We start from the raw sequence: 102,822 nt of genomic DNA on the forward strand, positions 1-102,822 counted from the left end.
CACTAAACAGCCCTAGATATCAATACAGTATCCAGTCAACATCAATTATAAATAATGAGTATATAGTAGTATACTAATAATAACAATAGCTGCCTTCTATGCATCGTATTCAAGATAGCAGTTTCTGGAAGTTGCAAATTGGCTCTTTATTCCCAACCTGTCCGCTTTCAGCAAGCCTGACTATACTATAATAAAAAATATGCTTGGTCTTTTCCCTATTCATAGCATAGAGTTCCCTAAATGCTGAGAATTTCCTGAGTGATAAGAGTGTCTTTTGTATGCTAGTGAGATGACCCAAGGCAGGGGGCCCCTAGATAGCTTCAGGATGTGGGCTGGTTGCCAGAAAAACCAGCCATAGGACTTTCAGATCTGACCCCCAACCTCTGGAGAGATTGAATGGGGCTAGAGATTAGACCAATGGCTAATGATTTAATCAATACTGACTACGTAATGAAACCTCCACAAAAATCCCCCAAATAACGGGGTCTTGAGAGCTTCTGAATTGGTGAACACATCAAAATTCTGTAAGCGTGGCAGCCTGGAGAGGGCCTGAATGCCCTACACATCCTCTGCACACCCCCTTCCCCAGTCCCCCATTACCTTCCTATATGCCTGTGGGGACAGAGTCCCAGAAAGTAGTTTCCAGGCTCTCGGCCTCACGTGGAAAGGTGCTGGCTCGGGTAGTGGATGGCCATCAGCTGTGGCTAGTTGGACATCAGCCGTAACCAGTTAGCCAATTAGCCACTGATATAACTGCCGTGGCTATGTTGGTTGGTTGGTTGGTTGGTTGGTTGGTTGGTTGATTGGCAGGCAGGCAGAGAAGCAGACGGCGGATTGCTGATCGTGTGGATCCTACTTCCTGTGTCTCACCCGGCTGCCAGCAAGACTGGGGTGCAGGAAGACCCCTTGTTGAGGTACTGGCAGATGTTTGCTCCCTGTGTCTCCAACCCAGCTGCCATTGAGAATATAGCGGTATGACTCCCCTATCTATGGATCCGTTGGTATTCCTTTTTGGCCTCACCATATCCTGCGTTCTTATGCGGGGAGCGGGACCAGAGTCCCTGCACGATAATGCCTCTCTTCCATTTGGCTGTTCCTGAGTTGTGTCATATATATAATCAACAGGCATACATAAGTAAATGTTTTCCTGAGTTCTGTGAGTCATACTAGCAAATTACCAAAACTGAGGAGGGTGTAGTGTGAACCTCTGATTTCAAGTCATTCAATCACAAGGGTGGCCCTCTGGGATGTGTGACTGGCACCTCAAATGGAAGACATCATGTGGGACTAGGCCCCTAACCTGTGGAGTTGGTGCTAACACCCACTATGTCAGAACTGAATTGAAATCTTGGTCACCCAGTTCGTGTCAGAGAATTGGCTGTTGGTGTTGGAAAATACACCACATATTCAGTGGTGTCTCACTGAAAACTCACACTTTGACTCTTTCTTTTACTGCTTTTTACAGATGAACTGCATCAATTTTCCCAAGGTATAGATAAATTCTAGGTCATAGTTTTGTCAATCTTTTCTAATTTACTATAAGAGTATGCATTCTTTCCTCACTTTAGTTGGTCTATAGGTTTGGACTCTTCTCTCAGGAATTTGTCACTAGAGGGATATAATGCTTTATTTGCCTTCCCTGGAAAACCTGGGAAGTGGCAGTGCAGTGTCAAACTCAAAAAGAGTCTGGCGGCTTTGGCTAGAAATAAATGACAGCGATTTATTCATGGGTCTTAGAGTTTGCAAAGTGGAAACAAGTCTAGGCTAAACCCAGAAGTGTTCCAAGGAACAAAGGAAAATCATTTGTTTTTATAGCGTAAGTGAATCAAAAGAGAAAGGAGACCTGTATTCTTAGTTATTTGGTTCCTTATGATGAGTCAACTAGTATTGATAAGTATGATGATGAATTTTAAGTGGTGGTTATGAGAGGCGTCAGTCTGGTAATGGAGAGATTTTCTTTGAGGAGGTCTTATGCTTGCCTGGAATCCAGGCACCAATGCATAGCACACTGATGATAATCTGTATAATGTCTGAGGCAGGACTGAAGAGTTACAGGAAGGTTTGAAAGTTCAAAAGTCAAAGATATATTTGTTTTTTTCCCTCAAGCTTCAAGTTCTGTTAACAATTTAGCAGTAAGGCTGTGAAGAGATCCCATCATTTTCCTCTAACTTCACTCTTTCCTCAGCAGCAACAACAGAGCATACCACTTCTAGTTCATTGTTTCTGTGTTTTGGCTTTTAACGTTGAGGAGGTTGGCTCTGGTTAAAAACCTCCATGTGATTTTTTTTAGCCCTGACCATATGCAATTACAGAGGCTTTTACCTAGCAGGTCTCACAGTTGGAAAGCTGCCCTCCATCTGTAACTGCAGAACCAGCTCAAAATGGTCCTGTCCTGTTTAACAGAATACTGAGTTGGTTTTCACAGACAACATACCAATACAAAGCTCTAATTTTCTAAATTTGTACTATCCAACAGGAAACTCAAAACAAGAAGGTAAACATGAGTTTTTAAAAAAATTATTAAAAATAGGGAAAAAATCTATTATACTTCTATACAATACATTTCCAGTACTCCTCAATTTCTTTGTGAAGATCCAACTTTCTATCTGGTATCATATTCATTCTGTCTAAAGAACTTCATTTAACATTTATTATAGGGTAGGTCAACTGCGAATAAATTCTCACCTTTTTTTGAGAAAATACATTTACAGTACTGTACTATATCTATAGATACCCTACGTTTACGCCATCTGGTTACAAGGGGAATCATCTGTCAGTACCTACATTACTGTTGTCTTGCATGACACAAAACACTGCAGATGTTATATCCATTGTTAACACTAGACATAAAAAGTAAAATGATAATGTGAAAAAGAAAATTCATATTTACAGGTATAAGCATTCAGGCACTGAGAACAAAGAAGCAGCAATATGCTTGCTTTATGGTAGCCTTGTGTAATCGATATGACCGTGTCATGGTAGTAAGGACATTTCCAAAAAAATTTTCCAATATACTTATTTTTAAAAATCCACATATGAAAATGAACCTATGCAGTTCAAACCTGTGTTGTTCAAGAGTCAACTGTATTTGCAACAGAGACAATCTGGCCCACAAAGCCTAAAATATTTACTATATGACCCTTTACAAAAAAAGCTCATCAATCCTCTGTTATAAAGGTATATTGAGGTATTTATAGGTGAAAGATACGATATTTGGGATTTCCTTTAAAATGATACGTCAAAACAAACAAGGTTGGTGGAAGATAGACGAAACAAGGCTGGAAATATTGGTAATAGGGTTTCTGGGCGGGAATTCAGCGCCCGTTCTCTTGAATTTTTTTTTGCTTTTCCGTTCCCAAATCCTGAGAAAAATTGGTCAGGAAATCGGGAAAATTGGCTCCTTGAACCAGGTGGTTGGTAGTATCAGCCATCACTTTGTGGGAACGATTCATCGTGGAGAACAGAAAACAGTTTATATCTCAGGATTCGGGAACGGGAAAGCAGAAAAAAAAAATCCTGAGAACAGGCAGGAATTCCTGCCCGGAAACCCTAGTTGATAATTCTTGAAACTAATTATGACTATATAGGGATTCATTAGTTATTCCCTCTACTTATGTGTACACTTTAAAAATTCTATAATCAAATGTTAAAAATAAATTATGTATACTTTGTGCACATGGACGTCCCAGGTTTGAACTGTTTTACTTCTGATTTATAAAACAAGTAGAGAGATGGAAAAAGTTGAAGGTAAATGTTATTTGTCAGGAACCTACTATGTGGCTGACACTATGCTCGGCTGCTTGACAAAGTTCATTTAAAAAATAATCTTTATAATAACTCCTTTAGGTGCATATTATGATTCATGGTTTATTAATGAAATACCAGGACCTTAGAAACATTACTTAACACACAGCTAGAAAAGAGCAGTGCAGGAATTTGACCCTTGCCTGGGTCCCACTGTTAGTCACTGGCATCATATATCCACAGTTAGGGGGACAAGCGGAGGCCACACATCTGTTTCAAGGTTAAGAAATGTTTCACTGTCATGTAGATTCTACAATAGAAGACTAACATGAGCTTTCAATTGAGAAGTTGTTTTTATCAGTGCCCCTTAGCATTAAAGATGATTTTGAGTTTTCCTGGTTGGTCTTAGAGTTGCTAAGTATGTCTGTTGTCAAGAATGTTGCTTTGTACCCAAACCCATTTATCTCTTTACAGTTCTCTCTCACCTATAAAATTCAAAGCTCGGCAGAGACCATGTTTCCATAACTACAACACTAAGCCGAGTTCTTAGAATGAGAAAAGATGCTCAATATATGTTTATTAAATGAATGACCAGGAACTTTTACATCACAACCTCATCAACCTCATCCCCATGCAAAATGTCTTCTTGTGCCGCACACTGAGGCACAGATTATAAACCTCTGGATTGTAAGTAACGACTCTTGCTGTATACTAAGTTCTCAACCTGTAAATCAGGAGATAATTTACTTTTTGATTTTCTGCTTTTCTAGGTGATGAAGAAGACACATGTTTCTTAATCTGTAGAGTGGTTTTTGGGGTAGAGACCTGGGTGAGGAGTAATATGTTTGAAGCAGTTGTTTTAGTTCTGCAGGTAGTGCCAGAAATATTACATGCTTGTTTTGCCTTTGTTGATTCTAGTCTACTCAACACCAGTTAGTTGACTTTTGCCATTTCCCCATAGATTTCAAGCAAATGAGTCATGCTGGGGTACCACAAGAAGGGGTAGGAGATGGCTGCTGGAAGGGGATATTTGTACTTTGAAGTACTACTGTCTTTACAGATAAACAGGATTTGACTTTATCCCAGATCTGAGACAGTTGCAAGCCCTGCCTGCCTCTTGTGTCTAGTAGAGGGCTAGACACAAAATCCCTTCATGTGCTACAGGAGATACTGAATGTCAAGGTTCTGAGCCCTGAGCAACAACACTAGCTTTGCCCTGCTTCAGTGTGGGGGAATTCAGTCAGCTTTTCAGCGAGCACAAGATGATGGCTGGTGCATTTCAGGAAAATGGGTGGAATAGGTGGACTCAGTAAACTTTTAACTTTTAGTCCTGACTTATATGCAGCATATTTTTCTGCAAAAATTTTGAGTTAAATATAATTTAATGGATAAGATACTTAAAATATAATTGTGACAGTTTAAAAAATTCTATCATGAATACAGAAGGAAAAAGAGCCAGTAAACAAAACAAAAACAAAATAAATGAAATGAGAACAAAATCTCCTCAATTTTGAGATAGTACATTCATTTCTCTTCTTCCCCAGGTTAAAGTTCCCTGAAGCAAATATTAAGATCAGGCTCCAGAGTAAAAGGTAATTTACTTTTCCAGAACGTTCCAGAATATTCTCCAAAAATGTTCCAGACAGGGCAGCCAAGGCTCCTTAGAATGCATCTGACCCTTCTTCTGTTCCACTGAGGTCTTACGGAAATGGAGGTGTTCAGGAACCTTGAGGCCACTGCCTAAGTACAGCTGTCCTTCATTTGCCTGAGTCCTCTGACCCCATTTAGGTTTTTAAAGATGGGTACTGTTGTTATCTGTCGTGTTCAGTTGCATGTATTCCAGGCTGCCTTTTTTGTAGCTGGCTACCCGTGTGGGTTTTCGGTTTCTTATCCCCGTGGCCTGTCTTTTCTGTAAAGAGCTGGCAATCATATCTGAAAATTCGGCTTGCAAACGCTGTTGATTCTCCCTGGAAAATGAGTGGAAAGGGAAAATGGAACTTCTCAGTAATTCATACAGAATATGCCTTAGCTCCAGACAATCAGTTCAGTTTACCAAATACTTATTGAAGACTTTCTCTGTGCTAAACACAGGAAGTCTGCAGAATACAAAATGAGCTTTGCCTTGGATGAGCTTAACACACTGTCATCCTGCTCTGTGTAGTAATTGTAGAAAAAGCAGAACATATGTCAAGCAGAAAATTATATTTCAGTTTCAAAGTGAAACACCATGCTGCCAGAATTTGAAAATGCTGTTAGGTTTACATACGTCACTGTAGGGAGGGTAAAGAAGCCAGGACAATGCGAGGCCCCTGCAGTACAACCCTGAAAACTTGTTGGCCCCACACATTCCTAGAAGTTTGGATCTTGTCTGGGGAGAACTCAAAATGGATGGTAGGTTTCAAGAATTTGCAATAGACCTGGGGCACTCCTCGTAAGAGGTCCAGTCCCCTGCCCCTCGCCCTGGGAAGAGGTGGGTTGTTTTGGCATCTCTACAGCCTTCCCACCTGTCAGAGTTCAGGCTCTAGGAGTATGCCAGACAGGGTTTCTCGACCATAGCAAACGCCCCAATTGACTGAAACAACCAATGCAACTCTATGACCATTTGAGTCACGTTTGGGGAACTGAAAGCTGCCAGTTAGCCCTGAAACCTTGTCTTCCTCATTTCAGGGAGAACACAAACTCTGTGGGAAGACCCAGACTGTAGTTCTGGGGCTGAGGGAGTTCCCATGTTCAACAGGTGGCACAGTAGAGAGCTGTAGGCAGGGGTGGAAATGCGTCTTTGCCTCCAGCATGCTGTACTCCTGTGGGAACCAGACATGCAGGAGGTGAGCTCTCTCACCTGTCCTCTGTTCTCCTGAGCATGCCTGGAATGCCCAGGTTCTAGTAGCCAGGGAAGGGAGGCTTCTAAACTCATGTGTGTAGTCCCTGGCTTCGTACTCAATACAGTATATCATTGCCACTGGTAAAGCACTTGCCAACAATTAAATTGGCTGTATGTAGCACACCTGACAAAGCCAAGACCTCTACACATCTGTACGTCCCCACCACACCCAGCAGCTTACACAGTGGGAGGAGTTGGCAGGTGGTACTCCTGGTCCTTCACCCCCGTCAGCCAGTAGGTGGTCTCAGTTCCTTTTCCCTAGAGAGACAAGAAAGGTATGTGTACTCGTGAAGGCCAATGAGACAGTTCAGTTCTAGCCCACTGCTCTGACAAGTTTCCGTTTCCAAGAGACATTCACCTCTGCATTTCTCAGCAGTGCCTATGTTTCAGTATAGCACATGCTCCTGATATGATCTGTATTATCTCTAGACAATATTTATTTCCAAGAGCCTTTTTTAAAAACAAGGCTCTCATTCACCAGACATGTTTCCTTCAAAGTAGTTTTCTTTTTTTCCAAAAGGCATTTCAAAATATCACTATAGAAAAATCACAAGAACTCTAAATTAAAAAGGAAGAAAATTCATCTACAGTTCTGCTATACCAACAAATCCAACTGGTTTTCATTGTCCATCTTTTCTTCCAGCCCTTTTTGCCACAAAGTTTGCCACAAAACTCTGCCACAGTTTCACTACCTTAAGTGTCTAAATTATAAACACATGTGTATCATAATAAACACTCATTAAGAGATATTTGCTGAGCCCATCTGGAGGCTATAAAATGAATGTAAACTTATTGGAAATCCTGTTTTTGCTGGAGCTGGTATTTGAAAAGGAGACAGATGATTATATATTTTAAAAAACCACTCATTTTTTAAAATTGTGGGATTCTTTTGGTTATGTTTGAACTGTAGTAACCCATAAACCACTTTTGTTTGAGGGGAAATACTCTGTGCAAAAAATGTATTTATGGAGGATTGAAAAAGCACGTGTGATGTAGGACCCTACTATAAAAAAGGAGGTTTTTTCAAATTGCAATCATAGTATAAAGGCCAGAAGCAGAAGTATAAAGGCTACTGGAGACAGATAATCTCATAGTCAATAGTTGGCTCAGACCAGTTGTGAGAAAATTATAATGACTTTTGAAAAGCAGCCTGAGAGCCATGTGGAGGCATTTGGTGGTTTTGGAGGGCGGCTGTTCTACGTGTGAGGAATAGCATGGACAGTCTAGAGCAGTGATTCTCAAACAATCATTTCGAATCCTTGTTAAAACTATAAATTCCAGATCTACGCTCGCAGAGTCTTAGTAGACCTGGTGGAGAGTCCAGGCGTCTGCATTTTAACAAGCACACAGATGATGCTGAGTCAGAAGCCTGGCGCCACAACTTGCGATTTTCTGGTCCAGAGCTTCAGAATGATAAAGCAAGCAGCAAGAGAGGTGGTCTTAAGAGAGTGGTAGCATCTTGCAGTAAGAGCAAGGATGTAAGGAGACGGGGACTTTGACTGAAGTTAGTCCTGGACCAGATGTAGCTCTCGGGTACAAAGAAGGAATTGGGGGTAAAACTTGGATACATGTGGAATAAATGGTGCCAGCATTTTATAACATAGTGGTCATAGTTCAAAATATCAAAAGGGCTCTTTGAAGTAAAGGAAAGTTCTGAGTTCACACTCTTCAGTGGTGGCTTCTCCTACAGGGGACAAAGGCTGATCATTGCGGATGGTGGGTAATAAATGTGGGGAGTACAGAAAAGGATTCTCCATCTCATGCTCCTCAGCATTACTTGACCACTGGGTGTCCAGTCTTAAAGGAGGTGACCCACATGTGTCGCGGAGTGCCTTTTCTGGGCACTGTCCCTGTGGATCCCTTACCTTTAAGTATGTTTCTCCTCTCACTTCATACAGGAACTGGCACTCAGTTCTTCTGAGAATGGCTATCGTGGAGCCGCTCACATGAATCCGCAAGGCTGGAGACGCAAATGTAGATCATTAGATATAAATTTTCATTAGATCAATGAAAATCCTGTTCATTTTGAAATCTATTATATGGTCACATTTGCTTCCCCTTGATTCAGGGCATTTATTTCAGGTGTTCTCGACAGCTTAGATATTTTAATGAAAGAACCCTTGAAAATAACAATCAGTGATCTAAGAAGAATTATCACACATGGGAAGAAAGAGGGTCTAGCATGGTCTTTCAGGGTCCTGAGTGATGGGCTTCCCAGGTTTTGCTCTACAGATTCTCATTTCAGCTCAGAGAGGTAGCCATTTAGGTCTGGTTTTGGATTTAGCTTGTAGTGCTGAGCTTCAGAGTTGGAATTTGCTTTTGGGTCCCTGTGTAAAAGTTCTAATAAGTAGCCTAAGTGTTGGCACCAGGGTGAAGATTCAGGAGAGAGTTATTGGGTCTTGATTTTTTTCAAATTTTACTCTTCTGGGACATTCTTATCCTTCTCACAAATAAGTGGTGAGGGTATATTCCCATTCTTAGGTCCATTGCTGTACATTAATTACCTTTTCCTGTTTTGGATGCCACAGACATTAACAATAGTAAGGATAATGGCAACCCCATATTGTATGCCTACCAAGTATCAGAGGATTGCTAAATGCTTAACATCCATCATCTCAAAGCCTTCCAGAAACCTTCCAGTAAGGTTGGTATCCCATCCTCAATTTATATCTTTAACTTTTGATGCCTAAAAATGAGCTAACTTTCCCCGCTAGCTTATACAGACAATGATTTACATGGTTTTGATTTTTAAGTCTGGTCGCAATCTTATTCTTTCCTTTACATCATGATTTTTCAGTATAAACTAGAATCAGATTGTCAGTAGACTGCCAAAATAACATTCTGTCACCTGTGTTTTTGTAAGCCCCACGCACATCTACCAATGCTTTCATTCTCTCCAGTATATATCTCTACTGGTATCACTACCAGCAATATTTACTGGGCATCTACTACAGGTAGCACACAATACCTCTACCTTGCCAGGCAAACGCAATACAGGTTTTTGCATATAACAAAGACATATTTTTCTTTCCTAGAACCAATTCCCAGGGAAACCAAATAAAATAGGAAAGTGAACCAGGATGTATTTGTATGTTCCATACCTCGTCCACTGAATATTTTTTAACTTAAATGCATCTATGCTAAATTTTGTGACTATTCCAGGTAAAGCATGCCTGCATGCATTGCAAATGAACAAAAACTAATAGAAGCAGTCTAAAACTGAGCCAAAAAGGAGCAATGGAATAATTATCAGTAAACAGCAACAACAAAAGCAAATGTAGCAAGGACTGCATTGACACAGGCTCATGTTCAGTCAATGTGAAGGGTACCCCGATCTCACAGGCACTTGTGCATTTTACCCTACAGCTCCCTTCTGCTGGAAGACAGAATCTTTGTCCTCTAAGACAACCATTTCCCTTCTTACGCAGGCCAGTGGATTCCATCCTGGAGGCTGTGTTGACGGTATCTCCAAACAGGCAATACCGAGGCATCTTGATCCCTACAACTCCAGCGGCACAGGGACCTGAAATGGACAGAAAGCAGGAATGAAGTTAAGGTGGGTCAGCCTCTTTCATAAAACTTCATTTTATGGAGCAGTGTCTGAGGGTGTAAAAAGCGAGCTTTGATTTTTCGCTTTAAGTGAATAATATATTCAGTGAGGGAAGCATCAATATTCGATGCATGCTTTCAGAAAGTATTTTGCTCTGGCACAGAAAATACACTTGCACAAACCAAGAAGGCACCAGAGATCCGGACTGCAAAGATGGGAAGTCCTTCATAGTATTTTTAAATAGAAGCTCTCAGGAAGGATGAAGATGACCCCACTGCTTGTTTACTGTGTTGAGCCACACAGCCCTGAGCTCTGAGCTGTTGGACGGCACAGTTCCCTTGAAGGCTCAATGGCCAAATCTGTTTTATTTAATTTTATTGTAGTCCGAGTGGCATTTCTGGGATTGGTGGGATGATGACGGAAGGCCCAGAAGCCAAGGACTTTGCATTATCTTCCCTGAGCATTTCATGCACCATTGAATGCAGAGGGATGGGGGAGCCTGTGACACAGGGACATTCTAACAGGAAGAACAAAAGCCAAAGTAAAACCGCACAGTAGCATATTAGGCAGGGAGGAAAGGTTGTTTAATCAAGTATTTGTGTGGAACGACTGAATGCAAGGAGTTAAAGATTTTAGAAGTTCAATTTAACTCGGGAACTGCAAAACTGGTTTTGGATAGAGGTAACTACTGATTTTCTAGTTGGTTGATTGGGTTTTGATCTATATGAGTGTCTTTATAGATTTATCCTACAAATATTCTGTGTTTATGAACACACAAAAAAATCAAAACACGGGATGTTCTCCTGAGTGCTGAACCCTTCCCTGTTAGGTTCAATGCAAAACAATACAAAATAAAAAAGAAACAAACGAAAAACAAAAGCAGGCGCAGTAGAGGCAGGTACTTGATCAGAAGATCTCTGATCTGTGCCTTATGTCTAATCACAAGTGACTCTTCACTTCAAAAATGGATGATAAACCTGGGAAGGGCCTAGAAGTGCTGATATTATGTCTCATTTTCAACTATTAATATTTAACAGCAACCTTTAAATTTCTTCAGGCTAAATCCTAAGATAATACCTAGATATTAGGTATGTGTGCCTAATATCTATTCTCATTCCAGCCCAGTATGGTAGCGCCTGGGCCGTGGTGGTTAGTTCAGGCACTGAGTAGGTTCACAGGGGACAGAGACTAGGCCAGGACCCCAGAGGTCCATTCTCTCTGACTTGGTTCAGTCAGACCTGCTGCTGTGCCTTCCTCCAGGCCTGGTCATTTGTGATGGATCAGAAAAGAGATTGTTGCTGGCTAGGGAGATACTCAGAAAGTTCCCTCATATGTATATGGAAACATCGGTGACATCTGTCTGTGGACACGATCGGGACAGTCCACAGCTATGCTCCTGGCCATCAGAGATGTGGCGGCAGTTTTTAACTTCTATTTACTGTCACTTAGAGAATGTCACTGGTCATTACTCAATAAATATTTCGTGCCAGGCTCTGTGCTAGGCACTGTGAATACACGATGACTTTTGCAAATGTAGTTGTCTGGTCCTTGCCACGAAGCCTGGAGTGATCTTTCGGCTTTTCTGTACTCTGGGTCTTCTGTGAGGCTCGGATGGCACAAAAAGGAGCAATGACCAGAAATTATAGGAAGATGTGATTTAATTTAACATAAGGAAAGTCTGTCTAACAATTAGAACTATTTAATAATGGAGTGAGTTGACTTTGGAAATAGTGAGTTTTCAGGGAATCCTGGGATTATTCTAAAAGTGGTTACGTTATTACTTATTTTAGAACTTAAAGATAGTTTATGCCCTGTAAAGGATTAATCTAGATGACTTATGAGTTCCTTTCCAACTATATTTATAACACATCTCAAATCTCTACATTCAAGGCTGGATTAACTGTCATGATCTTTGCAGTGACCCACGTACTTTCCCTGGGTCACATGGCGGGGTGAGGGGGAATATAAATGCCCATTTATTATGGGAATTATAACTTCACCCCTCTTCCCCCTCCGTAGATAATCTAATCTATTTAAGATACTATAATATTTTAGTGGAAAAAAATACAGAAATTGGGGATGGGGGAGAGGGAAGGAATGGGGAAAAGATAAATGAAACAGTAAATATAGTGATTTAAATAGGAAATCTGGAGCTTGTTATCTTATTACAAGTTTGGTGTTCATCAAAGTTGCTAAAAAGATGTTTCCTAGAACTTTCTAGAGACTGGGTCAAATTATGTTAGGATGTGTAATGAGACCTCATTTTTGGCAGAGAGATTCAAGAGTAGACCGCATGTGAAAACTGGTCACATCTGAAGACCCTTTATCCATTCTGATTTAGTTGCACAGAACCAAGAGTTCCCATTTGCCACAAGGCTGAACTCCATACCAGAGTGAACTCCAATACGAATCCATATTGGGAGGCCAGGAAGATGCTCCAGCTCGAAGGTCCCCATGAAGCTGAGGATATCCAAGGCCATCTTGGCAATGTCTATTGCATGCCGATTGCCATTTCTCTTAGGCAAACCACTAGCTACCATGTAGGCATCACCAATGGTTTCCACCTGTGGAGTAGTTTCTCATCAGTGAATCTGCCGCTTCAAAAGGCACAAGTAATTAAACACGTATCAAATACAAAAGTTTTTCAGAACTTGGTATGAGCCTAGCCCTGTACACTTTTCCTGGGACCAGTTCAAGACCAGTTCCATGCTAATTTCTTCAGGGTTTTTATATTAGGTTGGTGCAAAACTAATTGCAGTTTAAAAGGTTAAAAATAATCGTAAAAACCGCAATTACTTTTGCACCAATGTAATAGTCTAGTTAAATGGATGATAAAACAGTTATAAAAAATTTTAACCATGTGAAAGTACTTCATAATAATATAAATCATCCAGATGTTGTGACAATTCTGTGACTGTTTAAATAACGTGACTAGTTTTATATAATTTTAGGAATACCTTTAATTACCAGAAAAGTCATCTTTGGCACTTATCATTTTTCACATACTATTTGAAAAAAATAATTGTAGGTTCCTCCAACATATAATACACATTTTTATGGTATGGTGACACCAAACACTTTTCTTGTAATAAGTAGTATTTTTGTATTAACAGTATTCTATAAATATAATTCTTTGATAAAATGTCCTCCCTTTTAATTTTATTTTCATAATCATATGCATAGTTCACATTTATTGGTTAGGTAACTTCTTTTTGCCAACTATCTCTAAAATGCATAATCATTTTCTAGCCAATAAGAGCTGTTGTTACCATGGCTTTCTGACCTACATAGAGTGAGAACTGGGCTAAGACAAACCCTAAGAGGGAAGTCTCCTCAGTGAATAACAACCACTATGACAGTGTTATATGAGTCACCTCTAAACTTTCCTTAAGGATACAGTGTTTCAGCCATATTGTTTAACTCAATAACCTTAAAAATAATCCATTGAGTTAGGTATTATTATCATCCCATTTTACAGATAGGTTAATTGAAAACTTGAGGAAATTAAATATATTTTAAATATATCACATGGTTAACGGGCAAATTGGGATTTTAATGAAGGGCTCTGTTTCTAAAGTTACTTGTTCCATATGCTCTGCTGCTTTTCCAACATGACAATGTAGGAATTCAACTCTCCTTTACTCTTCTGACTCAGACATTATTAGTCAAGAACAGATGAGCACTCTAGTGAAGTAATAGATCCAGTTCTGAGCTTACAGAATGTTTGAGTGATGCTTGCTGTTTCAAGAACAAACAACAACAACAAGAAGATATTCCTACTTTACTTATTATAACTCTGGTGTCTTCTCTGATTCATTTGCAGTCAACCTAAACACAATCCATTGCTTGAAGGTGATTTGAGATTATGCCATTTTCTCTAAATTTAGTACCCCAAATTCACTCCTGCTGAACTTTATGTTGTTTCTTCCATACTGCTTCTTAAGATCACATGGTCATTTTGACTTAAGGCCCTGCTTATTGTTCCATTTACCTTCACTTTTAGCTCAGATTCCACCACCAATTCATTAAATCTTAAATTCGAGAGTACACAACCTGAGTAATAACAGGAAAAACAAATTCCGGCTGTGCTGACCTGGGGCTGTATGATCATTTCAGCCTATTAGGTGAAGTGGTTACCTTGTACACATCATGGTGATCAAGAATGTGGTCAAAACTCTTATAGATGTCATTGAGCATGTCCACCACTTCCATGGGGGTGCTGTATTTGCAGATAGTGGTGAAACCTACAATGTCACTGAAGTAGATTGTAACTTCCTCATATAGTTCAGGCTCCACAACGCCTTTCTCCTTCAGAGACTTTACCACTAGCCTAGATGGAAGGAAACAAAATGCCTTCAACTACAGTAAAGTTTTTCTTCTCTTACATAAATCTTTGAGACAGTAGCAATTGTTTACCAGGAATTCGAGAGTTTGGGATTTCCAGTCAACTGGGTGGCTAGGAAGCAAAGATAAGTTGCATATACTGTATATATGAACGTATTACATAGATACACATATATGTATTTGAACTCAGATGATTATAAGCAGGTTCAGCATTAACTTAGTAATTGACTATGGACCCTTTTACACAGACATGTAATCCTAATATATGTACACACTTGCCCACTTTTTACCTCTCTATTGACAGTCAGTTTCTTCTACATATAGCTCTATATCCAGAAGCTGAGGAGAGTGTGTCATTAATGTAAGAGCTTGAATGACGACACCAATCAGATCTTTTCTCATCAGAGTCAATTGTTTTACCTCCTGACATATTTACCACGGCATTGTTTATTATCACAATGAAGGCATATGCATTTAAAAATTAATTTTGATATAATCTGAACCATAATTTATTTGATATATTCTGAATCCAAATTGGGTCCTTGAAAAAGCAACATCAGTTACCATGTAAACACGTTAAAATTATGCTAAAACTGAAGAAGTCAAAAGAAGAACTTAGACTATGTGTGCTGACGAGATCTGAAGAACAGTATATCAGCCTCAGAATTAAGAGAGAAGAGCCACAGGAAAGAACTCCATATTCCTTTATGCGCCAATTTGCCTTTTCCATTGGAAAAAGGAGATGGGTGATGACGTGAGGCTGCGTGCTCCATTTTTCTGCCCTTGGGATCACTTTGTAAAGGACCTGAGTATGGAAATACTAGAAACAAAACCTGGAAGCTGGGAGGTGCCAGAGAGTTCATTGAGAATAAATCCTTTATTTTTACAGAAGAGGAAGCTGAAGCTTAAACGGAAGTATGACTGTCACAAGTTCCCACAGCCAGGAAGAACATAGCCAGTCCTAAAACTCAGCAACGCCCAATCCTTCGGTCAGTCATTTACTGCATTGTCCCCACAACCCAAGCCTTGGCTAGTCAGGAAGATAGGGACCATCTGGAGGTGTGCCGACTCTGGCAAAGGAAGAATGGTTGGTATTCTCCCCGAAAACAGCCAATCAACCACAAAAATTTCACAATACCCATTTAGAGAACCTCCACAGCATTGAGGGAAGAAATCTTTTTAACTGGTGCAGTGATGGAACTCGGGATCTTTGAAAATCCCCCCTGTGGTGTGGCTGTTTGGATTGGCAGGGGCACTTCTGGGGTGGTAGTTGTGACACACCCAGTATGAGGGTGCAGGTTATTTTGGAGACTACATAGATGTAATGATAAAATTGCGTATTTCACCATCCTTCCCCTTCATTTTACTGCTTATATCTGAAAAGTCATATGAACTTGAAAAATAGTGCATTACCCAGAGAGAGAAACTAATGAACTAATGAACAGGGTGAACTTTCATAACAGGTTGTTGCTGATACAGACAGAATTAGTGTACAGATTAGATGTCTCACAAGGGCTTCCCAAGAAGAAAAAACTTCTATTTGAATCTGTTGAGAAACCCCAAGTAGAAATGTTCAAATAAGTGTTTAAATAGTATCTGGTTCCTACATGCAGTCTTAAATGTAATAATTTTGCTGTAAATATATTTTTTTATTCTCCTAGTTATTGTCCATGTACATTTTAGTTTTCTTTTACAAATACAAAGAATTTTTACATAAATTATCAAAGAGAGTTGCACTGGAGTCACGGTGTATTGCAGCCATTATAGAGATTTGTGTTCTGTAACTTTTGGCAATCCAAGAACAATACCTGCCATCTAGTGGTCAAAGTGGCACACTGACCCAAAGGGAAAAAAATAATCTGGGGTGATGAAGCATCTGTTTGAAATCATTTGAGTGCATTCTTAGTTAAAACCACTGATGATGACATCCTGAGAAGGCAGCCAGATAATCAGGTTATTGTTTTGGTCACAACTCAGCATTAAAAGGCAGACAAGGAATTATGCATTATGTAACTAACATTTATGGAGTGTTGACAGAAATTGCCTAATAGGGTTCCAGCCTATTCCAAGAAAATACCATTCCCAGGCTATTCCTAAGCTCTCCTAGGGTACGTGGGTGCTACATTAGGCTCTCGTGAGACCTGGATGACTCAATAGATCATGTGTGTTAACTCTTACCTCTTCACTCAGACTTGTAGAAGAGAAACTATTTCTTTATTTAGAAAACAGCTCATACAATCTCAGAATCATCTTTACTAATGTAGAGCTGATATTCTAAATTAAGCATTGGTACAAATAAAATAATAACTAATACAAGTCATATATAAAAGTCATAGCTACTATGTATAATAATAGCAACCATGGACATGCCAGGCACTGTGCTAAGTACCTTAAATCCTGAACGTTATTTCAGGGGATTCTTGGAGCCAGCCTGGGAGGCAGATGGGAAACTGAGGCTTGGAGCATTTAAGTAACTTGCCCAAGACTGCACATCCGTAGTAGGTGTTAGAACCATGATTTGAAGTCAGGTCTGGCTGACTTTCATTTCCATGATTTCATCCAATGGTAGACTGCCTAGCTTATCCTTAATCTAATAGGATAGTTCATTATACTTTAATGGGAAGAGAACATTGCTTCTCTCTTGTGACAGTTGTGGGCACCTTGGCCTACGCCTATTTCCTAGCTCTTCACATTTTAGTTTATTGCTTATCTTAACATTTCTTAGTTATTACCTGAGTACCAACACTTGGCAAAACTTTAAACTGTTTGGGGATTTCCCCCTTACTTCCTTTCTCTTCTGTCATGACTGTTACATGGTTTCAAAATTGGAGGTCAGCCTATACATGCCTCTGAGATGAGACATCCGAAGCGTTGCCTCACCTCCTCCGCTAAAGACGCCTATACTTCTTGTAATTTGGCTTCTACTTTGAGGTAGAAAGAAGAAAGCAAAGAAACTAACACTTAGTGCCTGAAAGTGCCTTATAGCTCATAGATTCCGTAGGAAAACTTTAATTTCCATTTTGAGACTGAGGAGACACAGTGACCTGCCGAAGGTCCCAGACAATAAAAGAGGCACAGAGGTATTGTAACCCAGGTCGTTCTAATTCCACAGTCCAAGCTCCTTCTGTGGCACCACTTAGCCATTTAAAAATAGCCTCTGTCTTCTGGGTATTTAGAGTGCAAACCAGAATAAGGCTTAGCAAGGTATACGCATTTTTAAACTCAGTCTGTTAAAGAATATTGCAAAAAGTGAATATGTAACCTAAGTAGACACAAAGAAAAACAATGCTAGACAAACGCGAAAGCTTTACGCTCTTAGGGTATGAGGCATAGCTGTGGAATTGTGGGAAAGCACGTCAGCCGACCAACTTGCCTTACCTTGGGAGCAACATAAAGTTAAGTCTGTCAGCTCTGTCCCTCTCTGCCTTGTACAGCTGTGTCCTTTCCTCCACCAGATGTTCCAGGTTTCGAGAATACAGTTGTAGACGTCGAATCAAGGTATCCATATAACTTTCATTTTTTTGGTCATGAAAAAGTCTGTATGTAGAAATAGATAAAGAGTCCTTCCACATTGTTAAGAAAACACGAACATCCATTAAAACAATAGGCAAATACGATAAACAGGCAATTAATGAAAAAAATAAAAATGGCTGAAAACATAACAAAAAACAATTTAACCTCAGGGAAGATCAAAGAAATAGAAATAAGATCAATTTTAAAAAAAAAGTAAAACAAATGTTAGAACAATCGCAAGCAATGTAGGTAAGAAGGAAGAAAAATATACAGTACAACCTTCCTGGAGGGCAATCTGGTAAAATGTGTCATATACTTTAAGAATATACGTCCCAATCAGCCCATCAATTCTACTTCTAAGAATTATCCTAAGGAAACTATCATGAATATGCTGAAAGTTAACTACAACGAAAGTCACAGCATTCTTTACAATAGCAAACATTTGAAAATAATCTAAAACGCGTTACAAAAAAGTAGCAAAAAGATTATAATACAATGGAATAGTAATGTATCATTAAATATGAATTAGAATAGTTGAACATACAGAAAGATACTACCTTTATATCGCTCAGGGAAAAAAATCAGTTCATAAAACAGAAAAAATTATAATCTCATTTTTAGTTTTTGAAAACTGGTGGTCATCTACTCACAAACGTGTGATGTTTTTACTTTCTTGTTTGTTTATTCATTTTCCAAAATTTTAATAATAATTTGCAATAAAGGGGAAAATATTTTTTAAAAAAAGGCTCTAGAGGTGGTAAATGGAAGCGTAAGAGCAGGACCAAGAAAAGCAAAGTAGAGTCTTATATTATCTCCTAAGAATGGAGAGCCAGGGTCCTGAAGCCTAAAACATAACTCTGGATTATTGTATTAGACCAAGGAGACTTAGATGAGATGCCAGCTTTCTGTGACACTGGGGCATAGGACAAGGCTTGGTGCAGAGCTGGGTCAGAGGCACAATGACGTCCTGTAGAGTCGTGAGGATCCAAGATAATATTCATAAGCTATATGGCACAATTGAAGGGGCTGAACGAATCTTAGCATTTCATTACCACAACAACGGTTATAAATTACCACTTCTGTGCTCAAGAAGATGGATTACGTCATAATCCCCTGGAGTGGGGAGGGGATTTCTGTTAAAAATTCAGTACAATTCTGAGTCATATCACAGACTTATATGACTGGAAACTGCTAGATTTGGGATTAAGAAACAGAATTTTTAAACAAGTTCCCCAGGAGATTCTTACTTGAAACCACTAGTATAGAGTCTAGTTGGGAGAACGGGTGAGGGAGCAAGTGTAAGGGATGAAGATGGATTATCTTACTTCATGATGAATTGATTCAGTTAAAACTGTTTCCTCAACCATGGTTTGCATATTTTAATCACCTAAGGAGCTATTAAAACTCCTGATGCCAGCCTGTTCCCCAGATCAATTACATAAGACTTTCTAGGGTAGAATATCAGGGGCCCAGTTTATCTTCAAGAGTTTACATTTCATCTGCCACACTTACAATCTCATCTGCTCTTAGTAACAGGTTTGTGAAGGAATGAAAAATAGGCAAGAATTCAATTGCTTATTATTTCCTGTTCCTTTCCCCCAAATGACAGTTTAGATCTACCAAATCAATGACCACACTTTCATTAACTTCACTCTACCTCATCTCCAGCCCTGGGCTTTTAGCCTCTTTATGACTACATGAGAACTACAAAAAATTAGAGCTGGAAGGAATTGTAGAAATGATCTTATTCAGTCCTATTTCACTAATAAGAAAATTGACACCCAATTAGGATCAGAGTTTCGGCCAATGCCTCCACAGCAAACTATTATTAGATTCTAGTCTAGAAACTGGATCTCCTAACTCTTACTCCAATGTTATTTTTCTCACTCTGTACTGTATCTAACAGAAAACATGAGAAATCTAGAATTCTATCTTACTGGATAATTGTGTTACTTTTTTTTTTTTTAATCCTGAATTATAGTCTGATTCATGGCTCAAGTCTTAAGTACCTATGGCCAAAGTTGCTGATCTTGTTAAGATTTAAGAATTTTAAGAAACTTACTGATCTTAGGAATTATCCAGGGACTTTACAGATTCCCAGAACCCATACTAGACTTCTAAATCCTAATTACCTACAGAAGTGTCAGGGAACTATATTTTTAACAGACACATTTATGATTAGTTAGAATATAGTTTTCAGTTAGGCAAGTTTTGCCCTTGAGTATTTAACTTTTCAAGTGATTATTTCCCTGAGAAAATGGTCTGTTAGTCTCCATATGTGGGGACAGAGCCCCAAAAAGCAGTTTCCAGGCTCTCGGCCTCACATAGAAGGGTGCTGGCTCAGGTAGTAAATGGCCATCGACTGTGATCAAATGGCCAGCAGCTGTGGCTAGTTGGCCGTCAGCTGTAACCAGTGAGCCATTAGCCATGAATATAACTGCCGTGGCTAGGCTAGGAGAAGAGGCTAGCAGAGAAGAAAAGAAAAAAGGGGGAGCTAGCAAGAAGATGGTGGCTGAGTCTGCAAGCGGCGGGTTGAGAATTGTGTTGCTCCTGGTTCCTGTGTCTCCAGCCCAGCCGCCAGTGAGACTATAGTGGTGTGACTCCCCTACCTATGGCTCCGTGGGTGTTCCTTTTTGGCCTCACCATGTCCTGCGTTCTTGTGTGGGGGGCGGGACCGGAGACCCCGCCGGATACCCCGCGTGACACTTGGCGAAGTCGGCAGGATCCCCTGCACTACACCATATCATTTAATTTTTTTTTTTGGCGGGGGGACAGGTGTTGCAGTCTGGGGGTTTTTCATTAGAATAGGCACTCTCACTCTTAGGTGCCCCTGAATGTCAACTGTTATTAGAAAAATCTGAAATCAGAAAATAAAAATTTCAGCAATACCCAAATATCTTGGCCAGTGTAGTCTCAATTTTCTTGAAATCTGGTCTCTTTTCTGGATCTTCCTCCCAGCAGGATTTTACAAGTAGATACACCTGGAAGAAAGAAGGGTTAAATAAGCTAAAGGTGGTGGTGTCCTATCCATTATCTTCCATGATGGGAGTAATTAAGGCAGGGAATATTTTTAAAACATCTCAACTCTGACAATGAGGGTGAGATGCCCCAGTTGTCTGCAGTGTGTCTTGCCACATGCACTGCCTTGCCTAAGTCCTTACCTTGGGCCCTGAAATAATGAAAACGGTAATACTGATTTGGACAAGGCTGGATTGATGGGAGAGACAAAATGCTTCACAGGCATGTGCAGGGTGTATGTTGGGGAGGGCAAGAAACAGTTGGCTTCAGTGACTATGAGACAATGACATTAAACGCGAGGAAGGCTTTTCGAGGAAGGCTTTTTAGCAGCAATTCCTAACCGTGACTAATTGCCTGGGGACCCTTTACAAAATTTCTCTTGCCAGAGGCCCCACCCCAGGACCAATTCTGATTTAATTGGTTTGTGAAGGGGCCTTAGCAGGGCTCCCAGATTTAGCAAATAAAATTACAGGACTCCCAGTTAAACTTGAATTTCAGATAAACAATGAATAATTGCTTTAGCATAAGTATGCCCCAAACATTGCATGGGTAAAGGACAATAATATATAATAATTATTATATATCAGTATGTAATATTTATTATAATATATAATAATTATAATACAATTATAATTATAATTATATTATTATGATATGAAAGTACATAAAATAATATGATAATTACTATATATAATTAATACGAATATATAAGAGAAGTGCGGAAGGGGAGGTTCAGAAGAAGAGAGAGACACGAGGGAGCCCGTGGAAACATCATCTCGTTTGCTACCACTTGTTTGCAGCTTTTGTTGGATCAAAAAAGCATGGTGAAAACCATTTGTTTTATATAAAATTTGTTCTTCACTCTGGCCCAAAATAGGGTCACAAGTGGTACTAGATGCAATCCCTGCCCCCATTCTTTGACTTAACAAGTTAAGTCCCTGGGGAAGACTAGACGGGTGGTCTAGCTGCTGGTTGCCTGTATTCACCACTAAAGGACGCCTCTGGCTTGGTACACAATGTGCTGATGGCCTTAGGGAGGAACGGGCAGGAGCAACTGACAAACGGGCTGAGACAGCACCGCTGAGTGGAACACAAGGTGCTTTTGTGGCATTGCCAAGTCATCTCATTTCAGGCCTGTATTCTATTGGAACCAGCTACTAGTGAAGAAATCTTACTCCTGATTTCCAGTTCCAGAATCATCCAACTACATGAGTGAAAAAGTTTTAAGCAACATGTGGATATACTCAGACGAGAAAGGAGCGTTTGAGAAGGGATATGCTGAAGTGTGGGGAGGAATCTCAGGATCCAGAAAAGCCAGGGAGAAAAAAGGAATGAGGAGAAGAGAAGTGCAGGAGCAGTTCTACTTCAGAATCATGGGGCTACCATGTGCCTTTAATGTTGGAAAAAAAGAGAGACAGAAGAGGAGAGGTGAAAATGGCCCATTGGCTTTAAAGGACTTTGTGAGGGATTACCAAAAAAAAAAAATTTAGCCAATGCTTAATGGAAAGAAAGCCTCCATTTCCTTCAGAGGAAGGATAAAAGGAGTGAAGGTACACTACCCTATGGTTTCTACATGTCAGCATATTTATTGTTTTAATCAGCAGGTAGTATTTTTAAGGCTAATAAGTGTATCACATCTTGCTCTTTTTGCTCCTAAAAATTGAAAATGTGATGTGTATTTAAGGAGCCAGATCTTTCTTAAGTTGGGAGAGGTGGAAAAGGACAGGTGGAAAAGGACAGGGGAGGGTGGCAGCTGATAATGGCTCCCAAAGATATGTCCGTGTCCTAACCCCTGAACCTGTGGATGTTATCTTACTTGGAAAAAGGGTCTTTGCAGATATAGTTAAGGATCTTGAGATGGAGAAATTATTCTGGATTATCTTGTGGGCCTGAATGCAATTATATATATCCTTATATAAGAGGGAAGTAGAGAGAGATTAGACAGATAGAAGAGGAGCAGAGAATGTGACCACGGAGGCAAAGAGTGGAGTGTTGTGGACAGAAGCGAAGAAATGTCAGCCACCAAAGACGCTTCTGGAAGAAACAAGAAATAGATTTCCCAGAGAGCCCTGGAGGGGTTGTGACCTTGCTGACATCTAATTTCAGACTTCTGGCCTCCAGAACTGTAAGCAAATAAATTTCTGTTGTTTTAACCAATTTTGGGGTAATTTGTTACAGGAGCCCAAAGAAACTCACTTCCAGCTCTTTTTCCTCTGCTGTTTCCAGGAACAGATCTGGGCGGAAGGGTTTCATTCCGTTGAAATTCTCTACTCTGAAAATCTTCTCTGATGGGATGAGAAGAATTCAAATTATGAGAAGGAATGTTAGCAGCAGCCGGACTCTGACCTGGTTCACTGGCGTTGGATGGGTGCCCACTGTTGCAAAGCCTCACCAGCACTCCACAGATGCACGCGGAATGAATGAGCCACCAGGTTAAGGGGTCTCATAGCCATTTATACCCAGGAGGCGACCTTGAGGCTATGAACCCTATAAAACTCAACTCAGATACCACTGCCTTCAGTAGGCTTCCTCTGACCAAGACTCTGGCCCGCTCTCCCTCCATCCCTTAGTCCCTTCCTCCTCCCAGACAGTTCAGAGCTGGCACAAGAGCTCAGGAAGCCAGGATTGAATGAATGGAATGAAATATTCCCCCGCCACCCCAATCCCAGGACATGTGACAAAACCTATAGATCTTAGTAAGACTAAAATATGCATGTTGTCCCACTTGACTGATCTAGTTCAGGTGTTAAACTGATACATGACTGGAATCAGAAGGAAAGAGGGAAATGTTAAGGGGAAGATCCTTTCGTGATAACACAGACCGTAGGGCCAACTGGCAGTGACATATTGTCTAATGCTTCTCAGAGCACTCTAACATTCACCTGTCGTTTAATCCTTCCAACCCCCCTGTGAAATGTGTAATGCAGATATGCCATCACTTTTGCAGATGAAGGACGGAGATGTGGTGACACCGATTAGGGTCTCCATCAGCCTAGGATGCAGGTTGGCTGGCTCCGGAGGGGGCACGCGAAAGAGTCAGACTGTTACCATTTTGGTCCCGGCAGCTCAGCGTGTAGAAGGTCTCTTTCCGCAGGATGATCTCCTGTGCGATGATCCCGTAGCTGTAGACATCTCCTTTCTGAGAGATGCTGGCTTGTCGGAGATGCTCTGGGGCTGTCCACAGGTCTGTGCACACAGTGTCAAGATGGCCAAGTTCAGGGGTGAGATGCCCATAGGTCTCCAACCTGCTTTCGTTCTTTAAGTCCCTACCCCATGCACCCTGAATAGGAGTGGCCTTGAATTGATATGGTCTCAGGCTTTTGAGGAGTTTATGCTAATAATGGTGATAAGCGTAGAACACTTAAAACACACACTTACCGTTTAAGCTGACTACGTAACGCCAGGATTTCGGTGAGGCCATAGGGCAGTGTCTTTTCTAAAATGACTCAAATCATAGCCCTAAACACTCTCAAGGTCTGCCTGGAATAGCACCTCGTGTATAGAAGAGCTCGTAAAGATTTGTGGGATGAAAACAGTAGAATATGTGACGCTGAGGATTTAACAGCTATGGGACATACAGTGTAAACTATGAAAGCCTTGATGAATACTAAAAATATTTATATAGTTTTATATAATATAAATTATATTTATATATTTTATATACTATAAAATACATATTTTTATATAATATAAAACATATTATATATATTTACTGAAAATAAAGACGGCACATTTAAACCAAGAGACTATCAGTTGACATTTTTCAGGTGTGACATACTGGCAGCCTCCAAGTTAGCTATTGCTCACAAATGTGCTTTCTTTGGTTCCCACAGTATTCTTTTAAAAATAATGCATACAATTTACTCCCATTTTACTGCTGTGTCTGCTACTCCCCTAGCTTTCTTGCTAGTCCACTTCTCACAAGTGAAGTAAATGGTTCTGTGTCTGGCTCTTCTAGACACTTGGATTTCGGACCCCTAACACAGATTCCCTTTAGTAATAACAGGGCCATACAGCTGATTTTCCTCCAACATCCCTTGAAAGTTTTCCACGATCACCTAGCAACTTGTAAACTTTTTGAGGTTTCTATCTTCAGCAGTTTCAATGAAAAAAAAATCTATAGATTCACGTTGTTAGGTACAGTGATAGGCTTATGATGAGAAATATTTTCCTCATTTGGTTTTCCATCCAAATTCATTGCTTTTTTCAATTTATGCCTTGTGAATGTATGTGACTTGTGATTCATGTACCACTGATCCTAATGGTTTGGTGTTGTAGGAAAGGTAAATAGATCTACTTGTGCTAAAATTTCAAGTAACCGACAGCACAAATAGGTAGGTATAACTGAATGATGTTTAGGAGGATAGAATTTGACCTGCCGTTCATCTGATTTTGTGTCGTGGTGAGTCATCTAATGAAGGAGATTTGTTTTACTACGTGATGAATCATGCTTGGCACACAGTAGGTCTTCAACAAGCATTTACTGGATTGAGTCTAGCTAGCATGCTTGACATGACTGAAGAAGCAAGGGTAGAATTGTATTTTTTAATTTTATTAAGGAAAACTAAAGGATTGCAAAATAGAAATAGAATTCACTGTCTGGATCTAGGTGGCATTTTGAGGCATAAATGAGTGCTAGATTTCTGAGGCTGTTTAACCCCAAATTGTAGTAAAGAATGGGTAAACGTTCAACAGGAAAAGTTTTTTATACTTTACAAATCATTTTTCTTTGCCTTTTGGAACCTTATCACAATCCTAAAATAGATAAGGGTGTATTTTACTGATGAGAGTTTTTTCTTATCATTATCATTTCTTATCATTATCACAGATAAATGGATGATGTCTACAATTTGGAAATGGGTCATCTGCCTTGCTCTGTCTTCTTGGGCAAAATCTCTTCACCTCTCTGAACCTCAATTCTGTCTTTTAGAGAGGAAGAGGGTTAGACGAGATGATTTCTGAGGTCTCTTACTACTCTACTTTTTCACCCAGTTCTGCTTCCACAAACTAATAAGTTCTTCCTGATTTCTCAATGATATCAAGGGGCACATAGAGGAAGGAAATCCATATTCGTTCAACTCCAGAAGAACTGGTTGACAACTGACAAGGGTGAAGTACTGGAGAATGAGCTTGCTGTTGCCTCTTGTGGCTCCAAGTATTAATTTTCTGATCCATATCACTGTGTCCTGAGCACCTTATGTGGATTTGTGATAAAATTTTAAAAAAAAATAGTGGGAAACTGGTAAAAATTTCATTAATTACAGACCTTTTTTTGGAGGTAAAATGGAATTGCAGCCAAAATCAGTGATCTTCACCACCATTCTATTGTCTACCACACAGTTGGTGGATTTCAGGCGACCATGGAGTTCTGTCTTACTGGAGTGTAGATATGACATCCCCTGTAATTTTTAGGTGACAAGAAAACAAAGAGATAAGACACTGCTGCTGCTTGATTATTTTAAAGAAATGACATTTTGAAATCATTTCAGCATGCCAATAGAATCATCCCATTAAATTTTAAATTTAATTCTATTCTAAATAAATTTTAAATTTAATTCTAAATAAAATTCTATTAATTTTGCTTTAAAAATATTGTTAAGGCACTAATATTTGCCTAAGTACTGCATCTATTTAGGTGACACAATAAAAGGCAATTGTCTAAAGACTCTGGTTAAGTAGTTACATAAAACAAAGGGTTGATCCTTTTTTTTTTAAGTGCTTTTGCTTACCACTTATTTGGTCTGTGATTTTGGGTATGTCTGGTCCTCTGCTACCTCAATTCAAAAATATGCATATTAAGGCCTTGCCTTTCTGAAGGGAGGGCCTAGGATAGATTAGTTCCTAAAATTTAATGGCTTTCCTCTTGTTTTGAAAGGGGTAGCCTGTTTTTGTCTGGTGTGCTTCCCTCTGGTGGCCAGAAGTGTCGTTGCAGAAATTGTTTTCAGCTTGGATCGCAGGAGTGAAATGTGGCTACAAATAGGGTTATGTAACATTTTTCAAACTTAGTCTAACCCTATATGACTTTCAGGTGATTTAAGACTTTATCAAAGAGCTCATTCTCCGGACCCACTCTTCTTCATTCTTGAATGAGGTCCTGGTTACTGGTATCCACTTCCTTTCTCATCATGTCTGGGAATATAAATGTCCAAATTTATTATTGCCTCGTGCAAAATGGTTGCCTGTCCTTACTATTTTCTTTGAAGATTCAGTTATTTTTCCCTGCAGCTTTATATGATTTTGATTTCCAGCAAGTCTATGAATATGTGTGCCTTGATCCCAGAATAGAAAGAATCATCAGAATAATAAGAGCCTATATAGAACACTTACTTGCACCAGGCCTTATGTGAAGCATATGTATTATTTCATAAAATACTCACAACAACACTATGACATAGGTACTATTTTTATTATTATTTTACAGATGAAGAAACCAATGCACCAAGTTGAACCGTTTGCTAGATCTGTTTTCCTATATTTAATTTTCATAAATGTCTTTGGTGTTTATAGATCTCTTACCTTAGCAATATCATACAAGACAGAGATCTTAAACTCCCAATCCATGAAAGTACCATCAGGGTAGGAAATTGTGTCATTTAAAACTTCCTGAACAGGAGAAAAAAGAAAGGAAGAAAAAATGAGTTGTCACAAAGAGGGACATTATGTAGAGACTATTACAGGCAAATAATGATCTTCTAACATGTGGCCTTGGACTCAGGAACAAACTGGAACTCCATTGTCCTGGCTTTCCTGAACATATGTTTTTTTTCTCTTACTTAAGAAACATCAAAAAAAAAAAAAAAAAAAAAGAAAAAAAGAAAAAAAAGAAACACTAGGTGGCTTTCACCACAAGGAAACACCCATAGTAACCTACCTGACAAGGGTGAAGGAATGAGCAGACACCTGCCTGGAGAGTGGGCTGGTGAGCTTGACTCACAAGTCTTTGGGCTAAAGATCACATATCACCAAAATTACACTAGTGTTTTTAAGCAAGGAATTAGTGTTAGGAAATTCATTCACTAGGATTATGTTTTTGCTCACATGATTAATTGCATCTGTTGGCTTTATAACGCTAAGGTTTTTTGTTTGTTTGTTTTAAGTTTACTAAGTCCTCTTTCAATAAGACAGAGTTCTTGGATTTTGTGTGAACTGTATAACCTAGAATTTTGAACTCACTATTTTAACATGGTGATGGTTCTAACAAGAGACACTTAATGCTCCTGCGGTCTTTCTCCTAGGACCTTTTGATCTGATGCATTAAAGTAGTGTTTTTTCCATTCATAGAATTAACTACATCGTATTGTACTATGCTCCTTGTATACAACTGGCTTCAAGTTACTAGTACTCTATATGTTTTCCATCAATATTCATAAATATAGTCTTTAGTCATGTTTTATTATTAACTTTATGTGAGCTTTGAATGTTAAATGAATTTTGACGTTCATGTTTTTGCTTAACTTCAGAACAGTATTTATATAGACACCGAAAATTATTCATTGAAGTTTAGAATTAAGCCAAATCTGGATTTATTTGTAATGACACTACAATTTCTTGTATTGTTATTGGCCTACTTTTGTTTTAACTATTTGAGTCAGATTGTACTGATTATTTTGCTTCGGAAATTTTTCCTTTTTTGATTTTATAATTTAATAGTCATGAAGTATTCTTTCACAACTGAAAGCATCTTTTTCATAGCTTTATTTTTTTATTACCAATCTTAGGGTTCTGGCTATGCGATGGGGAAGAATACTGAGATGATTAAGAGATACTGGATCTGAAAATAGTGCAAAGGCAGGGGGCCCACACATCTGGGTTTGCTTGAGGTCAGTTGCAGTTTATGCCTGCTCTTCCAACATAATTATTATAGTACCCTCTTTCACTCTCAAAGTATCCTGATAAATTATATGGTCACCTACCCAAATGTATTTAGAAGGCTGAAAGCCCTCATAACGCGTGCCCAGAAACTGCACAAGGTAAGGTTCAAATATTTCAGTGCTCCTTGAAGCAACTGAAATTCCTTCCTCCTCCCATGCTTTCCCCATTCAGTGCTCTTTCTGCTTCACACCTGACTTTGTTTCTTGTACATGATTGTTTCTTGAATATTCCTGCCATTCTGAACTAGATAATGATTTGATATTCCTAGCTCGATGCTTGGTTCTTCCCAAGAACTTGACTTAGTCCTGTCTTACTTTCTCTTTCTGCTTTGGACTTGCTCAATCAGAATACCTGACCCCATCTGGCAAATACCTGGGCCATTCTCAATCCCTCACAAAGGAAAGGGCAGTAGGAATTTAGACAGTAGCAGAACCAGGACTCATGAATGAGTCTCCTAATGTTTATTTGGTGCTATCATAATGACCATCCATTTTTCTTTGAATACAAATGCAAGTGTGCAAGTAAAATAAAATGAATTTAGGTGTAATCTATCATTTTTCCACATGTGTTCTCTGTTTCTCAAGTCTATGATCTGGAATACTTTTGTTTGTTGGTTGGTTGGTTGAAGATATAATAGGACCAATTGACAAAACCTGAGTGATCTAGTTTGGTAACATATGGAACTACCAACTTTTCCTGATGACTCTCTGATATTATTTCACTGGGCAAACATCTAATGTTTCTATTAGACATTTTTTTTCCATATGGTTGACCAGTCAGGAAATCAGAAATGATCATTGTTCCTTACCCGGAGAGATCCTCTCTCGCAGTATTCTATCACCCCAAAGATCATGGAATCAAGCTTCACTGTCCCGTAGAACTTGGTTAGGTTGTAATAGTCAACCTGAAGCAACTAAGAAAACATGTTTATTTATAAAGCAAGTCAGCCAGAAAGGAGAATCAGAATGAAAATTAATATGCTATTAAAACAAGCCATATTTTAGATCTTTGGGAAGATGTATTGCTCTTTGTACAGTGGAATGACAGTACGTTTCTTATTACACATTGTATTACATCTTACTAAACAGTCTTTCTTTTGTCAGCAAGGGGACTTAATTACAAACCTGACTACTCTCAAATAATATCAGGACCATTTTGTAGGACATGCTAGTAGATTTCCAATATGTTTTACACCATCAAACATCACTCTTTAACATCTTTTGGTAGAATTTTCAACAAGAAGTATAGCAACCTATTTCTTGACCTGAGGGCTCCTCTGTCAGCATCCCCAATAATGCCTTGCTAAATCATGGACCTCAGTGCTTAGGGAAAATGGAGTGAAGCTATTTCTCACTTAAAAGTTTCAAGCAAGGGACACATACCTTGTTCAATTCTATCTTCTGTTTCTCTGTGAAATTGCCATCGTTGTGCTTGAGATCCTTTAGAATTACTCTCTGCAAAGATTAATTGAATTAAGAAGACAATGTAGCATGACTGTGCATATTATAATAATTTGTGTATTTATCCTCCCACTATACTGTAAGCTCTTGAGAGTGACAGTATTTTGTTGATGTTTATATCTCTGATGCTTGGTACCTGGGATGTGAGAGGCTCAGGTTTGAGTATTTCTTTAAGAATGACTAAATGAAAGGAAGGAAGAAAGTCAGGAAAGAAGGGAAGGAAGAAAGGAAAGAAAGAAGGAGGGAAGGAGGGAAGGGCGGAAGGCAGATACATGCAAAGCCCCATGCAGAGTTGTCATACTCCCACTGCAAAGAGCCAAAATATAATAGTAGGGTTGTGTGGACTGCTCTGAATCTCTTTTATCTCTCACTTTGTTTCCTATACTCCACCCCTCTTAAAAATTCCATGTGGCCTTTAATTTTCCCAGGACTGTGAGTTTTGTAACCCTTGAAGCAGAGCCCTGCCCATCCTTGTGAAAGGCTCGGAGAACAGCCTCTGGAAGCAACCCAGGCACCCACTGCCACTGCCAACGTCAGAAGTGAGGCAACCGTGAGTCAGAAGGCCCAGAACATACCTGTAACTGCGAGTTCAGAGAAGCAGGGGAGACTATAGTTACCTTTTTGTCATATTTGCACTGTCGTAGTCTCTGAATTGTGTCTCGTCTCTTGTCATCATCGATCTGCACAAGAAAAGACTAATTATTCCAGAAGCTTCACATCTTGTTCCATCCACCGCCAGTCAAAGGCTGAGAGGCTCTGCCAGGTGGGGTGTATCTGTTGTTTGCTCACAGCACAGTAGGCACGCTCCCAGAAAAACTGTTACAATGGACTTGTTTCCCTCAATACTGGTCTTTCCTCTACACCAGTATCTTCTTTCTAGGTAGCTACCACTGTCATGCTTAACTCTGGGTTTTCCTCCCTTCCTCTTAGGTTCCATTTTTTCCTCCCTTCTTCATGTGGTCTACTTTAGCCAAGGATTTTCTTTGCTTCCTTCTCCTCCTGCTCCCCTTCTGTCGAGAATCATACAGATGCTCTTAAAACATGTTCCCCTAAGAGCATCTGTATGTAGCCTATAGCTGTAGCTACATACAGATGCTCTTAGGGGAACATGTTGTACAATTGAATTGCAAACTCATGCCTAAGGGCCCAAGTAGCAATGCAAGCTAAGACACAGGGCCAGGTGTCTGAGGGGGGAGCCACAGCAGTTCTGGGTGCAGCCTAGAGATGCTAGATCATCTGATGTGTCAAGAGAAGCTGGTAATATGGATTTTTCTGTGCCATTCCAACATTTTTGTATTTGGCAGTTCATTTTAAAAGATGGTAAATATTACTATGCTGTACTCCTGAAGCTAATATAAAATGATATTGATTGTCAATAATTATTGAAAAATGAGTAATTATAACAGTAAAAAACAAAAGCACTGGTAAATATTGAAACACACACACACACACACACACACACACACACACACACTTGCAGGTCAAAAATAGCTTTTGATCTGCCAGACTTCAGGTCAAAATGCAGAAAGAAGGTGGAGAACTACTGTCTCTTTCAATTTGACTCTCATGAAAACCAGTGATAATATTGGCTAAATTTTACCTCTTAGGGACACTTTGAAATGTGAGTGAAATAAATTATGTCAAGTCGCAAGTATGATGTCTGGCACAATGCAGATGAATAAATGTCAGTTTTCTTCCCTTCTTTTTCTTTGTTTTACAAATGAGGCACAAAAGGGACCAAAGACACTAAATGTCACATGAGCATGTATCAGAACCTGATATTGCCTTCTTGTCCAGTTTTGTTTTTATTGTCTCAGGCCTCAGGTGATTTACCCTATTTGAACCTCAGTACCTTATCTGGGTAACCCTAACTCATAGCGATTCTTAGGGATCAATTGAGACAAAATTTGTGAAATTTTCTTGCCAACGACAGCGTTTTATCCTAAAGTGAGTTATCATCATCCTTATCATTTTCTTCTGTCAAACTCCACCCCTTTGGTTTCTTGACTTGTTTCTTTGTCTGGCTGCTTTGGCTTTCTGACCCTTTCTGTCTGAGTACAGGGATGTGTGACTATGTCATCTCGTCCCTTCGTCTTGCTTCCTTCCTTATCTCTGCCGTCAGTGAGTCTGGCTGGGTGGCATCTTCCTCTCTTGCTGACTTTGGCTGTCCTTCCTGAAGGCCTTCCTTAGAGCCAATTCCTGGCCTGCCTGCTCCCCAGCCTGTCTGACACTCAGAGTCACAATGACTTCTCATATTGTGAATCACTTCTAGCTTCCCTCCTTTTTGTTTACTGTCCCAAAGACCTATTCCTGAGCCCAGTGAGTAGTTAATTGATGAATTAACTCATTAAAAAGTCTGTAATGCCTGACCAAGCGATAGATGGCTTATATATCTAGGAATGTTTATATTTTAAGAAGACACACAGAGATACAATGTTTGAGGCTTAATCCAAAAGAACAAATATGAAATATGGGGTTTATGAGGTAGTGGAGAAAGCGTGTGAGGAATGGAGCCGTGGCTGGGCTTGGACAGAAGTGGACCACCCGGGAGCCCAACTTGGTGTGTACTAGAGGTGGGGAGCATTCACTCTTTCTAAAGTTCTTCTCTCCCCTTTCTAGATACAGTCAATTAGTCATTTAGTTCAACAAATTCTTCCTTTGGAAATCCAATAGTCTTATGGTCATTTACACCTTACTGTGAATTTCCAAAAGATCAATGTCACCCTGACACTTGCCTGTGATAGAAGTCTTTGTGAATAGCATTTTTATGTGTGAGGTCCAGAATGCAACAGGAGGGTCACTTTAGAGCGTGGGGGCATCTCTGGAGGAAAGGAACACCGAGTCCATGTACAGCTATGAGGGATCTGAGCCCTTAGAGTGTAGCATGCAGGACCTGGTGTGGAGTGCCGAGAGTTGGTAGAGAGGCTCCGAGGGCAACCCTGACCCATGCTGCAATTTTACTTTTGCTGGTTTTTGGCAGGGAGGCATCTCAAGTCACACTGTCCTATCTTATTGTCTTGGCCCCACTAATTCCTTCATGTGGAGGTTCTGGGTGTCCATCTCCTCTTAGTATTCTTTGGTATAAAAACTTTGATAAGAATATGGTATATGGTAGATGTTAAAATCTTAGGCTTAATAGTTAAACTGGGTTCAAATCACAGCCATGTTCCTGAAATTCTAGCCCTGTCATCTCGCAGGGTTCAGGGGAAGATGAAAGGGGTCATTGCATTTGGCATATAAGAAGCACTCAGTAAGTGTGAACTCTTATTATTTGCAGTAATATTCCTCACTAGCTGTATGTGACCCTGCTCTGTTTCTTAACCCTTTGTCCTTCAGTTTTCTCATCAGCAAAGTTATGATGACAAAGGTCAACTCATGAGTTCCTTGTGAGGAATAGATGAGAAAACATACAGCATTGACGGTGGCAAATGAAAGTGAGTTGCTGTTATTGGCTGCTGCTGATATTTCCTGGCTGAGGGAGAATGTGGGCAAATACCAGCAGTGGCCTCTTCTTCAGCAATGAGCAAGATAAGTCATAGGACCTTGTATGGGTAGATCAGTAGCCCCGGTTTAAGGGAACTCAAATGCCCTACCCATTCCTACATCCCTTCCGTGACAGATTCTCAGTGTTCTGTGCATTTCTCTTCTGGGCCAGATGCAAAGAGTGAGTGACACGCTGTACCTCAGCCTCCACTGAAGTGTTCTTTGGATTAATTAGGTGATACTTAGGGCAATAGAGAATCAAGGGAAAGACAGGAAGCTGAGAATTAGAAAACATCTGAGCCTTGGCACATTTCCTACCACGCTACCAATGTCTTGTCAAATACCTGGCAAGTTGCACCAGCTCTAGATAGAATTCTTCAACAGGTAAGGTATGCCTTACCTTCAGGCTAACATGGTTGGTCTCGTTGGTCTCCAGAGGAAAGATGTTTTCAGGAGGAATGTGGGACCATTTTTTCTGGCGAAGTTCGTTTTCTTTTTTATATTTTCTGTGAAGGAATAGAACCAGTCAATAGGTTTTTATTAGTGTTCATGCAATTCAGCTGGGAGAAATTTAGAACTCTGATATTCTCAAGTAGATATGTGGTGAGTAAGGCTCGTCCAATACTGTAACTCTATGTTCTCCACTCTGATGGGTGCTGGCAGTTAGCGCACTTGCAAGGATTTCTGATGGCCTTTTATATTCTTATTTTTCCTTTTTGTTTCACTTTCTCAGGTCCTTCACTAAGACAGTCAGTCCTTCATTGTAATAAAGAACTTGAACTGAGGACTTGGAAAGAGTGAGGGAAAAAAAGAGGAGAGAAAAATATTTTAAACTGATAACCTTGAAAGGCACAAGTGTTCATTTTTAAACCACCAGAGAATACACCAGATTCCTAAATAAGTCAGTTCCTCTAATGCATCTGTGCCTTAAAATATATGTATAAAGGAAATACAAAAGCACAGAGAAATTGTAACAACATACATTCCATATTCAAAATGTCAAAATTTTGTAATTGTTTCCACCAGAAAGTAGGAATAAAGTTGAATTCTTGGGTTGTAGAAGATGCATACTTTCAAATTTGCAGATATTGCCAAATTTCTTCCCCAAGTATCATCCCATTATGAGAATTCCCGTTTCCTCCATATTCTTAACAACATTTGGTATTGTTAAACATGTTTTATACCATTATGATGTGTGTGAAATGGTATTTAATTGTTGCTTTGCACTTTATTTTCTTGATTACTAGAGAGATTATGCATCTTTTCAAATATTTTCTAGCTGTTTTATACAATGTATAGAATTATATAGAATTGTCTATTCATAATTTTGCCTGTTTTTTCCTACTGTACTGCCTTTTCCTTATTACTGCCTTTTCCTTATTAACCTATATGAGTTCCTTATATAGTCTGCAAAACAAATCTGTTGTCCTGTTATGTGTTAGAAATACCTTCTTCTAGTTTGTTTACTCTAACTTTCTGGTATATGTTATTATGGCCATGGTTATATTTTTTTCTTTTATGACTTTTTTATCTTGACCGAGAAATACTTTCCAAACCTGAGATCATAAAGTCATTTTTTATTCATTTTATCTAAGTTTTGAAGTTTGATTTTCACATTTAGGTCCTTATCTATTTAAAACTCCCTATGGAATGGACTTCATCTTTCTGTATAGTTTCAGGTAGGGTTTTAATTTCATTTTTTTCATGTTGAAAGCTTACTGCCCAACATCATTTCCCAAGTGACTTGTACTGTCACCTCTATCATATTCTAAGTTCTCATGTTTGCTTGTGTCTGCTTCTAGAATCTATTAATATATTCTTTTACATAGACCTATTTGCATGTCCAGGAGTTTGCCTTTGCTTGTGGTCATTTGACAAACCCCGACTCACCTTCTCAAGGTTATTCATGATGTCTTTCTTAAAGTCTCTTAAGCAGAAATGATTATTTCTTTCTATGCTTCCATCTAACTCAGTAATCCTCTATTAAATACATATAAAATAGCTCATTATTGACCAATAATTATGACCCTAAGACCTGGAGTAAAGTAGCGTGACTGTTAAGTCCTTGAAGGCTCCCAGACTTTCATTTCTGTACCCCAGGAAACTCTTGGGACCTAACAGAGCCAACTGTCATTCATAGTGAATTAGGGGATGCCATAAATCGTTCACTGCTTTTCTTATAGAGGTTGTTGTAACGGAAAACCATGAGAGTAACATCTGTCTCCCAGAACTCCTCATGCACACACTATTTCTCTGGCCATTAGGAAGCCCTATCTCTGCTTCCCATGCTTAGAGAATATGGAAAATGCCCATTTCCACCTGTAACTGTGTCTTACCTTGTGATTCATTCCATCTTGAGCTGATACCCATTCAGTCCCCATGCTAATAGGAAGTTTGGAATAGAATAGCCAAATAGAAGTTTGGCTTTAGATTTCTAAAGCCTCTTCCAGCATGAACATTGTGCGATATAGAGACTTTGAAATTTCCCACAATATACCAGTAAAGCAGCAAAAATAACTATTTCCACTTATAAAATAACTATTATATGGTAGTCGGTATACATACCTTATTTTAACTCCTTACAACAGTCCAGATGATGATAATAAAGCCAAGTAACATGCTTAAGTTGCTAAGTAATTGCTAAGTAATAAGCTTAAGACCACACAACTGAAAGTCCCAGAACTGAGATTTGAGTTCAGGTATCTCTGATTCCAAAGCTCTAATCTATCTGCCCAATAATACTCTGTCCTTGATATCGTCTTTCATGTAGAATGCCTTCATGAGCTTAGATCTGTCTAGAAGCCTCTTGGTGAACACACGTTATCGTCTACAGACATTAGACCTCTCCCTCTCTCCCTGCCCCATCTCTGAGTGATGAGCACAGCAGGACAGAGGGGGTGATAGGTACCTGAAAACCAGGAGAGCAATGAGCAGGAGCAGGACCATAGTTCCTGCGAGAGTAAAGACTGCAATCATCAGGATTTGAGGTCCTGTTTCTGAAAAGACAGTGAAAAATGCATTAGTAAGAATCTTTGAAAAGAGATTAAAAGCATTTCAAAGATTGTAGTTATATAATGTAATTTGAGGAAGGGGATAGGGAGAGACTTTTTAAATTTTTTTCTCCTTCATTCGTCTCTTCATTGAAAATATTGGTCCTGTGTCCTTGGTCTCTGAAGAAAACTGTGTGGAAAGTGCCCAGGGGAAGTGGTTTAATTTCAGCAATTCTTATAGTCTGTATGTCTCATTTCTTTCTTATGGGAATTGTCCAATGTTACAAGACATAAAATAGCTTTCAGCACACAAATAATTTTGGTGGTGGAAGCCTACCAGGTGTCCTTGAAACCAATATATCTAAGGTGAATTCAAAGAGGAAGAAAGAGACAAGCATTTTTTAAAACAGAGCACAGATCAGAAGAAAAATAAGTCCGTATTGGAATGCTAAATTACAGTGTTGCCTGTGGGTCCTTTTCAAGCTCTACTAGGTCATTGTGGGATGTCAATGAAGAATGTAAGTGATTTTATTTATTAGAATACTGGTACATGGGTGCAGTTTTGTAGATGGCGTACTTTGAGAGGCTTACAGAAGAGTAAGTGGAATCCAGGAAAATGTGGATCCAACCCAAAGAAATACTGAAGCAGAATCTGAGTATGCAGAGGAATAAGCCTAGACTGAGAAGGACAACAATACTACGAGAAACTCATGGTTCATTTAAGCCACAGTGGGTCTCTATTAGACTAGGAAGTTAGTGGGCTCAAGAAGAAAAAATGGAATGAATTCCAAGCAATATACAGAGAGTGTCAGAAGCTAGACGATAATAGCAATTTGGTAAAAGAGACATGTTTCTTCATACAGAAAAAAATAAGAGACCCAAACAAAAATTCTAGGGGAAAATGTTCAAGGAAGGCATAGTCTAAAAATGAAACAAAGTAAAATTTTGCCGGATTTTGAGAATTTGGATTTTTTTTTTAAAAAGTTCTTTTTTTTTTTTTTTGTGGCTTGTGTGGTACAAAGGGATGTTAGAGTTATATAGAAAAAAGTGTCATCATGTCATGCTATTGAGCGTCATACAAATAATAATAGTGAAGATATTTATCAGTTTCCAACTGACAGAATCGACTTATAGGTAAATGACAGAGAGCTTCATTATGGTTACTAAACATATATTATCAGCCCTGACCAAAAAAAAAAAAAAAAAAGAATTTGGGAGTTAGGAAGGAGTTAGAAGGAAGGATAGGGACACTAATATCTTCATCTTACAAAGTTGGGAAGCCAGAAGTTTCATATACAGTTGATAGAACAACACTAGACTCTCATACATATTAATTAATTAAAATTACAAAGGTACCCAATGAACGTACTGACAAAAAGAGATAACTAAATTAAGAAGTTAGAGAAAAGTAGCATTAAAGAAGATCAACTAAATTTCCACTTAACAATGCAAAAAATAAACAGATAACTACTAAAGCTTATAAATCAAGAAATGTACATACACCATTTGGAAACATGCAAAGAACTGACTGAGAGACTAGGGATTCACAGAGGCATAATAGAAAATATTCACTTTCTATTATGAATATTTCCACCATTGGATTTTAAATCATGTGCATGAATTTTTCTTCACTAAAAATATAATTAATAAAGGTGTCTCTGGAGAGATGAGAGATTTCAGGACCTCCTTATTAAAGTAGCATCTCTGGGTAAAAAGGTGAAGGTATTAAGAAGTATAAATTGAGAGTAAGGGGGGTGAGGGGTGGGAGATGAGGGTAAGGGGGATCAAATATATGGTGATGGAAGGAGAACTGACTCTGGGTGATGAACACACAACTGGATTTATAGATGATGTGATACAGAATTGTACACCTGAAATCTATGTAATTTCACTAACAATTGTCACCCCAATAAATTAAAAAAAAAAAGAAGTACAAATTGGTAGTTACAAAATGGTCATGGGGATGTAAAGTATAGCATAAGGAACATAGTCAATCATATTGTAATAACTATGCATGGTGTCAGAAGTGTACTAGACTTATCAAGGTGATCACTTCGTAAGTTATATAAATGTCTACTCACGCTGTTGTACAGCTGAAATTAATATAATATTGTATGTCAATTGTAACTGAAAGATAAACACATTATTTAAAAAATAAAAAGATTTAAATCAATTTTTAATCTAGCATTTTTTATTATTTTAGAAGGAATGTGATTTAGGATATTTAGCTCAACATGTTCTTGTTAATGGAGTTTGAGCAATATTCTCTTTCAGGGATTCCTAAAACCAGAAACCATATACGAGTATGAACACATATCGCGTCTAACACAATGCTAGGCACATCATAGTAGCTAGTCAACTCTCCACAAGGTGTCTCCCCTCTCCCTTCTTCCTTCATTCTTCATGTCTGAGTCACCCTTCACTCTCAGACTAATTCATTTAATAAATATTTATTAAACACCTGCCTTTACCATGATACTAAGTGCTGGAAGGTTCAGGCAAGATAATATTTCCTCCTGAAAAACAAAACAAAAATACAACAACAACAAAAAATATAGCACCTCAACACCTAACACTGTTCTTTCTCATGGCACCAAAATATAGACCCTTGAGAGCATGGTCCATGTCCTACTTGTTCATCCTGGTATCTTTAGCACCCAGCAGAAGACCTCATCCCTAATGTATAAATAAATAATGGTTGAATAAATAAATGATTGGAAAAAGAAATTGGCCCTGCTAAAGTCACTGTCTGAGAAGAGGCAAGGAAAAAATGCCCAAATGTTAAAATATGTAAATAAGTTTATATTTTAAAAAGACACCTCTTATGCCTTTAGACTTATCTCACACGTCACATGTATTTTTAAACTGTTTTTATTTCATCACATTATGTCCTTCTAATGAACTAACCTTTTTTTTTTTTTGAGGTAGAGGGTTTAGCTTGGGGTTAATATTGTAGCATCTTTCTATTAGGGGTTAATTGGAAGGATTTATGCTTTGCTAACATATGATTTTGCCTCTGCTTAGTATCTTGTTTTCTGCTAAGGGGAAACTTGTAATAGTGAAAGCATGAGCTCTGGATTTCTAGTCCCATCAGGACAGAAACAAATTATTAGTAACCTGGAGTTAGTAGCATGAATAGCATTGTGGGCACATCTGACTTTGGTCAATTCTGTTTATTACTATAATCACCGTTTCCATCACCACCACCATTACCACTACCTCCACTCTCATACCCCCAACCCCACACAGAAAACAACAGTGAGTGTAAGAAATACAGTTTCAATAAGGTAGGTGATTCTACTCATTCATCTTCTAAAATTACACATCCCCTGGACTAGAACATGAATTGGAGGGAATATGGGGGACTCCTATCTGTGGGTCCTCAGCCCATCTCATTTCCTATCTGCTTCCCACAGTGTAAACATCTCACTGCACTAAATATAATTATGGTATTTAAGTATACCATATACTATGTAAATATAGTAATTCTGAATTCAACATACTTTTTAGTTTTGCTTATTAGATAAGTCACAGGCTCAAATTAGTTCTAAGGCTAAGCTTCTGCTGCCTTCTGGTGGCTGCTGTGGTTATCACATTCTATTTAATGTGATTCACAATGAATGCTTAGTGTATAACCCCAAGGTCATCTGACATGATACTTAGAAAGAAACTGGGGAACAGTTAACAAATCTACTGAATTAAAAGAGGAAGATACTCCTACTTAAAGAAGTAAATTGACTAAAATTAACATTGCATAGATTAGTGTTGACTTCCTTCCTTCCTTCGTTCCTTCTCCTTTCCTTCCTTTCCTTCCTTCCTTCCTTCCTTCCTTCCTTCCTTCCTTCCTTCCTTCCTTCCTCCCTCCCTTCCTTCCTTCCTTCCTTCCTTCCTTCCTTCCTTCCTTCCTTCCTTCCTTCCTTCCTTCCAAGGCACTGTGTTGGGACAAGAAAATATAAGTAAAGAATGGACCGCACACATATAGTGTATGGTATAAAAAGATGTGTAAACAAATAAGTGGGATATAAGTACTATGCTAGAAGTCTGGTAGGATAAGGGCAAGCTCAATAATCTCCTGAGATTCTAAGAAAAAGCTTAGGAAAGGTGAACTCCAAGTTAAATACTAAGAGTGAGTGGTTGTTTACCTGTTGCATGGGAGTGTGATAAATTTTAGTCAGAGGGAGGAGCATCAACAGGATACAGGGCATGAAGTTGCAGGTACCTTACTTTAAGAAAGTAGGAGGAAGTTGAGAGAGTGGGGGAGGGGTTTCAGGTAAGATGAAAAGGCTGGAGATGCGGAAAATTGTGGATGTTTTGTGCTATAATAAGTCACTTGCTCTTTATTCTGTAGGAAAAGTGGTGCTGTCAAATGAAGTGTGAGCAACAGTGCGGAAATCTGAATAGGATCAGACTGTCATTCTGGTGGCTTTGCTGGGGGGATTGGAGATGCGCTGGAGGCAGGACTGAAGCAGGAAGTCAGCTGGATGCTATTATAACCCAGGAGGCAGAGGATGAAGGCTTGGATGGGAACAGGAACCAAATCTGTGTTGTCCATTGCTGTCCCAGGTGCTTAGAATATCACCTGGCACTAGGTAAATCTTTGCTGAATTAATGAAAAGATGGACGGTGTATTCTCCAGATGAAGTTTGTTATTCAGTTGGCAGTTGGGTACACAAATAAAAGGCCAAACGTGACTATCTTATTTGCATACTATTTGAAAGATTGAGTTACTTTATTTGTAAAGTTTAAAACTAAATGTAGTAACAGTTGAGTAATGAAAATTTGGGTAACTGAATTTTCTAGTTAACTGAGGATGAAGTGAAATTGCCCAGGATGATGCAATGCTCCTGTCATATATAATAAGAATATTTAATGTGATCTCTTTTAGGTAAATAATGAGAACTCTCTCAAAAATTACTTTTTTAGAAATTTAGTACTTACAAAGCACAGACCTTCTATTCAATAACCAAAATATCTTAAACCTCTTAGAGAAACAGATTAAAAATCCAAACCTAATATTGTCACTGAGAGTGGTAATTAAGGAGAAAGAAAAAATAATTCTAACTAAAAAAGTTACAAAAGGAAGAAGTAGAAAGTTGCTGAAGTCTGTGAGAAAGGAGATATATTTCAGAAGTCAAGTTTGGTGTGAAACCTAGGGAGCTTGAAGATTGTTCTAGAAATATAAAAAAGTTTGCTATAGAAAAGAAATTAACTTTAAAAAGCAAGGCTAACAGTAAATCTGAAGTCAGCTAAGGACTGCTTATAGTTTAGAAGAACGGGATCCTCACTTCCCATCTCCCTCTTTGCTTCAGTCAACTGCTCAAGCTTATTGGATAAAAACACAGGAATCATTTTGAACCAAATTTGACTCATGGAGCTCAATATGACTGGAAACATACTTATAGCTTTAACACCAGCAAACTCATCAAACCAGAACTGTTCTTTTTAAGTCAGATCAATATTTCAAAGTTGCAGTCTGTAGAGCAGGGCTGTTATAGAAATATTTCTAGTTTATAATTTTTAATATTTTAAATGGTAAATTAATACAGAGTCACTATGGAAAATTTGGAAAATTAAGAAAAATATAAAAACCAAAAAATCCTCTAGGATCCTATTACTCAGAGGCAAATACTATTAATATGTTAGCATATTTTCTACAGTCTTTTTTCTGTATAGTGTTTTGCAAAGTTAGATTCTTAAATTAAAAAGCTGTATTTTCCTATTACTTTATAATATGTCTTTTTCCCTCTTTATAAATGATTATTTTTCATTGGTTGTGTGACGCTTCATTTATGATTCTTCATTTATAATATTCTAAGTCATTCTACTAAGGATTTTTCCACTTTTTTTTCTTTTTTCCATCTTTGGGCATAAATATTTGTCCAAATTAAAAAATAGATTAGTTAACATGGAGTTACTTACTGTTCACTCCTTGACCAAGCCTGTCAAAGACAGACTGTCCTGAGACCGTGTTGCCCAGGACATACTTGGCCGGCCCTGTCAGTGATGGCCAATGTTGTATAGTTGTACTGTAGCCTGCATGGGTGAAGGCCTGGTCATATTAGGGCTTTCCGTGACATGGTAGTATCTCATCTTAAATAGGTGGCTAGCCATCATTATAACCCACGTATGTGTCCTATGAGGGAATGGGGGGAGACTTCAGAGGCCATGCTTATTGACCACCCCTCAGCTTGATGACATCAAGTATTCCTTGCTGAAATATGTATTCTTTGAGTTGATTGCAATAGAATGTACATGGAGTAAGAATATATGTCGCTGTGTTCTTTTTGCCAATTGTCAAACCTAGTTTTCTACAGGATAATTTATGTTAAAAGGTCAGTAGGATACATATTAAAGGTAGGTATAACTAAAGTTAGAATAGAAATATTTTCAGTGTTGGATCAGAACTATAATATCATTTGTTGTGCAGGGAAATCCTCATTTACAAACCTGGCAAAAATAATTCAGACAATAAACAAAACAAAAAACTCAGACTCATTGCATAAACTGTAGAATTTACTCTCCTTATCAGAAAAACAATTTTAAGCAAAGAAAACTCACTACGGATATCTTACCCTTGCCTGGAATATCCTTAGGAAGTTTTTGGTTGTTCCAGATGAATGTGGGGTTCATATCCACAGAAATAGTCTTATTCTTGTGGGTGTCATAGGCCAAAAGAAACTGGTACTGTGTTCGGGCATGAAAAAGAAGGATGAACAGAAAAAGACATTTTAGAACAAGTTCTGATGAAGTTGACCATCCTGTCCAATGACATTTGAAGTTCACAGTAATAGTTCTCAGGGTAACAAGATAATGTTAACCAGCCAGATAGCTTGTTAGGATTCATTTATTGCTTCGCAGAACAAATGTGAATGTAAGCTCCATGTGAGTCAATTAGTTTTCTGTCTTTTTTTATGACTATACACTATGCCTGTCTAACACCAATTCTTTGTGTCTTTAGAGAACTGGTTCAAGTCTTTCATTTTGCAAAGGTTAAAATCGAGGCCAAGAAAAATTAAATGACTAGCTCCAAGTCACATGACGAGTGAAGCACCAATGTCTGCCATAATATTAAGTTGCTATTGAAAATGATGTCTTGAGAGAATCCATTACAGCTAAAATCCATTATCCATTTTTATACTTATTAAGGGGCTGTAATATAATTCTACATTTCTTAAGGTGAATCAATTACATAATTTTTGAATCTCTTTTATCACTTTCTTCTAATGTGCTTTCTTATACACGACACTAGGTTTTTAAGACAAAAGGCTTCTTTTTAAAGTAATCTGCCAATGGGAATATTAATATATCCTTAAATTGCTGCTGCATATAATGAATCAGCATTATAAAAGACATCTGAGAAATTTGCCATCATTCCTTCAAAACATTCTGGACAAAAGTTTTACATCCTCAAAAGTACACTCTTAACTTGAGAGCAGAATCTATAATTGTATATATTGAAAGGAAATTTGCTATATATTAGGGTATGGTACATTGACTCTCTACTGAGACCTACTCTGGAAACAATAATTTATCTATAGCCATATGTTTTGAAAATTAATACCTGATTTCCCCATATACGCATATTATACAGTACAATTAATGACATTAGATTATTGAAAAATTCAACTAGATTTTCCTTCAAAAAAGTAAATGCACAGAACAACATTTTTTTATTTTGAAGAATAGTCATGAGGCTGACATAGGATCTTACCACAGGTGTCTGCCTCTCATCCCAGGTGCAAATAACTTAGAAAGGAGTGTAGTTACTTTGTTGTTACTGCTAGTAACTGAAGCATGGAGGGGATCTTATTTTAAGGTATTCCCATGGACTGTATGCTAAATATAGCATTATGTTAAAGGTCCAGTATAATAACTGAATTTTTTGGATTATGTTTCTGAAATGCTGCACCTGAATTTCTGGTTTAACTTTCTCAATCTGGGCATTTTTCTCTACCTTTCCATATTTTCCACTACAGTTATCTTTTACAAAGCTGGGTCAATATATATATTCAATATATGATTAAGGATGTCATAATGCTCACACTGCAAAATTACATTAAAATGAATACTTTTTGTCTTAGATTTCTAGTTATGTCAGGACCCAACCCCATAAATACAAAAGCCTTCTACTGATCATTTGATTGGCTATAATAGTGGCTTTCGTAGTTTGTGATAGGTACAACTTCGGGTGACATAAAGACAGATGTTTTGTTTTAAAAAGAAATGCTGATCAGCTATCAACTATATGCCAGATAAGAAGCTAAGCACTGGAGACATGTAGGTGTAAGACTCACTCCTTTTCTTTAAAGAACCTACTTTGTAGGTGAGGAGAAAAGACATATTAATGGGCATAAAAGCATAACATTATAGGGCTGTTTATATGTGCCAAGGGATTACAACTACGGTAATGATTTTCGTGTGAGTTCAGATGGAGAGAACAGGGAATGTTTCATTGAAAATTTTAGTGTGGAAACGAATAAACAATTCTTAGGAGAGAAGTGTCATCTTATCATTGGTACCCCCTCAATAATCTGGTCTTCATATGAATGTATTCTAGGTGGTATTTTTTTAAATATAGTAAATAGAGCGATATTCTGAATAAAAATTCCATGGGTCAAAATGTTTAAGGAATACTGCCCCAAGTGGGACAAAACTGTGAATCTGAAGTAAACTAACTTCCAGTTTCTAAACATAATTTATCTAATTCCTTCACTATTACTAACCTCCCAATTATCCCTCCACATTGAGTCACTTTACCCCCACGTCCTGATAAGAAGTCAACATACTTTTTTGGTCTCCACATTGGTATACAGAAGCACCATGGTGTTGTCAATATCCCCACAGTCATCCAAAGTCACAGAACCCGTATACCCTAGAGCAAAATCAGAAAGAGTTAGAGGCCTTTGTTAACTTCTTGACAGAAAGACCAGTTAGATCCTGATACAGGACATAAAATAGTTTCAAAGTGCTTTATTTTACTGAAAAAGTGTTGACCTAAATGATCTAATCTGAGGGTATCTGGATTGGTTCTTGGCCCTGAAATCTCTGAAGGAGATATTTATGAGAGGTGTTATTTAATGAAAAGGAAAAATCTTTTTCATTGCATTTACGGTGGCACTAAATGCACTCAGTCAACCCCTGATTATTAGTGAGAAGTTTTTGCTAAGAATATTTACTAAACTATTATCACAATGTGTATGTCACTGTAAAATATAACTTAGATTGTAAGAAGAACAACATCCCTTCACTATCGCTTACTGGCTATGAAGACATTGAGAAAATTACTTAAGTTTTCTGTGTCTTAGTTTCTCATCTATGAAATAATAGCAGTATGGGATAAACCTATGATATGGCTCTTTAGGTAAAAAAGAAAAGATCAAACATCAGCAATGTCATATGGTTCAACAGAATAGCAAATATTTATTTTGTGTTTACTATACCAGGCTCTGTGCTAAGTGCTTTATATGCATTTATCATTTTATTCTTCTTGAAATACCATGATACAGAAGCTATTATCTCCATTTTATTGATGAGAAATATGAGGCTGAGATTTAAATAACTTGCTCCAGCTTGTACAGCTAGTAGGTGGCTAAACTAGGACATAAACAAATGTCTCCTGGCTCTGAGCCTGTGTGAATGTCCATTAAGATGCTTGACCATGGTTATGGATGTGATAAAATTAAGAATGCACATAACGGGATTCTGAGAAGATGGTAGAGTAGGAAGCACCAGAAATCTGTCTCTTCACTTAGACACTCATTGCACTGGCAGAATCTGTCTGATGTAAATATTCTGGAACTTTGAGTTCTACTGAAGGCTTGCAACTTCCAGGGGGGAAGGCTTAGATGGTCAATTGTGATTCATTTTGGTCCATTTCAGCTCTTAGCAGAGCAGCAGCTACTTATTCCTCCACCCCTCAGTCCTGTGGCAGACAGCTGTGCATGTGTGCCTGGAGCAGCTCACATACAGCTTGCAGGAACCAGGGTGAACAAAAAAGAAAGACCTTGTCCTCCAGATATTGGAGATCTGTGTGCTCTGATTGCTGATTGTTACTAATAATTACAGAGGTGCAGACAAAGACATGGCAGCCATTGTTGTTGTATCTGCGCCCCATTGTTGCAAACCCTATCTCCTCTGCTGGTATGACTTTCAGGGGGTACAGGGCTAATGCCCATTTTACCCCATTTATTTTTCTCTTTTACCTCTGTGAGAGTCAGACATTGACAACAAAGACATTCAAGCAACTGCAAATATGGGGGAAATTAGAAAGTCCTGGAACATGCCCAGGGAAGACAGAAGCTCAGAAAAGACCTGAGAAGGCCATATGTTTTCTACCTTAGGCTGATCCTCAGTATAGAGACAGCCTACAACGATAAAAACAAAAACAGCAAACCCTGGGAAATGGGAAATTCCCCAGGGGAGAATGGGAAATTTCCCAGGGAAGAATTTCTTATTCCTCATGTGATTTCCAGAATTACCACATTATTATATTCAACGTCCAGTTTTCAACAACAACAAAAAATTACAAGGCATACAGAGAAACAGGAAAGTATGGCCCATTCAAAAGAAAAAATGAGGTAACAGAAGCTGTCCCTGAAAAAGACCTGATGGTGGATCTATTAGACAAAATCTTTAAAGCTACTATCTTATCCTCACAACAAGTGAACCCAAAGTTCAATCCCTCACATTGATGTGCAATTATCAACCAAGGCTCAACTATGAGAGGAGGGCACACACAACACACACAAGGGACACAGCTGGAGCACGTGGCTCAGGGGACCAGAAAAACTGTGCCACTGAACCCCACAGCACATCTACTACATAAGGCCACTTTACTAAGACTGGAAGACATAGCAGCTGTACCTAATATATAGAAACAAACACAGGGAGGCAGTCAAAATGGGAGACAAAGAAACATGTCCCAAATAAAAGAATAGAACAAAGCTCCAGAAAAAGAACAAAGCGAAATGGAGATAAGCAATCTATCAGACGCAGAGTTCCAACCACAGTTTATAAGAATGCTCAATGATTTCAGGGAGAACTTCAACAGAGAGATAGGAAACATAAAAATGGAGATGGAAACCATAAAAAAGAACCAGTTAGAAATAAAGGACACAATAATGGAAACAAAGAACATATTACAGGGAATCAACAGTAGATTAGATGAAGCAGAGGATCCAACCAGTGATGTGAAAGATAACATAGCAGAAAACACCCAACCAGAAAAACAAAAAGCAAAAAGAATCCAAAAAGCTGAGGAGACTTTAAGGGGCCTCCGATACAATATCAAGCATACCAACATTCACATTAAAGGGGTACCAGAAGGAGAAGAGAAAGAGCAAGGAATTGAAAACTTATTTGAAGAAATAATGACAGAAAACTTCCCTAACCTGGTGAAGGAAACGGACATACAAGCCCAGGAAGCACACAGAGTCCCAAAAAAGATAAATCCAAAGAGGCCAACACCAAGGCCAACACCATCATAATTAAAATGCCAAAGGTTAAATACAAAGAGAGAATTTTAAAAGCAGCAAGAGAAAAGCAGTTAGTTACCTACAAGGGAACTCCCATAAGACTGTCAGCTGATTTCTCAACAGAAACTTTGCAGGCAAGAAGGGAGTGGCAGGAAATATTCAAAGTGATGAAAAGCAACGACATACAACCAAGATTGCTCCACCCAGCAAGGCTGTCATTTAGAATTGAAGGACAGATAAGGAGCTTCCCAGACAAGAAAAAGCTGATGGAGTTCATCACCATCAAACCAGTATTATAAGAAATCTCAGAGGGACTTCTTTAAGATGGGAGGGGCGTAAAGGATGGGTGAAAGTGAAAGGGATTAAGAAGAACAAATTAGTTGTTATACAGTAGTCATGGGGATGTGGGTGATAGCATAAGGGATATAGTCAATAATATTGTAATAACTAGGTATGGTGCCTGATAGGTACTAGCTCTATCAGGGTGCTAGATGGGAATGGGGTCGGGGGCAGGGTGAAAAAGGTGAAGGCATTAAGAAATACAAATTGATAGTTAATACAGTATGGGGAATACAATCAATAATGTTGTAAAGATCATGTAAGGTGCCAGATGGGCCCTGGACTTATCGGGGGGATCACGACATAGACTATATAGATGCCTGACCAATGCGCTATACACCTGAAGAGCTGAAGTAGAATAATATTGAATGTCAACTCAACTAAATATATACGTATATATAGTCACAGGATATGGAGTGCAACGTAGGGGAGATAGTCAATGGTATTGTAACAGCTATAAAAGATGTCAGAGGGGTAGTAGCTTGGGGGGGTGGGTTATCACTTTATGAGGGGTATAAATGTCTAACTATTACATTTCTTTGTACACCAGAAACTAATAAAAAATAAATTAAAAAAAACTACTATCTTAAAGATGCTCAAAGAACTAAAAGAAGAAATGGATAAAGTCAAGAAAATGATGCATAAACAAAACTAAAATATAAAGAAAGAGACAGAAAATCTAAAAATAGAAGCCAAAAAGAAATTCTGGAAATGAAAAGTACAATAGCTGAAATGAAAAATTCACTAGATGGATTCAAAATCCATGTAGAAGACCATGCAGAAGACTCAGCAAATATGAAGATAAGACAGAAGACCAGGCAGAAGACTCAGCAAATATGAAGATAAGACAATGGCAATTATTGAGTCTGAGGAACGGAAAGAAAAAAGATTGAAGAAAAGTGAATGGAACCTAAGGGACCTGACGAACATCATCAAGCAGACCAACATATGCATTGTGAAAGTCCCAGAGAAGAGAGAGAGAAAGGGGTAGAGAGAATATTGAAAGTAATAATGTCCCAAAACTTCCCAAATTTGATCAAAGACATGAATGGAAACATGCAAGAAGCTCAAGTAAGGTGAATTTCTTCAAGTAAGGTGAATTGAAAGAGACCCACACCAAGACACATTATAAAAAAACTGTCAAAAGACAAAGTCAAAGAGAGAATTTTGAAAGCAGCACGAGAGAAGTGATTTGTCACATACTAAGGCTACTCAATGAGATCGCTACCAGGTTTCTCATTAGAAAATCTATGAAACATGCAGGCTCTGAATCTGGTGCAGGAAGAGCTTTGGAACTTCAAAAGCTCTCCGCATACCCACATGGACACTGCACCCTGTGACCCAGGCGAACTATTAACAGAGGAGAAGCCCATCTCCCAGGGAATCCCCCCATTGTGTGAGAAGCTGGAATAGTGCAGAGAAAACATAGCACTGCCGTGTGAGAGAGAAAAAAAGGCTGCAGTCGGAGAGAAAATAAAACATTCTACCAACAAGTACTGGAAAACAAAAGAAAGACCTCTTCCTATCAACCTGTTGCAGAACCCTCTCCTGTAGATGTCTAGGAAGAGAAATAATAAATCATTAATTGCCATGAATAACCAAGGCAACAAGATAGCTCAGAAAGAAGGTGAAAAGTCTCCAGAAAAGGAACTTAAAGATATGGAAATATGTGACTTAAATGACAGAGAATTCAAGATTGCAGTTCTGAAAAAACTCAACGAGATGCAAGAAAACACAGAAAGGCAGTTTAATGAACTCAGAAACACAATCAAAGAACCACATGAGCAGTTTACCAAAGAGATTGAAATTTTAAAAAAGAATCAAATAGAATTTCTGGAGATTAAGAACTCAATAGAAGAAATTAAGAATGAAATAGCCAGTTTAGGTAGTAGAGTCTACCAGATGGAGGAAAGAATCAGTGACATCGAAGATAGAAACCTGGAAATGACACAGATGGAAGAAGAAAGAGACTTGAGACTTAAAAGAAATGGAAGAACTCTACAAGAACTTTCTGACTCCATCAGAAAGAGCAATAAAAGAATAATGGGCATACCAGAAGGAGAAGAAAGAGAGAAGGGAACAGAGAATATATTCAAACAAATTGTCAATGAGAACTTCCCAAACCTGTGGACAGAACTGGATCCTCGAATCCAAGAAACAAATAGAACACCTAATTACCTCAACCCCAACAGGCCTTCTCCAAGGCACATTGCATTGAAGCTGTCTAAAATCAACGACAAAGAAAGAATCCTCAAGGCAGCCAGGGAAAAGAAGATGGTAACCTACAAAGGAAAGCCCATTAGATTATCATCAGATTTTTCAGCAGAAACTCTACAAGCCAGGAGGGAGTGGAACCAAATATTCATACTATTGAAAGAGAGAAATTATGAGCCAAGAATAATATATCCAGCAAAGATATCCTTTAGCTATGAAGGAGGAATAAAGACCTTTCCAGACATACAGAAGCGGAGGGAATTTTCTAATACATGACCTGCACTACAAGAAATACTAAAGGAGGCTATGCGACCACCATCAACAGGGACAATTTGTGGCAACCAAAACATAAAAAGGGGGAGAGTAAAGGCGTGAACCAGAATATGGGAATGGAGAAAGTAAGCATGCTGAAGAAAATGGAATACTCTAAATAACAAACTTTCTCTTACACAAACTTAAGGGTAACCACTCAAAAAAAAAATCCAGAACTGAAATATATACTGTAATAAAAGAAGAAACAGAGGGAAATATCATAGAATACCACCACACAGAAATAATAGACAACAACAAAAAGGCAAAGAAACAATGGAGACACAGCCTTACCAGAAAACTAAAGATAGAATGACAGGAAATCCTCACATATCAATAATCACCCTAAATGTAAATGGACTGAACTCACCAATAAAAAGGCACAGAGTAGCAGATTGGATCAAAAAACTAAACCCAACCATATGCTGTCTCCAAGAGACACATCTCAGCTGCAAGGACAAGCACTCAAAGTGAAAGGGTGGACATTGACACTCCAAGCAAATGGTACCCAGAGAAAATCAGGTGTTGTTATACTGATATCAGGTGAAACAGACTTCAGGGTGAAAAAGGTAACAAGAAACAAAGATGGAAACGTCATAATGGTAAAGGGGACTATACAACAAGAAGACATAAGAGTCATTAATATTTATGACCCCAATCAGGGAGCACCGAAGTATACCAAGCAACTACTAACAGAACTAAAGGGAGAAATTGACCAAAACACAATTCTACTAGGGGACTTAAATACATCATTGACAGCTATGGATAGATCATCCAAACCGAAAATAAATAACAAAATAGCAGCCCTAAATGACACATCAGATGAAATGGACATAATTGACATATATAGAGCATTTCATCCTAAAATATCAGACTATACATTTTTTTCTAGTGTACATGGAACATTCTCAAGGATAGACCATATATTGGGACATAAAATCAGCCTCAGCAAATTTAAGAAGATTGAAATCATACCAAGCATATTCTCTGATCACAAGGCTTTGAAATTGGATATCAACTGCAAAAAGAAAGCAGAAAAAAACACAAATACATGGAGATTAAACAACATACTTTTAAAGAACGACTGGGTCAAAGAAGAAATTAGAGGAGAGATCAAAAGATACAGAGAAACAAATGACAATGAAAATAAATCCTACAAAATTTTGGGATGCAGCAAAAGCAGTTTTAAGAGGGAAATTTATATCATTACAGGCCTGTCTCAAGAAACACGAAAAATCCCAAATAAATAACCTCATGTTACACCTTAAAGAACTAGAAAAAGAAGAACAAATGAAACCCAAGGTCAGCAGAAGAAAGGAAATAACAAAAATCAGAGCAGGACTAAATGAAATAGAGAATAAAAAGACAATAGAAAAAATTAGTGTAACAAAGAGCTGGTTCTTTGAAAAGATTAAGAAAATTGACAAACCCTTGGCTAGACTCACTAAGATAAAAAGAGAGAAGACACTAATAAACAAAATCAGAAATGAAAAAGGGGAAGTTATCACGGACACCACAGAAATACAAAGGATCATTCAAGAATACTATGAAGGACTATATACCACCAAATTCAATAACTTAGAAGAAATAGACAAGAAATAGACATATAGCCTTCCTAGGCTGAACCATGAAGAACTGGAAAATCTAAACAGACTGATCACCAGTTATGAAATTGAATCAGTCATCCAAAACCTTCCCAAAGCAGAAGTCCGGGACCCGATGGCTTCACTAGTGAATTCTACCAAACCCTCAAAGAGGATCTAATACCAATCCTGCTCAAACTCTTCCAAAAAATTGAAGAAGAGACACTACTCTCTAACTCATTTTATGAGGCCAACATTACCCTGATACCAAAACCTGGTAAGGACAACACAAAAAAAGAAAACTACAGACCAATATCGCTGATGAATACAGATGCAAAAATCCTAAACAAAATTCTAGCAAATCAAATACAACAATGCATTAAAAAGATTATTCATCACGACCAAGTGGGGTTCATCCCAGGGGCACAAGGATGGTTCAACATCCACAAATCCATCGATGTGATACATCACATAAACAAAATAAAAGACAAAAATCATATGATTATATCAATTGATGTAGAAAAAGCACTTGACAAGATACAACATCCATTTATGGTTAAAACAGTTAATAAAATAGGTATAGAAGGAAAATACCTGAACATAATAAAGGCCATATATGACAAACCCTCAGCTAATCTCATAATTAATGGTGAAAAACTGAAGCCCTTTGCTCTACGTTCAGGAACACGACAGGGCTGTCCCCTATCACCTCTGCTTTTCAACATAGTGTTGGAAGTCCTTGCCAGAGCAATCAGGCAAGAGAAAGAAATAAAAGGCATCCAAATTGGGAATGAAGAAGTTAAATTGTCACTCTTTGCAGATGACATGATGCTATATATAGAAAACCGTAAAGACTCCACCAAAAAGCTATTAGAAACAATCAATGAATACAGTAAAGTTGCTGGCTACTAACAATGAAATCTCAGAAAAAGAAATACAAAAAACAATTCCTTTTGCAATTGCAGCAAAAAGAATAAAATACCTAGGAATAAACTTAACCAAGGATGTGAAAGACCTATATGCTGAAAACCTTAAGACATTTTTAAAAGAAATTGAAGAAGACACAAAGAAATGGAAAGACATTCTGTGCTCATGGATTGGAAGAATTAACATAGTTAAAATGGCCATGTTACCCAAAGCAATATACAGATTTAATGCAATCCCCATCAAAATCCCAATGGCATTTTTTAAAGAAATAGAACAAAAAAACATCAGATTTGTTTGGAACCACAAAAGACCCCGAATAGCCAAAGCAATCTTAAGAAAAAAGAACAATACTGGAGGTATCACACTCCCTGACTTTAGCTTGTACTACAAGGCTACAATAATCAAAACAGCATGGTATTGGCAGAAAAACAGACACATAGACCAATGGAGTAGAATTGAGAACCCAGAAATAAAACCACATAAATATGGACAGATAATTTTTGACAAAGAAGCAAAAAACATACAATGGAGAAAAGACAGCCTCTTCAACAAATGGTGCTGGGAGAATTGGATAGCCACGTGCAAAAGAATGAAACTGGACTGTTATTTCTCACCATGTACCAAAATTAATTCAAAATGGATCAAAGACTTAAGCATAAGACCTGACCCAATAAACTGCATAGAAGAAACATAGGTACTAAACTTATGGACCTTGGGTTCAAAGAGCATTTTATGAATTTGACTCCAAAGGCAATGGAAGTAAAAGCTAAAATAAACGAATGGGACTGTATGAAACTTAAAAGCTTCTGCTCAGCAAAAGAAACCATTGACAAAATAAAGAGGCAACCAACTGAATGGGAGAAGATTTTTGCAAACAGTGCCTCCAATAAGGGGCTAATATCCAAAATATACAGGAGCTCATGCAACTCAACTACAAAAAAACAAACAACCCAATTGAAAAACGGGCAGAGGACCTGAAGAGACGTTTCTCCAAAGAGGACATACAAATGGCAAATAGACGTATGAAAAATGTTCAACATCACTAATCATCAGAGAAATGCAAATAAAAACCACAATGAGATACCACCTCACCCTAGTCAGAATGGCTATCATCAACAAGACAAATAGTAACAAGTGTTGGAGAGGCTGTGGAGAAAAAGGAACCCTCATACACTGTTGGTGGGAATGCAGACTGATGTAGCCGTTATGGAAGGCAGTGTGGAGGTTCCTCAAAAAATTATGAATAGAATAACCATATGACCCAGCAATCCTTCTCCTGGGTATCTACCCAAAAAATCTGAAAACATTTATACATAAAGACACGTGTGCTCCAATGTTCATTGCAGCTTTGTTTACGGTGGCCAAGACATGGAAACAACCAAAACGTCCTTCGATAGATGAATGAATAAAGAAGTTGTGGTATATATACACAATGGAATACTATTTGGCGGTAAGAAAAGATGATATAGGACCATTTGTGACAACATGGATGGATCTTGAGAGTATAATGCTAAGCGAAATAAGTCAGACAGAAAAAGCAGAGAACCATATGATTTCACTGATATGTGGTATATAAACCAAAAACAACAAAAGAACAAGGCAAACAAATGAGAAACAAGAACTCATAGACACAGACAATAGTTTAGTGGTTACCAGAGGGTAAGGGGGGTGGGGTGGGAGATGAGGGTAAGGGGGATCAAATATATGGTGATGGAAGGAGAACTGACTCTGGGTGGTGAACACACAATGGGATTTATAGATGATGTAATACAGAATTGTACACCTGAAATCTATGTAATTTTACTAACAATTGTCACCCCAATAAATAAAAATGAAAAAAAAGAAAAGAAAATCTGAAGGCCAGAAGGCAGTGGGTTGATATATTCAAAATGCTAAAAGAAAAAAAGAAAAATTATCAAAAAAGAATCCTTTATGACATGTTACAACATGGATTCAACCTTGAGGTTGTTATACTAAGTGAAATAAGGCAGTCACAAAAACAAAAATACTGTATGATTCCACTTACATGATGTAGAGTACTCAAAGTTAGAGAGAAAAAAGACAGAATGGTGGTTGCCAGGGTCTAGGGGGAGAGGAGAATGGGAATTATTGTTTAATGGTATAGAATTTCAGTTTAAAAGATGAAAGGAGTTCTGGAGATGGCTGGTGGTTGCTAGTTGCACATGATACAAATGAACTTAATGATACTAAACTACACCCGAAAATGCTTAAGATAGTACATTTTATATAATGTGTATATTACCTGGAAAAAAATGGGGGGAAAAGAGAATGTACATAAAGTGCCTAGAAGAATGTGGGAAACAAGGGAATATTTATAAATGATTGTTTCTTCCTCCTTTCTGGCTTCCTCAGGAGAGCAGAAGTGATCTCTTCTTATCATTGTCACACACCATAGACATTGACGCAGCCCTCAGACTTGAGTGCTGGCTGTCTGTTGTCCTCCAAAGCCAAGAGAAGACCCATTCTGCAGTAGGGTAAAGGCTTTTCAGAGTAAGGATTTAATGCCCACTAAAGAACTCAATTATCATTGGTCTTGTTCTTAACAGTCATTAAATCTAAAAGGAAATTTCTTTATAACATCTGGATGAGATCTGGGAAATGAAAAGAGTTTCAATAGGAGCTTGTGTGGAAAAGGAGTGTTGATCCCTGTAGTTCAGAGGGACGTGTGTTGAGAAATTTTGGGTGGTATTGTTATGAGAGGTTTTGAATTAAACTTAGAGGGGTAACACAGGGTCCCTGATCTCTGAGGGATAGAAACGGAAGTATGGAAGGACCAGTCAAAGCACAGATATTTCTCTTCAGGACAGCACTGTGTAAAATGCCACGTGACGAGCTTCTTCATAACCACAGGGCCTAAGCTATGTGCTCTTTCTTTGATATCCAAAGACTCTAAATTCTACAGTATAAACTAAAGTCCAGTCATCAATAACAATGCCCTCAAACTTTATAGAGTAATGTTTGCCTCCATATATTGATCTACGTATTGCCAAACCCCTTATTTGCTTCCCAAAGTCCACCCACAAAATCTGTATTTATTCAGCTTTCTGTAAAGAGTGTTAGTTAGGTGTTGCTGTTGTTTGTTCTTAGGTGACCAGTACCTTCAAAGGTGAGGTTCCGAAAAGCATGAGCAAATTTGGTGGAGGTAACATTTTCTCCATTTTCAAGAAATGTCTTCAGCACATGTCCAAAGAGCAAGACTCCATTCAAGTAGGCAAGAGAAAAGTCATTTTTGACCTGAGTGAGAAACGAAAATCTTAAAACGAGTTCCAGAAAAGAGATTTTGGTCTTGAGCCTGTAGCAAACTGTTCTTGGGATCAGCAGGATAACTGGACAGGTAAAGGAATATTAGGGGGAATGGTAGAGATGGTACTAACGGAGACTTTCGGAAAACATTTCCTTTGGGGTGGGGGTCTTTATTATTCCTGTGTCACAATTCTGTCTTCTCTTGGGATCAATAAGCCGAGAACACTGCCTTTAGGTAAATAACTAAAAACTGTTGTACTTCCCATGATGATAAAATATATTATTTCAACTAGGAAGGACAACATACAGCATTTTCTTAATTCTTGTAAGATTTTATACAAAAATAATGTTGGCTTGTAGTTTAATGTTTTCATTAAAGAGTAAAAGAGAACAACAACAAAAACAGCCGCCTGCCTTCCTGACAGGGGCAGGAAGAGTTTTGATTGGATGATACCATTGACCTTGCTTTGAAGACAGTTCTGAGTGGGTGTTACTTCAGGCCACAAATGTTTGCTGGCGGGAACATAAAGGAGAGCCTCAAAACTCCTCTGCAATAGTTGTATGCTGGTCTTCACAGAGTTGGGCTATAGATTAAAATTTCTGTGCCACCCTGAGACCAAGTGAGTTCTGTCAGCTAGGGCATTTTGGATCACCCACCTGTGAAGAATCACACTTTTGCCAGAGTCTAGAAGCTGTGCAAGTGATATCTGAATATTACACCCCAAAGTATATATACCAGAAAATATAAAAAGGAAATAATAAAACACCTTTCACTGGTTCCGGCTTCTCTTGCCAAAATCATGAAAAGAATCTGGTTAAGACCCAGCCCCACCCAAAAGCCCCTCATTTTGGAGCCCCTCATTTTGGCAGGCTTGGAAAACAGACGACTTAGAACTGCTAGTCTAGGAAAAACTGTGATGCTCCCAAAGGCACCCAACTGTCCTTAAACCTCTATGGGCCTGGCTGTTGTTTGCCATCACAAAGTTGTTCGGGGCGGGGGGGGTCTTCAGGACTGCTGCTTCCTTCCTCTTCCCACTCCAGACCTGCTTCCCACTGTCTCTGAGGGCAGACTACCAATCACAGACGAATCCAATCACGAACACAATCACATTAAGGGGCAGTGACTGACAAAGCCTGATGTGGTATTAGTCACGGGTCCTGCATCATAATAAGATGACCATGATTGAAGTCTAATGGGAGCTGCTTTTTTTGAGGGACAAATGCTAACACAGATGGCATGCTGTGACAAGAGGAACAAACCAGGACTCTCCTGGACAAATTTGGACAATGGTTACCCTAATTACAATAGATGACAACGTCTTAACCTAGGAATATATATTTCTAAAGGTAGAATTTTGAGGTGGATGCCAGCAGAAAGTTGCTTTAGGATATAAGAAGCTTCATTTCTGACACTGGTTAACCTCAACCTCCCCTAAGTTAGCAGGGCTTCTTCTATCTTCCCACACTCACTTCCATTCTGATGTTATGGAAGTGTGCACGGCTGCGCTGGTCGGAGCTTAGCACAGTGACCTATAGTAAGACTTGTAATCGCAGGAATCCTGCTATTACACATAGTTGGTCTCAGTTAACACTTGTTGAGTGAATTGGAATGAATAAAAAAAAAATTGTTCATTTTAGAATTTGGGGTCCAAAGAGTAGAATAATATCTTACCTGATAAACAACACACACACACACACACACACACAGACACACACACGCAGCTTACCGGTGATAAATCCCGGGAGAAAGAGCTACTTGAAGTGCGATTTTCAGGAGGCAGTGTCAGAACAAGGACATTTTTCATATAGTCAGGGGCTGTGACATTGTCCTTGAAGTAGTCATCACTGTAATAAAAGCACAAGTGCCTAATGAAAACTATATTCCTCCAAAAATAGAGATGGAGCTCCTACAATTCACACAAACTCTAACATTAGCCTTGAAATAGTTGAAAACATTTTATTTTTCTAGTAGCTAACCTGCAAAACTTTCTACTTTTCTGAGCTAGATGTATTTTCTTCTATACCTGTTAAGTTGAATAAGAGAAGTTAGGCAGCTGTGGTTAACATACATAAAGAGAAAGGAAGATCAGAATACAGTTACTTCTTTGAGAGAGATTTTTTTAAATTAAAGTTTATTGGGGTGACAATGATTGGTAAAGTCACATAGATTTCAGGTGTGCAATTCTGTAATACATCACCTATATATCACATTGTGTGTTCACCACCCAGAGTCAGTTCTCTTTCCATCACCATATATTTGAGGGAAATTTTTTGGGTGTTCTGGGCATGTGAGCTGGTGCTTGCTTTCAAGGCTTAATGACCCTTGGTTTATACCTAGAAAGTCTTTTTTTCCTTAAGTGCTCATAACAATTTAGAGATATTGGGATATGATAGAGAAAATATTATGAATTAAATTTACTTATTAGATGGCAAAACACAAGCATGGAAGAGCTAAACATTTTCTCTAATACTGTAAACTTCTTTACATTCGCTTATTGATCCTTGTATGCTCAGCTCCAAAAAAATACTTAGCACATTGTGGACTCTTAGTACTGTCTGAGATTGTGTTCCAAATCATGTGGTTTCTAAGCTTCCTAATCATTTGAATGTTTTAGTGTGCAAAGAATCTAGCATGTTTGAACTGCTATAACTAAGATAACCATCATTTAATATTCAGTCGGTGAACACATCTGTGTACTGAGAACTGTGTTGAATATTTTGCTCATATTATCACATCTAATCCTAAGAGTTATCTTTATAAAGCAGGCATTTTTATTCTCATTTTACAAATGAGCAGATTTAGTCTCAAGACACTAAGTAATACCCAACAGTCAAATGAACCAGAAGTGTCAGAATTAGAATTTGAACCCAAGTTATATTTAGTTTCAAATGAATCTCATGATTTTCTCCCAAGACATAGCCAGTGTCCTTCAAGAATAGTGACAAAGGCAGTCAATGGAGGACTTTGGCAGCCAATGGAGGACTTTGGCATCACACCAGGCTGGAGTCGTTACAAAAACTATTTTCATTGATAAGTGAAGTGTACTTCACCATTTGTAAAGTGGTTGAAAAAGATATAGTATAAGTTAATAAGAGAATTAATAAGAGGATTTGGTAAAATTAAAATCACACCATCCTGGCTACACTGAGGATGCCTCACAAAGGGCAAAGAACAGTTATTGAAAGCAGCTATCATCAATGTGGTTGTAGGAATGGAATGTCTATAACTTGCCCTCCTTCCTGTATTCTGCAGCTAAAAGGCTAAGTTGATTGATTAAATTATCTTCATGAACACTTGGGGTCAAACAGGCTGGCAGTTCCTATGCTTCATTTCATTGAGAAAAGTACACTTAGTGCGGGTGAAATGACTAGGCAAATATGGGAAAGATCTAGCACGGTAATCACTTCTGGTCTGAATACAGACAGGTAATAATTAATGATGCAGTCAGATAAGTGAAGTCATATGACCTAGTTGATTGGACAAAGGGCACAGGCGCACCAGTGATACCTTCTTTAGGCTTCATCTGTCTCAAATATTACCTTGACACAGTTAGTTTGCGGGTCTCCAGCATATTAGAAGATGAGTGGTGAAACGAGGAGATGTGATTAAGAGTGATTTCTGTTCTCTAGCATTTTCTCTCCTTAGTCCAGAGAAGTGCAGAGGAAAAGATCACTACCCAGTGACTATGCCACAGAGGCCACAGAATAATTGTGTGAATGAAACTCATTTAACTGGAACTTTCGTCGTAGCAAAGGTGACTGAAGGAAAAATAATCTAGGACCAAAGTCCATTAGCAATTGAAGGGCACAGATATGGCACACTTTGGGTTATAAGTTGACTTATAACTTATAACTTATAACTTATAAGTCACTGCCTGCAAAAAGACCTTAAAATCAGGCTGGAGACCCAGATCCTCACAGATGAATAGACAGGTGGGTTTCATGGGGTTTTCAACAAACTTTGGTATTTAGACATGACAATGAGGTCAAAGGACTACATCCTGCTAAGGCTACAATTAATTTAATAAGAATGAGAGTGTGATGAAGAAGGAATGAAACATAAATTAAAATATTATGATCATACTGAGCCCCTTATGAAGTTGTGCAAAGCAAGAGAAAAAAGAATGTGTCTTCTGGATATCCTTCAAGTATTTTCTTTCTGAAAGAAGAAGAGTTATTCTGAATGTTATACTTACTTGAATAGATCCACCAGAATAATGACAGTGTCTTCAGCCACTTTCTTGTCACCCTTGATGCTGTTGAGGAAGTGCGGTTTACCACACATAACAATCACTGGAGGAGAGAGAGCAAGACAAGGAGAGAAATACACAATGGTCTACACACAAACAAGGAGGGAGCCAGGTGCCTGACTCTGAATCCAGTATGTCCATGCTACGTTTATATTTTAAGATTAAAACCAATTCCTCAAATTACTTACCCCCCTCCTTTTAAAAAATTTACAGTCACAGCAGAGCTGCATGGAAACTCGGAAAGAATTCTCTCGTCCATACACTTAATTTTACTGATTGAAGGAGACCGAGCCAAGATGTCAAAGGGTTTAAAGAACTAGTAGATGACTAGGAAATTACTAGCTCTGATATTCAAGTGTTGTGAGTTCAATTCAGTGCTTATTCCATCACACCAGGCTGGAGTCGTTACAAAAACTATTTTCATTGATAAGTGAAGTGTACTTCACCATTTGTAAAGTGGTTGAAAAAGATACAGTGTAAGTTAATAAGAGAATTTATGAAGTTTTCCTAAGCAACTTTCCTTAGGTTTTGTTTGTAGCTTCTTAACTCAGAACTCAGTCTGAGTGATTTTAATGATAGCATCCAATCTGATTCTATAATCGCAGCCACACTTCACAAATGCATGATTTTATCAGTAAGAGGACTTAGGGGACACTTCATTAGATCTTTTTATATACTGTATTGTGCAGATGAATCATAAACTCTTTAGGGACATGAATAATTTGATAGTTCTTTCTCATATCTTGGCCAATGTTTTGCAAATGGTAGGTTCTTAACTGGGCAAATGCTTAATAATGATGGTAGATGATGATTTGAGTGATACCAGGAAATCCTGCCAAGCAAGCATTTTCCTGTAGAAAAATTCTCAGAGTTGATTCCTTTGCTCCTGATATATTCTTATTTGTAAAGAGAATTCTGTGGAAAGTGAGGCAAATCACCTAATAATTTAGTGATGATGATTTTATCCCATTAGCCTTTCACACTTGGTCTATATCTGGGAGATCATTGGGCAGGTGAAATACAAAGAGATTAAAGGAAAGTGATACAATCTTTGCTTACCTTGTAATTTTGCTTGAGGCTAGAGATCAGTAAATGTATCTTCTAGGTCACCGGGGACCAGGGTTCAGCATGTTTGAGGAATTGTCATAAATCCACCAATATATTATTGGAGGTAAACTTAAAAACCAGTTTACTGATGGTGGGTAGTGATAACATTTTGGTTTATAAAAGCTGGATTTTATCATCATTGCTTTTATGATGTTAATATATTAGCTCAACCCTACTTTTCTAATTTCTCTCAGACAATAAGGTTTAAATCAACACAAGAACAATACAATGGAGTTGCATGCAACTACAGATCTCCCAAAAGATAAAAAATAACTTGAGATAATGATGATAACTGTGGTGGTAGATTTGTCAAAATGACTCGTAAGGAAGCAGTAACTGTTAGAAAGAAGTGGGCAAAACATTGTCTTCACGTCCCCTTACCATTGCTTTTCCTGTTCTGGTCCATTAAGATATCCTGAAACTCGTCCTTTCCCCTCAACATATCCTTGACGCTAAGTTTCTGAGAAAAATAGGAAACTCCAGCCTCCAGAGCATTGAGGTACCTAGAACAGAAAAAAGAGAAACTCAAAGAAACCAGCTTAGTTTCTTCACAGCCTTCCACGCCATTTGCTCATTATTTACCGATCTGTCTGGGACTTGTTCATCTAAAATTCATTTCCACTATTAACACAATAGATAATACACCATGTGATAACACGGGTTAGGATTGTGGTCATCTAATTTAGTGAAAATATAGGGCAAGTTTTAGGGAATCTTCATGTATGTATACAGATAGTGGACGCTTGGCGGGGCCTTTACAATGGCTTCCTGCTATTTGCTGAAGGAAGGTGCTCCTCGGCTCTATAAATCAGCCCTATTATCACAGAGAAGTTGAAACCTCTGAATCTACAGTACAAAACTTCAGAGTTCATAGGAATCATTTCTCTTCCTGTGTGAAATAAACTTATGTGTGTTCTAAGTTCACCCCAAAGTTTCTAGGGTGAGGTCTTAGGGTTGACTGTAGTTCCCTAGATGTGCAATCCCAGTGGTGCCATCCCTCAGTCTTCTGGGTACTTTTGTGGAGAGAGACTGCAGAGCTAAGCAGCAACCTGGAAGTACAGACAGGAGTCCCATCAAAGGATTCTCTCTGCCACCTTTGCTGGAGTGGAGTGACGCTTGCAATTTTATGTTAGCAATGGCACCCATTATCCTGTTCTCTGCCTACCCCTACCTTACCCTCTGAAAAGCTGTGAGCGAAGTGATTTCTAACTACTTGTTGTAGGTATATGCAGAAGGTACATTCTCTGGTGTCATATCTTTCACTGTAATGTGAAAGCATTAAGTCTGGCTTTCATTTTCCTAATGGCTAAATTGGGGATCATTGTACCTATTCTCTTTTCTTCAAAGGGTTTACTGTGAGGAATCAAGAAAAATTAACCTGAATGTACTTTGAAAACTAGGAAGAGTGTTGCAAATGCAATACATGCTGATTATATTTATGATACTGTGTTGCCTTTGGCCCCTTTCTTTTGTTTGTGTGTAAGAAAGTGGGCTGGTATGCACCCCTAAGGCTGTTAAAGATAGAAAGTGCATCTGATAGTAACCTGCTATGAGTCTATGGCTTCTCTCTGTGGCAAGTGCCAGAGAATATGAAAGATTCTGCTTACCAGAAACAGTCCTCAGTCTCGGTACTATTCTTGAAAACATATGCAGTGTCCCAGGAAAAAGGTTTAAATGGGAATGTATTGTTTTTCCAAAAGTCAACCAAGAAGTACATCAGCTTCCTAGCTGGAGACATCAACCTGGTTAAAGTTTCTTTGTAGTCACATGACAATCCAAAACTTCCAGCTGAAATCATGGGATACTTCAAATCTGTGTCAAGGCTATGCCAAGAGGTGGAAAGAAACCAGTACCAGGATTAATTTAAGGAGCACAAATAAGATCCCTGTTTAACCTGTTTCAGCGTGTGGGTATAAATGGTAAGAATGAAATAGGGTCATTCAAGTAGGTTTCTGACTTATGTAGGTGTCCCTCTCATACAGGTGAACTTTAAAGTGACATTTATTGAACTTATGCTATGTTCTAAGCACACTAGAGGTGTCTTCATGTATCTGTGGCTTGGTTACTCTGAATAACGCTAAAATTAGTTGTCATTTGGGCTGTCATAACATCGGGGCTGGGTCATATGGACTTTGGGGAGTAGGGCTAGGAAAATAGAGGGCAGGCCTTTGTAAAGTCCAAAAGATGCCCTCTACACTTTTCCCTACATGCATTGCCTTGTTTCCTCTCTCCTGTGGTCTATCTTTGAGACAGACATCAGATGAGGATTGTAGAGTTGCCCTTCCCCTGCTCAGCATATGGACCTTCTCATAGCTCCTTAAAGGTATGAAACTTCATTCTCCATCAGGGGTTTGACAAATGCCAGGAATGCTGTTCCCTGCCCCTTTGCCTGGCTGACTCTTGCTCATCTATCAGATCCTAGATTAAATATCTCTTTATCCATCAGGAAAACTATCCTTGATATCAAAAACCAGGTAATTATTTGGGTGAGCATCTGTTTAATACCTGTCTCCTCCACTAGACCACAAGCTCCTTGAAGTCAGGAATCCTGTCTGGCTTGTTTGCCTCAGTATCTCCAGTCAGCCTGGTTCATATGAAGGTGCTCAATATGTGTTTGACAAAGGAAGGACAGCAATATCCCCTTCCATCTTTAGTGCTCCGCTCAAGGTTTCACTGGGTATCCTGCTTGCATCTCAAACTTCTCTCGTTCACAGCTAAATTTATCTTGTATTTTTATCTCTCAGAATTATTCCTTATTCTAATTTTTTCATTTCTTTTAGTGTTTTGAGATCTCAAAAACTTTTGGACTACTTTCCTCCCCTTGCCCCAATATCCAATCATTATCAAATGCTATTGATTCCACCTTTAAATATATTTAAAAGTTATCCTCCTTGTTATGTCAGCGGCTTTCTTGTTGAACAGGCCCTCCTTCTCCCCTGCTGACTTTCCTGTCATCAGTCTCTCCTTATGTGCTCCTGTGTTTCCTACACACTGTTGTCAATTATCCTTCCCAAAGTTGAGCTGCTTCTTATGGGACTTCCCTGCTCAAACTTAATGGTTAATTAAATACAACAAATCATACATGACTAATAATCTAATCAAATATGACTCTTTCATGACCTCCCAAATATAGCCCTACTTAATTTCTCTAGTTTTATCTCTATTATTCTCCAACGCCTCGCTTGCATACCAGTTAATACAGACTTCCACACATTTTCTACATATCCCTGCTTCTTTGCTTTTACACATACTTCTCCCTCTGCCTGGCTGATGTGCTGATCCCCTCATCTCTACCCATTAAAATGTTACCCATTCTTTAACACACAATTTATATACCACTGCCTTCATGAAGTCTTTCTTCTTGAAGTTTAATTCTCCCAACCGGAGTTGACCATTTTCTCTGGTCCACAGCGTCTTGTTTGTACTTCTCTGATGGAACCTATCTCACTAAGCCTTGTATTGGTCACCAGTGTCCTTGTCACCTTTATTTCACCAGGCAGGGGCTATGTTTTACTTCCTTCTCTCTGTACCAACAAAACTAAAGTGTTTCTTTGCACATGGCAAGTCCTCATGAATGGTGAATCGGTTTCCTCAAGCCTCCTTTCTTTTTGGGCACACTCTATAGCAGTGTCAATAAGTGGTCAGGAGTGACGTCAGAAACATGGTGGCATGCATGCTCCTTGATGTCTCCCCTGGAAGTCACAACAAGTTGAACAGCTATAATTCAACAAAGGATTCCCTACGCAACACACAAACACATCTGAGAGACCCGTGTATTGAAACATCTGAAGGTGGGTGAATTGGGGTGAGCAGGGGAGGACGGACGGGAGAAGTACAGAGACGGAGACTGGTGGACGTAGCCTGGAGCTCACTGTGGTCCCAGGAGAGGGGAGGATTGAGACTATAGGTAAACCTTCTGTGGCCTCAGCAATTCTGTGTGAGGGATCAGCATATAATACAACTGACCCAGCAATCTGGGCAGACACCTCGGGACAAAGACCAAATACAGAAGTACAACTGTGGTCTAACAGCCTTACTGTCAGGCAGAAGACAAAGCCACAGAGTCTGGCCACCTCCCACACTCTCCCAGAGCTCGCCTCTCCCACACCCTCCCAGTGTTAGCAGCGGGCTCCAGAAAGAATGGTAGCAGTATCAGATTAAAGAGCAGAATATCTACAGCCCTGAGAACGGGAGAGATAGTTCCTGAGCAGCAGATGCACACTGAGGCTAATCCCAGTGACAAGGAAGGAGTCATAGGGGAGAGGCAGCTGTGGTCTGGCAGTCACCATTACTTGGAGGAGAACAAAGCCACAAACAAACTAGCCACGTCTCAACCCACCCTGCCCCCACCTTTCATGGCTGATGACAGGGGCACCCAAAGCTCCTGGGGCATACACCTATGCATCTGGCTGCAGGTGCTGCAGTGAGATTTCAGGGGCTCAGAACTCCATCAACCACCGCATCCTCCCATGGGGGTGGTGCCCTGAGACTGAGGCCACCTGGTCCCAGAGGAGACGCCCATCTCCCCAGGACATCTCCCACTGCACGAGAAGCCAGAACAGGACAAGAGAAAATAAAACACTCCAGCACTGCCTACTGGGAAGAAAAAGAATAACACACACACAAAAATAAAACTACAGATCAATATTTCTGGTGAATGCAGAAGTAAAAATCCTAAACAAAACATTAGCAAATCGAATACAACAATACATTAAAAAGATTATACATCACAATCAAGTGAGGTTCATGCCAGGGGCACAAGGATGGTTCAACATAGGCAAATCGATCAAAAAAGAAAGAAAGAAAAACTCATAGATCCAGACAACAGTTTAATGGTTACCAGAGGGTAAGGAGAGAGAGGGGGTGGTAGAAGAGGGAAAACAGGGTCAAGTATATGGTGATGGAAGGAGAATTGACTCTGGGTGGCGAACACAAAATGCAATATATAGATGGTGTACTATAGAAATGAACACTTGAAATCTATATAATTTCACTAACCAATGTCACCCTGAAACATTTAATAAAAATTTTTTAAAAAGGAATAAAAAAAAAAGTGGTCAGGCAAGACGACAATTGGGAATGAGTACAACGAAGAGCAAGATTCTATATTTGTCTCATTTTGGTATGGAAGATGGGCTTAAAAAGTGCTTCTGTGCTGTGTGTCTACATTGTGCTATAGGCCAGAGCATCAGAGTCCATTTGTACAGCTGGGTGTCAGGTGTGAGAAGCAGACTTTGCAAAAGAAATTTCAGAGGTCGAATGTTTGCCCTCCGAAATCCATTTCAAGGGGTCCTTCAGCATAGTTGTTTCTGACAGAAATATTTTCATTCTAGAATATATTGGAAGCTTCTTTCTAAGTGGATAAGGGCACTGTGCAAAGTACTTTAATATGTTATTCACATAATCCTCAAATAACACTATGAAATAAGTACCCTGCTACTTTCTCTACTCACACAGACTGACAGCTGGAACAGAGCCCTGCTCATGCCCTAGGGGGCTGCCCTTTTTTGTGTTTCCATACTCTGCTCAAACCGTGTTTCCCTGAAAATAAGACCTAACTGGAAAATAAGCCCTAGCATGATTTTTCAGGAGGACATCCCCTGAACATAAGCCCTAATGCGTCTTTTGGAGCAAATCTTAATATAAGACCTGGTCTTACTTTCGGGGAAACATGGTATTTTGTGAATATTTCCTTGATTAAACTTCTCAAATTATTCAAAGTCAGTGTCTTCCCTGTTCCTTGCCAGGACTCTGACATTTGTTTTAACCTATACCGTGTTGCCTCTCAAGCTCAGGTGTTAGTAATTAAACCTAAACAATTACTGTCATTCCCCCTACACTGAGAAAAAGGTAGAGTTACCTGGATAGAGGAATGATAGTTATGGACTAGTGACAAAATACGAGGGCCTTAACACCCCTGATTGTATTGCCTTGACTAGACTGTTGTCTGATAAATCATTTACACACTGATATCCCATCTTGACTTCAATTCACAGTGGCATTAAAACAACAACAACAAAACAAACTACTTACTACATCTGGAACGTGGAATATGTACACGAGGGCCCCATGAGGACACAGCCCATTGTTTTTTCAGTCTGTAGAAGGAAAAAAAAGAAAACAAAAAACTCATACCTAAAACTGAAAAAAATTAATCAAAGCAAAAGGAGGAGCAAAGGGAAGGCTCCCAGAAGGTTAGAAAGTGGGCCGATTAAGATGTTAGAAAGGAGCAACATATGGTACCTCGGGCTGGACAAGGGGCTGCTAAGGGATCAAGAAGTCTGACAGAAAGGTGATGCAGTGGGTGGAGGGAAAATATTCCATTGACAGTGAGCTAACTGCAGGTGAACCTGAAGTCTTTTTCAAGAGGGGGATATGCATGATGGAATAAGGAGTGGCAGATGGGCACAGGAGTAATATCTGTAGGCCAGATTAAGGAGGAACTAGTTTTGGAGATGCTTTGGAGGGAGTGGGCAAGTTTCAGTTTCAGGGAGAGCTACAAAGCAGGGCTAAAGAGAAAAAATTGCTGTATGACCAGTTGGGTGACAATAGAGCTTATTTCTACTATTTCTCAAGGGGAACATGATAAGGAACATCCCGTCCTTGGTTTTAGAGAACCAGGTCATACATCCCTCTGTAGAGATCCAAGGAAGAAGTGCACACTCCTAGAATCGTAAAGTGGCATTTACTAAACCGCCTTTGCTCACTCCTCAAGCTCCCAAGATTGAGACTGACTGCTGTAATCAACCCCTCTTCCTGACATGGGAGTGGCCTATCTGGTTGGTGTGATGTTATTGATTCAAGTTTGAAACCATGGCTCTGCAACCAGTGCCCTGCTTCGTGGAGAGCCTTTTCTTAGCTTTCTGTCGTAAAGGGGGTATCTCGTACACCTACTTGCCTGTAGAGAACTTGGAACATTCTCTAGCTCCATAAAGCTCTGGTTGGGGCTGGGAGTTGGGAGGAGGGACTGTGAAAGAATCTCTCTCTTCCCCTCTCTATCCTTTGACATTACATTTATTACTTCAAATTAGGTTTCTGATTCAGCCCTATGCAATTAATCTGTGACCGAATATATGTTGATGACATGAAACAGAGATCTCTGGTGTAGAGCTTTCGAATATATTTTTAACAGGGCACTTCAGGTACTTCTTAAGGGACACAAAGCAAACCAGTTACTATCAACATTTCAATTTAAAAATTTTTAAACAAGTAATCCCTAAATACCACTAAAAGTGTACGGGTAGTACATAGCTGATTCACCCCAGTCTCTTGGATTCCTGGAGGGCCCTTGCCACTTGGGAAATATATAGGGATAAAGTTAGAGTGCCCAGTCTTCAAATCACTCAGCTGTGTGGTTAGAGGTGACGTGAGAGAAGCTCATGGACAGGTACCCAAGTTTCACACTGTGATGGTCCTGTGCCAATAGGGTGTGAGCTCTACCTACAAAGGCAGATACTTACTGCAATTTTCTTGAGTATGTCGAGGCCTTCACAGGTGCTACTCCGACAGTCATTTTTCTTATAAATGTCACTGTCCGAAACGATAAAGCTAGCATTCACAATCACATTTATGCCTGTTATCCAAAAATGAGGGAAAAGAGAAAACTAGTGTTATTTTTCAGTAGTTCATACCAGCCAGCCGTGAGATTGACCTTCTGCCAATTGATCCTGGGGAAAAATGGATATCCATTTTCAGACCTAGGAATATTTGAGCTCTGAGTTCTTATATTACTCCCTGTCACTTCTTTCCTTTCTCTGTCTGTCTCTCTGAACAGCTTTATTGAGGTGTAATTTTCCCCTCCCTAAAAATCACCCACTTTAAGTATACAATTCAATGATTTTTGGTAAATATACATATATATTTGTGCAACCATCTCACAATCCATTTTAGAACATTGTTGTTCTCTTCATCCTCTTTTCACAAATTTAGACTCAGCAAGTCTCCTCTGTGGGCCTGAGGAGTAATAGGAAAGCAGTGACGCATACATTACGATACTTGTTCCTTCATGCTCCCAAGGTGCTGGTTCTGTTTGCTGCCAGTGTGCACATTTGCACCTCTGTGGTTTGTCCTCAAAGCCAAAGCGAACTGAGCCACCCCATTCTTGCCCAGGAACTTTGGATAATGGATCATCTTCAGAGGAGGGCAAGAGCACTGATGGTAGTATCATTGGGAATTGCTAGGCACCACATTTTGGAAGGGAACAGAGAGAGCGCAGAACCATTTGACCAAGCTCTGTCTCGTACATTTTATTCTCCTTCCAATAAAAAATGTTCAGGACAAATGTCTGATTCCTCAGCAGAGATGTCTTTAATTTTGCCAAGCCCTTATACAGGAAGCCTGGAAACAGCAGCTGCTAGTCTGGTGGCATAAAGTGATTTTCCAGGTGTTCTTGCACATGCCATTTAAATTTTTCTCAATTGGTTCACTCACATGTAAAATAGGATTAAAACCAGGTTTGTCAAATGTGGTGATTTTAATTTCTTCAAAAGAGTAAAGGATGTCAACAACAGAAGTTATTGTTCTCTGAACATCCAAATTAGAATATTTTAAACATAGAGACCTGTTGGCAAACAACTACTATCGGAGAGTATGTGTCTTTTTTTCGGAGATGGAAAAGTCTTTGCACTTCTATAGCAACCTCAGAGAGGTGTCTACCAACCAGAGAATATTTTATCTCTTGACTTTTGTTTTTTCTTTTCTTTTTTTGGGGAGCGGGGAGGTAAATTCAAGAACACTTATTCTGATAAATAAAGATGGCAGCACTTTGTTCAGTAAGACTAGCAAATTGGAGAGCTCAATGTAATAAGACCAGTCAGAGAAAATTCATGGAAGAGGTGGGGTCAGTGATACGTTGAGTAGCAATTAGCGCTTGAGTGTAGCTCTGTGCCAGCCATAGTGCACTATGCCCTTCATCATATTCAATTCTCATAACAACAGGGAGAATATAGGGTATATGAAGCCAGGGGATTAGTATGAGTGAAGCTGTAGTGGACCTAGAGCAATGGAGAGTACATGTGGAAAGTCGTAGAAAATTGGGATGGAGAAGACTTTTGGAAAGCAGCAAGCAAGAGGAGTCAGGAAGTGAAGTGGAGGCCAGTGTACAGTCATATGATGAAAACAGGGCTTCAGGAACATAGCCACACTTCCACTGTTACTGCATAAGATAGTGTCTCCCCTTCAACCTCCTGTCGCCATGAGGGACACTGAAGAAGACTCACTTTTAAATCCTAGGGTTGAGGCAGCCCATGAAGGGCACAGCAAAACCCAGTTATAGATCCTGCACAGGGTCTGGGAGAAGGGGAACTAACATCTATTGTGTGTGATCATGGACAAACAACTTCACTTCTGGGGCCCCAGTTTCTCATCCATTAGTCATAGAACAGAACTGGATGCTCTCTGTTACTATATGACTAGTATTGGGCTATGGATGTTTGCAAGCATCGTGTCACTTAATCCTCCCCTGACTCCCATGAGGTTAATATTTTATCTTCTTAATTTAAAAATGAGAAAATGGCGGTCTAGAGAGGTATATTAACTTGTTTGGAATGGAGCTGGGTTTTGAACCTAGGGCAATCCAATTCTAGAATCTGATTTGCTGTAGAACAGTTCTCAAAGTGTGGGCCATAAATTCCAGTGGTACCTTAAGACTCTTTCAGGATGTCCAGGAGGCCAAAACTATTCTCATAATTATGTTAAGACATTCTTTGTTTTTTTCTACTCTCCTTCTCTCATGAGCTTATAGTGGGGTTTTCCAGAGGCTATATAATATGTATTATTTCAACAAATATATGCAGAAGCCGATATGAGAATTCAGCCATTTTCTATTAAGCCTGACATTAAAGATTTGCAAACATGTAAATCAATACCATTTTTCTCACCTATTTTTATTCTTTGGGTTGAGAAATACAGGTTTTCTTGACAAAGAAATTTTATGTTAACAGATAAAGTGTTTATAATTGTTGTTTAAATGAATCAATAAGTAAATATTTAAAACATTTCTCCGTTTTCATTTCCAATACAGTAAATGCTGATAAATGTAACTGCAGAAGCAAAACTCTTCAGAGCCTACAATTATTTTTAAGAGTACAAACAGGTCTTGAGATCAAAAAGTTTGAGATCCACTTCTGTAGAACATACTGCAGTATGTATGCTGCTGCCGCTCAACATTATATGGTTATGTGAACTGTTTTGGTTTCATATGCCTTTTATCTTCCCCAATCCTAAATGATTTCTCAAGAAAATACCGAACATTTTTCAGGCAATGGAATGACTTCCATGGAACGACAAATCAAACGACTTTTAAAATAAGCAGTTACTCCAAGTGCTGTTTCTCATCCCTGTCCTGCCTGCCTGCACTCCCATCCTACCATGATATCTCAGTCCTGAGAGGATGAGCAGAATGCCATAACATACAGGGCGATCTCAGAACCCTCTCTCTCCTATCTAGGGCTTTGAGGATGGGGTTGGATCAAAGTAAATCTGGCCTTGAGTGCTGGAGTCTAGGAAAGGGTCCCCCTTAACACATGAGAGAATGTGGAGGTTATGGACCAGGTGTGTTTAGCCATGGAACATACATCCAGGAAGAGCTGATGTCCTAAAGTTAAAGGAATTTCATTTGTTCACATTTTCCACCAAATCCTATCTATTCTTCAAAATCCACAAAGGTTTCCTAAGTACTAGGAAAAAACATTGATCTCTTCCATTTGGACATCACCCACCATATTTGAACGTTTAATTTCTACAATTTAGCCTTTAAGTATATTGTCATGGAATTTTCCCCAAATACTACTAATAAAATTTTCCCAAATAATAAATAATATTTAGGACATGAACCTATCCTGCCCTCACAATCTGCCCTTTTAGAATTCATTATGCATGAACATTCATCCAACAAAAGGCATCAAGTGCAAAAATTTGGGTATCATTGTTTATCTTTCACTCCCCCAAATCTTCCACTCATTTATTCCATTCAACAACCTCACCATTAATGACTCTATTTTACAAGTGAGATGAGTGAAACTTCGAGAGAATAAATAACTCACTCAATTAGTAAATGATGAAGCAGCAGTTGAAATTCAGGTTATATGAGTTCACAGATCAAGATCTTACCAATACATTTTACTGTTTATTTTACGTGCCTGGTAACTTGTTTTCCTAAAAGCAGCAACAACGTAGCAACAACTATAACATTAACGTCCTCAACAAGACCAACAGTAACAGTGACAACAATAAAAACAATTGCCATTTATTGAGTTCTTACTATGTTTCAATCACTGTACTCCATACTTTATATGAATCTCCTCATTTAATTCACACCATATCCACATGAGGTAACTGCTATCTATTGTAATTTTATAGGTGAGGGTACTGAAGCTCAGAAATCTTGAGAAACTTCCTCAAGGTCACTGGTGCTAAATGGTTGGCTAAAAGGCTAGAATGTGAACCAAGAGCTGTCTGATTCCAAACCTCTAATTCTAACCATAATGTTCCACGGCCTTATTTTAATGAGAAAGTTTGGGTAAAGGTGGATAAAGATCTTACAGTGGCAATATGATACACTGTGTTGAATCAGACAGATACTGTACGAGTTTGAATGTCATTTGAAACAGACAACCTGTTTAATTAACTTCAGCAAAGTTATTAAACCTCCACTGTGAAACACTGCCAACAATGTCAATCTTACAGAGCTGGGGTGATTAAAGAGATTATATATTTTACCTAGCACTTTATAGGTATTCGATAAACAAGGAAACCAAGGCTCAGAGAGACCAAGGAAAATCATTCACCCAGGGCCACAGAGAGTTCTGAGGTAGGGACATGAATCCAGGTCTTCAGACTTTAAATCAAAATGTTCTTTCCATTATTATATACTGCCTCAGTAAATAAGAGGATTTTATTAAATGACCTCCTAGTTCTGTCTATTTACATCTGATTTCAGTCTCAGAAATAATTGAAAAAATGTATCTGCACAAAAGAAAGTTATTATGCTTATGTGATGTATGATACCTGTTGTTATTACCACAGAATTTTAAATAGATAAAATTTAGAGATACCTTCCTCAAAACCATAATTAACCATTAAGATGCATGAAATATCATTGACTCCGTAATGATACTTTTGTCAATCTAGTCTCAAAGAATGCGAAAAAAACAAAAACATGAAAATGTTTGGTATAGTATTTTTAAATAATCATGAGACATTAAAAATAATAGCATATCCTATAATACATAATTATTAAATGATTTGGAAGAACATCTACTCCAAGGGATATTATACATCCATTCACATGGTGCTATGAAGATTATGCAGCTATAGGAAAGTCACTTGTAAAATAATGTAAAGTGAAATCAGAAGGATATAAATTTTTTTCTGTGGCATAGTGATCCCAACCATGTTCTTAAAAACAAGAAACTGAGAAGCATGTGAAAAGACACTGGAAACATCCGGGTGGCTAGAAATTATCAGGAATGATATTTTTCTCTTCATTCTACATATTTTATCTAATGTTATAAAGTTCACTTTAATAATTAAAAGATACAGTGAAGAACTGCAACACTGAATTTGATTGCAAATTTAATATATTGACTATGTTTTATAATAATAGCCACCAGAGATGTAAAGAGTAAACAGATGGATTAAAAATCCCAGAGAAAGATTTGGCATCGGTATGAATTTCACTCTCTTAATTCATCTTCTCGACTGGTAACCTGTGAAATCTCAGGTCCAGACCAAATCTTGCCTCTGAGCAGCAGTAGGAGGAAACATGATGCCTCTTTGAAACTGAACAATAGATCTGGTTTTTAATGAAATGCCATCTGGGGCATTTCACCGCTGTGATCACCTGGCAGTCCCTAATGGGGGCCATTCCCAGAGCAGGGTGGATTATAAGTAAACTCACTGTGGTAGGACTCAAATCCTTCTCTCTCCCTTGAAATAGACAGCGGGTGTGGGACAGGCCCTTAGAAGGTTGGGTGATCAGGCAAAAAATGCTAGGTCTTCAATTAGCAACGCTGTGACCCCAGAAGTGGTAAAAGGGAGGAGGAAGACTCTGTTTCTATATTCTTACCATCACTATTCAGACGTTTTCTCACTATATCCATTCCCTGATTCACGCATCTTTCAAGCTCTTCAGGGATGTCTCTGGGAAGGCCGAGTTCTTCATCATTAGGACACTCATCTCGTAGCTGCCATTCTTGCATTTCTGTTTCAATTCGGAGGTCCAGGACATGAGTCCTGGAAGGAGGAGAAGTGAACAGAAAGCCAAGCCCAACAGTGGTGTCTTCATGACCTCACTCACCTCGGAACCATACTCCTTGTGTTCACTTGTTTTACTTTGGGCTTTTAGGGAGACAGAAACTCCAGTTGGACAACCTCTAGCTGGGTCCCTCGGTCCACTCTTCCCCACGCTCCTTTCTGGTCATGCCCCACTAGTCACGTGGACCATACAATAAGCCTGCTTGCCAGTAATTAGCAGCTACATTATGGTAGGCGATAAACCAAAGTTCACTTTGTGTGTTTGCTCACAGAAAGATCAGAGTTGTAAATAGGGAGATTACCTGGGCCTCGCCCAATAAAAATACATCAACTTATGACACATCACTGGGAAGATGGAAGAGGGAAGTATAGTATATACATAAAAAAGCTTTGTAAAATGGAAAACAAGGTCAAAGGGCTTACAGGGACTACTTTTGTTTAGGTTATAGCTGCACATTGAAACTGAATCTTTAACTACAAAGAGCTGTTTTACACTCACCCAGCTTTTTCAATCAGCAACGATTTATTGAGACTTGACTATATCTTTTGGTCATTGGCAGGCATGGGGCATACAGTCATGCACAATGTTATACTAATGTCCTCATGGAACATACATTCTAGTGGGGAAGACAAACATGAAACAAATAATTATGAATAACCAAACTCGACAAAGAGAAAAAGTGTAGCGTGTGTAGGCAAACGTGGCAGATTAAAATCACCTATATTAGAAAGTAAAGGAAGCTTCCCTGGGAAAGAATACTGAACAGAAATTAGCTGAATGGAAAAAGAGGGAGGACATGTGAGGAAGGGGGACAGCTTATGCAAAGGCCTAGATATGGAAAGTGGCATGAATGTTTCAGGAACTGAAAGAGATACAGCATGGTTGTAGTGGAGATACCTAGGGGTCCAGTGGCAATAAAGGATGCCAGAGGAGTTGGCAGGGTAGGCCAAGGGGTTTCCTATAAGCCGTTAAGGATTTGGAACTTTATAGGAATGAAGAAAAGGATATGATCAAATGAATATTGTAAAGACCACTTAAGCTGCTAAGCAAGGAATGACCTGGAGAGAGGTGGGAGTGGGGACATGGAGCAAGTTAGGAGGCTATTTCTGTGGTCCCATTCAGAGGTAAAGGAAGCCTGGATGAGAGCAGTGGCAGTAGAGATGGGTTCAAAAGATATAAAAAAGTATAATAATGAGACTTGATATTTTATTAGATTTGGGGCATTAGAGACAGAGGGGAATCAATGGTGACCCCTGATATGCTCAGATGGGTAGATGGGAAAGCTGTTGACTAAGTTCTAGAATTCTGAAAGAGGAGCAGGTTTGAGGGAGAAGATCATGACTTCTGTTTTTGCACATGCTGATTTTAAGGAAACTGTGCAGGTGTTAGAATAGTTCCCATAGGGTTTTGGGAAGTGGATTGGGATCTAAACGGGGGTTTGGAAATAGAGTCAGAAGTGTAGCATGATTAATCAAATAATGTCATCATCTGCATCATTGACTTGATGACCACTTATGGCAAAATTCAGGTTTTAAAGTGAGTGACATCAACAAGATGAAGTGCCAGCCCTCATTCCTCCACAAAAGCAATGAATTAACAATTACACATTGATGAAAATAACTCTGATAGAGTTTTGGAGAACAGTGAAGAAGATGTAGCAAGCCAATGGAGCACAAAAAACAAGTTGGTTCCACTGAAACCAATCTATAAAGTCTGGAAGAGGTGATTGCTCCTTCAAATGCATAGACATCAATGCAAGGTTACAAGAAACATGAAAAATCAAAGAAACATGACACCACCAAAGGAACACAATAAAATTTCAGTAACTGATCCCAAAGTAATAGAGTTCTATAAACTGCCTGACAAAGAATTCAAAATAATTGTTTTAAAGGAGTCCAAAAAGCTACAAGAGAACACAGGTAGACAACTCAAACACATCAGAAAAACAAAACATGAACAAGAAGAGAAGCACAAATAAAGAGGTAGAAATATGGGGGGAAAGAACCAAATAGAAATTTTGGAGCTGAAGAATACAATGAATAAAATGAAAAACACAACAGAAAGTTTCAAGAGCAGACTCTATCAAGTACAGAATCTGTGACCTCAAAGATAGGGGAAGTTATCCAGTCAAACGAGAAAAAAGAAATAGAATGAAAAAGAGTGAAGAATGCTATGGGATTTGTGGGACATCATCAAAGAACTAATACATGAACTATGGAATTCGAGAGGAGAAAACAGAGAGAAAGGAGCAGAAAGCTTTTGTAAAGAACTAATGGCTGAAAACTTCCCAAATCTTTGAAACAAAATGTACATCCAGATTCATGAAGCTCAAAAGGCCCCAATCGAGGATACACCCAAAAAACACTACACCACGACACATAATAAAATAGTTGAACTTCAAGGAGAAAAAGAGAATTTTGAAAGCAGCAGTGAAAGGTGACTAATCACGTATAAGGGAACACCTATAGACTACCAGAGGATCTCGAAGCATAGTCTTGCAGGCCAGAAGAGAGTGGTATGATATATTCGAAGTACTGAAAGAAAAAACTCTGGCAACTAAGAATACTATGCCTGGCAAAATTATGCTTTAATAATGAAGGAGAGATAAAGGCTTTCACAGAATAAAGAAAAAAATAGAAAGCCTGAACAGACCAATCAAAAATAAAGAGATTGAATCAGTAATCAAAAACCTCTCAACTAGAAAGCCCAGAACCAGATGTCTTCATAGGTGAATTCTACCAAATATTCAAAGAAGAATTAATACCAATCCTTTTTAAACTCTTCCAAAAAATAAAAGAAGAGGAAACACTTCCAAACTCATTTTACGAGGCTAGCATCACCCTAATACCAAAGCCAGATAAAAAGATCAAGAAAGAAATCTACAGGCCAAAATTCCCGGTGAACATAGATATAGATGCAAACGTCCTCAATAAAATATTAGCAAACTGAATTCAACAGCACAGTAAAAGTGTCATACACCATGGTCAAATGGGATTTATCTCTGAGATGATGGATAGTTCAAGGTATTGAAATCAATGTGATGTACCACATTAACAAAATTAAAAACAAAAAAAGCCCACATTATCATCTCAATAGATGCAGGAAAAGCGTTTAACAAAGTTCAACACTCATTCATGATTAAAATTCTTCACAAAATATGTATAGAAGGAACTTACCTCAACACGGTCAAGGTCATCTATGAAAATCCTACAGATAACATCATAATCAATGGGAGAAAATGGAAAGCTTGTCCTTGAAAATCCAGTACAAGGCAAGAATGCCTATTCTTGCCACTTGTTTTCAACATAGCACTGGAAGTCCTACCTGTAGCAATTAGGCAAGAAAAAAGGAAGAAAAGGCATCTGTAAAAGGAAAACTTCCTTGTGTTTCTCCTTGACTCTCATGCTACTATCCTACTTCACTTCTGACACCAGGTGTATGAGGTTTCCACACATCAAGTAATTCTCTGATACCAGCTGGGTGTCCCACAATTTTACTCAATTCTTGCACTATATACCTGGAGATAATATCAGATCCCCAGGTGAAGGGTTCAATCCCACAAGACTGCCACCCTCAACTCCTTATGCACATTTGGTGGCCAAATTTGGACTCAATCTGTTTTTCTAATTCTTCATTTGTTGTTATTCCCACTTTTCGTAGTAGGAGAAAGAGTGGACTGTTTTTGTTTTGTTTTGTTTTTTAAATTTGGTTTGGAAATTGCAAATATGAGAGGAAGTCATGTCAGAGGGTAGATGAGGTAGATAACTGCCAGGTATTTTTAATTCAGATATAAAATCAGAAGGCAGATGCAGTTCTGGGAACCCTCTCATTATAGCATGTAACCAGGAAACAATGTTCAAATGTGAAGGACGAAGATAACAGTCTTTCCTGGATCCTTTAAGACAAAAATTATGTCTTCTTTATGTTGTAAAATTACTAGCGTGTAGGTCATAATTAAAGGGAGGCAGGTTCTGCTGGGAGATTTTCAAAGGTCAAAAGCAGTGGAACACCTGAGATGGCAGATTTATGAGACACACTCTTCAATAGAACACTAAACCTCTAATGATATGAGAAAAGAAGGGGAAGAGCAGCTGACAAGTCGCCTGCATGTGACACTCCTTGTTTCTGTCAACACTTGGGGTCTCTTTTGTGTGCTTCCCACTGAGATCCCCTTCTCACCTTCTTTGGGCCTGTAGGGACACACTGCATCTCTACACCTCTATAACAGTCGCAATGGTAGGTTACCGTGTCTCTTATCTCAGTGGAGATGCAAAAATGAGTTTTCAAAAGGAATTTACCAACTAATAGAACTAATGGAACTGACACATGAAAGTGTTTTCACTAAGCACAAAGGTAGAGATTCTGATCTGAATTTATTGAGGAAAAAAGACTACAGTAAAGTACATCTTAACTGATGATTTAATAGACTCATCAGATAACACACTGAATCCCAGAAGGCCTACAACCAGACACCAGCACTGCTGCTCCCTCAGGTTCGATCGTTTGCTTACCAGGGGCCCCTTGTGTTCGTGCCTAAATTTATGTATTACATTATGTCCTTGATTAAAAGTTAGTAATTTGATAGGAAAACTGTTAGAAGTTTTAAACAAAGGCAAATTGCTAAGAAATATGCTGGGGGCAAGACTGCTATAAAACAGTGGGGAATACGAAAAAAAACATTTAAAAAATTCTGCCCTTAGTGAGCTTGTCAATTGCCTTAAAATATCAAACACTAAAAATAGTACAAGATGCACGAGGGATGTGGTTTACTTAACAAAGCTGATTCAGAGTTCCAATCTCAACTCAAAGAAAATTCCTTGCCCTGAATAAATGAGTATAATATGCTTTGAGATAAAATAAAAATGTTAAGGTCTAAATATATCATTTTTAACGATTCCTGCTTGAACGGGTCCTATTTGCAATAGGGTAACATAATGCCAGATGCGTTCCGGTAACTAAAAGGCTTTCCTGAACACGCAAATAGGTTTAGAGATGCAAACCTTCTGAGTTAAGTGTAGAGAAACATAAATTGCTTTACATAATGAAATGAGGAAAGTTTGAAGTTCCCAGGGCCAATCCAGGAAGAAGGGAGTGAGGAAGAGAGGTAGAAAGAGAAAAGGGGAAAGGGGGCCAACAAGATGGCAAGAGGCTGGAAGCTACATAGAAAGAAATGGCCAGTGAGAGAGGGCCTAGTGGGATGGGGGTGAAGGACTTGAGGAAAGGATACCTTATGTCATCCATACAATGGCTGTTCACTGAGTGCTCTCTGACTGTTCTCAGCACTGGACTCATAACACAAATGAACAGATTCTGCCTTCATGCTAACTGTGTTCTAGTAGGAATTTAAAACTGATAGAACTGGTTAACTCTTCCCAAACCTTCAGTCAAGTCTGTGCCATATGTGACTTGCCTAACTGTGGGAATTCTGGAAAGGTGTTCGGGTCTGTGTCTAGAGCAATGGCATAAGAACAGGAACAGGGTGGCTGGATGAGTCTCAGAAGCAGGAGTTTCAAGTCAGACATCATTGTAGTAAACTAACTCAAGACTTCAGGATTTCATGAAGTATTGGGGAGGGTGTTTTGGATTTTCCACAAATATTTAATGAGATTCAATGTAATCTTATCTAGATCACAGGGTAGGTTGACTTTCCTGACACCCAAATCCCTGTAGTAGATGAGGCTTGTCTATCTAAATCCAACACCAGTGCCTGGGAGGCTTTGGGCTGACAGGTGTATTTCTTTTCCGGATGATACCTATTTTCTGGAATCTTCCCCTCCACCATTCCAGAGCAACTCTATTTGATCCTTGAGCCACGTCTTCCTCTTCCACCTTCTTAAGTCCATTTTGTACAGTAGTCCTATGTGCTCAGAAGGCGAGAGTAGGTGACTGTTACACACTTGTCAGACGTAGTTGGAAATCTGTGAAGTGTCCTAGTGACTCTTGGATTAGCACTTCTGTTCAGGTGGCTGTGTTTATAGATGATGAGACATATGTATTGGGAGACACTAGTAATGTGTCTTAGCTGTAATAAAGTTCGCTATGCCCTGGAAATAGCTTTATTTGTTTTTGCTTCGAACACAACAGAAGGAAACAGGCACAGTCTGTTCCCTAGGCTGCCAAAGAGTTTGGCTGATATTTCAATCCCGAAAAAAGAACTTTATTATCCTGCAGAGAAGCCAGATATTACTCTTGTTTTGTTTTTTGTTGTTTTATTCCTGGTGTGGCTAAAGGATTACTTCCTCGTGCTGTAGTTATATAGGTTAAAATGATGGCTTGAGAAAGAGGGAAAGAAGATAGTGATCTGTTCCTTGAACTGTAAACTCCTCAGGAACAGAGTAATTGTCAGTTTGTTTATTGATGCATCCTTAGCAGGTAGTTGGAAGGCAGGGCAAGCATTTAAAGAACAGAATGGGATATCTTGAGATAAATCGGAGCTCCTTTGAGTTCTAGAAAGCAGTTTGATATTCCTAAACAAAATACAAACAAAAACTCACAAAACTTGGAGCTAGATTTGAATCTTGTTTTAGTTGTTTGCTAATAAGCATATGAATTTCTGCAGATTATCTAAATTTGTTGATCTTTGGTTTTCTCATTTCTAAAATAAATGTAATTTCTATCCTAGCCAATAAGCCTGAGCTACAACACTTGTGGAGTTTGGACATGGGTAGGTGTGTTAGATGGTTAATGGGATTTGCCCAAACAATATTCACTTACCTGGGGTTGAAGAGCTACGCTGGAGGTGATTCATTCTCAGGGAACAGACAAGCATTGAACTGTAGTCTTTGTTCAAGGGAGAAAAGACCTGGCATGAAAAACAGAAAGAACAACCTGATAAAGTACTCATTAGAATATTAGTCATAGATATCATTGCCTACGGGCCCTCTAACATGCTCCATCACAGAAAGGAGAGGGGAGAGTGTTCCCCACTTGGTCAAAGATTGACACCTTGCTCTGGCACGGTGAGGGTCCTCCATGGTGGTGTCAAGGGCAGCTGGAACTGTGGCAGCACTTGGGGGGTGAGGGTGGGATTTCAATGTATTAAGAAATTGCACCTGCCTGGGGGTAGAACCTGCTGAAGACCCTCATGCTCAGTGGGCCCATAGCAATACCCAGGAAAAATAAGCTTAATGGACAACATTCAAGACGTGCCTAGCAACTCCTAGAAATATGTATTCATAGGAGCAACAAGTGAAAATGAAGTTACCACTGTTGTTGTGACTTTTGCAGTTTCCCATGTGGCAAAGTCTGGGTTAATTAAAATAGCAAATTGTAGTATAAAGTTCTTGGCATCTAGTAAGTGCTTAACAACTCTTAGTTATTGTTATTCCCTGATGCCATCCTCTAAACAGCAACAGCGACTACTCCTTCCTTTGTGCCACTTACGGCATAGTAGGCATATCTTCTCTAACTTTATTGGAGAATTTATTTAATTGAAATTAATTTAATTGAAAATTTCAAGTATATGCCCACTTTACTATTTTAGAAAAGATTGGTAATGGGAAGAAATTTCAGATGTATTCAAGAAATAATTTTTAAATTACCCCTGAAACAAATATTTGGAATCTACCACAGGAACAAGAATTTAAACTACATTTATTTGGATATGCTTTTTATTATCTGAAATATACAGTGAGCTAGCAGGATATATTTGAAAGAAAGAAGTCTGAAATGTAGAATGGTAGATATTTCTTTTCACGTTATGTATACTTTAGGAAAATTAATTTTTCAAATGTTTAAAACTTGGCAAAATTATTTGAAAGATGAACAATGCTTAATAAAAGAGGATTAGTTTTAAGAAGACCAACGGGGAGGAAAGCCTTCTTAATCCTTCAAGATTGTAAAAACTGTTTACCCAAAGACACATCATATTAAATGTATTAAATGGAACCACATTCCACACATATCATTTTTCTTTTAAAAATTGAAAGGAGTTTTGTAGTTTTGCTATTGGAATATTATATCCATCTTGACGTTGCAGTTGTCTTTTTGTATTTTGGAACCAAGACTTTTTTCTTTTAGGTCTCAAAAGTCTTTATAGGCTTTTAAACTCTGAGATCTAGACAGTGATGGAATGACCTGATAAGTAAGGACGTAAAATAGATAGTGAAAAAGAAGCCACGCCCTTTCATAGCTGGCACACACAACATCCCTGTGAAATAAGAACCGAGAGGATTTACATTAAAGTATTTGCCAGAGAAGTGGAAGCTAAGAGTCAACAAAACAAAGTACAAAGCTATAAATTCATCCGGGAAGAAAATACAATTACAGTGAAGATGTGAATGTGGAGGCTAGTGAGAATTCTTGGCAAAAATTTAGAGAGAACGCTGCAAGGGCGGGTTGAAACGTAAACATGAAATTAGCAGGAATGATAACAATGATGCTTGCATTTTATCATGAGAGAAAGAAGAAAATCAGAGCAAGAAATTTCTTGTGTCAATTTCCCTGTGTATTATTGCTGTATAACTGCCACCCAGGGTGAATGGTGCTATTGATGGGACTGTCTGCAGGACCCCCATAGAAAAACTGGAGACTAAAAAAAAAAAACAAGAGGTTATGTATCTGATGTTGAAAGAAGAATGGTAGAAATAACAAAATAGTTTTGCAGTTTAATGCTTTTGAGTTTAACTTCAGGAAGGAAGGAAATAATGACAGCAATTGAGATACAAATTTAAGTTCTCCCTGGTCCAGTTGAAGGGCTTCTAGAAACAGTGTACTCAGATGCAGAGTGTCAACAACCTAAAAACATCCAAACCTATACAGGCTTTTTATAAGAGTTTATTTAAGCCAAACTAGACGACATGCTGGGAAGCAAGATCTCAAAAATGCTTTCTAGAATGACAGTTTTGCACTTTGGAACTGACTTTTATACTTGTACACCTTGAATTAAGGAGGGAAAGTAAGAAAGATTTCATGAACTGGGAGAAAACAAGGCAGAGCAATCTCTATGATTGGATTACAGGATAATTAATAAGATGATTTGCTCTCTTGAGGGTGGTTACCCTTCTGAGGGAGATGGGGACGTGGGTCTGAAATAATTTTCCCTCTACTCTGCTGAATTTTTAGCTGAAACGCCATCATAAAAGACAGATTAACAAGAGAAAGACAAACAAGTTTATCAACATGCACACCTTATATATACACTGGAGATACCCAGAGATAAATGAGTAAGTTTCAAGGTGACTTTGAATTCACAATTAAATACCATCATGTAGACCACTGAGGGAGGAGTAAATGATTTTTAGGAAAGATGAGTGAGTCCTAGGAAAAGTAGGTGGGACATAGTGATAGTTGTGACAAAGTTTGTCTAAGCGTGGTGTTGACTTCTAGTTTCCTCTCCTGTGATAAGAGTCAATCTTCTCCACTTGATGAAACTCCCAGGGAGGGGATTTATGACAATTGCGTTCTTTTTGGAAAATCTGTCTTTAGGCAGATAAGGGGAATTCAGAGAGAGCTTCTCCCTGCATTTGCTGTTTTTCAAGTGCCTACAGCTCACAATAATCAATATACCAAAGCAGCATATTTTGGGGAGGTGTATTCTGTTACTCATCACTGTCTACACTTTCTTCCTGGATCTCATCCATGGTTAATATCTTGAATCCTGACCTCTTTCTGAACTCCAGATTGTAAAATCCAGCAATCATAATATTCCTATTGGGATACAGACCAGAAGTCTCAAATATAGCATGTCTATAACAGAGGTTGGATTACATCCCCCATAGCTTGCTCCTCTTCCAGCCTTCTTCCCCCCAGGAAATGGAGTCCTCATCTTCTCTGTTGTTCAATCAAAATCTTAAGAGTCATCTTTGATTCTTTTCTTTCCCTCACCGTCCACATCCAATAGGTAGGCAAATCCTATCAGCTGTGCTGCTACAACATTTCTAAAAAAAGGTGCCCTCTATCCATCTCCTTTATTACCACCCTAATCCAAACCATCATCTCTTGCCTCAGATACTGTCAGAGATTCCTAACTGGTCTCTCTGCTTCAGCTTCTGTCCTCTTACAATCTATTTCCTACACAAGAGCCAACAGATTTTTTTTTTTTAATACTAAATCAGATGAGGTACTACTCCTTCCTAAAATTCTCAGTGGCTTGCCAGTATGTTTATAATAATGATAATAAACACATATAGTATTTAGCAAAGGCCAAACATAATCTAAGTACATAAAATCAATATTATAAAAATCTATGATGTCAGTTTCACTATTATCCCTATTTTTCATATGGGGAAACTAAGGCAAGCACTCTTAAATAATTTGTCTGAGGTCATACATATATTGAGTGATAGTTCAGGGATTCAAACCTAAGCTGTATTCTTAAGAGTACACTTATACCATCTCTTAGTAGAACCTGAGTTCATAACTTTACATTAGCAGTTCTTAAACTTTTGGATCTCAGGATCCTTTCTTAAAAATTACGGAGGACCCCAAAAGCTTTTGTTTGAGTGGGTTTTAACTATTGATATTTACTGTATTAAAAATAAAATAGAAAATTAAAAACATTTATTTGATAATTCATCTTACATAACATTAAGCCCATTACATGTTAACATAAATATATTTTTATGAAAAATAACTTTATTTTCTAAAACAAAAAGTGTTGATGGGAAGAATGGCATTGTTTTACATTTTTGCAAATCCTGATGTCTCTTAAATACAAGGCAGCTGGATTCTTTTTTTTTAAGACAGCTGGATTCTTATACCTACTTGTGCATTCAGTCTGTTTTAATTTATTACTTTGGTTGAAGTACATGAAGAAAACCTGTCCTCATATAGATATGTACCTGAAAAAAGGGAGGAGTATTTTAATAGCCTTTTCAGATATAGGCAAATATTCTTTGCTTCTATACCCAAACTTGACAAGTGGTAGTTTCTTAAAGATTAGTTGCAATTTGAAATCTGGAACCATCTAAAGGAATTTTCATACTCTGATATAGTAAAAATCTATTGGACTTGGAATGAATCTTTCCCACATGCATGATTTTTAATATTATGCATTGGTAAATTTTGAATATATTGTTTCACTGAGTTATGGAGATCTTTCAAATGTTAACACATTTCATTATATGATATCAAAATACACATTTGTTATATCACCATTGATCTCATTGGAAAAGGCTCTAAGTCAGGAAGATGTTAAGTTCATGGTAGCAGATCCAAAACATAATTTTCACTTGTATGCTTGAATTTTATCATTGGTAACAAATACTGTCAGGAGTGAAATGAAAAGCTCACTAGGTTTACTTTTTTGAGAAAATACCTGCCAAACACCCGAGTCTGAATAACCATAATTTGTCTTTCGAGTGAAAATAGTTTCCGTACAAAGGTGACGAGTTCAGCTTGCAACTCAATCATACAAATGATATTTGGTGAGTGAAGAAAACAATGACTAGTATTGTTTGGCACCACTGCCTTGATTTGTACCGAGGTTATAGTAGTTTTACTCACCATTGCTTTTAAACTATTAACACTCATGCCAACAGATGGAAAGGCAAACAGTTTACTATTCTTATGAAAATAGTTTGACTTTGCTGACTCCTTGAAGTGTCTTGAGGACCTCGCATTGAAAACTACTACTCTTGATAATTATCTTGTCACAGTGAAGGTCTTATCTCCTACCACTCTCTGCCTTGCTCACACAGTTCCACCCACGTAAGGGCATTTGCCTCAGCTGTTCTCTCAGCCCGCATCTCTGCCACTTTATGTCTTTATTGTTATGAGATTTCAGCTCAAATGGCACCTCCTACAGGCATTTCTTGTGATCACGCACTTTAAAAAACACCTCTTTCCCCTAGTCATTATGTTAGATTACCCTGCTTTATTTTTTTATGAAAGTTATCATTTGATATTATCTTGTTTATTAATTAATTTGCCTCCCCCAATTAGAATTTAAGTTCTATGATTTCAAGGAATTGAACTCTTATTCATTTCTGTACCTCCATCTCCTACTCGTAGAAAAATGCACTCAAAATTCAATAAATAGTTTTTGAATAAATACATTTGTAAAAGGACCTTGAGGAATTAGAAGAAAAGGTGGATGTGGCAGTAATTTGAAAAATACAAAGATTTATAAGGTGGCTTATTGTAATTTTCAATATTAATCTCCCAATGACCATTAGTTCCTGACTATTATTTTCCCATTTTTCACCTTATTATAATTAGACTTTAATATTCTCGCCACAATAATATAGAATCTGTATTCTTCTATTTTCCCCTTCTTGTTATTACACTTGGATGGAGTGCAAAATGTTTTAAGATATAGATGAAGAAGCTAGATAGGCAGTTAATGTTATCCTCCTTACTTGTAAAAAAATAATAATTTCTTATATAGCATCTTTAAAGGATAGTGTGAAAGTTAAAACCTACGAACATGATCAATTTGGAGATAGTTGACATCTTTAGTATATTGAGCTTCTCATTCAGGAACATGGTAGGTCTGTCCCTTCATTAAAGTGTATCTAAATGAAGTTTTCTATTATCTACATAAGTATATTATTCATTATTTATTAAATTTACAAAAACTATATATTTATATCTACATATGTTTGTTATTGTAAGTAAACTGTAGATTGTATTTTTAAAATCCTTTGTTGTTTATGGATAGAAATTCAATATTTTTTATATTGATCTTGTATCTGGCAACCTTGCTAAACCCTTTTATTACATAGTAATAATTTATAGATAAAAGAAGTTTTCTGTAAATGAAAACATATCATTTACTAAATGATTTTTTTCTTTTTCCCCACTTTTTATTATGTTATTTTAAATAGGAATGAGGACATGGTGTATCTTAGTTTGCCTAGGTGGAAGGTAAGACAATTTTTATATTCCTATTTCTTCTCCTTTCTTATCCACTATTTGCACCTAACAGTATATATCTTTTGTTTATTATTTTAAAGGTAATATTTTTAAAAAATATTTCACCTTTAAGTATGATGTTTACTGCAGGGATTTAGTTTTTATGGTTTTAGATTCTTTAATCATGTTCGTGATATTTTCTTCTATTTCTAGTTTTCCAAGTTTTAATCATAAAACTATGCTTTGTGTTGTTTTTTGGCATCTATTGAGATAATCAAATGCTTTTTCTTTTACTTTTAATAAGCAAATTACATCAGCATATTTTATCATGTTGAACTATTCCTGAAATACTTGCATTCCTGGAATAAACCCCATTTGGTCATAATATTTTCTTATTTATACATTGCTAGATTTGGTTTGCTGATATTTCATTTGGCTTCTTGCATGTATGTCTTGAGTGATATTGGTTTTTAATTTACCTTTATAATATAAGAAAGAACTGCGTTTGTCAGGTTTTGGTATCAAGGTTGTACTAATCTCATAACATGAGTTGGGGAATGTTATTTCTTTTTCTGTTCTTTGGGAGAGTTTGTATGAGATTGGAATTATCTGTTCTTGAATGTTTAGGGTGGGTATGGTTTTTAAACAAACGCAAAAATGTAAACATCACAAAGGGAAAGTTTTTTTCCCTCCTACATTAGAATTAAGAAGTTCTGTTCATTAAGTGCATTATACAGAGTGAAAATATAACTAAGAAATAATTGTAGTATGCATAATTACCAAAGGACTAGTATTTGCAGATTACTTTAAAACGTCTACAAATCAATAAGAACAATCAAATATAAAAACGATCTACATAGGAAGGTGGTCGATCAGCCATCTTCCCTAGCTGCTGGCATCTAGAATAAATGACCCTATTCTCCTCACCAATCCTTGTTGCTCTAGATTTTTGGACTCTTGTGCGGCAAGGGGCACCGAACCTAAGTTCGGTAACACTGGGACCAAACCTGGGTCCAGTACTGGGGCTCCCTCCCACCTCCATGTGATAAAATGACCCCATCTCTAGGGAAAGATGGCCCTCCCCCCTCTTGAGGGGGTAGCCCTTTGTTCCCCTTGAGGGGGAAGAGGAACCCCCCTTTAGGGAGAGCTGGGGCTCCCGTCCCCACTTTGGGGCTTACTCCCGGGGCCCCGGGACTCACGTCCCCCATCGGGTGTCCCTGCCAGGTAGAACCGGGGCTTTCCCGCCCTGTGTTTGGCCCGATCCCCGGCACCCTTCCAGGACCGGTCCTGGGGACCCACCCAGGGAGTCCTGGGCAACGGAGGTAGCTGTTCCTTGGACTCCCCCGACTCCTGTTTCCCGCCCCCCCCCCAACCGTCTGGTCCTGTGACTTGCCTGGGTGGTCCCAGCAAGCCCAGTGGCAGGTCCGGTGTAAGGGTGAAATTTGATAGATCAATAATGTAATTTTAAAAAATGATCTATATAATTTCATTCTAATCATTGTTCTACCTACCCTATATAGGTAATAATTTTATTAATTTCATTTTAATCATTCCAGGTTTTTAAATGCATAGATGAAAATCTATTTTTATCTCACCTTCTTATCTACTGATATCACTTAACGGTAAAAATCTTAGACATATTTCCTTATTTGTAACTACAGACCTTCTTCATTTTAGCTGCATAGCATTTAATCTTATAGATTTTTAAAATTATTTTATTTCAACAGTCTCTTATTTTATGAACATGGATTTTTTCTCAATTTTGGGCTATTAAAATATTGCTACAGTGAATACACTTGTACATGTTATATTACAGCTGTGTAAGTGTATCTGAGAAATAGAGTCCCAGAAGGGAGATATCTGGATCAAAGAGTAAATGCAGGCTATAGTTTTAGTGGATATTGTGCGATTACCCACTTTGGCCTTTCATGTGAGGCATTGAGGCACTCCCACGTATAATGTGTAAGAATACCTGGTTCTTTATAGCCCCTCATGTGGAATGTCTTGTTAAGCTTTTAGACTTTTGGTTAAGAGGTGAGAAATCATATTTCAGTGGAGTTCTAATTACATTGCTCTTATTAAGAGTTGTGTTAAGAATCTTTTTATAAGTTTAAAGACAATTTTCATTAACTATACAATTTTAGGATGACGGTATTAAAATTTTAGGATGATGGTTTAGGAAGATATATTCTGCTGTCTTCTGGCTTCCATTGTTCCTGTTAAGAAGTCATCTGTCTAATCATGATTCCTTTGTATTTTCTGTTTTTAAAGTCGTCTTTTTGTCTTTTGGATTCTACAGGTCGACCACAAAGTTTCTAGGTTAATATTTATTTTTATTTATTCCACTTGGGACTCACTGATAATTCTGATTATAAGCATTGGTTTCATCATTTCTCGATAGTGCCAATTACCAGTTCTTCAAATATTGCCTCATTCTCATTCTAGTCTTTCTTTTTGAAACTTCTATTAAACACAGGTATACCCTCTTACTTTATCCTCTACATTTCTTAGTATTTCTTTCATATTGTTTTATTTTTCCCTATCTTTGCTGCATTCTGGAAAATTTCTTCAGACCTATCTTTCAGCTTCCCTACTCTTTTTTCAGCTATGCCAAAGAAGATGCTTAATCTGTTCATTAAGAGTTGAAATTTAGGAGCGTAGTTTTAGTTTCCATAAGTTTATGCTTTTTTCTAATCTGCCAAATAAGTTTTGGTAGTTTATTTTTCATTATGTCTTTAAACCTCTCTTTTATTTTTTAAACATAACAAATTCACTTATTGCATGCTCTATAATTGCTAAATCCAGTATCTGCAAACTTTGTGGCCTGATTCTGCCATTTGTTTCTTCTGACACTTGTTTATGATGTTTGTATGCTTGTGTGGTTAGTTAGTGATTTTTTTATTGGTATCTTTGATTTCAGTTGGGCGTGAGGAATTTATCTCTGTGACTTTTTGAGGCTATCATATAAAGAGTGTTAACCTAGAGATTGTTTTGCGCCTGGTGTCTTAGGGGCACTACTAATCTGGAACATTTTTTAAAATTGTTCTTACTTTATTTTTTTTAAATTAGACTATTTATTTTGAGATAATTGAAGATTCACATGTAGTTGTAAGAAATAATAGAGAGAGATCCCACGTACTCTTTACACAGTTTACCCAATGGTAATATCTTGCAAAACTATAGTACATATCACAACCAGAATATTGACACTGATACAGTCAAGATACAGAACATTTTTATCACAACAAGGATCTTATGCTGCCCTTTTATAGCCATACCCACTTCCCTCCTGCCACCTACCCCTACCCCATGCTAACCTCTAGCAACCACTAATATGTTCTCAATTTCTACATATTTGCTATTTCAAAAATGTAATATAAATATAAAACCTCTAGCAACCACTAATATGTTCTCAATTTCTACATATTTGCTATTTCAAAAATGTAATATAAATATAAAACACAGTACGTGTCCTTTGGGGACTGGCTTTTTTTCATTGTCATGGTATATAATCTTTTCAGATAATAAAAATACGTGGAAAATACCTCAATGTATTTTAGTAAGATATCTTACCATATTATCAAATAAATACATAATTTTCCCAAAACATTAACAAGTGCCTATGTGTATTCAAAATTATAGGTCAGAGGTTCTAGGGGTACAAATATGAATCAGATTCTTGCTTTTAAGGAGTTCACAGACTACTCAGGGAAGACATATAAAATCAAATGTTATACAGTTGGTGAAATCCACTTCTAGCAATATGGCAAACTACACTGTCTGAATGAATCTTCTAGCACAAATGCTGCATTATTGTGGTCACAAGAAAATAAGGCAAATCTTCAAAGGGCAAAAAATAAAAAATAAAAGGACAGTAAAGTAACAACTGAGGGTGAAGGGTAAGCAAGCATCAACTCTAGGGTTGCAACAGAGAATAAGTCTTGGGCCTCCTGTAAGGAGGCAAACACATAGAATCTGAGACTTTTTCACCAGGCTGGACCACTCAAAAGAGGCTGAAGAGGTCACAATTTGATAGCCACTGGCCCAAGGGAGAAGCAAATGCTAATTTTCTCTGGAGGGCAGCATGATCAGTCTAGCTCCTCAGGACTCACACATATTAGTTTAGAATAAATCATATATTAGTTTAGAATAAAAATCTGCCTGATACATGAAGCCACAAGTCTTCACATATGTCAACAGAGAAACGAAACTGAACACTAGATGTGGACTGCCATGAACTCATAATTGTCAGTTCATTCTGACTGCCAAATTATATTTTACCATAATTTATTCATCCACTCTCTCGTCAATGTGCTTTTCGTTTCTTTGTTTTTGCTACTGTGAACTGTTCTACTATGATCTTTAGTGATCATGTGTCCTGGTACATAAGTGCTATAATTTCCCTTGGGCAAATACTCGGGAGTGGAATTGCTGGTTCAGCATATATGTGAATCTATTTTCAAGCTCACAAGATAATGACAGCCTTTGTTTCAAAAACAGTTGGACCAATATATATTCGTATCAGCAACGTAAGCAATTTTGTGCAACATTTGCTAATGTCACTTTTAAATTCTTACCAATTTAGAGAGTGAAAAATTGTATTTCATTGTGGTCTTGATTAGTAATTCCCTGATGAATCAAACTGAAAATCTCTTCTTATGCTTATTGGCCATATTTTCCCACTGTCTTTTGGCTTGTTTGAAGTAGGTTTCCATTTTTATCCAACTCTTTACCTAATATTGCATTATACTTGGGCAACAGGACAAATTAAAAAGCCAACATTAGGAGGTTCCCCAAACACTGGAAACTGTTCTGGCATTTGTTCATGCTGTTTGTTCCCCAAGCCTGGTGTGGCCTTCTCCTTCTCTAACTAGTCTTTAGCTCAGAACAAATGTTACCTGATCTTTGAAGATATCCCTAAGCCTGACAAAATCTGTTCTGTACATTTAGCATTTCCTTCATACCATTCTATTAGAGCAAATCACGTGTGTACAACTACATAGATATATTTTCCTTCCCTCTCTCTTTACTTGGAAAATAGATGCTTATTGATAGCAGGAACTGTGCTTTTTCCTGAATCTTCAAAAGTTAACAGTATTTGGACCAAAAGAGACATTAAATATTTAAAATACAGAAGAGCTGACTTTGCTACAGGATCTATAATGACTTCATCAGCCTTCTATTCACGTTGTAAAAGAGGCATTATAGAGAAGCTATAAATTAAGTTCTTTATTAACAAACTTTTGTAGTAAGGCATTTTATTAGTCAACTTCAGAAAATCTCAGTTCCAATTTCAGATATTCTGTTGTGTTCTCAAATCCTGTGACTCAATTTTGGTTTGGAAAATATGATTACTTCAGGACTAGGTACTACCAGGGGACTCATAATCAGACAAAAATAAATATTTCCTTGCTCAAATAATTTGGTTATGTTTCTTAAAGAGCATCAAGCATGAACAAAAATAGCTAAGCTATAAGAGTGAATATAAGTTCTGTTACACAGGTACAAAGAATTGAGGCCATTACCAAAAACACAAACAAAAACATTTTTTTTAATTCCAGGTAAGTTCAATACTTAAGGAACAGACATTTTAAATTGCCATAAGAATACTTATTTCTATGTTTTATTGGGGTCCTAACCTTCATCCTTTATCCTCAATAATTTGATTTAGGCTAAATTGGGGATTTAACACATACATTATCCACCTACTCAAATTCACATGTTCACACTCAACAAATATAAAGGCACAAAAGTGTGCCAGACTTTGCTGCTCCTTTTAAGTACCTTTTTTTTTTTCCACTTGCATTAAAGAAAATTAAGCTTCTGGGACTGTCTCACTGCCCTAGAAATTTAATTAACACCAGCATCATAAATATACTTGAGTCTTTATGGAGTAGGAGAAAGTACTTGGACATAAAATGCCAGCAAAGAGAGACAGGGGCCTCCATGGCAGAAGCAGTGGCACATAAAGGTTAAGGTCAAAGGGTGTGGGATCCAACAAGGTTTGGTTCAAATCCTGGCTCCAGTTCTTTAACCCCCCCCTCCATGAGTTTCCTCATCTGTAAAATGGTAATTAATAATAGTCATTCACTGAGAAATCTATCCTTAGGCAATTTTGTCCTTGCAAACATCAGAGTACTTACACAAACCTAGGTGGTATGGCCTACTACACACCTAGGCTATATGGTATAGCCTTTTTTCCTAGACTACAAGTCTATAGAGCATGTTACTGTACAAATCAACAGGAGGTTACGTCAAGCATAAGAGAAATGATGCAATCAGAAGACATCGTAAGAAAGAATACATTCTAAAATAATGATAAAAATTATAGTATAGTAAATATATAAACCAGTAAGTCATTTATTATCATTAGCAAGTATTATGTACTATACATAATTATATGCGCTACCTATACTTTTATATGACTGGCAGCACAATAGGTTTATTCACGGCTGCATCACCACAAACACCTGAGTTACGCCTTGTGCTATGACCTTACCACAGCTGCATGAGATCACACCGCATTTAGGGGTTCTAAGCCCCTTCCCTAACTCGCACATAAACAGACTAGTTAGTGACAAAGCCAGGAATAGAGCAAGGCCATCAAACTGAGTTCAGTCCTGCCTTCCCTCCCTAGCATCCCCAGCCGGCCTCCACCGTAGGTGGGTCTCCATCACCAGCCCCTACAGTTGCCTCTGGAAAACGTCCTTAAACAGGGTGCCCCTGCGCTGCGCTTTGTCTGGCCCACAGCGGGATCACTAGGTAGGACCCCGCGACTATACAGCTCCCTCGCGCACACCATTTTCACCAAATGTACTAGAACCCAACCCGCCGCCCATCGCCCTTCCACAGCCCAGCGGGTCGCTCTGTAAAGGGCCTTTACTCGGTAGCCAGGCTGAGACCAGATCACACGACAGTCTTCTGAGCAAATCTGGGCCTAGATGTTAGGCAGGACATTGCCCTACGTCCCTGGCCTCACAGTGGGCTACCTCCTGCATTACCACGGTCAGGGGCCCGAGCACCACCGCCGGGTACTCTGGGATCCCGACGCTCACCCGCTCCGCGCAGGTAGCTTTGTGTGGATGGTCCACGGATAGTGCAGGGGCCACCAGCTGGACCCGGCCTTGGTCTTTGCCCGCACTTTGCCTTGCATTCAGAATCTGAATTTGGTCACCTCTAATTCAAAACATCCGCGAAGAAATAAAATATTCACACCCAGCAAGGCTCCAGCGCGCCACACTAGGATTGCGCTTGGCGCTTACTGACTTGCCTGCAGTGGCGCTTTCCTACTGCACGCTGAGACATCGCCAGCTCTAGGAGGCCAGACCTGGGTGCTGCACTGGCGCAGAAACGCCGCCTCTGACGCATGGACCTCCCGTCCAATTGGAGGAGGTAAATCCTCTAGCCCTGATTTACATAGAAGCCACTCTTTGTAAAGTTCAGAGCCAGAGGCCTGGGCTGCTTAGAAGCCCTCTACCACTGCTAAAACTTGGATTTTGTACAGAAGCTTCCTTCTCCCAAACAGAGTCCAAAGAAATAAGGCACCTCAGGTAGTGCTGGGTTAGCCACTCAGAGCTGGATTGCTCACACCTCTCCTCCACCCAAGCCCCAAACATTAAGCCTGTAACAGGGAGCCGCCCGCCTGAGTCTTTGCTGCGATGTCAAGTTTACTATATTTAATGGCATCTGGAACACTTCATCAAAAGGACCTATCTGGATCCCGCATCTGCCTTGGTGGAAACGCACACAGCATCTGCAGCTGCAGAGACGCAGGGGATCCCAGAACAGAACAGAGAACACAAAAGCCAGTAGGTGGGCTCTTTCCCTGCGTCCCACAGATGATCTCTCTCTCGGCCAGGGGGCAGCCAGTTGGGCCCTAGGTCAGAAAAAGGACACAAACGCCATACCTGGGCCCCTCCCTCCCCCTCTTCCAACCCTACCCCCCCCCCCACTTCCAGAGATTTAAACTGGCCACTGAACTGAGGAGTAGTGTCAGATTACAGAGGAGCCTTAGTGCTCAGGCTCTGGAAAGACTAGTGCAGCTCTGACCCAGTGAAGAGGCTGGGAAGAGTGTGATTTTTGCTGGGCTAGGAGAGAAGAGCTTCCTCCACCCCCAGCCACCACCTTTTCTGGCCTGCGAGAGGAGTGTGACACAGCTGGGCTAGGAGAGAGAAGACCCCTCCATCCCCAGCCCCCACCCTTTCTGGCCTGCCTAGGGCGGGGCAAGTGCAACTTCGGAGGCACTCCCAGGGATCAGCAGTAAGCGGCAGACGCAGCTCTGGGCTTTCAGCAGCTCAGAAATCTCCCACCGCGCCACACACACACACACACACACACACACACACACACACGGAAGAAGTGCCCTAAGACTCAGGAGAACTGGACACAGGGCTGGTGGTGCTACTCTCAGTGCGCATATGTGCAGGCAAGAGCAGAAACTGCACTGACTTTGTACAAACTATCACCTAGACCCCTCAGTCCCACGAATCTAAATCTGCAGTCCCAACGTCACTCTGGGCACCAGGTGACCGGCTCTGCCTGCACAATACACAAAGGACTCTTTGGTACAGCAGAGGACAACCTGGAGATTACTTGGTGGGCTTAAGCCAAGACTGGCGCTGCTTTTTGTTTTTCTTGTTTTTGTTTTTTGTGTTTTGTTTTGTTTTGTCTTTATATCTTTGATATCTTTGCCTGTGTTGAGTGTGGGTTGTTGGTTGTTTTTACATGTGAATGTATTTGATTTTTTTCTTTGTTGTTGTTGTTGTTGTGCTTGGTGACTTGCTTTGTTCTGAAATTGCCCTACCAGGGCCCAGCTTAAGAGGCACAAGATTCAACACACCCAGAGGCCAACTCCAGACCAAACCAGACTACTACTAGGTTTGACCTACGAGTGACACACCCAGAGGGAATTCTCTACAGGCACAAGAGCCCATAGGGGCCAAACCACATTTAAATGGTCAACCCTCACGCAACAGAACACCCTGCGGTGGGCAGAGCCAAGTCTCTCAACTAGTCAGCCTAGGAGTTAACCCCACCTACTCACAAGCGAAAAGTAATTAAGATCTTCTTTAACAGGACAATATACACAACACAAGAGTCACCTTTGGAGCACATGCAGAGGAGAAGAAGGAAGTAGTGCAAGTCAAATATAAAGGACACACACTACATAAGATAACCAGCAAGAACTAAGAACTCTAGGGGATCTACCTAATATATCGAAGCAAACACACAGAGTCAGCCAAAATCGGGAAACAAAGAAACATGTCCCAAATAAAAGAACAGAAGAAATGAAACCAAATGAAGCAGAGGTAACCAACCTATCAGAGACAGAGTTCAGAACACTGATGATAAGAATGTTTAAGGAGCTTAGAGATGACATAAAGAAGGATAGAGAAATCATAATGAACAACCAGTTAGAACTAAAGAACACAATTACTGAAATAAAGGACTCACTTGAAGGAATTACCAGCAGGTTAGATGAAGAAGAGGATCGAATCAGCGACTTAGAAGACAAGTTAGCAGAGATCACCCACAATGAAGATGGTTTAAGAGACCTCTGGGATAACATCAAGCGCAACAACATGTGCATCATAGGAATACCAGAAGGTGAAGAGAGGAAGCAAGGGATTGAGAACATATTTGAAGTAATGATGTCTGAAAACTTCCCTAACATGTTGAAGGAAACCAACATACAAGCCCAGGAAGTGCAGAGAGTTCCACCCAGGATAAACCCAAACAGGTCCTCACCAAGACACATTATAGTTAAAATGGCAAAGCTTAAAGACAAAGAGAGAATCCTAAAAGCAGCAAGAGAAAGACAGAGGGTTACATACAAGGGAACTCCCTCCATAAGACTATCAAATGACTTTTCTACAGAAACATTGAAGGCCAGGAGGGAGTGGCAGGAGATACTCAAAGTGATGGAAAACAAAGGCCTACAACCTAGATTGCTTTATCCAGCAAGGCTATCATTTAAAGTCGATGGAGAGATAAAGAGCTTCCTAGAAAAGAATAAGCTAAAGGAATTTATTACCACCAAGCCAGCATTGGAAGAAATACTAAAAGGAATTCTGTAAATAGAAGAAAGATGAAAACAATCTAACTACAAATTTAAAAATGGCAATAACTATATACCTATCAATAATCACTTTAAATGTAATGGATTAAATGCTCCAATCAAGAGACATAGGGTGGTTGAGTGGATAAGAAAGCAAGACCCTTGTATATGCTGTGTAGAAGAGACTCACCTCAGATCAAAAGACACACAAAGGCTGAAAGTGAAGGGTTGGAGTAAGATATCTCATGCAAATGGAAATGAGAAAAAAGCTGGAGTTGCAATACTTATATCTGACAAAATAGACTTTAAAATGAAGAACATATTAAAACACAAAGATGGGCACTATATAATAATAAAGGGATCGATCTGACAAGAGGACATAACCCTAGTAAACATCTATGCACCCAACATAGGAGCACCTAAATATATAAAACAGATACTGACTGACATAAAGACAGAGATCAACAGTAACACTATCATAGTAGGGGACTTCAACACACCTCTGATAACAAGGGACAGGTCTTCCAGACAGAAAACCAATATGGAAACAATGGCCTTAAATGACACATTGGACCACTTGGATTTAATCGATATTTTCAGAGCATTTCACCCCAATGCTACAGAATACACGTTCTTCTCAAGTGCACATGGAACATTTTCCAAGATAGACCATATGTTAGGCCACAAAACAAGTCTTGATAAATTTAAGAAAATTGAAACCATACCGATTGTCTTCTCTGACCACAGTGCTATGAAATTAGAAATGAACTACAGGAAAAAAACTGGAAGACACACCAATTCATGGAGGCTGAATAACATGTTACTAAATAATGAATGGGTCAACCAGGAGATCAAGGAAGAAATCAAAAAATATCTTGAGACAAATGAAAATGAAAACACAACGACCCAAAATCTATGGGATGCCGTGAAAGCAGTCCTAAGAGGGACATTCATACCATTGCAGGCCTACCTAAAGAAACAAGAAAAATCACTAATCAACAGTTTATCTTCACACTTAAGAGATCTGGAAAAAGAACAGCAAAATAAGCCCAAAGGGAGTACAAGGAGGGAGATAATAAAGATCAAAGCGGAAATAAATGAAATAGAATCCTGAAAAACAATACAAAAGATCAATGAATCCAAGATTTGGTTCTTAGAGAAGATAAACAAAATCGACAAACCTTTAGCCAGACTCATTTTAAAAAAGAGAGAGAGGACCCAAATTAATAAAATCAGAAATGAAAGAGGAGAAGTGACAACAGACACCGCAGAAATACAGAAAATTTTAAGAAACTACTATGAGCAAGTATATGCCAACAAATTTGACAATCTGGAAGAAATGGATAATTTTCTAGAGGTGTACAACCTTCCAAGGCTAACTCAAGAAGAAACAGAAAACTTGAATAGACTGATTACCACCAGGGAAATTGAATCAGTAATCAACAATCTCCCAACAAACAAAAGCCCTGGACCAGATGGCTTTACAGGTAAATTTTACAAAACGTTCAAAAAATAATTATCACCTATTCACAAGCTCTTCCAAAAAATCCAGAAAGAGGGAAGACTCCAAACACTTTTTACAAAGCCACTATCACCCTGATCCCAAAATCAGACAAGACAAGACACCACAAAAAAGAAAACTACAGGCCGATATTTCTAATGAACATAAATGTAAAAATCCTCAACAAAGTATTAGCGAACAGAATTCAACAATACATTAAAAAGATCATACACCATGATCAAGTGGGATTCATCCCTGGTATGCAAGGGTGGTTCAACAGCTGCAAATCAATTAATGTGGTACACCACATTAACAAAATGAAAAATAAAAATCACATGATCATATCAATAGATGCAGAAAAAGCATTTGATAAAATCCAGCAGCCATTTATGATAAAAACCCTTAAGAAAGTGGGAATAGAGGGATCATATGTCAACATAATAAATGCCATATATGATAAACCCACAGCTAACATCATACTCAATGGGGAAAAGCTAAAACCATTCCCCCTAAGATCAGGAACAAGGCAAGGTTGCCCACTTTTTCCACTTCTATTCAACATAGTGCTGGAAGTTCTAGCCACAGCAATCAGACAAGAAAAAGAAATAAAAGGCATCCAAATCAGTAAGGAGGAAGTAAAATTGTCATTATATGCAGATGACATGATACTATATATAGAGAACCCTAAAGACTCCACCAAGAAACTATTAGAGCTGATAGATGAATTTAGTAAAGTAGCAGGATACAAAATTAATATTCAGAAATCAGTTGCCTTTGTATATACCAATAATAAAACATCAGAAGGAGAAATTAAAAAAACAATCCCATTTACAATTGCTTCAAAGACTATAAAATACCTGGGAATAAATTTAACCAAAGAAGTAAAAGATCTGTACTCAGAAAACTATAAGACACTGAAGAAAGAAATGAAAGAAGATACAAATAGATGGAAATACATACCATGTTCATGGATAGGAAGAATTAATATAGTTAAAATGTCCATACTGCCTAAGGCAATATACATATTCAATGCAATTCCTATCAAACTACCAATGACGTTTTTCACAGAAATAGAACATATAATCCTAAAATTTATATGGGACCATAAAAGACCCCAGATAGCCTCAGTAATCTTGAGAAATAAGAACAAAGTGGGAGGTGTAACAATACCTGACATCAAATTATACTACAAGGCTACAGTAATCAAAACAGCATGGTACTGGCATAAAAACAGACACATAGATCAATGGAACAGAATAGAGAGTCCAGAAATAAATCCATGCCTATATGGCCCTTTAATCTACGACAATGGAAGCAAGAATGTACAGTGGGGTAAAGACAGTCTATTCAATAAATGGTGCTGGGAGACCTGGACAGATACGTGCAAAAAAATGAAGCTGGACCACCTCCTTACACCATATACAAAAATAAATTCAAAATGGCTTAAAGACTTAAATGTAAGATCTGAAACCATAAAATACGTAGAAGAAAATATAGGAAGAAACTTCACAGACATTACCCGGAGTAAGATTTTTACTGATATATCTCCTCATGCAAGGGAAGTAGGAGAAAAAATAAACATGTGGGATTACATCAAACTAAAAAGTTTTTTCACAGCAAAGGAAACCATCAATAAAACAGAAAGGGACTCTACTGAATGGGAAAAGATATTTGCCAATGATATATCTGATAAGGGGTTAATATCACAAATTTATAAAAAACTCACTCAACTCGACTCCAAAAAAACAAACAACCCAATTAAAAAATGGGCAGAGGACATAAAGAGACATTTTTCTAAAAAGGACATACAGATGGCAAACAGACATATGAAAAAATGCTTAAACTCACTGATCATTAGAGAAATGCAAATAAAAACCACAATGAGATACCACCTCACTCCAGTCAAAATGGCTATCATCAATAAATCAACAAACAACACGTGTTGCTGTGGTTGTGGAGAAAAGTGAACCCTTGTGCATTGTTGGTGGGACTGCAGATTGATGCAGCCACTATGGAAAACAGTATGGAGGTATCTCAAAAATCTGAAAATGGAACTACCTTATGATCCAGCAATTCCACTGCTAGGTATCTATCCAGAGAAATCGAAAACTCTAATTCAAAAAACTTTATGCACTCCTATGTTTATTGCAGCACTATACACAATAGCCAAGACATGGAAACAACCGAAATGCCCATCGGTAGATGACTGGATTAAGAAACTGTGGTACATTTATACAATGGAGTATTACGCAGCCATAAAGAAGAAAGAAATCTTACCATTTGCAACAACCTGGATGTTCCTAGAGAACATTATGTTAAGTGAAATAAGTCAGACAGAGAAAGACAAATACCATATGATCTCACTTACATGTGGAATTTAAAGAAAAGAATAAGGGAATGAACAAATCAGAAACAGTTTTGGAGACATAGAGGAAAAACTGAGGGTTGCTAGATGGGAGCGGGATGGGGATAAGGGGGAAGGTAAGGGGATTAGAAAACACAGTCAGTAACCACAAGATTGCCACGGGGTTCTGAAAATTAATTTGGGGAATGTAATGAATAATGTTGTAAAGATTTTGTAGGGTATCCGATGGACACTTGTCTCATTAGGGAGACCATCTCAGGGATGATGTAGATGCCTGATCACTGCATTGTACACCTGAAGCTGAAGCTGAACAATAATGAATGTCAACTACAAGTTTGTATGTATATGTATGTGTGTGTGTGTGTGTGTGTGTGTCTATATATATATATATATATGTATGTATGTATATGTATGTATTTACAAGAAAGCGTAGTACAGCATTAGTAATAGAGACAGTGGAAATGTAATGGCTGTGTGCGATGTCAGAGGGTTAGTGGATGGGGGGAGGGGGCTTCACACAGTGTGAG

The 102,822-nt window shown here is 38.6% G+C and overlaps 1 protein-coding gene across 1 annotated transcript; it reads right to left on the minus strand.

The window, feature by feature from the left end:
• Positions 1-3,493: 3,493 nt before the first annotated feature.
• On the minus strand, positions 3,494-75,760 carry GUCY2C (guanylate cyclase 2C). Its single transcript, XM_033116054.1, is given in 28 exon segments — positions 3,494-5,711; positions 6,807-6,883; positions 8,491-8,585; positions 10,050-10,148; positions 12,565-12,739; positions 14,313-14,505; positions 17,898-18,056; positions 20,922-21,013; positions 23,247-23,335; positions 24,099-24,236; positions 26,317-26,449; positions 27,567-27,653; positions 29,731-29,835; positions 30,305-30,376; positions 31,000-31,062; positions 34,266-34,371; positions 36,774-36,861; positions 43,428-43,539; positions 45,642-45,727; positions 56,821-56,956; positions 58,693-58,810; positions 61,162-61,258; positions 62,704-62,825; positions 63,930-64,145; positions 68,356-68,420; positions 69,783-69,895; positions 75,389-75,436; positions 75,439-75,760. Coding segments are annotated over 28 exon segments (3,228 nt in total). The 5' UTR covers positions 75,608-75,760; the 3' UTR covers positions 3,494-5,536.
• Between the last annotated feature and the right edge of the window lie 27,062 nt (positions 75,761-102,822).

This window comes from Rhinolophus ferrumequinum, chromosome 10 (genome assembly GCF_004115265.2).
Source record: "Rhinolophus ferrumequinum isolate MPI-CBG mRhiFer1 chromosome 10, mRhiFer1_v1.p, whole genome shotgun sequence".
NCBI lineage: Eukaryota > Metazoa > Chordata > Mammalia > Chiroptera > Rhinolophidae > Rhinolophus > Rhinolophus ferrumequinum.